We start from the raw sequence: 121,072 nt of genomic DNA, 5'->3' as shown, positions 1-121,072 counted from the left end.
GCTTTGAGTTCTTATAATAACCACCCTTTAAACGTGTAGGCGAGGTTAGGGTCGCTATAGTAACGAGGAAAACCGTTTTCATCATAAGATCGTTAAAGCGGCAGACATCTGAAGGTCAATGAATAAATTAATTGGCAATCACAAATAGTTTAACTTTGATAACATATCAGGTCAAAATACCTTTTCAACCTATACAAGCAAGGCACTCATTTGGAAATTATATTCACAAATCACTGGCGTATGTTTCGTTTTAGTATTAGTTCATCAAAAGGATTTAGCTGTGCTATTATGCTTAAAGGGGTTACTATGAGTACTTGTCTAGAAGTGTGGCATTTTAAAATATATTCAACGTCCCGGAAGGTCATCAAGACTGGATACATATTTCACCGTCAGGTGTCTCTGGGAGGATCACAAAAGCCTACTCAGCCCTTGGTTCATCGTATTTACGTATTATGCAAAATTCACGACCAAGAGCTAATGAAAAAGAAATTCCTGTACATATGAGTCACAGATACCCCAAAGAGATGAAAGTATTCCCCCAAGCAACGAGTAAACATCTAGTATTTTGAACTCCTCTTTGTGATGCCTACCAAGGATTAATATCTATTTTTGATGAGGGAGATTAGTAACTAGTCTAGTAATTAAAAAGCACATAATTAAAAGATATCTTCCTATTCAAACCATGACGCTCGTTTCATGCTATAGTGCTTAAAGTCGGATTAAAAATTTTTGAGGTCAGGTTGCGGTTGATTTATAGAAGGATTGTGAAAAATATGTATGAGTCTTCCGGTTTCAAACGATAAGGTTTGTCGTTGTTCAACATCAAACACCCCTGTCTCACAGCCCCGGGGGAACTTTTTTTCTTCAGTGGGGATAAAAACTCCTTTTGAAATCCTAACGGGGATATAAATTCTATTGTTCTAAAGTTAAAAAATCCAGTGGGGATGGGTTTGGAGTGCAATTTTGAATTTCGAATGGGGTTTTATTAAGGATATACAAAATAAAACTAAGCTAGCAAGTGCATCCGATCTGTGATACCCTTGACATGTCAGACATGTCATCATAGTTTCGTCATAGAAACATTTCGTTTGGACAATACGGGACCTTTTTTCCTGAACTTTTCGTTTGGAGAAAACACGAGGTCGAATTTAGGTTCAAACGTAGAAATATCGAATAAAGTCAACAAAATTTCGCAATTATCTTGTCTTAAACTTAACTTACATTTGGCCTGATATTGCGCAGAAGTCTATTTTAAAAATAAATTATACTTTCTACTTCCCCAGAGCTCAAGACTCTGAAAAGGAATAGACTTTTGACAACAATATACCGCGTATCGAAAGGGGAACTTCAATCAACCAGACAAAAAGATTGGGAGAATCTTCGAGAAGGTTTTTATTTCATCAACTGCTTATGTAGATAAAAATGATAATGGGAGTGATTGAATCCCACTGATATAAATATAAAGAAGGGATTAGAGCTATGGTGAAAGCAGTTAGATACCACATCAATTAGGAACAAAACATGCGTGTAGGTGGTACCTATAAAATTGTTGATTGATTTCCATTGGAAGGTTGACCTATGTAAGCAAACGTTACTACTCATCCAATTCAAGCGTTTTTCTTTCTTCGCCATAACTCACATTACCAGATGACTTATTCCAGAACTTATATCTCGATGATGAGAGTAGATTAGATGATAATTAAATAATTTACTTTGATTTCATCCCCATTCGAAGTTCAATGTTTAAAAATGACAATCCAAAAGCACCTCCATTCGATTTTTTAACCTTGGAACAATAGAATTTCTATCCCCATTGGGATTTCAACATTGTTATCCCCACTGAGAAAAAAAGTTCCACTGGAACTGTGAGACAGAGGTGTCTTTTTGGTGATACATTTTGTTACTATGTACTCATCAAATTGAATCAACGAACATAATGATTTTGATGCAATCAAACTTTTGATCTTATATTTCCTTTTGTTTCAATAATTGAAATATGTTAAACCCTAAAGATTTTTGACTTTTATTCTTTCACGCGTACATGTTTGTTGACAAGGGCTGCGTTTAGACCAACTGGTATTTGTAATTTGGCATTTGCTCACGAGGGAGTCGATTGTAATAGCTTTTCCATTGTATTTTCTGTCATGGCATTTAAGGAATCGTCTTTTTAGAGTCATTACTGAAAAGGTGATTCCCTCAAGTTCAACTTTGACAGATCAAACAATGAAAAGCATGGAATTTCTCAAAAACTGCAGTCATTAAGACTGAAACTTTTTGCCGTAGGGCTAGCCTATGGCAAATCTTGCAAATTTTACAATCTATAGAAAGAACTGAATAAAAAACGTGCAAATACTTTAAAAAATCAAAAATGTCATTTTTTCTCTTTGTTTTGGTTCCTTTGTTTGATTTGAAATGCAAGAAAAGGGGATTCCTTTGCTTAAAATGGCATTTCAAATGCCAACGAAATGCCAACACGCTGGCATCATTAGGCATTTGACAAACCGAACAATTGTGCGGAACAATAGAATTCAAAAGAATACTGCAAGTAATTACAAATGCCAGGCTGGTCTAAACGCAGCCAAGGTTAACATTCTAAACTCATGAGTACTGTACACGTTCTTTCTTATAAGAACAAAGTATATAAGAATATAAGGTTTCGATGGCCAAAATGTTAAGAACAAGTTAAGAACATATTTAGGCTTTACCGACTCTAATATGGCCGATTTCTTAAGAAAATGGACAAAAATGCTCTCAAAATTGTGAAATTAAGAACATGTTAAGAATATTTTTATGCTTAAAGCTCAAAAAGTTGAGAACATCTTAAGGCAAAAATTTAGGATGTTCTTATAAAAACAACGTGTAATCGACATAACGTTTGTAATTTCCTCTTTCAGTATGAAAGTACAATAGGATTTGTGAAGCTAAAAATTAATTAACAAAAATATGGTGTCCATCAGAGTTCAATACTTATTGATAAAGTTAATTGAAAATGAGCATATAATTAACAGCTTGTTATCATAGTTCCCTCCTGCAAGGCTTAGTTAGAGCTTTACTAAATTAAAATACCACAGAGTAAAAAAGGAAAATTTTATCACAGCTTGACTCCCTTTTCGATTTGCATCATATTGCACCATATTTTTGGTGATCATATAAAGCATTAAATAAGCGATTGCAAGATTTTTTACAGAAAGTACCCCGTCGTCAGAACTTAATAATTGATAGATAGAAATGACTCACTTATCAAGATTGTAGAATTATTTACGAAAATCTTGAATTTCAAAAACAAACGTCGAAAAGAATTTACAGAATGGCAGAATCGGGTAGCCCCTCTGAAGCCCACAACCCCTTATAGTAAAAATATCATTGGCTCTAATTATATATTTGGATTTATTAAAAAGCTTTAGTTTGGCATCAGTATATTAATTCGAAGTCGTTTCCTGTTGATGGTTTCTATTTGTGGTTTTTCTAAGAATGGAAAAGTAATTTTTGTCTCGCTAATGATAGGCAAAGTCTACACGCCTTTTTTTTAATAAGAATATACTTTATAAGAATGTCCATGATGAAATTGGCCAAAAAATAAAGAATATGCTAAGAATATCACCATCATGGAATTTGGCTACTGAAGCTAAGAATTTTTATATTGCCAATTACCCCCAAGTAAGGCTCACTCCTTTCACAAAATGTCATTTATGGTTGAAACGACGTATGTACTAAATTTTAAATTAATCTAGTTTGAATTAGGATCGTAACCTAAGAAGGATGTAAGAATATTTTAGGATGATTTTCCCCAAAAAGTTAAGAATATCTATCTAAGAATATCATGAAATGAAAAAACACCATTCTTAAAAAAAGCGCGTAGGTAGTCTAAGACAAATTACCAAGCGAGACGCTCCAATCGAAATGAGGCTACAAAAAAAAACCACAAAGGATCACATAGCTGAATAGCTAACCAAGTTAATAGTGAGGTTAAGTATCGATAGATAAATCACGACGACGGGCGAATTTTCCCTAGCCTTCATTCACGCCACGGCACTTTTTTACAGGCTGATCGAAAAGCAAGCTAGACTTATCCCGTGTATTATATCCGCTTTGCTTCTAGAACGGAAAATCAAGCGGAAATTCGTTCTGGAAGCAAAGTTGATTTGATTGTGGGCCTCAGCCTGTAGAAAAGTGCCGTCGTCGTGATTTATCTATCGATACTTAACCAAGATAATCAAGAGACAGCAAGTAAGAACCTAAACATGTCTGTTCGGATACATTCATCAAAATCAACAATATTGGTGTTGACACAAGTCGGTTGATCGCATTCAATAATCAATGAACGACGCAACTTTTCACATTTTTACACTCCTATCTCACAGCCCCGGTGGAAATTTTTTCCTCAGTGGGGATATAAATTCTATTGTTCCAAGGCTAAAAAATCCAGTAGGGGTGGTTTTGGAGTACAATTTTTCACATTGATTTTCGGATGGGGATAAAGTCAAAGTCGATTTCCCACTGGGACTAAAATTCCAGAGTATTTTTTTATCGTGGACGAAATTTTTGCCAAATTTTCGAGTGGGGCTGGGGCGGGCATGTATTCAAAAAAAATGTTTCGAATACTGATAAAGACAAATAAAGAAAATTGGTATTTTACCCTGTTGCAAAAAAAGAAAAAAAAACAATTAACACGCATTGAAAATAATTTCGTCAGTCTGCTTATTTGGGCAGGTCTGTTAAATACCCCTAGTTTATATCTCAAAATTTGGGCGAAAAAAATGGAGGCGAAAGAAATGGGGTCCCATTTTTTGAGATACTAACATTTGATGACGTGGAAATAATATACAATACAGAATTAATCCATAATTAATCAATTTTTTACATTACTATTGTAATTGGGAAACAAAAAGTAGTGGTTTGTTTAACTCTTAGTGATATCGTATTTGTCTTCGATTACACGCTTATTTAATAAGAATATACTTTATAAGAATATTTATGATGAACTTTCACAAAAAGACTATTTTATGCTTCAGCAGATAAGTACCTTTTTATGCCAACTAATAATACAGTAAGAATGCATTTGGATGATTTTCTTCAAAAAGCTAAGAATATCTATGATGAAACAAAAAATTTCGTTCATATAAAAAAAGTGTGTAGAGGGCACTAGCTTCGCCCATTAGTGTTTCAAGGTACAAAATCACGGTCGGGATATAATGTTAGGATTACTGGATATTTCATCGGTTTTTTCGGAAATCATATCTAAAAATTCATTATATTGGATATTTCGGTTTGAGAGGGGAGTTTATCGTCCTCTCCAGGCTATTTTCTTCAGCCCATTGAACGTTTCTTAGCTCTTGGATCCTTTAAAATTCTATGGTCTAAATGTTCTAGTCTAAAGTTGAAACTCAGAGTTCAAAGTTTGTATTACCGAAGGAAGTTATGAGAAGTAAGTATATAGTCTACAAAAATAGAGTTTTATTCTTTTTTCCGTATGCATACTTTGCGAAGATAAAAAACAGTTTTTTTTAATTAAGATGAGTAATTAATCGGCAATGAAATTGATAAATTAAAATGGAGTCTTTATCATCGTATTCAATCAATCAAATTCAGATTAGATCATTCAAGAAAACTCACACCGGCAAGAATTCCTAATGTAACCCAGAAACACAAGAACGTTGCGTTTCACGCCCGGGGGAGGCAATTTATAGGCAAAAAAGGTGCAGAGTATGCGGACGGTAAGGGTCGGTTTTTTCACCTTTCAAAGTCTCTCTAAGGGTCGCAAAAATCAGAAAGTTTTAAATTAGTCTCTTTAAGGGTCGGACAATTCACGATTTTTAGGATTTTTTTTTACATTTCGAAAGAAAAAAGTGTAAAAATTTCTCCCTAAGGGTAAGACTCATTTCAAAAATCGAAGAAAATTTCTCAAAAAAGTCTCTCTAAGGGTCACCTTTTCAGCAAAAATCATAGAGTCGGTTTTTGGAGGTCCCATCCACACATACCCCTCTCTCGCCAACCCTAGTACCCCCCCCCCCCCGCCCCCAGGGGGCTTCATGGACAATTGAATTGGAGAAACTTTAGAATGTAACCGTTCAATCATTTTCAGTGAAAAAACAATAAAAATTTTGTGACTACAAAGAAACTCTACATCACATAAAAATGTTTATTCACAACAGGGGTGTCAAGTGTTGGGCGTGATTAAAGAGAAAATGAGGATAAGTTCCAGTTTGGCAACTTTACAGGACTAAAAAGCTCTCCCCCATGCAGGTAAAGAATCCATCCGACCTGGCCTGGTAAAGTACTCTCCCCCGTTTCGGTTAAGAATCCAGCCAACCTGCAAAAGAGCTCTCTCCTACATGGTTAAGAATTCAGCCAGCGATCCCTTAAGGGCTCTGACCATAGTGAGTTTTTAATACTTACCACGTACAAAATATAAAGTGTTCTACTTGATGTAGCCCACAAAATTGTGACATGTTATACATTTTCTGTTTGGCCAATCATCCGTGAGTCTGAAAATTTAAGAATCGCAATGAAAAAAATTGATGAAGAGAAAATGAAGACTTTTGCAAAGAAGAGTATTTTAACTTTGAAGAGCTTAGTTTCGGCGAAGATAAAACATTTTGAAAAATGTTTTGCGGTAGATGGTGTATCTGTAGACGGTAGATCTTTTATCGAACTAAAATTGTTTTTTCGGAAAATAGTGCTTTTTGATCAATTTTCCATCCCAATTTTTTATAGAAATGCAGCCATAACTTTTGATGCATTAATTTAGAAAATTTTTCAAGAAAATATAAAACAGTTCAATTCTTTGCAGACAGTTTTGAAAAACTTCGAAACAAAAACGTTAATTACCTTTAAAACTTTTTATGAAAGAAGATACGTATCATCAACGTCTTTTTAAATTTCATAACGTTATTTTTGCAATTAAACTCTTAATTACTCTTAAGGGATAAGATTTGGTTAAAAAGCAATTTATAAGGGCAATTCTTTGTTGAAAGTGTTAAAGAACCTAAAACATCAATTTTCCGACTATGGTCAGAGCCCTTAAGCGAGGTCCAATCCAAAAATTTGTAACAGCGCCATCTCCCACAGATAAAAATATCGATTTATTGGAGTATGTCTCCTAATCAATTAGTATGACTGAGTTCAAGCTATTCTTTCATTTTCGTTTAATGACGAATCGCGTCATCAAGTTTGCGCAATCACATGATAAAGGTCATAAAAAGACAATTCTTCGTAAATTGATCAATTAAGAATACTGCATCATGCCAAAGTATTTAACCCTTGGGTTTTTCTCTCATACTTGTATCACATTCACATATTTAGTTTGCTTGCCACAAATCTTGATCATTCATATAAAGCGGTTGTTAGTGATATGGCATCAAGGATTGGTTTTTGAAGAAGAAAGTTTCAAAGAGATTAATTTACGAGAAAAGGTGAAACTGACTTGACTGGCATCTTCACTGAAGGAACCTTCAAATGGCTTTGCTCCCCTTAGCCAGTATTAGGAAACAACCTGATCGTTTTGAGACAGAATTTTCTACTGATTAATAACGTTTAAGTGTCTGTAAAAAAAGGCTAACAAATAGACTCGGGCACGCTTTATGCTTGGTGTAGAACACAAATCTATCTAACTCGTGAGCCTTTCTTTAGTAGTTGAAATTTCAAATTAAACTTCATCGTCGGTAGGGAAGGGGTGTTAACTTGGCACCTTCGAATTATACTGCTCCATTATCTTATTATTCGAATAAGACCAGGTTCTTACGTAACGGTTCCGTTTCGCTCCGAAACAAAATTAAGCCATTCTATTGGTTAAAAATGACGTAAGTTTTTAATGTAACCAATAGAATGACTTCAGTTTGTTTCGGAGTGAGACAAAACCGCAACGTGTGAACGTAATCTTAATTGTACCAAGAAAAAAACATTTCTCAACTTCTTCTTTCAAAAATAGAAATAACAATGTCATCATCACCATTAACTATCATTATGGATACCACCCAACAACCAACAACACTTGCTTCAACGACTCATCCTTCTGCAGCATTGGAGGGCGACCGATCACGTGACAATCAGCATGAAAAAGAAAGACAATACATTTCATTGATTGGTTGCTTGATCACTGTCACTGTCCTTATGATCCTCTTCTGTTTCATATTCTGGAAAAGGTGAAAAACCTCTTGTATTTCATATCATATATAGAAAATTACGTATTTAACATCTCCAAGCACATACTCCAATGTAATAGCTGGGCTCCCTCTGATAAGTGGCGACAAAACCTATTGTGTCCCTGTGGGTAGTCAACCTGTAAGAGAATTTTTAACTTTTCATGGTTTTCGTACCCTTAAAGAGACCCAAAAAAGGGGAAAACTTTTTTTCTCTGATAAAGAGTTTCTTGGGGTGGAGATCACACACTACAGTCATTCAATCTTTATTCAAGTATCAGGAACACATCCCTTAATAAATGTGTACGATCATAAAACAGTTATGCGAATGACGTCTTTCAGAGATAATGAGGTCATTTAAATGGCTTTTAAAGCGGAAAGGGAGTTAAAACTCTTATGCTGCCAAAATATTTCATAAATGATCCTCGCGCAAGTTAGAGAACAAATGAGATTTCACAAAGTCGAAGTTGACAGCCAAACCATTTTTTACTTCTCAATTAATTTTTATGAAAACATGGAACATCTTTTTACTCCTTGGGTTTATCCAAATCTTACATATAAGAAATAATCCGGGGAGAGAAGTGAAAATTGGAGACCGTTCAGAGACCTTTCAAGGACGACAAAGTTCACAAATATTAGCTAACTTTAAAACATGATTTAAAAGAAGGATTAGGTGAAGGAGAAGTATGACCATTTATTGCAGGACGTTCTAGAAGATCTCATCAATTTTTCTTGCTTCCGTTTAGATCCAACATACGAAGGTTTTTCAAGGTAATAAGTTTTTTTCGATTCATTTTAACTTTCTCAGACTGAACCACGTCAAAGATTAAACCTCGAAAACCTGCGACACTTGCTGTATGAGATCATCAACTAAGTTACAAGGGATTTGCCCCTGAAATTTTGCGCCTAGCAATTAATCCCTATTTTAAGGGCTCTGACCATAGTCAGAAAATTTGTTAAGGGATTCGAAGATAAAACTTTTGTTTTGGGTTGTTTTGGATTCCTTGTCATTTTTAACAAAAAAACTGCCTTTACAAGTTGTTCGGTAATTTATTCTGTCAGTAGAAATTACAAAATGATGTTATGAACTTTAAAAAGACGTTGATAAAGTTACCCTCTTTTACAAAAAATGTTTCAATGGGTAATTAAACTTTTTCTTTTGAAATGCTTTTAAATTGTCCGCAAAGAATTGAACTAAAAATTTTTCGGAAAAATTTTCTAAATTGATGTATCAAAAATTGTGTCTTTTTTAATAATTTTCCTTCTTACATCTTTTCATCTTTCAGCAAAAGAACAAAGCGATCGTAGTGAAGATGATTGAATACCGTCGAGAATATCGAAGAAATGCTATCACTGAGGATACTTATGACAATATTTTCAATGAAGGTACTTCATTTACCTCAATTGCAATTAACTTTTCTCTGCTTGGAGTTCTATTTTTTACCCGTATTTTTCTGGTAGTACACTTACCGACCCAGCCACTAAATAGATATTCAGCTCGAAATTTCTAGGCTGGAATGGCTCCAAATCTCACCTGGTGTACTGAGATTCTTTTTTATATTAGCTTGGCTGTTTCCATTATTTTAGCAACCCCAAACGGTTTGCGTGATGACATGATAGACTTTTTTGTAACGTGATAACGTGATTTGGAAATTCTTTTCTTGGTGATTGTGATTTGCAAAATTATTGAGCTGTGATGCCTTATTTGGACTTTTTCAAAGGGATGCGTGATCACCCAAACTTTTTTGCTGATTTGCGTGATCTTGATTGAAGACAAAAAATTGCGTGATATCGTGATCAGATTTACCACTTGGGGGTCTCTTTTAGGACAATATTATCGATGTTTTTCTTCAAAATCATTTTTCTATTTTCTCATACATAGATTTCAAATCAAAATATCTCAAGTCAGAGATTTACACTATAGATATGGTAAGTGCAATTATAAATCTTCTAACCGTACTTTATTTGATAGCATCAATTTTATAAGAAAACTTATTGAACTTGTAATAAAATTGTGTCAATTTTTCTTTCAAAACACAAAAGATACCTGATTACGCCTAATTTGACAAAGGAACGTTAAATCCAGGTTTAATCTCAATTTCGCTAAAGCTCACTTTCTTCATACAAGGGTGGTCGTGGGTGGAGCACCCTTCTTGTTGACTTCGTTCTCTTCTGTTGCGAGATTTATCTCAGTTCAAAATGGTAGAAGCCGAGCAACAACACTAAGAGCCTTCGATCTGACTGGAAGCAGAAAGCTTTGCAATAAAATTTTACCTCTCTCCCACCCTGAAAAGGCGAAAATGTTGTAGGCGACACTCGTACATATTCAAAACTTATCGAGCGGTTAGCCAAAATATATTTCATCAATAAATGATATTTTTCACTTTGATCCCCAGGAAGAGTGCACAGACGGGGTCAGTTTCACATTCGATCTTGACAAATACGAAATGAACGGTAGAGAAGATGTTAAAGAAAAAACAACCAATAAATCTGCCGACCAAGTCGACCAGAGTGAATTTGCAGATTACCAGATTTCAAAAAAGACCAAAAGAAATCCATACGAGAACGTCGAAATTGCAGTTCGTTCGAAGACAGACGAGATCAAACGCCGACATGACGTCGTCAAAGAGATTGAAGTAGTACGAACTTTTTCCAGCGGCAAACTTCCTCGACGGAACAACCTTCAAACGAAAATACCTGAATTCACATGCTCTGATCCTCATTATGCAGTCCCTGTCGTAACACCAAAAACTGATATCCAACCTTTTGAAGCAGGTCTGAACACTAACGATGAGGGGAAATTAGAAAGCCCGTACCAAGTGCCGACAGGCGAGAATGAGCGCCAGAGATCAGTTGAACATTTAGATGGCTTGCTTAACGAGCTCGATGTAGTTTACAAGAAAACAAAAGAACAAAAAATGAGTGAATATTACAAAAGAGTTTTACAAACACCTGTTGAGAAGGAACAAAAGAACAATAATGTAGGTGAAAAAGAAACATCCATAACTGTTGCTATATTTGCTGAGAAAGATGGCAAAATGTATTTTCCACCTGCAAAACTTGAAAAGGTTGGAAGGTTGGACGAGAAATGATTTTAATCCTAACGAAGACATACTTTCTGGTAAAATGTATTTTCCACCTGCAAAACTTGAAAAGGTTGGAAGGTTGGACGAGAAATGATTTTAATCCTAACGAAGACATACTTTCTGGTAAAATGTATTTTCCACCTGCAAAACTTGAAAAGGTTGGAAGGTTGGACTAGAAATGAGTTTAATCCTAACGAAGACATACTTTCTGGTAAAATATATTTTCCACCTGCAAAACTTGAAAAGGTTGGAAGGTTGGACGAGAAATGATTTTAATCCTAACGAAGACATACTTTCTGGTAAAAAAAGTATTTTCCACCTGCAAAACTTGAAAAGGTTGGAAGGTTGGACGAGAAATGATTTTAATCCTAACGAAGACATACTTTCTGGTAAAATGTATTTTCCACCTGCAAAACTTGAAAAGGTTGGAAGATTGGACGAGAAATGGTTTTCTGGCAATGTTGGTGGGCGTCAGAATGTTGGCGGAATCAAACAATCTGATTCTCATGGAGAAAAAGGATGCTTACAATAACGGAGATACGAATATCTAACTATAAATTTACCAATCTGGTTCACACCCCATTCACAAAATCAATAACTTATTAGAACAAAAAAGAAACGATGCAAAAATGTTTCTACCGATCCAAAGGGTCGTCATAGTAAAAGTTGTACACTTTTTTCAATAAAAACAAACTATCACAGGAAAAAATCCGTGAATCACATGCGTGTGAAAACCAATTTTCGAGGATGTGATCCTGCAAAAAATCACATGCGTGTGAAAATGTAATTCACAATCCATCTTTTCTAACTTGTTAAATAGAATAGAATGTGAGTTACTTTTAGGGTATTAAACCTCTCTCTCTAAGAAAGATAAACAATCCTATTTGTGATTTTAAGTCTAGTCACACCCCATTTAATAAGTCGAGAAAAGATGGCTTGTGAATTGTATTTTCACACGCATGTGATTTTTTGCAGGATCACATGCTAGGAAATCGTTGTTACTAAAAGTGGTAACGGTAGGTAACGATAGGTAACGATAGGTAACGACAAGTAACGGTAGGTAACGACAGGTAACGATGAAGTAACGGTCGGTAACGATGAAGTAACGCAAGTAACGAGGAGTAACGAAAAAGTAACGAAGTATCGATGGGGAAAAAGCTGAAAATGGTGGCCCTGGAGTGTCGAACTATCAAAATTTGTTAATTTCTGCACCAGATCTAATGGCTCCGGTGATTTTGGGCGAACCTAACGACTCTGGTTAATCCATTAAAGAATTTTGGAAATCTGATGATTGTACAGCAGGATCTGATCGTTCTGGTGAATATGACTGTGGAAATAATAAATCCAGTCGTTTTTATTGTAAATTGGTGTTTGTCAATAAACTGAAAGATTTGACGACTTTGGTGAATCAATGGTGTTGGTCAATGAAATGACAGAATCAATGGTGCTGGTCAATGCAATGATGGAATCAATGGTGCTGGTCAATGCAATGATGGAATCAATGGTGCTGGTCAATGCAATGATGAAATCAATGGTGCTGGTCTATACAGTGATGGAATCAATGGTGCTGGTCAATGCAATGATGGAATCAATGGTGCTGGTCAATACAATGATGGAATCAATGGTGTTGGTCAGTGCAACGATGGAATCAATGGTTCTGGTGAATTCAATGGTGGAATCGATGGTGGTGTACTGGTGTACACCCAATGGTACAGTTGTGTAGGTGAAGGCAAGTTTGGGATTGTGCATTTTTTGTAAGCATCATTTTTATAAGAAATCCGTCTATAATTTTCGATTCAAGGGGTATTGACTTCCGGCGATGGGTTCTTTCAAAGCAAGTTAGGGATTGTGCAAAATGTGAGCATTTTTATTTTTCTTATAAGCATCATCTTTATAAGAATACAATCAATAACTTTTGATTCAAAGGGTATTGACTTTCAGCTATGGGTTCATTCAAAGCAACTTGGGGTTTATGCAAATTGTGTGCATATTTATTTTTCTTATAAGCATTATCTTTATAAGAATACAATCAATAACTTTTGATTCAAAGGGTATTGACTTTCGGCGATTGGTTCATTCAAAGCAACTTGGGGTTTGTGCAAAATGTGAGCATATTTATTTTTCTTATAAGCATCATCTTTATAAGAATACAATCAATAACTTTTGATTCAAAGGGTATTGACTTTCGGTGATTGGTTCATTCAAAGCAACTTGGGGTTTGTGCAAAATGTGAGCATATTTATTTTTCTTATAAGCATCATCTTTATAAGAATACAATCCATAACTTTTTATTCAAGGGGTATTGACTTTCAGCTATGGGTTCATTCAAAGCAACTTGGGGTTTATGCAAATTGTGTGCATATTTATTTTTCTTATAAGCATTATCTTTATAAGAATACAATCAATAACTTTTGATTCAAGGGGTATTGACTTTCGGCGATTGGTTCTTTTAAAGCAGGTTAGGGGTTGTGCAAAACGTGAGCATATTTATTTTTCTTATAAGCATCATCTTTATAAGAATGCAATCCATAACTTTTAATTCAAGGGGTATTGACTTTCGGCGATTGGTTCATTCAAAGCAACTTGTGGTTTGTGCAAAATGTGAGCATATTTATTTTTCTTATAAGCACCATCTTTATAAGAATAGAATCAATAACTTTTAATTCAAGGGGTATTGACTTTCGGTGATGGGTTCTTTCAAAGCAAGTTAGGGATTGTGCAAAATGTGATCATATTTATTTTTCTTATAAGCATCATCTTTATAAGAATGAAATCCATAACTTTTAATTCAAGGGGTATTGACTTTCGGCGATTAGTTCATTCAAAGCAACTTGGGGTTTGTGCAAAATGTGAGCATATATAAAAAGAGATGCATCCTTCGAAAAGTTCATGCGTGCTAGACCACTAGCATACGCTTTTGAAATACCAGAAAATGCTGGCAAGAAACCAAAATCGAAGAAGAAGAAAAGAAGGTCACAAAAAGAGCCAGAAATATTCATAACACAAGAAACAGCACCGGTGAAGAAATTGAAAATTCAAAAAAACTCAGCAGGTGTCGATGGGGCATGGCAGGTAACTCAATTTTGTATGCATACTCAGAAATTCTACAGTTTTTTTTCTGCAGTTCAAATAGTCTCACAAGGGCGTGTGCGGGTAAAAGTTTGCGGGCTACACGTCATTTCTATAAACATAACTAAGCACTTGTCTGCGCTAAATACCTTAAGGGAATAGAAGTTTTTGCGGGAATTTAATTCCGCGGATTGGCAATTTTGTAAATTTTCGCGGGAATTTAATTTAGCGGATTGGCGTAATTTTCATCCTGCGAAAATTTCTTTCCTCAAGGTATTGGCGAAAATTGTTCAAAATAAGGTTGGGGTATCCTGAGAGTATTTCTTATTCATACAGTTGAATCAGCGTCCTTGGTTGAATTAAAAATAACCTTGCAAACGAACTTTTGTTTTAGTGTACAGAGAATGAACCAGAGATGGACTTGTCTTTCCTCGACCCATCAAGCCAAACTGTAACGGAGTATACGTTGGTCCTTCGAAGTGACAAAAGTTGTGTCCGAAGACAGTTAAACGCTGCCAACAATGCCGCAAAGATTTTTCATCAAAAGATTTATTGGTAATAAAGAGCTTTGGTGATCGTGGGGAGTATCAAAACACCAATGGCCAATTTGTCCAAACTGAAGGGAACATTTTATATGCATTTCAAGACGAAATGTTTAACGGCTCATGATGCGAATTTCAAATTTGAAAGTGTGGTGGTCCCTGAAAGAAGCCTTGAAAGGATTCCAGAAGAATGGAAGCCGACCTTGATAAATTCGGGGATCAAGCTCTAAGAACTTAAATGAACCAAATCGGTTACTCTTTACGATATTGACATTTTTGCAAACATTTGACCGATTTTGTCTTGATTAGTATCGTATAATCTTATGTTCATTTTAATTATTGTTGTTTCTACCGGAAAAGTATTGCTGCAAACAACTGCTCACAAGTGAACGACATTTGATATCTTTTGATATTATTTCCTCTTATTATGAAGGTCGCGACAATTTCAGAGTACACAAAGAATCACCTCAATTATTCTTATTTTATTAGAACACGGACCAGATCGTCACTCAGTTCTTACGTTCTTTATTTTCATATTCTTTAGTATTTATCTCTAGGATAGTAATAGCTATTGATGAGAAAATATCTCTGCTATATTCTAAAATCAGACATTCAATTTCCTACTTCCTTATAAACAATTTATATATTAGCAAAAGCCCGAAAAAAACTACCTTAAGGGAACTATTTTTCACAGGAACTAATTTTCGCGGTTAAAAAAAAAATTTAAAAAATCACATTTCGCGGGAATTAATCGGGAATTAATTTTCGCGCTGTTGCCCATCATTGGACAAATTTCTCTCATTTTCCTAGGGATTATTCAAATCTTTGAGAAAATTTGGCAAAATTTGAATTTTGCTGAAAAACCGAAAATTAGCAAAAAATTAGTTCCCTAAATTAAACTAAATACTTTAATCGGATTAGTTTTGCTATACTTAAACTCCCGAGACAGAATATTTTCGACATACTGCACATATCCCTGACTTACTTACCAAAAGTCAATACCCCCTTGAATTAAAAGTTATTGATCATTTTCTTGTAAAGATGATGCTTATAAGAAAAATAAATATGCTCACATTTTGCACAATCCCTAACTTGCTTTGAATGAACCAATCGCCAAAAGTCAATAGCCCTTGAATTAAAAGTTATTGATTGTATTCTTATAAAGATGGTGCTTATAAGAAAAATAAATATGCTCACATTTTGCACAATCCCTAACTTGCTTTGAAAGAACCAATCGCCGAAAGTCAATACTCCTTGAATCAAAAGTTATTGATTGTATTCTTATAAAGATGATGCTCATAAGAAAAATAAATATGCTCACATTTTACACAATCCCTAACTTGCTTTGAATGAACCAATCGCCGAAAGTCAATACCCCTTGAATCAAAAGTTATTGATTGTATTCTTATAAAGATGGTGCTTATAAGAAAAATAAATATGCACACATTTTGCACAATCCCTAACTTGCTTTGAATGAACCAATCACCGAAAGTCAATACCCCTTGGATTAATAGTTATGGATTTATTCTTATAAAGATGATGCTTATAAGAAAAATAAATATGCTCACATTTTACACAAACCCCAAGTTGCTTTGAATGAACCAATCACCGAAAGTCAATACCTCTTGAATTAAAAGTTATGGATTGTATTCTTATAAAGATGGTGCTTATAAGAAAAACAAATATGCTCACATTTTGCACAAACCCTAAGTTGCTTTGAATGAACCAATCACCGAAAGTCAATACCCCTTGAATCAAAAGTTATTGATTGTATTCTTATAAAGATGATGCTTATAAGAAAAATAAACATGCTCACATTTTGCACAATCCCTAACTTGCTTTGAATGAACCAATTGCCGAAAGTCAATACCCCTTGAATCGAAAATTATCGATGGATTTCTTATAAAGATGATGCTTACAAAAAATGCACAATCCCTAACTTGTATTCACCTGCACAATAGTACCATTGGGCGTACACCAGTGCACCACCATCGATTCCACCATTGAATTCACCAGAACCATTGATTCCATCATTGCATTCACCAGCACCATTGATTCCATCATTGCATTGACCAGCACTATTGATTCCAGCAACATTGATTTCATCATTGCATTGACCAGCACCATTGTTTCTATCATTGCATTGATCAGCGCCATTGATTCCATCATTTGTATTGACCAGCACCATTGATTCCATCATTGCATTGACCAGCACCATTGATTCCATCATTGTATTGACCAGCACCATTGATTCCATCATTGCATTGACCAGCACCATTGATTCCATCATTTCATTGACCAGCACCATTGATTCCTTCATTGCATCGACCAGCACCATTAATTCCATCATTGTATTGACCAGCATCATTGATTCCATCATTTCATTGACCAGCGCCATTGATTCCTTCATTGCATTGACCAGCACCTTTGATTCAATCATTGCATTGACCAGCACCATTGATTCCATAGATTAGAGAATAGATTAACCAGAGTCGTTAGGTCTGACCATTAGCTCTGGTGTAGAAATTAACAAATTTTTATTGTTCGACACCTCAGGGCCACCATTTTCAGCTTTTTCCCCATCGTTACTTCGTTACTTTTTCGTTACCCCTCGTTACTTGCGTTACTTTATCGTTACCGACCGTTACTTCATCGTTACCTGTCGTTACCTACCGTTACTTGTCGTTACCTATCGTTACCTATCGTTACCTACCGTTACCACTTTTAGTAACAACGTAGGAAATTGGTTTTCACACGCATGTGATTTCCATACTTTTTCCTGTGTATATTTAAGAACTGGCTTTGCTTATTTGTATGAAAATCTTGAAAATAGTGCTTTTTGACCATAATTTTTCATCCATAACTTTGAATGCGTTAATTTAGAAAATTTTTCCGAAAAATTTAAAACAGTTCAATTCTTTGCAGACAGTTTGAAAAAACTTCGAAACCAAAAGGTTAATTATCCATTAAAATTTTATAAAAGAAGGTAATGCAACATATAATTATTTGTTAAAAGTGTTAAAAAACTTTTATATTTAAATACTAAACTCAATTTTTCGGCTATGGTCAGAGTCCAAGTCTTTATGGACTCAAAAACACCCTACTTCTTAGGAAAATGGTCAAAACTATTCACAAAATGGTCAATTTAAGAGCATTTTAAAGAAAAATTGCAACAATCTTTTTTTTTCTAAAATACCAAATTTCTTATTCACCTTGTTTAACCCTTTAAGTGCCGATGTCGTATCTGTAAACCAGAAACATCGAAAATAGAAAAGTCTGGACATCCAGGCTATGTTTTCTAATGTCGCGCGTTCGTACATTTTTTCGTCATATTTTTTGGTAATATTTAGTTCATACTTCTGATAATTGTCTAGGTAAACAAATTGAAATCTATTTTTTGATGATTCTTATTTTTTATGTACTGTATGTAAAATCAAGACTAACTACCTGAAGCCAATTATTTCTCATCCAAAACGAGTGACCCAAGTGGTTTTCACACAAACGCCTGAAATAGACCTTTTCATAAATTACGTCACGAACATCACTTTGCCTCGTATTCAAACAATTACCATGGTTATCGTGTCCCTTGAGACATAAATGGTTCTTTTATGAATAGGAAATAGTTTTAATAAAAACCACTGGGAGTTAATCACCATGGCAATAATTTCAAAACGAGGCAAGTGATGTTCGTGACGTAATTTATGAAAAGGTCTATCCATCGTCAGATCTCGAAAAATTAATATAAAAGTGCGTGAAAACAAAGCAAGCACTAGATTCAATCCGTCATATGCAGTGTAAATCTTAATGCTTCATTTTAGAATGAACATATGATTCCATCTTGGTTGAGAAAGTTTGAAGATTCCTATCTAGCTCTTCGGGGTTGAAACTCAATGAAACCAACGTTAGAATTCTGGCTGGAAATAAGCGACATTTTGCTTTGTGGGAGATTATTAAATTAAAAGTGTGTACACATTTTTGTTTTTTTAAGAAGCACACTTTTAAGAAACATGAGGCTCAGAATGCCTAAAAACTAAGAAACATGCTGAGGCTCAGAATGAGAAAATAATAAAAAATTTTAATTCGGTTTTTTAAGAACCTTCCAATCAAAACAAATGATTGTTTTCTTTGCATGAAAATTATGTCAAAAAGTTTAGAAACATGTAAAAAACATTTAAGGCTCAAAAGGCCGATATCTTAAGAAACACTGAGGCTGCTTGGTAAAACTAATTTCTTAAAAAAGAACGTGTATACCACTTGAAAACAAATGCAATCCGTCGTTGAGAATGAGGTTTAGAAAAAGGAAGTGTAATGAACTTTTGGGAATAAACCATATCATATAAAGTCAAAGAAAGTTTCAGAGATGAAAAGACAGATATCTAGATTGAAAATTTATAACTGTTGTACAGAATGAAAAGACAGCTACTTTAAGCTCCCGAATAATAGGAAGGATGTGCGATTTTTTCAAAATTCAAAATATACTTAATGGAGAGACCTAATTACCGGGGGAAGGTCGCAAATTGTACCATTAAAAAACCCCAAGATAAGGTAATTATATACTGAAACCAAGCTTTTTTAGAGCCATTCAGCTTTAGCCAGTTATTTTTTTTCAAAAATAAATAAACGGGCGGGGACGTTTATTTGAGACCTAAGAGTAGTTCAAAACGCCTACATGACTAGTATTTTGAATGTTAAATTTTTGGCTTTTCTATCGCTCTATATTATATATTATTGTTTTACGGGGTAGTCATGTTAATTTTAAATTTAGAATGTGTCTGAAGGATTTACTGGGCTTAATATTTGAATTAATTTTTGAAATATCTTCAGTTTAACATTGTTGTGCAGTGATTTCTGACTTAGATTGGGGCCTATTCCCATTTTTGGGAAGGTGTATGTCTTGTTTAACAAGTATTGTAAAATCACATAATAGACATAAAAAGAGTGTGATTAATTACGTGCGTCCCGTGCCCTCGTGTCCTCGTGGGTCGTGCCTTCGTGCCTCGTGCGTCCCGTGCCCTCGTGCCTTCGTGCCCTCGTGCGTCCCGAAAAAAATTACGTGGGTAGTTCGTGGGTCCCAAAAAAAATTACGTGGGTAGTATGTGGGTCCCGAAAAAAATTACGTGGGTAGTTCGTGGGTCCAAAAAAAAATCGTGGGTAGTTCGTGGATCCGAAAGAAAATCTCGTGGGTACAGTTCGTGGGTCCGAAAAACATATACTTGACATCCCAGAATTATTATAGAAAATTTGGTTAAGTTGAGGTGCAAAAAGTCGATGGTACGATGCCACGAAGGGGGAGGCTTTGTATAAATTTGTCGAAAACGTTTTACAAAATCTTGTAAACACAAACGATTAGGCTCGCTATGGTCAGAGCCCTTAAATTTATCTGTTATGTCAACAGATGCAGAAAAATTTATTTTCGGGTTATTTAACCGAACTATTCAGGTTTTTATTATAAGTGATGGATATAGTGTTAATTATATGAACTTTCTGAAATAGGCAGGGATTTTTTAATATTTTAATTGAAGTTTGGCATTAGAAATCCTCTCATATCTCAAGCATCACACTGAAATACAACTTGAAATTTCGCACAGAGACAGTCTGATAGTGCCATGTTTCCCTAGTATAAAAATTTTTGATATTCAATGTCAATTATTTTTGGAAATTTGTATTCGAAAATGGTGTTTTCATTTTGGCGAGATCGTATGTTGTCTCAAAGTATAGCTTTAAGGAGAACAATATCCGATTAGACTCTCAAATTTATCCCAACAAATTCTCCAAAAAAGATTCCGCACAATTACAAGGACACACGTGACTACTGAACCCACGAAATCATTTTCTGGACGCACGAAATCATTTTCCGGACCCACAAAATCAAATCTTCAGGACCCACGTAATTTTTTTTTAGGACCCACGTAATTTTTTTCAGGACCCACGTAATTTTTTTTAAGACCCACGTAATTTGTTTCAGGACCCACGTAATTTTTTTCAGGACCCACGTAATTTTTTACAGGACCCACGTAATTTTTTTCAGGACCCACGTTATTTTTTTCAGGACCCACGTAACTTTTTTCAGGACCACGTAACTTTTTTGAGGACCCACGAACTACCCACGAGGGCACGAAGGCACGAGTGCACGGGACGCACGAGGCACGAAGGCACGACCCACGAGGGCACGAGGGCACGGGACGCACGTAATTAATCACACTCACATAAAAATAAGAAACAAAACAAATTACTTTGGACACTTGAAAGAAAATTTGTATTCAAGAAATATTGACAAAGATAATAAAAGTTACAAAAATATAATGACTTTAAATTCTAACTTTTATCGAAATTTAACGAACAAATATAAATAGAATACAATAAAAGATATGAAATAGTTTCTTCTAATGTCTCCGAAAAAAAGAGATTTATATAACATTAAGCTTTGCGAACACAAGCCAATTTAGGCGAAATTTTGTGGTTTTGAGCAAAGTAGCCGTACTTTCAAAAATGATTCCTAAATCCCTAGCCTGAAAAGTCTACTTTGGTTTATGTTCTACTAGATGCATATGAGACCCCGTTCATCGCCTTGCGGTTCCTTTCTTGTTTCAATACTAAGAAAGTCTTGATATTTTGCAGAGAAGGAAAATTTAACAATGTAACAAAAATTGACAATTCAAAATTTGCAGGATTTGTAGCGCAATTTGATTCTATCTATGCAATATTGCTAGAACCACTTTGGATCTATCACTGCACATTGAAATTCTATACAAAAATATGAAATGAGGATTGATATAAATTTTGTTTTGACCCAAAGACGCTGTATATATGGTGACAAAACAAACAGCTCACGTCCAGCAATACAAGATGATCATCAACTTTTTATAATCTATTTCTTCATGTCGTACTTGAGTGAGTTTTCAATGATTTTGATGTTCTTTGTGACGTCATGTAATTGTTCCAATAAAGCTTCTTTTTCTGTAAAAAAAGACAAAGATTGGAATTTCAGTATGGAGCAATGGCCAAGTGGTCAAAGGCGTTAGCGTCTCAAACCAGGGATTCGCGGTTCGAATCCCCGCTCCTTCCAATGTTCCGTTCAGTTCATAGATAGCCGAGCCGACTGGCCGTGGACCCCGTGAAAACAATCGAAAGAGCTGTCCAAAAGTCATAGATTACTGGGCTATCTACGTAAAATATCCACTCTATCTATTTAGTAGGAGGGGAAGAAAGGTTCTATTCCGAAGAGTATACAATTTCCCCCAGAAAGTCACTTCTACACTTTACAGATCATCTAAATAATGACGCAATGTTTCGAGCTCCAACCCTGGCCCTAACTGATAAGATCGAAATAATCAAAAATCGAAAATATCGAAAAGGTCAAAAAGGAAGGATAAAAAAAGTCCACTTTTGTAATTTATATATGTTACTCAAATATCCTCCATGGTATAGGTTGGATCGGGCGAAAGAGTGTTCACTTGCCAATTAAATCCACAGATCTGTAAAGCCCGTAGATCTATGGCTTTTATCGAAAAGTGAAACAAGTTTTTGTAGGATTTCCTACCAAAGAAATCACGTGACAACAAGCAACTTCACTGGTTGGAGAGATGCGAAATAGCGTTTGCCGCCTATTTTTTTTGATCTCGTGCTCCGAAAACAATTAAAATGCAAGATCCTATCCATCGGCACGAAATTTAAAAAGTGAAATCTTTTCTTCACTCTTTTTTGCTGGAGAAAGCTTAAAGTTGCCTATCTAGCCCTTCGAGCTTTACAGGTCTGTGAGCGAACCATGGCAAAACAGTGGGAATCAAACTTGGACCTACCGTGCAGAAGGCAAGGACGATAATCACTATGCCCTTGAGCCTTGAAAATTTTAAATGTACTGACAGCCAATGTTTGAAAAAGACAAAAGCTCAGATTTTCTCGATAGGAAGGTGTTAGGTGTAGCTCCAATATAGTCCAGTGTAAACAGTATTTCGCTTTTAGTGGAGGTATAAGAAAGCTGTGGAAGCTCTTTTATTTTAGTGCTATGGTCTTTTGCGATGGTGCCAATATTTTAACGAAGAAATACTCATAAAACAACATTATTGAATTCCATAAATCCTTCAATTCTAGCCCTTTGAACTTACTTGCAAGAATTTCCTTTTTGTTCAACTTCTCATCTCTTGGTTGAATAATGGGATCCATTTTTTCATCCAAACGTTCCTCGCTTTGGTTCATTTCTATGTAGGAGAAAAACGTAGAAAAAAAACTTGAAATCTGTGGAAAGGTTATCTTATTTTTTAGGCTTATTAAAGAACCAAAGAGGTAATAGGTTTGTCAGATGACGGTTGAGTGCCAAATGTTTCCATCCAAAAAAAAATTAGCAATTAGGGAACTATATCGAGACTTCTCCCCAAAATCTAGCCTTTTGAGGGCAGAAAAAAAATTCGAATTCGAATAATTCAATATGCTATTACAGTGTAGATAGACCTTAAACTTGTTAAAATATTCCTTTTTGTTAGTATTGGTTCTTATTTCACGTGTTCATTTGTTAAAGTTTATTTTTTGTTTGTGAAATTGATATCAGTTAAAAAAAATTCTGTCTTCAAATTACCCCACCCCCCCCCCCTCTTATTCCATCCCCCCTCCCCGCTTATTAAAATTTAGAAAATTTTCCTACCCCCTGCTTATTCGGACAACCCGAACAACAATTTTCAATCTCTTCTAATCAAAATCTGAGTTTTTAGAAATGTGTTACTCTATGGGTACAGTCTCTCCACATTTTTATAAAAACGTCTAAGGTTTTATGTTTAAAATGTTCTAAAAGTGTTTCTTCTTTACAATCTTTAGCGTTATTTCGTAATAAATTGCACGTATTAGAGTTTACAAAGACTCTAAATGTTCTGTGTATGTTCTTTAATTTATTGGCTTTTAAGCATTATGTTCGAACCTTCTTCATCAAGGTAAGCTTCCTTTGCAACGATCTCTTCAGCTTTCTCTGTTTCTTCGATAATATCTTCCTCTTCTTCGTTCATTCCCTTCTTCGCTTCTTCACTTGCTGCTTCTTCGATCATCTTTTCTTCCTTACTTTCTGCATCTAATTGTTCTTCAAGATCTAGAATCGAAAAAAAACACAAAGAAAAAGAGAAAAGCTCGTCCCCTAAGGCGAAAATAAAAAAATGTAGTGTTTCCGGAAACCGGCCGGTGAGAAAAAAATATTTTCTGACCCGACCGCAGACTATGGGTTCATCTATATGGTTGACCGTTCAAGCAAATCAAGTTTTGTTCGTTAGTAGTTGATACATTAGAATTCAGGGCTTACTTCATACTGTTTGTACATAAAGGTTATCTTTAAAGTTCAATTTCAATGATCTTAAGTTTTCCAGCCGGCCGCATGAGAGCTTTTTTCCTTCACCTGCATTCCAGAAACACTACATTTTTTCATTTTCCCCTAATCCCTTAGTTTTCTGATTCTGATAAAACTCATTAAAAGGTTTGGACCAACGTCCATCAGTTGAATCAAAAGTGTTCAACTGACTCTAAGCACGAGATGAATTCGATGATCCGGGTCCAAAGTAAAGAGAAAGAATTTCTTTTTTGCAAGTCTTATCTAATCTGGAGGCAGCCAGGAAAAAATATTTGAGGCCAGAAATTGGAACAAGTGCTTTTCAAGAACATTTGGCAGACTCAAAAACATACAATTTAGAAAATAAAACCAAAAACATTCCTAAAATGCTGAAAACTTTTCAGGCTTAAAGATAAAAAAAAAGTTAACAATATCCGAATGACATCAAAGATTTTTGACATTCAAAAATAAAACGTGCATAGTAATCATAACATACCATGATCTTTTTCTGCATTCAATGGTTTCGGTACAACTGGAATGGCATCTTCTTTATCCATGCTCTGGATCTTCTTCAAGTCTGCTTTTATTTCTGTGAAAAGGTGGATAAGGGAAGATTTCAATTTATTCAGCCATTTATTTCAAGACGAAGGCCAGAAACGAATTTTCAAACTTTAAAAATTCAGGTCTAAAAAGTTTGCGCCACATTTCTGGATGGCGGATTAAAATCTAGCATTATGATTTTGTTTTTGTGTTATATATTTTCAAATTGTGGGAGTAAATGCTACTTCTAATCCAGCGTTTGTATGAAAACCGCGGGGGGCGCACAACTTATGTAGCAAATAAGCGGCTTCAATCCTACACAGGAGATTCGGTCGGCTTTAACTATCGAGTTCAGCGACAATATCGGTCAAAAGAGCGCATGATTTTCGTAACATTTGATTTCATTTTCATTCGGAATATAAAGTTGAAAAGTGAAAATCTCTTCTGTTCACTATCATGATGTAAATATATATCATGAATAATGAGACTAATATTGATTCGCTTTTAGTGTGCTCTCTTCTTTACTGTAATATGGAAACCACTCTATGAGAAATAGTCTAATTGCGCTAACATGGTTTCCACATTATAGCAAAAGAGAGTGCGCACTTAAAGCGAATGGACTTAAGATCTGCGAGATAATACTTATTCCCGAAGTCCGAAAGTCGACCTCTAAAGGACTGAATTTTGAAAATTTGCCCAATTTTTGACGCTTACGACCGTTAGGGAGCCCAAAACCTCGGCTAAAATTATCAAATTCTGACCGAAATTTTAAGAATTTATGATCTCTGAGGGAATATGAAAAGGGGACCATTATGGCTTCACACATATCTGACACCCCCAGATTTGACTCTTAAAGTCGACAATAAAGAATATGAAAAATGGAAGTAGTCACGAAGATCTTTAAGAAATGAGAATCTTTTTCAACAAACCTTCAGGCATCTTTGGTGACTGGTCTTGTTCCATTTCCTTTTCTAATTCTGAAATGTAGAAATTTAGAAAATTTAATAAATTCAAAAAGAACTGGTTCACAAGATATCATCCTTTCCTTTCCTTGAGACCACAGGACGTTCACCGTGTTCTCACCAACCTCGAACCCAGTCCCTTTGTTCAAAATTTCAAGAGAAATACGGAGGTTGTACCTGACACTATAATTATGGCATTTTCATTGAGCTGTGACTGATCCTTTGAGACAAGTGCAAAACCAAATGGCAATGAAGGTTTTCGCCTAATATCATAACAGATCATTTTTTCTGCGCATACAACGCTCTGTGGTAAAAAGATATGGCGAATGTGAGACGGAGTTTTTAGAGTGCATACGTTCCAGCGTGGATTAATCAGAATCTGCTCGGAGATTAAATTTCACCTACCCATTTCTCTCTTGTTCATTTTGTCAGCTTTTCTCTTTTCTTCTTTTGCTTCTCGTTTCTCTTCTTTCTCTCGTTTCTTCATCTCTCGTTCTTCTTTCTCTTTTCCCACAGCCTCTTCTTCTTCCGCTGAAAAAATCATGTACACGTTTTTTTAAGAACAAACTATATAAGAACAATTATAAGGCTCCGATGGTCAAAATGTTAAGAATAAGTTAAGAACGTCTGAAGGCTTTGTTAGACTTGAGTGGTTATATGATAATATGATTATCGTTACGGGATTTAGTTTGTATATCAAACTAAAATTGTTCACTCCATTACTTTTTGCTTTATTTCTACTAGTCTGAATTAGTCGTCTAGCTTGCTAGACTAAGGCTTTGTAGGCTCTAAACACTCGATTTCTTAGAAAATTTGGCAAAAATATCCAGAAAAGGGTAAAAATAAGAACTGTTAAGAACATTTTAGGCTTCAAACTCAAAAAGTTAAGAACACCATCCAAAAGCATCAAAAATTTTGAATGTTTTTATGAAAAAAACATGTTGTATTTTACTTAGGTTAAATTGAAAAGGAGGTAGATTTACGTAGATCATTCAAGAATCCCGGGGGCTCGATTTAAAAACAACTGTACGTGGGGCCCAAAATTTTGTTTTTAAAACGAATGAACCCTATATTCTAGGCTCAAAGCGACAATTCTTTCTTTACGCGTACAAACTTTCGCGAGTAGAAACTTTCGCGATTCTTGCGAATTTTGGCCTTTTTCGCGAAAGTAAATGTCTTTGAAAATTCTAAACAGGACAATTCGCGAAAGTTCATGCCCGCAAAAAATTCTCGCGAAAAGTTGGAAATCTATAAACCCTCGAAATCGTAATAAATATCAAATTTTCGGTATATTATTATCCTTTATTGCCTTTTTAAGGTCGAAGAACAACCATAAGGAATATTTTTCGCTTTTAAAGCAATTTTTATTCCAAAATTCTCATTTTTATCCTACGATTCACGAAAGTTTATGCTCGCGAAAAACATTGTTCCCTCAAATTCGCGAAAGTAAATGTCGTGAAATTCGCGATTTCTCAGCCTCGCGAAAGTTTCTGCACGCGAAAGTTTGTACGCTTAAAGTACCTTCAAGTTCATCTTGTTTTTGTTGTGATTTTGCTTTGATCTCGTCTTCCAAGTCTTCGATGTGTGTCACCAGTTTTCCAAGCTTGTCTAACATTGCTGATGAGATGGAAAATATAGGTTGAAGATATTGAATAAAAACTACAAATGCTCCAATGGTTCTGGACATGTCTTGAAGATTTGATACAGTGAAGTCTCTTAAATCTCTCATTCGATCCTCTATTATTCGAATCTTTCTGAGATTCAAAGTAGAATGTTGGTCCAATTAAATGAAAAATGGTTCAAATTACTCTCTGTAGTTCGAATCTTCTCTAATTCGAAGAATATTCTTGGTCCCTTGAAGATCGAATTAGAGAGAGTCAACTGTATTGAATTAAAACTACAGATGCTCCGATGGTTCTGGAAATGTTGTGAAGCCAAGCTCTTTCATCTGAAAAGATTTTCTGAAATTCCAGAATGGTATTCAGAGCTGCTTCGTATTTTATCTTTAAGCAACATGACCTGTTTGGTGGATTTGACATCATAATTTCTAGAATTGGCCAAGCAGATCGATTTGATTGTTTAGCAAACTTTTGGAAAGATAGCTGCTGCAACTGTAAGGACGGTACTTAACGACAAAACTCATTACTCATTCGAACTCCTATAATTCAAATTTCTCTTTAATTCAATCTTCCCTGTAATTCGACCTAAAGAATTGATCCTCTGCAATTTGAAAAACTCCCTTATTCGAAGAAAATTCTTTGACAATCAAACTAGAGAGTGTTAAGTGTATAGTAAATATTCAACTTACAAGTTTCTTGGTCTCTCTCGGCTGATGAGATTGAACATCAACAAGAAATATGAAAAGGTAAGAAAGAAGATAAGTAACCAACAAGAAAGTCCGGATATCCAAGCCTCGAAAAGGGGTTTTAATATCTTAGGTACATTAAATTATCTTACTGACGGGTAGAAGATTTGTCGTCAAAAAGTGACGAAAAAACTGCTTGGTTAAGAAATCTTTCACTTACAAAACGAATTTTTACAACCATGAATGTTTTTGCCAATGATTAATTTTAGTCCACAAATATGATTTTCAGGTTTATGTCATAGATTTATAAAGCCCGAAGGGCTAGATATCGTGCTTTTGCTGAAAAGTGTGCCGAGGTTAGGTAGGAAATCCTACCTAAGTCACGTGACATTACAATAGTCGTTATAAAAAACACTGGTCTAAAAGCCTATTGTTTTAACTTTTTGTTAGCTTTTCCTTTGTTAATATCAAAAGATAAAAATCGATTTGCTCACTTTTTGATCACGTCACCAAGTACTCCTCTTGGGATTGGTTTAAGATTTAATCACATGTTTAAAAAGTGAGCAAAACAAACTAATTTCTCAACACAAGTTCAAGTAAGAAACAAAAGGCTTCCAGACCATAGTTTTTTATACGGACTATGGACCAATCAAGCTTCGCGGGCTTTCGAAAACAATAGCAGCAATATTTTTTGCATTATTCACCTTTTTTTGCTTGGAAGAGCTAAAAGCACGCCATTAAGCCCTTCGGGCTTTATACATTTATGGTTTATACGCTACTAATGACAAAATATTGTCTAAAATTTTGTTGGCGTAAACTATTCGTCACGTCGGTAATAAATAATGAATTAAAACACCGATTTCATTGTTTTTTCTATAAAAAATACAAATTTGTAGCAATTTTGTAAAGAATATGCCACAATTTTAGGCCGAATTTTAGACATTTGTCAGTTGATAGATTGTAAACCGATTTCAAGATTCCCAATAAAGTAAAGAATTGTATTGGTATACCTGTGAGGTCATTGGCCAGTTGCTGCGAGATAGATTTGCATTGGATGTGAGAAACAAAACCCAAAAGCAAGAATGACAAAACACAGATTTTATGCATTTTCGTTTTAATCAGTATGAGCTTGAACCACTCAACTCTACGTCCCACCAAACTTTAGATGCGTCTGTTTACTTCTTAAGCTTTTCTACGTCTGGTTTAGAAATGATTTTTGTTGAACCTTCTTTCAATAAAGTAATTTTTATATTTATGTAATAACAATGAGTTTTGAGTGAACTTTCAATGGCATCATAAAAAAGGTAGGTAAGCTAAATACATTATCATGCTCTCTCCCACACGCCTGTTAAATATCACAAGGCACTAACAACTGAATTAGTTTCACAAATTAAATCAAGGGAGGAGATTTCAAAAGGGACAGAAATTTAAAGCTGATTTTATGATAAACTTTTATACTCCCTCGAGATTTGCAGATTCGATAAGTGTTTTGTTGGTGATCTGATTAACATCGAAATGGGAAGCATAACTTTTCTTGACAAGGCGGTTTTTTTCGCGAGGGAGTTTTTTACATGAATACATCGAAAAGTCAATCATGTGGGAGTGTTTATTGTGCAGAATTGATACAGTTCTTATTGTCTTATCATGACGTAAACTTTTCCAAAACTTTCAACAGAAAACTTTGTTACATTCGTTGTAGAGTTTTTCTCAAAAGAATTTTAATTTTCAAATCCCTTTGAATCGTTAAAAATATATTTCAGAGTTTTCCAAATTTATTTTTTTATTAAATTGTTTTAATAAATTTATTTTTTCATTAACTTTTTTATTAAATTGTTTTGTTAATGGGAATATCGGAAAATTACATTTCTTTTGAAAAAATCGAGCTGCTATTTTAAAGCCAAGTTTTACAAAAAATGTATCATCATTATACTATGATCTAGCCTGGGAATCCAAGCGTTAAACTTTTTCCACAGTCTAGCTTATGAAATTATTGCTGCTTGTTTAACGCTTGGCGTAGGCAACGCGCCTGCAGGGAGATTTTTCCCTGCGATGCAGGTTCAGTCTGATTGGCAGTACTTTCGCGTGCATTTTGATAATTTTGATGCACGCGCATAATTTATGGAAAAAGCTGACTCTACAGGAAAAAAGAAAACAAATGAAAATGAAAATATAGATTCATTTTTAGAAACAAAATGGCTGTTGACTGGAAGTCTAAATACATGTGGCTGATGTTTTAATGTTTTTAGAGCTTGTTTAATATGGTAAGTTGATTATGTGTGTCTACCTGGGTTTCCAAAGTTTAAAAAGTATGTCAGGCTAACCTACCTGCCTGCACTAAGGTCTATAATCTTAGAACTTTGTGAGGTGAGGTATTTTTTGTATTTTATTTTATGAGCTTGGATTCCCAGGCTAACTATGATCACGAGTAAGGTAGATACAATGATATCACAAAAATAGGGGAATGTTCAAAGTACTGCATTTGTCGCATTGGTGTTTGCATTTCTTGTTTTATTTCTTGATCATTGGTCACTTGTCAATATTTCGTATTTTCCGAGTTAAAAAGTTAAAAGGTTTTGATTCACATCCCATAAACTTTGTGATTTTATTCATGCAATAATTTCTAAACCCAAGAACACGAAAATACTTAATAAAGCCTGGTAATTGTAACCTGTAGAATACACCCCTGTGTCACAGACCCGCCGGGACCCCAGCCCACTGGAAAATTGGCAAAAATTTTGTTTCCGGTGGGAAAATACCGTGAAATTTCAGCCCCACTGGAAAATTGACTTTGATTTCATCCCCATTCGAAATTCAATGTTTAAAAATTGCACTCCAAACCCATCCCCACCGGATTTTTTAACCTCGGAACAATAAAGTTTTTATCCCCATTGGGATTTCAATAGGAGTTTTTATCCCCACTGAGGAAAGAGTTCCAGCGGGGCTGTGAGACAGGGGTATTTGAATGGTGTATCTGTTAATACTTTTCTAGCGGATATTTTAACAATAAAACCATGCTGACTTCAGGTAGTTATCGATACCGAAAAGACAAAGTTTATTTTATTCGATGATAAGGTGAAACAAGGAAACGTAAAATCTTTATTGGAATTTTCAAAAGCTTTATACTTTTAGATTGCAGAGGAGAAAGTAAAGCTTTTAAACCGCCATGATAAAGTATCATTCCATCACTGAATGCTTTGGATTTTATCATTGATAGCGAGAGTATTAAAAAACAAGGAAATGATATACTTTTCTGTACGAAAATTTAAATGTATTCTAATGACTCTGAACTACACCCGAATGTTGTGGGCAAGAGAAACACACATACATGCATCTATTTCACTCGGGAGTGACGGTTATGCCCGGGTCAAAGTTCAAAAATCCAACCTGGTGAGAGACTGAATATCGAAAATTCTTTCCCTTTTTTATGTTTTTACGGCCTTTGGAGACACTATTTTTGCCAATTTTCAGCCAGAATCTTCCAACTTTTGTTCAAATTAAGAGAATTTATGGCCCTGTGAGGGAATCAATCTTTGATATTTTGTACTTTAAGCACCCTGTCAAACTGTCAGAGACTCAATAATTGCTGTCTAATGGTTTTTCTACCCCTGTGAATAACTTCGAGGGTAAAAAACTCCCTAACGCCCATTTAGCCACGTAGGCTGGGTCAATTTCTTTCACTGGGTAAAGAAAAAAGGGGTGTATTTTTCGATGCTTTTTGAGCACTGATTTGGGATACAGAAAAGTTATAAGCTTTTTGTCTCTTGGTCGTCATTTGTGTGTTTGTGTTATAATGAATTGTCATATGGATGGTAAATAGTATAAAAAGTTGTTTCTAATATAATAAGTAATCCAATAAAATGTCTCGTAGTTCTGGATCAGAACTTTCTATGTACAATATAATAGTTTATCGCAATTTGGTCAGAATCCAGGGGGGGGGGGTACTTAGGCAAATGAAGGGTACAGGGTACGGTATGTGCCGCCCTTAAGGGTACCTTTTCTGGACTTCCAAAGTCACGCTAAGGGTCGGAAAAATCAGAAAATAAAATTTCAGTCCCACTAAGGGTCGGAAAAATAGGAAAGTTTCAACTTTTTACCCCCTGAATAATCGAAATTTGGTCAAAATTGGTCAAAGTTGTCCCGCTAAGGGTCGTAAAATTCCCAAAATCTTTCTTTTTTTTCCTTTTTAGTCCCGGTAAGGGTCCAATGTTCGAAAATCGGGCAGCACACCCCCCCCCCCGTCAGCTTGCCACCCTTAGTACCCCCCGGGAGTCCGAATGATATCAAGGATATAAAGCATAAGATTAAAAAAATTGAACAATGGAACTATACACGCTTTTTTTTATAAGAATAGTGTACTTTGGATGAGGGTCAAGTATTCTTACGAAATTGCCCAAATTCAGGGTGAAATATTCTTAACGTATTCTTACTTTTTTTAGACTTTAGACAATTTTCACCCTGATATTCTTATAGAAAAAAGCGTGTAGTGTCCGGAAACTTATCTGAAAAAAGATGGAGCAGTATAAGAAAATAATTCAAACTTTACAAATCTATTCTCTCCTATCTATGCTCTTTTAGACATCTTGACCAAACTCGCACCCAGTCCCAGTTCATTTTTTTATGACTCACCAAAGTTTTTATTGTACCACGTCCATCAGTAAGGTAAGATCAAACAAATGGTCAAGTGTCTTTCTGTATGAGTACACGTTTTTATTTTTTTTATTAGAACCCAGTTTATAAGAACATGCTGGAAATTCGTCGAATAATTAAGAACATCGTAAGAACATGCCCAGCCTCAGTTTGGAAAAAAAGGGCAAGAGACTACAATTTCTTCCTCTTTTGAAGCAGTTTTAGTCGAACTTAGAGATGGATTTTCTAAATTTGAGAGTCAAATATTGTCCAAATTTTACCAAGTTTAAGTGCTCTTCATTTTGCATGATATTGTCGATTTAGAGTAGTCTGAAAAATTAAGAACGCATTTAAGAACATTTTATGCTGAAAGCTGCTAAAAAAATAAACAAGGCTCAGTCAAATTTTAGGTGTACTAATAAAAAAAACGTGTACGAAATTACATCTTAGCTAGTGAGAGATCAATACACAGGTTGCGAGATTAAAGTCTGAAGACAAATCACGCTTTTCTCGATATGTGCTTGTTACATGACATTTATTTCTGATTGGTTCGAATTTATTGATACTAATAAAGTTATCATCTGTAAGTTGTAAAGCAATTAACATGGGAATAAAATCAAGTGAACTTTTTCGAGTAATCACATGTTTTGACTGCACTGATATAATTTTTCAACCAGTGTATTGTTATCTTGTCGCATTTGTGACTAAAAATAGAAACACGGAGGTCAAAATCCGGCTTTTTTCGGGTGCTTCCGTTAAAAATATGACGTCATCTTGACTTACGCATATCAAGTATAGCTACAAAAATAATTCTATAAACAAAAGGCATCAGGATAGGAAAAAGAAAATATAAAAAATTTAAGCATCATTTAATTCCGATTTGATTTCAGTTTCATCCTCTTCATTATTTTTGGATGCATATTTCGCTTTGATGATTAACTGTTGAATCTCAAGTTTGACCAAGTCTTTGTGTTTACCTGCTGGTAACTGATGCACCATATTGCCTACTAATTCACCAAAAATATAGTCCTCATGTTTATTGTGTGTGTTACCATAACTACCGCTCGTTGAAGAGGATAGTCTCTTATCTGAGGTAGACGAGGCAGCCGCTTCCTGGTAGGAAGATGTTACCGTATAGTCCCTACCACCTGACGGTGGCCCTTGATTTTCTTCGAATGAGAGATCATGTGATTTGTTTACATGGTTTGTTGATGAAGAAGATGATGTCGAACCCCCGTGATAACCATTCATTTCTAGGCTTTGATCGTGCGGATTTATGTATTCGACAGGGGGTTGTTGATGGTGATGATTTGGATAAGAATGAGATCGCATTGTCATCAAATCGTTAGATGACGTGAAACTCGGTGCGCTATACTCAGCATTTATAAGCTCCATTTTTCGATGACTTTCTCTCGGCTTCATATTATCATCCAAAAACATTAAACTTTTATAAAAACGCCATTTACACTCACTACCGTCGTCTGGTAGATACGACATTCCGTTAGCACGCCGCGTTGCCATATGTTTCGTACGCTGTGTACAAAAATAAGTCCGTAGCGATTGAAACTTTGATAAGATATTATTGCAGGTGACATCAAAACCTCGTTCACGTAAAGAGTCACGGATTTCTTCTACAGCTTTATCTTTGTTCTCTTTAACGTAGAAGAGTGGATGTTGTTTGTTGTAAAGTTCTTCTTTTTCACCCCAAAGTTCAATCAGTGCTTCTGTTGCGTGGTCACTCCACTCGTGTGTCCAATACTGTTTAGTTGGTCGACCACGTGATTTTTTTATTGGGGGTTGTGCGTGCATGGTTTCTTTAGAAGACATACTTTCGTAAGCGATTTGTTGTGGAGGTGAAGTGTCGTGGTTGTACTCACCCGGTGAATATTCTTCCATTGATTCTTCACGACGAATGGTGGGCGAACTACGTTGAATCATGGTAAACCTATGGAACGAAGTTGAAAGTTATTTGCTACAGTCTCTCTAACTCGAACCTCTATAACTCGAACAATTTTTGGTCCCCTTGTGTGTTCGTGTTATAAAAACTCCACATTATGTTAGATAGAAGCGAATAAACTGTCTTGTCCCCGTGTACCCCAGGCTTTATTTGCATTTTACTGATGGATGCTAGAGAATATCTGGTACTATGAGTGAGCATCAAAAAGCCGATAATACGTAGAGAAGAGGCTGGAGAATAAGTTGCATGTATTGGTAAAATTTTCGTTTCTTTTTCAAAACTGATCTGGTAGGATCCCATCCTCCACATGAACAATAGACTAAAGATTTCGTCTTTGGATATTTATTAAAAACATTAGTGTCACCCAACATTGTTCAAAAACATCCAAAACAAATATCCCTACACAAAGCAATACTTATCTTCACTGGACCTTTTAAATGTGTGGCAAGAGAATCGAGAAACCCGTAGTTAAAAGTTGAATTGCTACCTTGTTTAAGTCTATCAGATGTTACTTCCAATCCAGCGGGCCGCGCAATTAATGTAGGAAATAAGTGGCTTCAAACCCTACATAGGAGATTCAACTTTCATAATTTACACCATTTTTTTCAAATGAATAGTGACGAAAATAAATCACTTACCGCCACATAAAGTCAGGAAAAATAAACAAAACTAAAAAAATCAGAAAACCAAAAATACAGCTTCAGCTACGTTTAAATTCTGCGACAAAGTATAAAAGAGCTGACGACGATTTAAACTATACTTCACTGTGAAGAAACATTCAATGCAGTTAAATTTAAAAGGCTATAATTAAAAAATTTTAAAGATGTTTTTAGTATTGAGAACCGACGGGATAATTATTATGTGGTTTTTATGTTTCTGAAAATAATTTTTGATGTCTTTCTTCTATAAGAATTTAATATTGAGTTCGTACTGTTTTACGAGTACACTAGGGCCTTGGGCCTTTGCCTACATTCCAAGGCAAGTAATGCCCTTAAATTATTATCACGTAGTGTTGCTAGTATACCCGGTTGGGGGGGAGGTACTTAGAAAAAATGGGTGTTGGTCCCTTTTTCACACCCTCTAAAGTCTCTCAATCACGAAATTCAAAATTTCCTCTCTCAATCTGCTTCAAAATAAGGTTGGAAGTTTTTCAAGTACTTTTAATTACTTAAAAGCGAAAACATTGGACACAAATTTGAACCAATGTGTCCGTTACTATCACTTCGGGAAATTGCATAGATCCGCAACGTTGCAAAATTCTGCAATGTTGCGTTTTTTGCAACGATTCCCTCAGCGTGCACTGCAATTTTTCGCAACATCCCCAATGGAAGTGTGCGATTATGAACACCATCTATGACGACCAATTTTCGCAAATAGAAGCAAAATTAGGCAAAATCTGGCATATTTGAACAAAGTAGCATTTCTTCCAAGAATGATTGTGAATAATCGCTAGGTAGGAAATTAAAATGCTAGGTTGAAAAGTTTCCTTTTGGGTTGTTCTTCAAATGCACATTATTTTGGAACCCCGGTCAAAACCCTCCGATTCCGGTTTTGGTCCATAGGCCATGGCTGCGAAATTATGCAGCGATAAAGCTGCGGAATTTCCCAACGCTGCGGAATATGACAACGCAAAAAATGCGAAATTACGCAACGTTGCGGATCTATGCAATTTCCCGAATTGCTATGGCTGCTCATAACCTCAAAAAGTGGCAGGGCGAAAGAGTTTAAATACTGTATATGATGCAGATGAGATGGAGTTTTTATATAAGATACTTTGATGATTGGTCATTTGAAGTAATAAAAATGACGCGTTCTTTAAAAGTATCAAACTTGTTTTATTACTGGTTAACGACCAACCAAATCAAATAAGAGCTTGTAAAAAACTCCATCTCGTTCCATACGATGATTATGATTTAGAAAACTTCAAAAAACACCGCATACTGCACAATTAAAATTGAAATTCAATTGACAGCTGAAAAGCTATTTACTTGCAAACAACCACACTAGGAACACTTTGGTAATTAAATGGACAATAATGGGCCAATAAAGAAATCTTAATTACTTTTTCCTGTATTTCTTTTGAAACAAAGTAGAAAAGGGGCACATTAAAAGCAATTAGTGTCAGCATCGTAATTAAACATGTCATCTGTCTCATTAAGATAGGATCATCATTAAGACAAGAGTTAATTGCGTCGTACGGTTTGCATCCTCGTGGTACTGGAGAATAGATCTTATCGGAGTTTTTTGATTTTCTAAAAAAGTGATGCATTGTGGGATTGTTTCGAGGGTATTGCAATAGAAATCTCTTAGGAATTCCTTGAGGGCGGAATTCTATTTTAATACCCCCGAAACAATCCCACAATGCATCGCTGTTTTAAAAACATCAAAAACTCCAATAAGGTCTATTCTCGGGAACTAAAATGTCAAATACCGTTTTAAACAGCTTTAAATCCATTTCCAGGCTCAAACTCTTCCTATTTCTCGGTAAACTGCATAGTTCCGCAGCACTGCAATATTCCACAAAGTTGCGGTTTCTCACAACGCTTCCACAAAAGTGCGCTGCTATACTACACAGTGGGGGGGGGCTTCCGAGGTTACAAAATACATGAATACTGGTAATTTTTTTTTCATGAAAATACTGGCGCACCGACCAAAGGTTTCTCAATACCGGTCAAAAATGTTCCAACGAGTATCAGAATACCGGGAATTCAACCTTTTAACACCAAAATATCAAATCGGAAAAACTGGTCAGTAATGGTAAATACTGGTAAATACTGAAGCTTGTGATTTAAGTTATGAAAGGCCACCAAACCGAAAATCAGGGAAAATGCAACATTGCATGCGGAATTATCCAGCTCTGCCATTCTACGCAATTTTCCATTACATTTCGCCTTCAGGAAGCACATTATACAGTACAACAGAACGCTAAGACTCTCAGAAGATTTCTGGAGAATCATATCCTCATTGAAATAGTTGAACTGTTTGATTTGGCAACCAGATAGATAGATAGATAAATAGATATGAGCCCTCCGAATGCATTCGGGATGGGTTCTACCCATGAAGGAGTATCAGGAGAATCACGGCGCTGACAGACACTACGACTTGACAGACGCGAGCTGACAAGCCATGGCGTATACCATAACACTCAAACGACACTGGGCGAAGCTGAACCTTATGAGTGCCATGGCATGTCACAATGTCTGTCTCGCCCAGTGTCGTATCAGAGTAATGGTACCCAATTCCCCTCGGATGGCATGAATTGACCCGGGCGAAGGTATATTCACTTGACAAGTGAATCTTGAACTCGGGCCTCCCAGACGGGAGTCAATGATGATAACCACTACGATTTGCCAACTGAGTTCAATCAAAGGTATCCTTGTTAGATGACTGCTGACTTTTGTCTAAGGAGGAATATTGAGACTATATGCCTTGATATTGACTCGTTTTAAACTTTTACTGTTTAAACCAGTTGATTGACGGATTGATTGCCACCAGTACTTTATGGAACAACATCATCATTAATATCGAATTATTGTCAGAAGAAGAGAGCTGTCAAAAATTTTTCACTAATTATATGAGGATTTCGAATTCTTTCAGAATGGGATTATATAGAGAAGATTAACATTTCAAAACAATCAGCTTCTTCCGTTTCTTATGCACCGAACTTCCCAAGGATGAGTCATTGAGGCATATAAAGTAGATTCCCAACCCTCCACTAGTTTCGTTTGAATGAAGGACGCTATCGGTGGCCACACACAAAGTTACTCCTCATAATCTTAAGTGGTAGCTACTATAGCCTTTTTACAAAATGGAGAAGGATGTACCATAGATTTATAAAGCCCGGAGGGCTAGATGTCGTGCTTTGGCTGAAAAGTGTGCCGAGACACGTGACTTTACAATAGAATTTCAGCGCTTGAACAATAAGAAGCTTAGCAGGTTTTCGGAAACAATAGCAGCAATATTTTTTGCGATATTCACTTTTTTTTTGCTTGGAAGTGCTTAAAGCACAACATCTAGCCCTTCGGACCTTACAGAAATTTGTGGGATTTACTGTGAGGATAGCCACTAATAAGATCGAGTATTTATAGCTGTAGGCTAGAGTCGAACAACCAATGTATGCTTTGAAGCCACCTTTGTGCAGCTCTCATGCTTTTCATACAAGCGCTAGATTGAAAGTAAAATTTACCAGCAGAAAACAAAACAAAATGATAGATTTTAAATCTGTCAATCGAAATGCGGCAAATGTCTTAAGGCTTCACTCTTACATGCCTTTGAAAGCTTGAAGATTCTCTACAACGTTCAGGTGGAGACACTATAAATTAGAGGTACTTCAAAAGTCGTGCAATCTGTATGCTTTTCCCCACACGCTTTAACCGCGATATTGATAATAATGCTATTATCATCAATATAACATTTGCCGCTCATAAACAAAGAAATTGGCAGATTTAAGGATGTGATATTTTCATTCAGGGTTTCATACGGTCATACTTTAAGTTTAAGTCCCTTCTTTGGCTTAAATCTTTGATAATAGCTATAGTACAACGGCATCATGGAGTTTTGACCTTAGAATGCCATTTCAGAGAATTTTACAATGCTTAAAGGTTCCATAAAAATGCCAAATTTTAGCTTGAGCTATGTATCATGCTAGATTTTGGCTGTGTTTAGATCTAAACCTAAGACTACCGTAAGAATATTTCAGGATGATTTTTCCCAAAAAAGTTAACAATATTCATAATGAATTGGAAAAACACTTGTAAAAAAATTCGTGTAAAAGCAATAAAGAGTGTAATTTCAATCAGCCCATGTAGCCATTCGAAGGCCAATTAACTACCTCAAAAGAAAAGTGGAGTATTTTACTTGTTTAACAATTTTCACAGGACCCATTTATGCTATACTAAAACGTCATCTACCCTACCGTCGTTGGAAAGATATTCGGAGGAGAATTGTCTAAAATATAGAAGATCTATATTTAATCGAGAACTGAAGAATAAAAATGAAGATGAAAAAGAAAATGAAATCCTTCCATCAGTTCAAAAATCATGAAAATGTCACTTTTTTGAATATTTGAATCTCGCCAGTTGAAAAAATTTTCCATATTATAAATCTTCAACCTTTAAGAAAATTCTCCTCGAGAATATCTTTCCAAGGGAGATATCTTTTCAACATAGCATGAAATAAAAGATCTTATAAATGTTTTTGAAGCTCAAAGTAAAACATGGTTACACGTTTTTTTATAAGAACCTGCTAAGATTTTGAAGCCTTCGGATGTTCTTAACTTTTTGAGTTTTAAGCCTAACAATGTTCTTGACATGTTCTTAATTTCACGATTTTGTGAGTATTTTGGTCCGCTTTCCTAAGAAATTGGCTGTTTTAGAGTCCGCAAAGCCTTAAAATGTTCTTAACTTGTTCTTAGAATTTTGGCCATCGAAGTCTTATGTTCTTATAAAAAAACGTATAGTTTGAAGATAAATAAATAAGCTTTACCGTTTACGTTTAGATCCGTTATTTTCATCGCCCGATCCATTGTTCTCCATGAGCACTTTCATTAAGAACAGTTGCTTCCACAAACGTCTGAAATATACTTGTCCTTCGTGGTGGTTATTGTTGGGTGTATTAAGTGTGTTTTTGATACTGAAAAATGTAATTGAAACTTATGAGACAATACACGTTTTTTTTTTTTTAAGAAACACACTTTTAAGAAACATGAGGCTCAGAATACCTAGAAACTAAGAAACATCTAAGAAACATGCTGAGGCTGAGAATGAGAAAAAAACATTCTTTAATTCGTTTTTTTTTTAAGAACCTTCCAATCCAGCCTTTTATAAGGCTGATTATGTCAAAAAGTTTAGAAACATGTAAGAAACATTTAAGGCTCAAAAGGCCGATTTCTTAAGAAACATTGAGGCTGCTTGGTAAAACTAGTTTCTTAAAAATAAAAAAACGTGTATCACAGACTAAAGTTTAACACCCCTATACCGGTAAATTTCAGAAAACGTTACGCCCCTGTTTCAAAATATGATGCAGCCCCGTTTCGAAAAGTATAATAAAAATAATACATATCCTGTTTCAGAAACGATATCAAACAAACACCCCTGTTTCAAGAACGGTATATCCCTGTCTCAAGTACAGAACACCCCTGTCTCACAAACTATATAACTACTGTTTCAAATAATGATATACCCCTGTTTTAAATTGACACACCCGGGGATACACCCTTGCTCTAGTTAACACCTTTGATCACTTGATTATCGCGTCAAAATCCTGGAATCGATATCATTAATAAAATCGCAAGATTGCCTCAAAATTTCCACTCGCTCCTTATACAAAGCTAATAGTAACCACTACTGAACGTTCTAACAACTAAATGAAAAAAACTCTGATATATATTCCTCAGTCGCGATGAAAGCCATAACACAAAGAATAATATCTAATTTTACGTATACATATATTTTTTTCCTTGTTTCTTATTATTTTAATAAATTCAACCCTTATCATAAAAATAACAAGACCTTCAACAATTCAAGCAAAAAATATATATAAATGTTGTGTTTAGATAGAAAACTTTGCAAATTTTTTTTCTATCTATCTCTTGATAGCATATATAACCTCTCTTTATACATTTTTCTTTGTTGTGTTATAAGTTATAAATTTTTTTATCGTCATTCAAGGTTTTTATATATATTTATCGTTATATGAAAGAAAGTTTTAGTAGATGATAAATATTTTTTTAACGCCGATTCTCTTGTCTTTTAATGACTCTGTAAATACACACTCCATCTTACGGTTTTTTTTTAATACGCGACAATTTGCATATTTATGTTAAATTGTTTATTTTTTTTCTCTCTTTTCTTTTCACAAATCCCACCAACAACAATCTATTGTTTTGAAATGCAATTGCTACAAATTATTTATTTCTTTACTCGCATGCACTACATTATAATGCGACACTGGTTAAAATTTCGTAACCAAAAAACTTTCTTTCGTAATACTTAAATTTTCCTATTTATAAGAAAAATTTCTATGAAAATTACTACAAGCGTGTTTCATATCCATAAATTTTTCAAGTTCCTGGGTTTCAAGTTTCAATTTCAAGTGCCGTTTTGCCAAAGATGGTATTGCCAATGTGATTGAAATATCCTCACTTTTTATACAACCCTGTGTCATAGATACGTGGAACCTCCACCCCACGGTCAAAGTTTCGCCCCCGGTGGAAAAATTATGTACCTAAGCTTCAATTGACTTGAAAAATTTGATCCCATTTAAAAATCAATGAAAATAATGCACTTCAAAACCATGCCCACTGGATTTTTTTACCAGTGAACAACAAGATTTCTATCCCCCATTGGGATTTTGATAGAAATTTTTACTCGCATAGTGAGAAGAGGTTCCACCGGAGCTGTGAGACAGGTGTGTTTCAACAAGGACACTTGTATAGCGTAGTGTCCTTGGTTTCAATACTACCTAAAACTTCAGCCAATATGACCATTCATCTCAAAAACTTGTGTTTCCATTATGAGATCTGTTATTTTCAAATAGGGATGAGATTTTAGAGTATTCAATCGCCAATTATACAATCAGAAAGTCTTGGGGCATGATTAAGGTCGATTAAGGTTAAAATTACATGTTAAAAATTCATAGGCCTGTTCATTCAGATGGTATTGATTTGACAGATGTTGGTGAAAAGGTCGTGAAACAGGGGTGCTCATCATTTTCAGGAAATTTGATTTACGCGTCCTTTTTTATAAGAACATCCAAAATCTTTGAAGCCTTCAGACGTTCTTACCTTTTCGTGTTTTAAGCCTGAAAATGTTCTTTAACATGTTCTTATGTTCCATTTTTTGAGTATTTCCCTATGAAATCAGGTATGTTTTAGAGTCTGTAAAGTCTTGAAATGTTCTTAACTTGTTCTTAAAATTTTGGCCATCGAAGCCTTATGTTCTTATATAGTTTGTTCTTATAATAAAACGTGTATTTGTCCCGTTTGTTGGTGATTCACTAGGAATATAAAACAGGGATATTCATCGTTACGGATACAAATCTTTTAAAATTGAAAATATTACGTCATGTACAAAAAACGTTAAAACAACGTCGTGTGTAAGTGTGTGTAGTGGACTCGTCTAACCATCCACAAGTTTATTTATATAAGAACAAGCCATATAAGAATATAAGGATTCGATGGCTAAAATATTAAGAACAATTTAAGAAAGTTTTCAAGCCTTTGTAAATCTAAAACACCCGATTTCTTGGACATTTAGAAGATTCAATTTTAAAAAAACACCCCCTTCTCACTGAACCACTGGGTCCCCTTCCCACTGGAAAAATCGGCCAAAATATCGTCCCCGGTGGGAAATTGTCAATCACACCAATCCTCACAGCCAAATGTGCTATTTTTCCCATCTCCACTCAATTTTCTGGCTTGAAAATAATGGAATTAAAATCCCGAACCATAAAAAACATATCAATCCCCATCGAGTTTCAGTCCGTTATTTTTTTCCCTACTAACTTGAAAAATCCTACCGGGTCTGTGAGAAGGGGGTGTAAATAATATCCAGATACTCGGGTCAAGGTTTTGAGTCACTTGTCACCGTCATCAAGCAAATGGAGCAAGCAGAAAAAGACACTCCATGAGAGAGCCTCTCAATGTTATTGCAAGGTTTAGATCAAACGATTTGAAGGAAATAAATATATCAACTTATTTATATAGAAAAACAACAGTGATTTGACACGAATCAAAACAACTATCGAGAAAAAAAAATTTTTGAAACGTATTCAAGACAAAATTATTAATGATCATCATTGACCTTGAAAATTCAGTTGATAATGAAATATGGAGTCCAAGAACCATTTATTGATGCGGTATTCCGGTATTGAAAGGCCAAATTTCTTATATTACAGTGATTGTCAGAAAGTTTTTGACCGGTTTAAGAGATATTTTGGCCGATACGCCGGTAGTTCGTGAAAAAATATGGTCTTTTGTACTCTTGGAAGCCCTCCACATACAGGGGGTACAATTTATTAAATTAGCTGAGATTAAAATTTTTGATTCATTTCCACAAACAACCCAATCACTTAGGTTCGCCGAGCCCGATAATAATTAATTTCTAAAATTTTCTGACATTAGACAGATAATAACAATCTAAATACGTTTACAAATATGAATTTTTAAAGAATTATTAGGTCTTTACACATGATGAATCAGCTTTTCCCAAACATGTTCAAATATTAACCAAAAATTTGATAAATAGATTAAATCGTACAAATTGCAAAATCTTAAAATATCTTTGGAAGAAAATAGCGAGAAAAATAGTTGGAATATTTTCACTTAGGGTCTTTGCGCAAACTCTCCTTTGGTAAATGACTTTCGACATCGGACTTGAAGGGGACTTAAGGTTATTGCTAGACTCAAAACCAATTTCAATGTTTGCCTCATACAGTTTATACCCATATTATTGTTGGGCCCACCATCGGGCCTTGTCGCTGTCCGTGTGCTTTATGTCCGTTTTTGAAGAAGCTGAGCTTAGTCAATTTAAGATCATTTTGGAAAACAATCAGTACGAATAACCAATATGTCGTCACTGGGCCTTCATACTGCTTTGGCTTTTTGCTTATTGTTGTTTGGGAAGTATTTCCTGTTTCCAAGATCTAGGAGCTTTCCATAAACTCATAAGCATTTTTTGAGGACAAATTATTAAAATGGAAGAAAATTCTTGCGCTCTTAAGAAAGCGACCTGAGACCACATTAAAGGTTGACCACTTCCGCACAAAAGGGAAACTTGATCTGCAAATATTTTCTCCCCGTATTATTGTCATTTGAGACAAAATATTTATAAAAAAGACCACCGACTCTCAAAGTCTTTTGATGAAGTTTTTGATGAAATTTACCATGGTTTTTCATTGTTCCTCTTGGAGTTTTAGTTAGATAAAAAACTGTGTTTCACTCACTGAGCTTCTCAATCCCGGTAAAATATTTTAATCAGAGTTCTTATGAAAGTGGTACCCGCATCGGTAGCGCTAGATCTACATTTTCTCGAACACTAGTGATGTAGCGTCGGATGTCGTTAGGGAAAATTTTAACACTACAATGGATTCTTTGCGAGTACCACTTTTGAAAAAAGCTCCGGTCAAAGATGACGGATATAGCTTGGTTCAGAGTTTATAAAAGCCAGTGGTTGCTCTCACTGACATATTAAAACTCTGGACCAAGCTATCCGCTATCTTTGATATAAACTAAGAGTAGCTTTTCGTTGAAAAGTAGTCATCCCAAGGGTTGGTTATTGGAGGTACGATTCGTACTTACCCGAAATTCTCGAAATGTCGCCACACCTCCAGGGAGAATATGGAATCTTTGTTTGGAGGCTATATGTATTTTCCCGCCCCTGGAAAATGAAGCCACATATTTTGTATCCAAGACGCATGAATCACGGGGTCCAGATCGAAAGTAAAATCCATCTCGAAAATGCCGCGTAAAATCATAGAAAGCACTTGATTCGATCTGTAATTCTAATGTGGAGCAATGCTTAAGGCTTTACCATTTCTTGCTTGAGAAAGATTGAAGATTCTTCTCTAGCCCATGGGTCTTTAAACTCAACGACCCGAGCACTGATACGAAAACCTCAGTTCGTGCAGGAATTAGAAAAGGGGATTAGCTGACGAGTAAAATGCTAATTAGCAAGCTGCTATTGTTTCATAATTAACTGGTCTTCAGGCTGCTGCAAATTTAAGTATGTAATTGAGCTACGAAGGAGAGATCAAAATGGAGGAAATCAAAAGAAAATTACTACTTCATTATATTCTCACAAAGAATGCAACTAATCCTGAAAAAAAACAGTATTGAAATGTTGTAAAGATAAAATAATAGTTTTTCATTAGAACATAAATCGAAGAAATCAATTTTTTCTGGTCAGACCCACTGGAATTCCATCCCCAATGTACAGTTTGACTAAATTTCCGTCCCAGATGAAAAAATAACCTACAATTTCAGCCCAACTGGAAATCGGCTTTGTTTTCATCCCCATTTGAAATTCAATGTAAAGAATTACTGTCCAACACCATCCCACCGTTTTTTTCATCCCCACCGTGGGAATAAGTTCTGCCAGGGCCGTGAGAAAACGGTCTGGTTTTTCATCAATACCAAGTCACCCTAAAAAATCATTTTTAGCTTACCTTGAAGATAAGCTGGCGAATCAGTAATACACTTTTTTGACCGTAGCCGCCAATTACCGCGCTGGCATTCTTTTGTCCACCTGGATACCACTAAAACCGACCCAGTACTTTTTTCGCACCTATATAGACAATAGAAAAATATGTCAAAAAGGATTGGATCGAGTTTAAGGGGATAATTGAATAATTCAGTGGCACGCACCTGACCGCACGAATACGGTCGAAAAGGTGTATTGGTATACCTCATATTTGATTTGAAGGGAAAACTTTCTTCTTGTATACATTATATGCTAACAAACGGTTTTGAAGGTATGGTATTTAAGGTCGGATGTTGAGTATTATTAATAAGCTATAGTTGTTATGAATAAATAATACCACCATTCATTATGAAATTTCATTCTTGTCCTTTGCTTTCATATTTTACCGCTACGTTAATGATGCCTCATGCAATTTCTAATTTCTTTAAATGACTTCTTAATTTACTGCGTAGAAAAATTTAACCAAGAAAAATCTTGGTTATAAATTGAACTATTTTTTAAAAATAACTTTAAAATCTCCAATGAAATCGTAATTTATTGACATTTGATAACAAATATTAATTCACTGGAAAAGTTTAATCTAGCTCTCGTAAAGGAAAATCGGGAATGAGCTCACGTATACGCGGATAGAAAAAAGGTCTCAAAAACTTGGACCATTATAGTGCAGAAAATTTTTTTGAAAAAAAAACATTTTCCGTCATTTGACAAAAACTCATATTTCTTTTTAAACCCTTACAAATAAACCCTTGATCATTTCGACCCTTACAGTGCAGTAATCAGATAACCTGAGATCAGCTGAATCTAACCTGAAAGCTCTAAATGGTATACTTTAATCGTAGAAATTTTAGCGAGATTAATTTTAGCGTATATTAGCGAGTCAGGAAAATCTTGATTTTTTTTGGATTTATTTTAGCGAATCACGATTTCAAAAAATTTCGCGTGGATAAATTTTAGCGAGTACTCATCTGACAAAAATTTCGGGTGGATTAATTTTAGCGAGGGCAATGATTTTGAAGAAAAAAATAATGTTTCTTAATACAAAAATTAAAATAGTAACATGTGTTTGTAACACAATTCTTGACTAAGAACAGAAAAACTTAGAAATTTACGCCCCCATTACTAGTTTTTGAAAAAAATATGAAAATGATAACAAAATGATAAAAAATGAAAGAAAAAACATACTGGATTTATTTTAGCGAATCAGCTTTTCGAAAAATTTCGCGCGGATAAATTTTAGCGATCTGTCAATTCGGCGCGTTTTAGCGAGATTTATTTTAGCGAAAATAGGGAAAACTCGCTAAAACGCTAAAATTAGTCTCGCTAAAATTTCTACGATTAAAGTAGGTGAAATCATAAGAGTCGTCTAAAAGGACTGGGAATGACAACAGAGTTTGTGTTTGAACATAGGGCACCATAGTTTTTGACATTCCGGGTGACAACAAGATTCTTGTTGTAGAATTTTCTACGGGAGGAATATTTTCCTCAGATGGTTAATTTTCAAGCGCCTTCTGAGGTTTACCGTGCTCGTAAGAATATTATGACCATCTGTTATCAGGTTATGGTCAGGTCGATCATTAGATTAGCTGCTCAGAATAATTTAGCAGTACGCCAGGTTGGAATTAGTGAACAGCACGCCGAATATATTCGGTATTAGGCAGTAATTACTTTTGGCAGCCTTTCCACAAGCTGAATATCTTTTGGCGTGCACCTCACTTTAATCAAATAACAGCTCGGCGTGGACTTTGCATCGTTTCCACACCGGGCAGTACGGCAAAACAGAAACATATTTGAAGCAAAAACCTTCTTAAGCTCTACAATTCCTATTTGAAATAATCTACCAAGGAAATGCCGTGATGCTGAATCAATAGTGTCTTTCAAGAGTAGCGCCAGTAAACATTTTTTCAGCTGATTCTCCAATTATTTATCCAATTATTGATTCAATTTTCCAGTTCCTTCTTGTTACTGTTCTTGTTCTGTTCGTAATGGCCCTTCGTGGAAACAATTCTTGAGTTGTCTAAAAGCTCAATGATTTTTCGAAGCCAGCCATTTAAAACATTTGCTATTATTATTATCATGTAGAGTCCCTGATAATGCTGAATAGGTTGACAATTTCTACTTTTCAGGTTATCTGTTTATTCCCATCACTTAGTAGCAAAATAATTGATGATTATTTAAATTATGAGAGAGAAATTTAGACCCTATCCATCCATCTCAAATATTGCAAAATTTTGGTGTAGAGGTTAGCGGTACGGGAAATAACAGCGTTTTGATGCGGTTAACTCGTTCTAAAATTAATTCGTTGATCTCATTAAATGGTAATTTATATCAATTAGGTTGAAATTCGATAAATTTTTCTCTCATTAAACAGGATTGCTACACGGGAAATCAGCTTATTAATATATTCGATCTGCCAAAGCCTGATGCCATATATAAAATATGACGCACGTATTAAAAACTTCAAAAGCTCCGAGTTGAAATGTGAAACTGCCTTGCAAATTTGAAAAATTCAACACGCATAGTATTAATTTTCGGGTTAATTTCGTTTTTTTTTCGCCCAATCGCCCGCCCGCCGTTTGAAAAAGGGGTGCACTTGAAATATTTTTCCAGGAAATGTGAAACTGCCTTTTTTTGCCTAAAATTAGTACAGGGTTCCCAGAAAAGTCAATCCCAACTTTCGTACAAACAATTTTAAGAGTCTAAATATTAAACACCCCCTTCTCACAGACCTAATTGGACCCCTTCCCACTGGAAAATTGGCCAAAAAATCGTCCCCGGTGAAAAATTATCGTCCAATTTTTGTCCCCACTTAATTTTCTGAATTGAAAACAAAAGAATTGAAATCCCCATCCATAAAGAATATGGGAATATCAATCCCCATCGAGCTTTTTTCTGTTATTTTTATCCCCACTGGCTGAAAAAAATCCCACCGGGTCTGTGAGGAGAAGGTCTGATATTTTGTGATAGATATTCCAATTTATTCGCCTTAGAAATTTTGCTAAACCGTTTGCGAGGGAAACGAGACGGAAGTGAGGTTGTTGATAATAAACTTCTATCTAGGATATGATAGGGTTATCAATTAGTATTCTAAAGTTCATTCACTTGAACGAAAAAAAAAAACCTTAAAAGTTTTGCTTGTCATTTTCAAACCATTGCTTCAAACATATTATATACCGTTGAAAAGATCATTTAGAGTACTATAATAATCAAAAATATAGAAATTTCTTAGAAAATGAAAAATGAAGAAGAAAAAGCATTTTTATCTTTTGGTGCTATAGAAAGTTATAGGCCTAAGAAGATTGCCCGTCGGAGTGAAAAACAGCAAAAACGGTAATGAAGATGAAAAATGGAGAAGAAAAATATCAACTAAAATTGAGCTATAATCCCCATTTTCATATCATATTAAGAAAATCTCAATCTTAACCCTATTATTATCAGGCTTTTTCGGATTTTGTATTCTCAAGGGGGGGGGGGTGTTTTCCACCAGCCTTGTATAACTTTTGATCTAGAAAAGGTATGGACTTGAAATGTGGCACAAATGTTCTCCACCATAAAAGGAGTTCATACATGAAAATTTGGGTTGATGACGTCATCATAAAGGTGATGACGTCATCACAAAGTTTCACAATTATCGCTGACCAATGAAAAAGTACTATTCAATAAAATAGCAATTAGAGTTGAACGAATGGAGATTTTTCAATTCTGTTTTGAATTTCTAAAAGCCAAAAAGAATATCTCTATTATATTTGCCGGTTTTTAAGATACTAATAAAATCGGGGTTTAAAATCCATGCAGAAAATGAGTCAATTTTTTCAAAAAACAATGACGTCATTTTTGATGACGTCAGCAGTTTTTGAAAATTTCTAAAATATTTTTTAAAATTTATTATTGATACCTAAAACCTGTCAAAATTTGAAGTCAGTTGGATACCTAGATCAAAAGTTATGCTAAATTTAAGATTTTGGGATTTTACAGGGTTTTAGCTGGATTTTATGATATGCCTGCACAAAAAAGTCATAAAACCTGATCTGGTCGGTGTATAATTGTAAAATTTGGTATACCAGTGGATACCCCTTAAAACCACATACCCCTTAAAACCCACAATGTTGCATTTTTGGCTTTCATAACTACCAGATTTAATTTTATGTGGTATGTTTCACTTTTTTACAACCTCTTATAAATGTTTTTTCATAAAATACCAAATTTTAAGGATTTTAAAGATGCTAAAGTATCTTAAAATTCGAAGTTATTCAAAATTTTATCAAAAATCCCTTCAAAAAATCAGGTTTTTTGGACCTAGAAATTACACAATTGAATTTAAGGTCATAAAACCTATACTTTTTAGATACCTATAATTATGGTAGGTATGAAAAAATCATTTTCATCTTCGTGAATAGACCCCAACGAAAATGACAGGCCCTTAAAATTCTACTTTAAAGCACTTTTATGGGTGATGATCAATAAAATCTGAAAATCGACTTTCTCAAAACCTGGTCATGTTGCATACCAAAATGTCACAAATTTGATGGAGATTTAGAAAAACATTAGAACCATAGGTCAAAAATGAAGCGAATGAAAGGTTTTGGCCTTTCGTAGCCGTTTTTGACGAAAAAACCACACACAATTGCATTATGGGCATGAAATCCTGAAAAATGAAAATATTGTTGTGGGAATGAATTTCTAGCAATTCTTTGAACCATTGAATCACGAAGCAACACCAAATTTGTATCCATCAGCTTGAGTATCCCGTTAGCAAGGGTCGGACTTTGTGGTTTTTAGCCTTATTTTTGTAGGTTTTAAGGGGTATTTTGATTTTAACACATATTTTTGAGATCATTTAGGTACTAATGGTATATTCATAACATTAGTAACTTTACAGTGAATCACTGTTCAAAATTTGAGGTCAAAAGAACTTTTTTGTAAAAAGTTATTCGAGAAAAACCATTTTGTAGGTTTTAAGGGGTAAATAGCTAAAACTGCACTTTTTCACTTCCTCGTGAAAAACTGAAAACTGTTTTCTACAAAACATCACTGCTAGGGAAGACAATCATAGACAACGTACTTTCAACACAAAAAGTTTCAGCCTTACACTCCAACTAAACAATGAGATAGAGGGTACCACTTTTTATTGTGGGTTTTAAGGGGTATCCACTGGTACATGCTGCTAATAGGATTATATTAAAAGTCAAAAACTTTCAGAGTGTTAAAAAAAATTTTCAGTGAGCTATATTAGCAAAAGAGTGCCAGCCTGGTGAAAAACACCCCCTGATAAAAATAGGGTTAAAGTCCGTTCCAGTTTCATCTGTTTTCCAAACCTTTTTATTCATTTTTTTCTATTTGATAAAATTCCAACAAGCACATTTAACCTCTATCCAATTCCAATTCGATCAAAAATTACAGTCTCTTTTGTGTTCGCTGCAGACTATATTGAGAAACAGTTTAGGCTATTTTCACAGGGCCAACTTTACGATTTGAATGCCCTTAAGGGATTTAATTTCGTGGTTTTTTGACAAATCCGTGAAATTAAATTCCGCGAAACACGAATATTCCCAAGATTTAAAAAATTACCACAAAAATTGGTTTTTTAGACCAATATTTGTGAACAAAAATTCCTCTTAACCGCTAAATGAAGCTTTGAGCTGTGTACCGTGAAATTAAATTCCGCGAAAATTTCTTCCCTTCTTAAGATAAAATTCTATAATAATCTTTTTAATTTTTCGACTGAAATTCAATATCTGGGTTGCTTTTTATAAGATTTGTTATCAAATCTGACCTGATATATATCTTTAAAATTCTTGGCGAGGACCATAATCTCAGGAAGTAATTTGCTATTTCCAAAAGGCTAGAGAAAAAAGGGGGGATGATTACAGTAAAGATTTATTGTAGTTATGGGGTAAAAAGGTCGGAGAGTATATTCAGTTGATATTTTTAATTTACGGAATTTTAGTTTACACTTATCTTCAAAGTTCACAGGTGAAATTGTTCTTTTTCGGACTTCATCAATAAAAAAAGATTTCTTTTTTGTGAGCTACTTCTTTCATTCACATCTAACTTTTTTGGATAATAAATCGCTCTATATTGGATATACCAGGAAAATCAACTTTTTTAAGGCTGATACAGCAAAAATGACAAAACTCAAAACTTATGAACTGCTTTTGAAAATCTTTGCACCACTATTCTTGGTTGGGATAATTGGTAACCTCTTAATCATAATTCATTTTCTACGCGTCAATCGAAACGCAATCAAGCGAATGCCTGTTTATCACTATCTGGTCATCGTTTTAGCAATCAACGATTTGATAGTCTGTGTAATCGCCGTCTTCCACGCTATCGCCAGAAACACGGGTCTGTACGCTAACAGGAGAATCCGTGTTTACTTTATACCGTTTCGAGTAACTATAGTTTGTTGTGTATCTTTTTCGATATGGGTTCTAGTGATTATATCATTCGCAAGATATCACTCCATACTACACCCGTTCACTGACGCTCAAAAATGGAGTAAGAAACGTTACACTGGAATAATATGCATCATTTTCACAATCTTGTTCGTTATCCTTATAATCGAATACATAATACCAAATGAAAGTAACACCTTTCTCCTGATTTTACGTGCATTCACTGAATGTATTATCCCCTTAACCACCATGAGCTTCTTCTACCACAAAATCTCACGACACATGAAGGGGAATCAAGAAGGCGTACCAGAGAATCGACAACGGATTATTGAGAGAAATAAAACTGCACTTAACGTTCTGAAGTATTTAATTTTAGTCTATTTCTTATCTGTGGTTGTGGTTCGAATTTTTGTTCTCGCTATCAAATTCAATGAAGATGTCATTACTGATTGGCTAACTTATCCAATCAAAGACGCGATCACACAAACTTTCAATTGTCTTTATTACATGAACAATGTTTTGAATTTTTTTGTACATGCAAAAATGGATGCAGAGTTTCGAAAGTTCGTAAAACATATTTTTGATTGCCGTAAGAACTGAAGGTAGTGAGGAAAGAAAATTTTGAATCTCTTTGGAATAAAATTGAAGAGTATGAATGTTTTCTACGGAAGGACCCAGGGTTTTACAAGTAACGAAAAATTTAAGCTAGAGAGAAAATTGTTTAAAAATCTTTTGCTACTACTGGCAAAAACCGGGAATAAAATACTAATGAATGCTAGTTCAACCAACGCTAATTCAAGTAACAAACGTCTAGCTGGTCTAGCAGAAATGGATACAGAACTTCGACAGTTTGTGAAGACGTGATTAACCACAAAAGAATAGGGGCGGTGATAAAAGACGGATCAAGTCCCAAAGTTGAAGGAAAATCAAATTTAACACCGACTATGTGATGCTGGGAATGAAAATACACCTTTCAAGCATTAAAGCGTGAGGAGACGGGATTCGAGTTTACCAGGAAAGATTAACGTCAGAACTTTTCATCAATGCAACAACGTCAGACATTTTAACGCTCTTTTTGACGTCATCTTTTCCTGGTAAATTCGAATACACTTTCATCAAGCTTTAAGGGTTAATAGGTTTCTGTAATAAGTCTTTATCAGATGGCTCTATTTAAAATTTACCTTTTAAATCATAGTTTCCTTATATTGGAACCTCACAAAAAATATGTTACAAAATATTCAAGAAAATTAAACTTACTGACTATTTACAACTTCTAAGACCCTGAAACAAATTTGACTTCTAAAAAGGAAGAGGAATCGTGGTCTCAGTTCCAGGCTATACCACTGTTTTCAAGGATGCAGAGAAACATGCATTGATACTCAACGCCATTGGACCAATTTTTTCGAAAAAGTTCAGCGGCTATTTAGCAGTCTTCCCCAAAAAACACGATTCTCAAAACCATTTTACGAAGCCAAAGTGTTTGCTCTTCCGAAACATTTTTTGGACATTCCGTTTTTAATTTCTGCATCATGTGCACCAAGGGATAACAAATATTCCGCGACTTCGAAGTTGCCGTTCAGGTAAGCTAACTTTAAAGGTGATTCATGTTTCTTGCGTCGTGTCCTCAAAGTTATATCTGCCCCTGCCTCGATTAGTAACTTAACTGTCTCTTCATTACCCACTATACAAGCTTGGTGAAGTGAGGTAAAACCATCAATTGATAAAGCGTTTATATCAAGAAAATTATTGTTCAGAATTTGGACTACCGCCTCATGGTCTTCCCTTAAGACAGCGTTGTGAAGAACGTTCTCTATACTGGCGGTAGATTGTGATCGCTGAAGTGGTGATTTCTTTAATATGCTTTCAGGGTTTAAACGTGTCAAAGATCGTGTTTGCTCAGTGAAGCGATTATTGAACGAATTTGATTTCTTTCGAGGTCCCAATAATCCTTCTGGTATCGTCTCCATAGTTGATTCTTGGAGTTTTTTCTTGTGTTCGATATCGTTATTTTAAGCTGGAAAGAAAGCGAACCATTTAAGCCCGAAATTCAAATTATTTATAACTCGTTAAACCAACCAGCCGTTGTAATTCATTTGTAGTTAAGACCGAACCTTGAACATCACTTACATAAAACCTCAGAAGCAAGCAAGTATTTTAAAAAGTGTTTTTTATACGGAGAGAGATGTTGTCAACTCACGTTCACACATGACGCGACTCTCACAAAGCTCATAATCTCTACATACAAAAACTCTTAGAACTGTGTGAAATAATGTCATAAGATTTAGAAATATGGTCATTTCCGTGGGGCGAGAAAGAAAATATTTCACAAAGTATTAAAATGACCCAAGATATAGATGAAGTGTTAAGAAGTTTAGACGTTTTTCTCTTGTATTTTGTTCAAGTTAATCAAAGAATCATTGTATTGGTCAAGGAAATAAGAATTCAAAGTCGTTACTCTGGGGTGCCTACCTGGCCTGGATGTGTGTCGAAATGTTAATAAACGGTAGGGGTGGAAATGTACCTCTAAATACCCCTGCCTCCCCCCCCCCCCCCAAAAAAAAAGGTAATCATAGACTAAAACCAGCAAAAAATGGACTCTTCTTTTGACTGCTAAAAATATTTTCAAAAATTAACTACTAGGCACCTAAGAGTAATACGAAACGTAAAAGATATTTCTCAGCTTAGTTCATAAAGTAGTGTTCAAAAGTTATGTATCTGTAAATAATAGACTAGCATCTTTTTCCTGACCAATTTTCTTTTGTTTCTTATTACAGAAAATAGGGACAAACTCAAAGGAGGAATATTTCTGCCGTAAAGAATTCCGTACCTTTTTTTATAATAATCATTTTATAAAATCAATTAGGCTACAAATCGTCAAAATATGAGAACAATTTAAAAACAATGCTGATCCTGCAATGACTTGAGTGGATGCACTAGATAGTTTGAAACACACTGAGGTCGATAACATCGATTTGATGATGCAGAAAAAAAATCAAAAATAAAACTAAAAAATCTCTACAATCCGGCCAGGAACTATTGAACCACCGTACCGCAATCAACATTCAAGTCTCTAATCAGATACGCTCTATTGTTCAATAATATTAAAAGTCACCATCAACAAGAAACTCTCAAAAACGACACTCTACTATTCGATACAACCCCCTTATTCGATAAAAATCCAATTACACTTGAAAAAGGCCTTGAAATCGAATTAGAGAGGGTCAACTTTAATTCCCTTTACTTCTTCAATCGACGCAACTCACTCACACAAACATTGATCTGAATCGCAGTCGCCTACAAAAACCACTAGTTTGGATATCCTGGCAACAAACCCACTGGTAGTAAGACTACACCATCTTTACAAACCTCTTAGAGCCACTCAAACTTCTTACATGTTTAATAATACTTTCTTTACATAAAATCCACTCAGATCAAACTTGTCCATGCTCGCAAGACTGTTTACCACAACAACTATACAAACTGATACAAACAAAGTTACTGGAGTATCTTTCTCACAAGTCGATTAATTAAGCGAGAGGAGAATGGGAGGAGTTATCTTAATCCTTTACTTACACCAAATTTTCTTTCACTGTCAATTTCATATTTCATCCATATTGATCAAATAGATTATATTACGAAACATGTTACCTCATCTTATAACAATTTGATACATATAGGATACCTATGCAAGAAAGAGTTCAAATAAATATACGTCATCATTGTGTGATAGCCTGCCCACCTACCCAAAATATGGAGATTCACTGCACGGAAGAGCTTAAGTTTACGAGAAGTCGCGTATTTACGAGAAGCGCGAATTCTGGCATTCTGGCCCTTTTCGGAGATGACATTTATAGTAAAGTTTGAGTAAAGTACTCATTTACAGGGGGAAATTGAAAAATTCACTGTCACTTTTGGTTACATTTTACGGTAAAAAGCTGTGGATCTACACATTGAGATAATAAAAATTATAAGGAATGCAACGTTTTACTATAAATTCAACCAAGAAATCAGCGTGTAAATGTCCACAAGGTAAATCAAATAAACTCACTTCCATTTGATCATATCATGTATAATAATTGTGATTAAAGTGGCAGAAAGTTGGCTGTCTAAAGTCAATGCAATTACTTCTTTCAATCTTTTTCAAGCAAAGTATGTAACTGCCAACTTTCTGCCCACTTTAACAATTAAACTAGACAGGGAAGAAAGCCGGCTGTTTAAACTGGAGCTAAGTACTGAAATGTGGTCTGTTGTTTATGCGAAAGTAAAAGCAAACCTACTTGCATATATGGCTGCTGTGATCAGCTGTGTTTAGGAGTTACCAGCAAGTGGCAGATGTGCTGAAATTGAGTATCCAACAGTGTGGTTCTACTAACAAGATCTATAAATAGGAAATATAAATTCAAGTCATTAGCTATCTACAGTGAGTTGGACTGCCTACAAAAATTAATCAATTAAAACAAGAACTGTCGAGAAATAATACAGGCAACGCTCTCTTATTTGACGTTTTACTATTCGAAACGTTCCATTTAATGGACTTGTTGGTTTGCTGTCAACCGACCGACTCTTCTCCAAACTTGCCGACCTAATAACCTTTATTGCTATTTCGACGAAGAGAATTTTTTTCTTCAAAAATATAAAATGTGGACAAAAATTCAATGAATGGCCAAAATAAAAAAAAATTTTCGACCGACTGACCCACCTCCAAAATCTAGGGTCGGGTGACGGCAAACCAAGAATTTTTCAAGTCCAGGCTTATTCGATAATATTGAAAGTCACCGTTAACAAGAAACTCTCATAAACGATGCTCGAATTCTATTCGATGAAAATCCAAATCCCCTTGAATACTGATAGTTTAACTCGCAAATTTAATATCTAGAAATGAATTCAATTTCACCTGCACCTTCGGTTGGGATTATATTTTTCCCAAAACTGATTATGGGTTGGCCAAATATTTCAATGCCAAACCTTAAACGCATTTGTCTCGATCTACTCTGCTTCTCCCTACCCAGTTGTACGGTTTGGAAGTTAAATGACAGTTTAACGCACAAATTAATATCTAGCAATGAATTCCATTTTTTTACCTTTTTATACATGTAAGTAATTGATACCTGATCAAATCCCATAATCGAATTTTTAAAAGAACATCCAAAATTCTTGAAGCTTTCGGAGGTTCTTAACTTTCTGAATTTCAAGCCTAAAAATTGTTCTTAACATTTTCTTATTTTTTAGCATTTCGTGAGTGTTTTAGGGGCGTTTTCCCTAAGAAATCAGGTGTTTTAGAGTCCGCAAAGCCTTAAAATGTTCTTAACTTGTTCTTAATATCTTGTCCATCGAAACCTTTTGTTCTTATATATTTTATTCTTATTTTAAAGAAATCCAATATCCATAGTCACACAATGACGTAAAAATGAAAACAAACATCAAGAATACCATACCTGAATTTCACAAGCAGAAAGCCCACGGTAAATAAACAAAAGCAATAAAAATTGGTAACATTATAACATGATGGAGTAAAATTGGTAAAATGAAATTTATACTTCTGTTATTTGTGAGATTTTTAACTTTTAACGAATGATACACGTTTTTCTCATAAGAAAATCCAAAATTCTACAAGCCTTCGAATGTTCTTAACTTTTAGAGTTTTTAGCCAAAAAATGTTCCTAACATGTTCTTATTTTCAACAATTTGAGAGTATTTTTGTCCATTTTCCAAAGAAAATAGGTGTTTTAGGGTCCGCAAAGCCTTGAAATGTTCTTAACTTGGGTTGCATACCTTTTAATGTTCAAAACCAAAAAACTGAAACTGCAAATGGTTTGGGTTTGTTTACCTAAACAAAGAAGCTGTCACATTGCTAATTCGATTTCTAGGATCTTGCCTGAAGTCACAGCAACGAATTTCAAAATGGTAGCCCAGCGGAAGAGAACATTAAAGCTTAGGGCTTATGCATGCGTGCGCTTAGTGAACCAGCGTACACAAGGTGTAGTGCTTGGTTAGAATAATGGTTTAGCAAAACAAAAAATCAAATGATGCAGTTTGTTTGCTAAACCCTCGGTTTAGCGAACGAAGAAAACACAGAAAAAAGACTGTTGGCTTTGATCGTCTGTTTAGGTAAACTTTTAAATGAATCAATGCGTTCGCTAAACCCTCTGTTTCACTTTTTTGGGTTTTTGGCTAAATGGTATGCACACTTGTTCTTAATATTTTGGTCATTAAAGCCTTATATGAGGCCTTATGTTTTTATACAGTTTGTTCTTATAAAAAAACGTGTATGCCTTCACACTCACCAAGTGACACATTGGGGTATGGTCTTTTAAATGAATACACAAATAAGGGTTAGTTTTTAAGTATAAAATGATATTTTTCAAGTAGTTCACTTAAAATCTCATCGATATATAAAAAAAGCTATGAAAAATAAAAACGTTCCCTTTACAAAATCATTCCAATCAAGCGTCTTCCAGCTTGACCTAAATTTCGAAATAAAACATCAAACCAGTCTGGTACCAATGGTCACTTCATGAATATTAACCAATCCAAAGTATTATTGAGATGCGTTGTTTTAGCAATTAGACTCTAGAGCTGTCGGAGGAGACTTCACTTGTCTTATTGAGATTCATCAATTAACTTTTATAGCAGTGTCATTCCAGTAGAAAATCTTGAGACGCACTGTGTTAGCAACTAGAGTCCAGAGTTATCAGTAAAGTATTTGGTTTTGGTTGAACTTTAATTGTGGTTTTGATTTATATTCATCAGTTTGCTTTTGTAGAAGTGTCATTCCAGTAGAAAATCTTGGATTGTCTCTTTCATTTTAGCCCTAAAATACAAAGAAAAGCAAATAAATTCATCAATCAACCCTTAACTGCACGGTTGGCATCTGAGGGGACTGGAAATGGATTCACAAGAAGATGAGGTCCCAATTTTTCGTCTATGAGTTATAAATAATACGCAGTAAGCTTATTGTAAAGGGTAAGGCAAGAATAAAATGGAGCCCATTGGTTTTTTGACATAAGAGAGTTGCAGTGGTGGTCAAAGTAAAAGGTTTTTTGTCTGAGACGGAAAATGGAAATTAACAAATTGTTTAGATTTTGGTGACCGGGAGGAGTCCGGTAATGAATTTAGAAGGAAATTAGGAAATTGGAAATTGTTTTATTTTAGAGAAAGCCTAAACGTGCACCAAGAAAAAACTTTTCATACCTTTTAATATTGGTTGAGATAGTTTCTAATGTTTGTAACGGAAACGATGCCACGTTGAGGCTCTAAACAAAACAAACTTTAGTATGAGAGAATAAAAGAGGGAAAAGGTTTTCTTCAAAAACTTTAGTATGAGAGAATAAAAGAGGGAAAAGGTTTTCTTCAAAAAATATGAAGATCCAGTTGGCGCTCTTTACTTCATTAATTTTCTATTTTCAATTTTCGAGTAATGGAGCGTATCGAATGTTAGAGCGTCGAAGAGTGTTTCTTGTTGACGTTGACTTTTGATAAGTACTAGTTATCGTAGGACTTTGAGTGCAATACGAGAAATATTTTATGATTTCCGAGATTTTTCCGTAATACTTTTCCGAGCCTTTAGGCGAGGAAAAATATCGGTAAAATCTTGGAACGAGTAAAATATCGAGTATTGCAAGAGAACATTTGATTTTAGTGTCTTTTATGGGAGAACTCCAAAGTAAAAGTTAATCTGAAAATATTTTTGTTGCATTTTTCCCTTTGACTCCCAGTCAGTTCTTTTCGGCTGGTTTGTTTTGATTTTTCTCCCGTCGCTTACCCAGTCCCCCAAAAGTCAACGCGGTCATATTTACAGACTAGAGAAATATGAAATATCGCAAATAATTCGATGTTCTCGCTGGTTCTCGACCAATCAAAATGCTTAAATTTTTTTGGGTCGGTAATAATATCGTATAATGGAGCGTATCGAATAGTAGAACGAAGAACTAGAACAAGCGTCAACCCTAGATTTTTTTGTTGGGACATAGACTTTTGAAGGTCTAGGTTTAATGAGATCATTGTGGATAAAAGTCTCAAGGGAGGAAATGATCTTACCATATCTTTAAACGTCAAATTGCAGCCTGAAAAAAAACCAAAAAGTAGTTGATTGGATATGATAACGATTTCTTTGATCTGCTTGGATTCTTTGTTTAAGATCCCGAGGAGGGGAGGGGTACTAGTTTTGCAAGTTGACCGGTATTTCCGAGCCAAAGTTTAAAAATCGACCCTGTGAGGGACTGAAATTCGCAAAAAGTGAAGTTTTTTCCAAGTTTTAAAAGCCGAGGAGAGTCGATATTATCGATTTTATCGCAGTGACTAGGATTCGGAATGAGAGGAAGAAGTGCAAATAGTTTATCTTTCATTTATTAGCATATCAGTCTTTCAATTGAAGAAAAAAAATGAGATTTGAAATAATTTTTTATTCACTTTCACTAGCCACTCGCGAAAGTTATTGCTACTAAAATTGAACATTCACAAAAAACCGCGAAAGTTTTGTCCGTAAATTTCCTTCAAAAAGTCGCGAAACTTAAATACGCAAAATTTCGCGACTTTTCGGTCTCACGAAAGTTTCTGCCTGCGAAAGTTTCTGCCCTTAAAGTAGACATCTTGTTGAGAAATGAGAACTCACCATAACATAAATTAGCTTTGATGTCATCAGTATTTAACCTGAAAAATATCCAAATAACAGCAATCGTTTACAACATATTACACTGTTTTCATGATATGCACTATTGTAATGTCTTCCACGGACCCAACAGCTGATTGATTGAACGTGATGTATTGACTGATTTTACGTCACTTGCAACCAGCCAGCTGTTGGGTCCGTGATGTAATGTCAGAAGACATTGCAATGGTGCATATCATGAATACCATCTCATTTTTTGACCAGAAACGAGAAATTGTAGAGACCTTAAAAACCAAAAATCTGAATGAACTCAAATGGATAATACGAAATACTGTATAGTGGTCAAATTCACATATTCTCGAAATTCGGTGATTTGTTGGTTGATTTATGCCGAATTTTGAGACGGAAAAGCCTCTTTGACATGGAAATCCTATTCTGAATCGCAGACCTCTATAGATACATTTAAGAAACTTTTTCCTCAAGAGGATGAGCAGAAGCCTATGGAAATCTGAGACAGAAAAACTTTCAACACTGCAAAAAAACAAAAACCTCTTGATAGAATTGTGAAGAATATCCAACACTTGTCAAATTACATAATCGAAAGAATGTAACTCGAAGTTGAAAGGTCATTTTTTGGAAGCTGGAGATTCAAAAGACGATACTTAATAGGTCATTAAAAAAACTCACTTGAATTTATTGCTTGAACATTCATCGCTTGACCCACAACAACCACCTAAAAAATTAGAAAATATTTTATGTGAATGACCCATTAATCTAGGGTTTTTAGACAGTCTTTCGACTTCTCGGCTATGTATGAACTGAGCAAAACATTGGAATGAGCGGGGATTCGAGCCGGGGACACCTGGTTTGAAGCGCTGACGCCTTGTCCTTCCGAAACCAATGTAGCTTCAGACTCCGCATGCAATGTACCTTATGATATCACACAGCGAGTAATGATAAGTCTAGCTAGGGTTAAGCTAGCGAGTACCTCACCAAAAACCGGGATTTTTCATCCCGTTTCTTAGTGAGTTCCACTTTGACGATTTTCGAAAAATAGAAGCCTTTCAAGTGTTTTGACGCAAATTCGATTTTTTTTATACTACAGGAGCTTCAAACGTTTAAAGTGACGTCAAAAAATCGAATGTTTAGAGCCCGAAAACCTGGGCTCAAAACATTCGAAAAAGTCGCAAAGTGGAATAGACGTTACAGCGTAGAAAAAAAGCCGTGACGTCTAGTACAGGCTAGGGTTAAGCAAAAAATTATATCGATGAAGAGGGAGTGTTGTCGTGGCTTTTACTAACAAGAAATAATCATAGGAAAAAAATCAAATTAGGTGGTAAAATGAGTTTCCTTATTTCACAATGTAGAAATTGACCTATGAAAATGTGTCATAAGTTTCTAGATGGTAAAAAAGAAAATCTCCTAGTGATAAAATTACCAGGTAAAATGTTATGGCGTTCTATCTGAAAGTTTTTCATTTTTCAGATGTGTAACGAACGTGAGTAACAAATATCGACATTAAAATTTCACCTTTCTTTCCGCAACTGACGTCGACCGGTTCATTGAATTCCATCTTCTCTTTCGATATAGTGCCCTGAAAACATCAATGAAAAAGAGTAAATCTTTCGGTCAAAAGGAAAAGAACTTCGAATAAACATGGCAAAAAAAACAATAATTTTACCTTTAGGTGGGATCTTGCTTTCAATGCTCACTACTTTCCAAAACTTCAATCCCATAATCAATTTTATCAAAAGTCTCTTTCTGATTATCTAATATCGTGACTTTGACTACTGTGTTTTTTACAGTGAATGAACACATCACTTTTGTGTACTGTTAATATATTCAAAACTTATTAAGCCATTATTTACTTTAATGGGATAAATTTTCGCGGGGATTAAATTTCGCGGTTGAGCTCATCCGCGAAATTTTAAGATTTCGCGGGGATTAATTTTCGCGGATGGCACTATTGGGGGGCAATATTTTCTCGATTTTATGACTTTTACTGTCAAATCATGCATATTGGTTGTTGAAATACACATTATTTGCGCCTCTTTGATGCAAGTAACCACTCAAATAGTATTTATTTGACATATTTTGAGTTTTGTTTAGAAATATTTCGCGGATGGGCCTTTCTCAAATTTCCAATGGGACTTATCTTCGCGGATGACACCCAAATCCGCGAAATCCGCGAAAATTAATCCCCGCGAAAATTTATCCCATTAAAGTATTGTCTGCCAAAAAAATATCTGCAACCTGCAATCGCTCGTTCCAAATTATTTTCGTATATTTTTATCACCTAAAGACTTGGTAAATTATACGGAACAATCTCGGAACTCGTAAAATATTTCTCATATTGGACTCGCAAATGTCCAGTAACTATTACATTTCATGGTTTCGTGGGGAAATATTCTATACATAAACAATGTACGGTCTCTTATCTCCATAGTTGGTGCATAGCAACTGTAACAACATGGAGTCTTATAAAACAACTTCTCAACTCACAAATTAATCCCTCGAGTCATAGCATCAATTCAGCTAATCAAAACAAGATCTTACAGAATTTTTTTCATGTTTTGTTAAATTACGTTATTTCCACCATTATAGAAGCAAACGTTCGAATCTGTAGATGAGATCCCTTACGCAAATCGAATGTTTGCTTCCATAATGGTGGAAGTTTATGTAACTCACGACAAATCATGAAAAGCCTCATTATAGATCTAATTTAAACAAGCTACATGCTGAATGGACCTACCTGAAGATTGATGTAATAAGATAATTGAAAAATGAGAACAATAGTATGAAAATGCAGAATAATACGAGAACAACTCGAGAAATTCATGGAATCCGGCGATTCTCGGCTGTTCTGGCGATTTTTAGAAAGTTCCTGTACCAAAATCAGTTTCATTGAAAATTGAACCATGCTCAATCGTGGACATTATAAATGATGTTTTTGTTTGAAAAAAACAAAGACATGATACGAAAAAATCCAATGAAAATCTGCAAAAACGAAAATTTCCGGCTTTTTTGGCCGGAAAAAACATTTTCTCAAAAATCGAACTCGGTCATGTTTTGAGCATTGCGAATACGCATCATTCTGCAAAAAATCAGAGAAAAATAAGGATGAAAATTCGAGAAAATGTCAAAAAAACCGGTTTTTCCGGCATATTTCCGGCATTTTTCGGCCGGAAAAAAATGTTTTTCGAAAATCGCGCCCCGTCACATTTTAGGTATTGTCATTTTGCATCAGTGTGCAAAATTTCATAAAAAAATATAAAGTACAGCTCGAGAAATTCAAGAATACTGTCTTTCCGGCGAAATAGGTTGTTCCGACGATTTTTGAATAGTTCCGGCTTCAAAAATCAATTTTATTGAAAATTGAAACATGCTTGATGGTGGGCATTGCTATTAATAATGTTTTTGAATGAAAAAACAACCAATTATAAGGAAAAAGTTCAATGAAAATCCAGAAAAAACGGCGATTTCCGGCATATTTCCGGCACTTTCGGCCGGAAAAATTTTTTTCTCAAAAATCGGACTCAGCCATGTTTTGGGCATTGTTAATACGCATCTTTGAGCAAAAAATCAGAAAAAACTAATGATAAAATCTTGAGAAAGTGGCAAAAAACCAGTTTTTCCGGGATATTTCCGGCATTTTCGGCCGGAAAATTTTTTTTCCCGAAAATCGGGCTCCGTCACATTTTGGGCAACGCCATTTTGCATCATTGTGCAAAAAATCAGAAAAAACTAATGAGCCAATCCCGAGAAAAGCTGGCAACAGACGAACGAACGGACGAACGAACGAACGAACGAACGGACATGGGTTAATTTAAAGGACTTCCACCGGGGTACCCGGAGGTAGGTCCAAAAATCAAGCTACTCAGACCTTTAACTTCTTTTCGATTATATCAAAATGAAATATCATAATGATATGAAATAGGGTACCTGACAAAATGCACATTTTTCATTGTTATTATCGTAAGAGGCGTTCGAACACAACTTGTCACCCGTCCTGAAAATAACAAATGATTAAAGTTCAGACAATGATGATCCAAAAAACAATCTACGTGGACGCTTTTTAATAAGAACAAATTTAATAAGAACAACAGGCTTTGATGGCCGAATTATTAAGAACAATTTAAGAATGTTTTAAGGCTTCACAGGTTCTAAAACACCCAAGGGAAATTAATTTACCCAAAAATACTTACAAAATCGTGAAAATGAGAACAAAGACTTTGGATTGTAGGTCAATTTGTAAAATCAAAGCAAAGTGAAATACATATAAACATATTGTAAAATTGAAGCAAAAGATTACATCAGAAAAAAATCATGAATATTTCCAACCAACTATTCCCAACCAAATCTGTGATCTGCCCTCAATTTTTTAAAATTTTATCCCCGTTTTTGCTGAAATGATTATTTAGCAGTTACCTGAAAACTGTGCTGACCGTCGATGGAAATTCCACCTTGAAAAAGAGAATAATTAAAAAAAACCAAGAGTTACTGCATAAAGGTATATCAATTTATTTTTTAATAATGGTTGAGAAATAAGCCTAGCAAAGGAAAACAAAAGCATTGTTATGATGATGCAATGTCTTATTATGCTAAGATACAGTATGTTAAGCTCGATTGGGTCCGCTTGAGTTCCAAAGCTTGGAGTATCATTATGAGGTAGCGATGAGGCGTATTGGGGCGTAAAGGTAGTTGAACAAGACAAACCCGGGAGGAAAATTCACTGACAGTTTTATCTCACCATGTAAAAACATTTGTAAAATACCTGTAAGCCATTGATAAATTCTTCAGTTTGTCTTTGCAAACTAGCTCCAGTTTCAGCCTGAAAAACGGGAACAGGTTCCTATGTTACCTATACCAGAAACCTGGCAACGGTTGAAATGTGCTATTCCATTTTGGATATAAGAAGGGGGTGGACAAACTTTTCCAGGGTGTATGCTGAGAAGAATTTCCAAGAGTTCTTTTTTATTTTTCAATGGGATTTGATTAGAATTGACTTTACCCAAGGGGTTAGATGACAAAGCATTATCTACGAAGGAATGAGCAATTGGTGTAAAATTTCTGCGAACTTTTTTTTAGGGAGTATCCAAAAATTCTCAAGATAAATTTTTAACCTGGAAAAGTTCGTCCACCCCTCTGTATTGATATTAAATAGAATGTTGTACCAATAGGCTGAGTGGGATTGGTTGAAAATAATGTTTTTTCTCACCATCGTATGAAGGTTGGGTAAGATGAGCGAGGGAAGGTCTTCAAAACGATTGTACATCACAACTTCTTTCGATGAAAGCTCCCTACAAAGCAAAAACAAAATAGCATGAATAAAGTTTGTTGCTTTTAGCTCTGGGTTTAGCTGGCCCACTTTCCGTCCTACCTATTCTAATTGTGAATTAAAATGAACAGAAAGTTGGTTGTGTAAGTCAATGCGTCGTCCTCTTCTGATGCCAAAGCAATAACTTCTTTCAATTTTCTTCTTCTTCATACCAGCAACCTTAAATAAGTTACAAATAATATGAGCAATGATTGGGTGATACCTCATTGGTCGAACAACCATAACATCGGGATATCTGTCGTCTCCAACAGCCTACAAAGTTAAAAAAAATGGTTCAATTCGTAAAGCATAAGAGAGCAGAAAAGGAAGTTGTGGTGAAAAATTGAGAAAATTCAAAAAACGAAACAAAATTTTCGGGCAAAAAGTCTCTTGATTTGTTCCGTGGTTGTGCAACCAGTTCCTGACGTAATGTGATGTTAAAGATTTTGATTGTATTGCATTGCATTGAGAAACTACTTAAAAAATTACATCTGCTTAGTATTTTTTTTCTCAGGAAATGTTTTTGAATTGGGAATCGTTGACATCACATTAAAATTTCAATGGAAAAGGATATCAAGGTAAGACATCACAAAAAACTTGCTTCGTAACATTTTGGAAAGCGATGTCAATTTGCGAGCCTGATAAAAACTTTTCCAGGATTGTGTGCAGTCTAACGTACATACCACATCTTTAGGTAGCGAAATTCCTCGTCCTTGTGAAATGTTGGAAAGTAATTTCATCGATAGCGTTGTTGCGTTTTCACCAAGCATTATCTGAAGAGAGACAGGAAAATTTCATTAACTTGTACCGTAGCCAAAGTTCGCTCAATAATCAAATGCGCAAAATTCGAAAAAATTCGGGTAGTGCTGCGGTACAGCCATTTTGAAAAAAGACAAAACCAAGCTTGTGCTTCACCCGCGAAAGACTTCTTACAGAGTTAACGGACAGCTTGGTTCATGTATCAGATTATTCGGAAATTTTCATTTTGATTGTTGAGCGAACTTTTTATTTGTCAACTGTAAGTACGGGAGCTTTGATTTAAGATGTATTAATCTGCAGTGGAAACACAATATCAAAACTAGTGAAAGTAATATTCATTAAAATGAGCGAGTTAATGTGCTCACGGAAAAGATATCTATAAGTGAAATACTTTGTGCTGTAATTAACTGAGCATCGACAATTGAGGTTTTAAAAACACACCTTATTGTAGCCATGTTGAACGGCAGTTTCAACGATTAGACGTAACCTGTAAAAAAAGTGAATGAGAACCTTAATTTGTCTCCTTATTATTATACAATTACAATTATGTTAGTCTAGGTATTGGCCAACCGTCAAATCATATTATCCTGGAAGCACAAGCCAAATTTCGACGAGGTCTGGGAAGGAATCAGGCCAAATTTCGACGAAATCTGGGAAAGAATTTGACTGCTGGACTTAAAGTGTAACAGGATAACGGCACCTAATAATGAAGACAGGTCATCTAAAGCTCCATAAATAATACCTTAGTTTTTCGATATAATCCGTTTTTGCAGTTAATGTGGATACGGTTTCAAAGTTCTTCAGGAATTCATCTTTCCCTGTAGAATTCTGAAGTGAAATAAACGTAATTTAAAGTAAAGAAGCAATTTATTGCAATTTAAAACTCTTTTCGAACCCTTCAAGCGACAGGGTGTCTACGGATTTTTTTTCGGGATTTTCAAGGTTTTCAAGGTTTTTTTGGTCATTTTTAAGTGGTTTTTCAAGGTTTTTTGGCAAAAACTTTGGCACTTTTCAAGGTTTTTTGATACTCAGTTGATATGGCTCTTTACAGGAATTTTTTTTTTTTTCAGAGTGGTAGGTGAAAGAAAGATAGAGGACAGCAAATAAAATTTATTTACTTTTGGTGCCCGGGGAATTACTTCCACAATTAAATTCCTATCCCCTCTCGAGAACAATACCACAAAAAGAAATACTCCAGCTCCCTAGTCTTCCAACTGTAGGAATATAGAATTAGAAGCATAACCAATTGTTTACAGTGACCAAGGAGGCGCAACCATGGTTTGCGCCGACGAGAGAAAATTTTGATTTTGACTCTTTCAAAAGGCTAAAAAACGCCTTGTTTTTGATTTTGTTTTTTACAAAAATCAATTGCCAAAAGAGTTGTTTTAAGGATCCTCGAAATTTTATTGATGAACGGCCATTATTCCAAGACGCCCTGAAGCGATTTGAAAATTGGGGAACAGTCGATTTCTTAGGGCTCATGCAAACGGAAAATTTGTGACAAAAACTCAGCTAATGATAAAAGAATATGTTGCATTCGTTGCGACAGAATCGCAACAGAAACAGGGAAATATGGAATTCTCTAAATGTTATAAAGGTTTAGCGCCGCAGGCGGTTTTTTACTTATTCTTACTTTTCGAATGACTTGATAGTGCTTTTCAAGGTTTTTAACAATTTTTCGAGGTTTTCAAGGTTTTTCCCAGAAAATTGATAGTTTTCAAGGTTTTCAAGGTTGGGTGGTTCATTTTCAAGGTTTTCAAGGTTTTCAAGGTTTTCAAGGTCCCGTAGACACCCTGAGCGATATTTAAGGTTTATAACCGTTTTTCGCCAACCAGTCTCCCGGGACAAAATTTTTATTCAAATCCATAGGTATTCACTTAATTCAAACAAGTTTATAATGTCATCCGAATCTGACCATGAATCGAAGTATCCAAGCCGCCCAAAAAAGACACGTATGCAATCTAGCTCCCTAACAGTAGAACTACTAAATTGTGATGTAAATTCTTTATGTAAATACTTGTGATGATGTAGTGCCGTTGAATATCAGGCAAAGTTTTAAGACTGTAATGACTTCTTTACGGGTACAACTTAAAAAAAAACTCCGATCAAAGATGGCGGATAAAGTTCAGGGTTTATAAAAGTCTGTTGCTTCAACCCAAAACAAAAAGATTACAAGCTTGATAGACAGCACATATACCTGATGCACTGGCACAGTGTAAAATGGATAACCATGTTTCTTCATTTCTTCTTGAAACTTTAGTGTTTCTTTTTCAATATCGTTCTTCAGTGTAAAACTCTCTAAAAGATAAAAGAGGACAAAATTTTGGGAAGAGGCGTTTTCACTTCTTTCTGATGTGCAAAGCATTCATGATGTTTCATTTTCAAAACAATTTAATTCATTCAACATAGGATTAATATTTTAAATGTTTTTGTAAAGAAAAATATATACGAACAGAAGGCTTTGAGACGTTCAAAATATTAAGAACAAGCCAATAACAATTTAAGGTTATGTCTACCCGGGCGCTACCCCGGGAAAGACTGTTTTTTCGATTTATGATGAATTTTCGCGTACCCGAAGTGTTCCAAAGGCTTGAGTGTAAACGCTCAAATTTCTTAGAACATTGTGAAAATAATATTTTAAGTATATTTTTCTCTGGGCTTCAAAAATTTTGGATGTTCCTATATATACGTGTACTTTCATATATGCACGTGTATATAATAAATTTGTTTGGAGCAGAAAAGTAGACTTACCATCGATGAAAACAATACCAGGTGAGAATCTCAATCGTTTGTGAGCTTTCTCACTCAACGCCTATAAAAAAAGAAAAAAATGAGTTTAGAACAGATCTAGCACTTTCTAGACTAGGGCAGTTACATGGCACCCGCAGGCTCCATTTTTTGATGGCTATCTACCCCTCTTATCGTTTTTTTTTCGATTGATGATCAATTATAAAAATATCAAGAACTCAAGTTTCAAACACGACAGCAAATTAATACTCTAAAAACTTCGACAGCTAGTCTATGGCATGTTTTAAAGCCATGTGGAATCGGTTCAGTCTGTAGCAAGTTTATGTATTTGCACTTTTGAGGACGGTAAAGTGACTGAAGCGATTTGGAAAAGCCCGCATTTCTGACCCGCAAAATCGAGGACGGTAAAAGTGCTGATTTACCGTCGTTCTCAGTTGGTCATGATCTAGTCAAATTAGAACCTTACCGTCTCCGTCGCTGAAAAACAAACATTTCATTGTTTTCTTTCTTTGATTGGATGTGACGAAATTATGTAAATTCATGCAACTTTTGGCTACTCCAAATTTGGGTAACTCTCGGACGGGATTTTCATATACAATACATATCAAAATAAATTCTGGGGATGCGCCCAGCCTAGCAATTACATGGCACCCGCAGGCTCCAATTTTTTATGGCTATCTACCCCTCTTATCGTTTTTTTTTCGGAGCTTGATCTCTCTCTTGTTTGGTCCTTCTATTTATAATAGCTGAGAACTCATAAAAACATCAAGAACTCAAGTTTCAAACTTCTTAAATAAAACCCAGGGGTTTAATCCAAAACATAGGCACAGCAAATTAATACTCTAAAAACTTCGACTGTATGTAATGCTATAGTCTATAGCATGTTTTAAAGGCATGTGGAATCGGTTCAGTCTGTATCTTAATCGTACAAACTTTCAGGAGCACATATGGGATCGTGAAATCACGAAATTCACTATGGAAGAAGAAGAATCAGTAATATATACCTCAGTGACAAGGTGTACCATTGCTCTGGATGTATGTCCGCCTGATACTGCTAATAACACCTGTAATAAATGAACAAACATTTTGATAACGAAGCATTCATAAATTATGAGTCTTTTGTTTATCTGACGAGTCTCAGTTGGCTAACCCATTAAACGATATCACACCGCAACCTCAAATTTTCAAATATTTTTTGATTTCAAATGCTCCTAAACGCCCTAAAAATTAAGCGATCTAATCAATTTTATAGATTAGTAGTATAATATAAAGCTGCGCATATAAACATAAGCCTAACTTCAGCATTTAAATAAATTGCTGGAAAATCATGATCTACCTTGTCATTAGCTTTCACCAGTTTTGATTTCCCAAGTGTTGATCGGAACTTGTGTGTTGCATATTGTAAGAAACATTCCCTAGTAGTTAAACAAAGGTTAAAGAACATTAAGAACATTTGAAAGAAGTCTGTACTGAGTGAACTTTTGAAGTTCTGTAAGCTTTAGGCTGGGTAGAGAGTTCGTGTATATTCGACTTTTTTTCTTTCATTTTAGTGAAAGCTACAGAAAAGAATCAATATCGACTCAGAGATTTGGAGATACAAGCTAGCTCCTGAACTCACGCGGCCTTTGTATTGCCATGTCAACTTCGAATAGGCTGATTTCTATGGCTGGCTTGTATCACCGATCAGCAAGTTCACTAATTCACCGGAATTAGTTCCGTTTTTTAAAGGCTAAATAGAACGCCATTTTGTTTTCTGTTCTGGATGTCAACACTCCAATATACAAGTCGATTGCGCCACTTTTAAGGGTTGATAGGTATATCGAATATAGACATCATGACCCTACTAGGGTTTACACAATTAATTAGGAATTGGCAAAGGACATACTTGCACATTGGATCATTGATACGAATGACGACGGCTGGTTTGGCTATTTTGCATTTCATACACACTGACATATTTCTGCAAAACAAAATAAGAACAAAAAGGGTCCAATTCATGATATCCATGACGTAATATTTTATAAGGAAGCACCCAAATTTGTTTAGTTCGCCACTAGTTTTATTGCTTAAATTCAAGATTAGTGGCAAGCACCCGGTCTTCTTTTCTTTTTGGGTGCTACGAAGAAGAGATATAAGAAGAGATAGATCATTTGGTGTGTTAGGGAGCCGCATACCCCGATGGCAACACTTTCTTATTCCCGGCAAAACATTCTTGGAGCATTCTCCGATCTTTTCATTATTTTTTCAAGGTACACCTGAAAAAATATTCTTCTGCATGAGAAATACGCTACACTATACACAGTGACCGCCTAACAAATTACTTTTTTACCAACCCGGAGCCTCGGCCTTTTTCCGTTGTAAAGTAGTGATAGGAATGTTTAGCCGGGAATAAGAAAGTTCAATCATCCTACAGTTTCTACATTTGTTTCTATCTTCGTACTGATAATTTCGGATTATAAAAATCCCGACCAACTATAATTGGCGAGCGAGTAAAACCCTGATATCAGGCTAACCAACTATAAGCTAACAGGTCTCGAGTATTATAATGAAGTTAACAGATTCAATTCATAAATGTTAAAAAAAATTTCAGGGAGCTTTAGGAAGCAGTCATTGTCTGTACCTCAACTTGGCTTTTCTGACCATTTCTTGTTCAGCCTCAAGTTTATCCAAATTGACGTCACACATTTTGAAAGTTGTCGTTGGAAAGCTTGTGCAGAGTAATTATTTTGTTATTTTTCTTTCGTGTATTCTTATATTTTTATCTAGCCTGAAATAAAAACAAAAACATAGATCGTAAGTTGATGTGATAATTTGACATAAGGATAATTGCTCGCAACAGAGATTCAAAATTCCAATACCAACATTACAGTGTGGTAACTTAAGTACCTAAAAATGATTAAAATATGACTTAAGTCAAAAGGGTTTGTTTTGTTATGAACCGTGGTCTAATATCTGCTGAAGTATCAAAAAATATCAAGAAGAATATGAAAAGTTAAAAAATAAAGCTAAAATATGAAAAATAAATACAAAACAATAAGTATGTAAACAGTATGTACAATAACTAAAAACACTAACCGAGTCAAGTACCGGTAGATATTTCGCAACGACGAACAGTTCTTTTGCAGCCTTCATTTGCGCCACGAAAGTTTTGTACAGGCTAAGTAAGAATCAGATATGCTTCGCTTAGAATATTGCCTTTGTTCTTAGAACAAAAAATAGCATGCCTGCTAGCGAGCACCTCACTAAAAACCGGGATTTTTCATCTCGTTTCTTAGTGAGTTCCACTTTGACGATTTTTGAAAAATAGAAGCCTTTCAATTGTTTTGACGCAAATTTGATTTTTCCCTACTACCAAGGGCTTCAAAATTTTAATGTGATGTCAAAAAATCGAACGTTTGGAGCCCGAAAACCCGAGCTCAAAACATTCGAAAAAGTCGCAAAGTGGAATAGACGCGGGCGACGTCTAGTATAGGCTACATGCCTGCTCGCTTCTTGCTTAGCCTTACGTCGTGCCGTGGTGTGAACGAAGGCCGCAGGAAAGACGTTCGTCATCACGATTTATCAACCGATACTTGACCTCGTTACTATCAAAAGGGCGCTAATAAAACATCTCGTTTTAAGTAAAGTAAGTCTGCGACCGCAGTCGAGGGCGACCCGAAGGCTCCTCTTTCGATAGCTATCTACCCGAAGGTAGGGGAGGGCGCCACTCTTTCTCCCTGAATTGCTCCACTTACCCTTGATCCTTCTCTTAATTGCTGAGTATCAAGCAGAGAGGCATCAAGTACCATTTTGGTAATCTTTGGTATGACCCGGCTTGGGGTTAAACCCACAACCTTGCACACCGTAGCCGGATGCTCTATACCACTGAACTACGGTCGCTAAGAACTCTCTTTAACACGAGTTCAAAAGCTAGAAATCGCAAGGCCTGTGGAACATGAAGCCTGAAAATGGTAATTTAATTTAGTTTAATCTCCTATGTAGGTTTTGAAGTCTCAGTTCTTTTCTACACGCCATTCACAAGCTACGTGACGCATACATACGTTTGTTTTCTACACAAAGGCGCCTAATTAAAAGTAAAATTTACCGCCAATGTAAATGGCTAACACTTATTGGAGGCTTAAAAGGGTGAAAAATCTTATAAAGTAAACGGTAAAACGAACTCTTGAGTCAGTAAATATATTGAAGGTCGGGTACTTCCTAAGGGCATCATTTAACAAGTCCCTTACCATTTGCCTAACAGCATTTCAAAGCAAAAGAAAGAATAACTCTCTCCCCAGCTCTCCCCTTTCGACGCTTCTCGAGCAAAAGATTTGAAAAATTAGTTTGTTTATTCTTCTTTGTCAGCAAAGAGGCGCACCTTTACCATAGAAAAGAAAATCTTCTTAATAATTGTCACTTTTCCCAGAAAGATTCCAATAGAATAAAACTACGTTTGAGCTAATGAGAAGGGTCTTGTTCATCATTTTGCTGCACGACAAACCGCATCAATGAATCTCGAACGATTTTCTTTCCAGATGACTTTTCAAGTTCTCTTTTCTGTTTCATCACAATCTCTTCATTCTTGTAATAAGTGTGTAAATAATTATGAAATATATGCATCATGGCGTTATTTGGCATCGAAGCTGCTGTCTGTATCCTACGTTTATGTTTGGGATTAAAATTACAATTTTGGAAATTCTTTTTAATTTCTTTAGCCTGTTTACACAAATCAATGTTGTGAAATTTGCATAAATGTGATTTATGGTTGTTTGCTCTGTGTACGTTTCACCACAGACATATCTTCTGGCAGAGTTGGTCAAAGGGTGGGCGAACATCTGCATCATCGGGTTGTTCGGGCAAGATGGTAGCTGAAGTTGTGCTTGTGTGTTCTCTTGGTATTCTGTAGCTGTTAAATCTGGAACATCTAAAAACTTTCAAAGCGAAATATGAACGTTAATAGTATAACATTATTGCTTCACTTAAGACCAGTCTCCACTTTCGCGCGAAATGGGCGACAGTTTTTTGCCTGAAGAAAGTTCTACTTTTTTAATCCATTACGTCAATTTCGACCAATGGAATTGCATCATTTTTCAACCGACCAATGAGCTTACAAAAACGTCAAAAAGACCAGCCTTTTTAGGATAACCGATATATAAGCTACACTTTGATTAGAACTGTTTTTTATTTTCTAATAAGGTAAATTGAATAATGTTCCAGGGAAAGAATATGTTTCGATGCTCTTCATGTGTAAACATCATAAATAGGGTTACAATTAGAGAAGAATACATCAATAAAATAGGACGATTACTGAGTGGTCAAGGCATCAGTACTTCAAACCAGGAGGGGTTCCTGGCTTGAATCATCACTCCATCCGACTGTCCGTGGACCCCGTGAAAACATTCAGACTGTCCAAAAGCCCTAGATTACTAGGCTATCCGCGTAATATGTCAAGTCTACTTACTACCTTCCAGAGAAAATGAACAATAAACAAAACAAAAATTGGGTCCTTACTCCATTTGGTTCCTCGTAAACGACCGGCTTTTCAAAACAACCATTCAAATCACCCCAGTACCGTTCAGTCACCTCGGGGCACCTGTTTAACAAGTGTCGTGTAAAAGTACACGGAGTTTCGTGCATGAACAAGACAGGTGGATGTTTCAATGATAACCAAAGGTCGGCTGCATCTCTCACCGTCTCTGGGTACACCATAAATTTGGAGCAAACTGTGGTCTTTATTTAAACAAAAAGAAATGTGTTATTAGAAAGCAGATTTTCTCGTGCCCTACGAGGTTCGGAATTCACGAAGTGGCTCTAGTCTGGAGTCGTTTATATTTCGTACAATACAATATGGGTGTTATATATAATAATAAGATTTGTAACTCGATTATATTAAGTTGTACAATTTCTGCTATGTTTAAATTAACCATCTTGCTGGACTGTAGACTGAAATTTTTCCAAATTTTACTGAATTGCGAGACAGAAAAGCCTCTGAAAACTTAACTGAGAAAAAAATCCTTTTTGACTGGTCATTTTTGAGAGCATTAATTTTTACATTGAAATAGCCTTATTAAAAGGTAGAAAATAAACCCATAGGGGTTTTGAACCAATTTTTTGGAGAAACTTACACCATGAGTACAAGTCATGCGATAGAATCCACCTGTGTGGCCGGGTGTCTTGACAACGTTATGACATAATGATTTACCAGTGCAAAGACTGGTGTGCAGTTTCAAGAGACATGACTTCACTTGATCCTGAAACATGAAACAATTTATTGTATCAATATTTTCTGACGTTATAATGCACATCCACAAATATATTCTTTTTCAGGCTAACTGCTGACAGATTTCCCGTAAAAGTGTGTCCAGTCCACCATATTGTTTCTATTTCACCTTAAATTTTCGAACGTTTGAATTCCAAAACATTCGAATCACACTGTTGATGACCAGTATTAAAAACAAGATGGTGTCAGCACTTAGTCAGCACTTTTGGTCATTGAAAGTCTTCGTTTGAATACATATCAATACTCGTGTCAACAAAATCCACATGATAGGGGATCCAGTTCTAGATCACCAAAATCAAACGACATCTGATATAGAAATATGCATAGTCGAACGTGCGCAACGCACTGGGCTCAACTTCAGTGTCTTTAAATTATTCATAGACCCAATTGTAGACCCCCAGATATTCACCCAATGAAGAAAGTGTGCCAAATTTCAGCCAAAACTGACCATTTTTGAGGCCTGTAGGCAGCTCTAAAGTTTTAGCCTCGTTTTGGCGAAAAACTCGTCCCCACGCCCAAAAAATCAAAATGTTCAAAAAATGAAAAAAAACACCCCCAGATATTCACCTAAGGAACAAGTGTGCCAAATTTTTAGCCAAATCCGGCAATTTTGAAGTCTCCAGGCTGCCCCAAAGTTTTAGCCTCGTTTTGGTTAAAAACTTGTCCCCAGGCCCAAAAATCAAAATGTTCAAAAAATGAAAAAACACCCCCAGATATTCACCCAAGGAACAAGTGTGCCAAATTTCAGCCAAATCCGACCACTTTTGAAGTCTCCAGGCTCCCCCAAAGTTTTAGCCTCGTTTTGGTAAAAAATTCGTCCCCACGTCCCAAAAATCAAAATTTTCAAAAAAATGAAAAAAACATCCCCAGATATTCACCTGAGGAACAAGTGTGCCAAATTTCAGCCAAATCCAAGCATTCTTGAAGTCTCCATGCTGCCCCGAAGTTTCAGCCTCGTTTTGGCGAAAAACTCGTCCCCATGTCCCAAAAATCTAAATTTTTGAAAAATGAAAAAAAGCACCCCCAGATATTCACCCAAGGAACAAGTGTGCCAAATTTCAACCAAATCCAAGCATTTTTGAAGTCTCCAGGCTACCCTAGAGTTTTTGTGACAGACAGACAGACAGACATTGTCAGATTGTAGCTCAACTGAAGTTGAGAATAATCAACCTTGTCAGGAATTGAAGAAGTGAATTAATTACCTTCGATTTATTCATAGTTTGGATACCACATTCTTCGGCCAGTTGTTTCAAGATATGATCTTGCATTGTATCCAGACTTTGTATTGACAAACCGTGGTCATACATCATCTTCGAAAGCATCAATGCATCTCCTGTAAAGTCAAAAGAAGAAATGAGATCAATTATAATCGAATGTAGATAGAGAAATTAGTATTGTATACAGGAAAAAAAGAAGCAAATCATCTGAAAAATAAGATCACCATGGTGTGAAAAATACATTTTACGCCTTGGAACGTGCAAGAAATTCACCTGCATGGGAAAATCATTAACTTAACAAGGTGTGGAACGTATTTTTTAAACCTGAGTGTTTTATTCACTTTTTCCTGTATTTATTGCTTTTGTATATGTAAAGGAGCGATGGCCAAATGGTCTACGGAGTCAGTCCCTGAAACTTAAGGTTCCTGGTTTGAATCTCCGCTCCTTTCATTGTTTCCGTTCAGTTTATAGATATCTGAGCTGTGGACCCTGTGAAAACAATCGAAAGACTGTCTAAAAGCCCTAGATTACTGGGTTATCCACGTTAAATATAGACCCTATCTATCCAACCATCTAAGTGAGGGTCGAATTTATAAAATCTAGATTCCTGGACGAAGTCATAAACATTCAGCTAACCTTCAAGAACAGCTGAATCTTTCAACAAATCATTTTTCTTCTCTTTCTCTGTGTTGATTTCAATGGTTCGTTGCATGCTTGGTACCATCACTGGCACTTCATCCATAGTCAAAGAGAATGTACTGCGCGCTGTTGCAAATGTACCTTTAAGAAAAAGAAATTATGTATATTGGAAGACTTTGAAATCAGTATACTTCCCTAAAGATTCGTAATGTGTACTAGAAAACTCTAATGCTCTGAGAACTTAAAATTAAGTGTGATTTGTTTTGAGTGGAATGCTCCAAAAAATTCAGTAGCTTTTATAAATTATTTCCATAGAGAGAGCAACTGTGAAAATAACAAGAACACTCGAAAATAATAGATATAAGAAGATAGTAAAATTGTGCATCTGAAAATCTTCTTGTTACCGAGTACCTCTCTCAACTAGGTGCCATTTGATTCTCCTCAAACAGTTTTCAAGGAGCTCAGGAGGAGGGTTTATGGATGGACCAGTACCAAAAACTTGACTTGGTGGAGATGGCAAAGATGTCTTCTTTGTATCTATCTGGAAGAGACAAAAAAGACCTCTCAATAATGAACTGAGGTACTCGGGTAAGTTATGGCATGTCTCAAAAACTGAAAATTACCATAATTTTTAGATCGCATTAGTCGACAGAAAATGACCAAACAAATGACTGAACATGAAGGGTACTATGATGTAGTTTCTAACCTGATGTGTAACCTAATTGTTTTTTCGCTGATTTTCGCGAAAAACCGCAAAAACTGATTATTACGTAATAATCGATGACGTCATCAAAACTAAAAATTGAATTTCTCAAGAATGGTTTATCCAATTGTCTTCAAACTTTTACCAAAGATGTATCTTACTAAAGTCCATCACTTGGAAAAAAAATTTTTCCGAATTTTTGATGACGTCAGCAGGAAAAAAGGATTTTTCGTTTTTCACTAATTTCTGCTGACGTCATCAAAATTTTGAAAAAATTTTTTTTTCAAATGATTGACTTTAGTAAGATACATCTTTGGTGAAAGTTTGAAGACAATTGAATAAACCATTCTTGAGAAATTCAATTTTTAGTTTTGATGACGTCATCGATTATTACGTAATAATCAGTTTTTGCGGTTTTTCGCGAAAATCAGCGAAAAAACAATTAGGTTACACATCAGGTTAGAAACTACATCATAGTACCCTTCATGTTCAGTCATTTGTTTGGTCATTTTCTGTCGACTAATGCGATCTAAATATTATGGTAAATTTAAGACATGCCATAACTTACCCGAGTAGTTATAATAGTAAACCAAGAAACAAATGAATTGTCCGGGACATAAATAGGTGGAGGGTCTAAAATATAAATAATAGTGTGATGGGGTAATGAAAATCTTTCAAAAAATTAAAATTAAGCTACCAATTGGCGAAGTGGAGTAGCCACTCAAATGAGCTGCATTTTGAAATAAGGAATCCTTGAAAATTTATGACATGAATATAATACAAACATCTTTGAGAGCACAGCAATTCTTTTCGTTAGCTTCACCCATATAAGCTCTTCCAGCAATACCACATATGCCACAGATAACATCATTTAGATCTCGTTTAGTTAGAGCTTCGAACTTGTAAAAGCCGTCACATATCAAGTCCACTAAGTATCTAATTTCGTTGTATTTTGGACGGTTGGCCTGAATTGAAGAAATTAATATTTTATAAATAAATACTGATATTGAAGATTTTTCCTCGGCAAAGAAAGGTTCTATGAGTTATATGACAGTTTATTAAGGATTACAGCTTATACTTTTCCAACCAATCACCAATTACAGGATTGTCTCTCAATGACGGTGTAGAAAAATACGCAAAATTAAAAATAACACATAAAAATCTTTAAAAAGGACCTAGTTTTTTTGAGTCGGGTTATGTAATTAATTTTAAAGGCCTAAATGAGGGTGAAACCAAATTAATTCAGATATAAAGACTTCTTGTGTACCTCTTCCAATTTGTAGGAAAGGGCATCCAGCTTTGCACCAATGATGTGATATATTGATACTCCCTCTTTAAAGTAGCATCGAAATTCCAATAAAATATCCAGAGAAATGATAACTTTGTTGCAGATGTTGAATAATCCTAACATTCAAAATTGAATAGTTTAAAAATTTAATGATATACTATTTTGAAAAAAGAAGTCTTAAAAAGTGATTGTTTCATAAAAATTATGTACACAATTTTCTACACAGTCAATTGATACAATGAAACCGCTGAAAGTATTGAAGAGCCAGTAATCATACAATAGAGTCTCCATAACTCAAACACACATGGGAAATTTTGATGTTTATATAAAAGCATTGTTAACTGAAGAGACAAGAAAACTTGTTCGATTTATAGAGGCATGTGGGTTATAGAGATATGTTAAAGAGTTTCCCACTGAAATAGAATATATATATTGATCAGTTTTATAACTTTCAATGATAAAAAAAGTTAAGGGTTACCATTTTTAAAAGGATATGCCACATGTGCTGCTTTGCAGTCTTTGCTACTGCATTTTTTCATTTTGATATCCACTTTGACAAAAGAATGAAGGTTTGTTATCAAATAACCATTTCCATTGGTACTCCTTGTTCCCTGGGGAAACACAGAATCTCCAAGTGGAGATTGACATAACGTACACTTTGTTTCGTGTGGCTCAAAAGATAAACGTTCATTTTTACGTATGACAAGTAAATAGTATTGATTTAAAGTTAGTGGTGGAATAGTGTAAGGAATTTCTTTATTGGCTTGTATTTGCATAGTATTTTTCAATTGCCGTGATTGCCCATCTTCATCCACAGTCTTTTTTGATGCAGGAACAGGATCTTGTTGTGGTTGACCAGGATAATTGCCTGTCTCAAACAAATTCCTTGCTAACAGGACAAGGTTGCGATGAAGACATACCTTTCGATCTGATGCCTAAAATTGATGAAATAAGTAATTGTGTTCGTGTGACTCATTAAAATATTTCGCTGAGTCAAAAATGATAAATGTCTGAAGGAATTTAAGTAACTATTGGCGCATGGTTGAAGAATTACAACCAGCAACTGCCTACTAATACTATTTTAGAGACTGTATTGCAGAGGTAGAGATATGGCTATGGTGCGCAAGGTTGTGGGTTCAAAAATTCCCAAAAGCAAAATGGTAGATTCCCCTCTGCTTGATAATCAGCAATTAAGAGAAGGATCAAGGGTAAGCAAAGTAATCCAGGGAGAAAGTGGTACCCTCCTCTTCCAAGCTAGTGAAATAGAAGCAGACTTACTTATACTTAATACTGTTTTGTGAATTAAATCAAAAAAATGAAAATTAGCTCCTGGAAAATGAAAACAATCACCTGCTTTATGACTTTTCCTTTGCAATCAGCATGTGTACAAAGCAATTCATGTTTTCCATCTTTGTGTATACTCAATGTAACATGTGTATATTTGACAGAATGTCCGTGAATTTTACCAATAACTGCATAAGATTTCTTGCTGATTTTGATTACAGTTGGATAGTCAACAATTTGGATCTCTGACATCTCCCTTTGTAAACCAAGATCAGTAGTGAATTTTGCCAATTGATCAAGTTCAAAATATTTAATTCTATACAATGCAGTTGATATCGGTATCGTCATATGATCACATTTGAATTCAGAAACTTTGCCACTTGTCACTAAACTTGTTCTATATTGTAAACAGCGGTTATCATAGCATATCTTATGGTCTTTCCCAATAAAACAGAATTTACGGTCCCCTTTAGGTGACACTCTAATTGAAAGAAGTTTTTCACCATTAGGTTGCTCATAAATACAAACTGAGCTTGGATCAGCAGTGGAAACAACAACCTTTTCTGTGAAACTTCCTCCAAGATGATTCCCACATGGACAAAATTTTGGTTTCTTACGATTGCTGTATTCCTTGAAACAAACTTTACAGGCCCCTAGGCCCCTTTTAGAGCCTGTTGCCATTTCGTAGTCTGAAAAATAAAAAAGGGTAATTAGAAAATAAAATAAGATGAATATCTTGCTTCTAGAGAAGGGCCTCTCACATTGAGCTTGAGATTGTAAAAAAGGTGAAAGGAATTAGGATACTGTACTTGTTTCATAGAATTTTAAATTGGTGAAGAAAAAAATTTTAACATTACTTTAAAAAAAGGAGGTTCAAACATCAAATCAAAACACTACTGAAGATTTTGTCTTTATTTATGCCGCCTAGGTCCTGCAATATTTGTTATTATCTTTTTTTAAACAAAGCTATCTTTATTAAAACAACACTATCTTTATTAAAACTATACTATCTTTAATTAGTTAAACCACATTATCTTTTTGAGACTTATTTAAAAGTTTTGTTAAAATAATGAGAATGCTGGTTTAACGTTATTCTCATGGAATTGCTGGCAACCAAGTAAACTTTTTACTCGAGCACTTATCTATCTACCTATAACTCATAAATCATATAATAGATTCTATTTGGATTTAATTGCTTTTAAAGCAATAACCTGATTCTCACCAATATGTTTAACTGCATATTAATTTCAAAGCTCCCAAGGGGCTATATTTGAACCTTTTTGATAGGAAATAAAGTCACTTATTTCCCATTCAAAATGTGTAACCGCATTGTCTTCACATAAACTGCTAGATTTTTTAATAGTGGTTTAATCAAAATGGGGGATTTTTAAAACTTTCTATCTTTTTTCTCAAACCCCTGTAGCTATGGGCAAGCACCCCTTTGCTAAGATTTTTGTTTGAAATCGAAACTGAAACCATTGAAAACGAAAGTTTTAGTCTAAACTGTAATGTGAAACCACAATTATGAAAAGACACTCCCCAAAACGCCTCCTTAATTTTTTTTTGAATAATCATTGCAACATTGAACATACAAACAGTTAGGGAAGCCATCTAGGACCCACCAGCAAAATCTAAATTAAATTTGTAAACTCAAGTTTCTTGCCATCTTCCATCAAAAACAACAATTACTACTTTCCAAAGCCGGAAACCAAAATAAATTATTTTGGATCTATCTAAAATGGTGGATGGAGTTGCAAGACAAAGACACTCGTTGCTTGGAGGGAGGTTACGCCAAAACGCCCACAATTATCATCCAATTCCTCAGTAATCTAAGTTCATTTTTCTGCAATATTCAATTACCTTCTTATCCAAAGTGGATGCCTTTTTATTAAATTCTAGATTTTATTATATTTAGATAGATTTTATTTTATTACCATTTTATTTTACATTCAGGAAATTGTACGTATGTACCCTCTGAATTATTGAATAGAAATAGAATAGAAAAAGAACAGAAGGTGATTTAGTTGCCGAGCGAGTTAACTCATGCACTCCACACTGAAGCACGCAACGAACATTGAATTTCAGTGAATATCAATAATTATAAGAATATTTCAAGTGTAAATGTTTCTAACTGATTATGCATGTCTGACTGTGTCTCTAAAGTTCAGAAAGTCTATCAACAAGAGTTCATGCAGACTCTTCCAAACTATTCTGTATATATCAGACTAACCTTCCCTGCACCAAGCTCTATCAGTGCAGCTGGAACCTCGATATTCCAGGATTAGAAAAAGCTATACCTGTTATCTTTTTTCTTTAAAGAATCAACAAGCTATCAACATAGATAAATTCCTCACATTTCCTCAGAAACTTTTAAAGTTATCTGCCATTATGACTTTCTTGAAGCTGTTCCGAAATTAACCAATCGGGTTATGTATCGGAATTCTTATGGGAGTTCTTTTCCGAGATTTGTAAAATAGCTGACTCGGCAAAAAAACTTTTACCGGGGGTTTGAGAAAAAACAGAACTGCTATCGTTTGTTTTTTATCTAACCATATATTTATATTTGCGCTCAAAAATACTTAAATAAATAAGTTAATAATATTCAATATACTATTTGTATCTCTCAGAAAATAAACACTTACAGAAGGACATACTTTATCATTTGGAATACCCTCCTATTTGGACCATCTATCGTGAGCACAAAATAAGACAGAAACTATGTAGCACCCTCAGTAAAGATTGCCGCCTCATCTTTATTCGTCCGTGCTAGAACGCAAGTTTATCATTTTTTTCTTTCGCGCTCAAGGGGAAAAGGAAAGTGATTGATATTCTTTGAAGGAAAAATGTCAGAAACAAACCCAACTTCCCAAAGACCAAAGATGTATTTTGTTGTTGAGAATCTATCCTGTGAAGATGAAAAAATTTCTGCAATGTGTTTTTTATGGAACACTGAAAGACTCTATATTTCGATCTTCCATTTTTTTTAAGGTAAAGAGGTTGTGAGATTTTGGCTAGCCAGGCAAAAATTGCTAGAAAGCTGGTAAAATAGTAATCCTCAAAAATCCAGCCTCACTGTTTATAACTCTAGAACTTTTATTATTGGTTTTTTCTAAAATTTTGAGCTTGGATTCGCAGGGTAGGACATTCCCACGTTGGAGAAGCAAAAAAATGAAAAAAATACATGAAAATGAAAGAACTACCGTCAACTGCTCTAACTTGAGACAATTGGTCGAAACATGGGACTTGTTGATATCTGGCTTGCAGTATTTTCACTTACTGTTAAACCTCTTTGACAACAAATTTGTTTTGATAACTCCACTTCGTTCCTCTTAGAGGGCACACACACTCGCGTGTGTTCCACTACTGATTTTTTTCATATTTCGCCAATTTTTTCATATCAGGAAATTAGGGGAATTTTCCAACAAAGGGAAATTTTTCGTCCCAATTTTCCAAAAAGAAATTTTGCCATTCTGTTTTTTTTTTTAAAGGTGAATTTTTTTTCAGGAAACCGGAAAATTGTTGGAAATGCAGGAGGATGTGGGAGACTTGACTGAATTTTCATCCCCCTTCTGTTTTTCCACTTCCTATCTCTCTATCTCCTTTTCTATTTTCTGACTTTCTGAGACTTGTTTTCTGATTTCTACTAACTTTTCTATGAATTTGATATTTCAAACTTTCTCCAAATATCGACCCGACCGGGATTTGAACCCACTAAATGAAAGAATCTCTGTTCAGAAACCCAGCGCGCTATCCATTGAGCCACACTCACACATCAGAATACAAAATTTGTAATTTAATGTTATTATAATATGGGTAAAAGTACCCCTTTTTTAACCTGACTGAAATTCGAGCTGTTACTAGCAACCCTGCGGGGCCCACAAGGCGCCAAGTATGCACCCGGCACAGTGACAAACCGTTACTAGCAACCCTGACCCTACTTAACTGTTAGTTAATCAATTCCAAACAACAAAACCCTCGGAAACACAAAATCGTAGATAGGAAAAAAACATATTCGACTGACGGTCAATTTTTATCAACTTCCGTCCAATGCGGGAGAGTTGACAGCTATGCCAGTGTTATATACTGTATATACTGGTGGAAAGCTAAGATCACGGGCTTTCTTTAAGTAAAAACTGGAGCACTTAAGCATATACATAGAAAAAAAGTGAGAAGGGTTCAAAGTTCAAGGAAAAATGAAACATTTGGTTTGACGATGTTAATAACACAAAAGTTGCGTCGTGACATAAGACTTTGCTTTGGAGCTGCTAACTTCTTTCATTTGTGTGTAGTCCCATTTTATAAGATTGATGATAAAAACATTGTAGGTATCACAGCGCAAGCAGACATTGCAACGCTGCAGATGCGAGCTGCCGAGCCATGGTGTATACCACGACACACGGGAGAACGGACAACGGATGTCTTCACGCAGGTGTTGTAGAACATCTTTAAGTGTCTCAGCACACCACAATCACAATGTCTGGAATATCTACCCATACTCTTGTATCAGAGTTATGGTACCCAATTTCCCTCACATGGCATGGGTTGACCCGGGCGAAGGAGCATTCACTTGCCAAGTGAATCGTAACGTAGTGCCATCCATCATGTCATGATGATGGTAGGTATTGAACTACTCGGACAGTCAGTACCTTTAGCCAAATTAGGAACATTTTTCTTACTTTTACTAGTATTCCTATTAGGAATCTTATTCCTAATTAGGAGGAAAAAAATTCCTTATTAGGAAGAAATATTTAAAAGTTTAATATCTCTGAAACAAGCTACATTCGCAAATTCCAAGTATGACCAATAGATTTGGTATACCAAATATGATAATTGTGCAAAAAATTGAAAAATTTCATTCGCGGATGGTGGAATTATTAACGCCCCAAAAAAATAATTCCAAATTAGGAACGAACTGCCGTTTTTAAGAGAGCTGTCCATATTCTTTGACAACGCAAGACGCCAAATTGACGTTATGAGGGGGTGGGGGGGTTTTAAAGTTAAGTTTGACGTTATAAGAAATCAAAGGTATACCTTTTTTGTGAAAATCGGCAATATTCGTTTTACCACCAACCACTATACTTTTTAAGCTGTTGAAAATATATTTGTGTATGAATTACATGAAAATTTGCATAATTCCATTGGTTCGCGCTATGATATGATTACATCATATTTTCACTGTTTGCGCGATCGAGCGACCACATCGCACAAGTGGGCAAAGAAGATGGTACGCCTAAAGCACAGCAGGGACCTAGAGCCAAGTGGAGCTTTTAATTTCTTTTTAAATAAAGGTCATTACAGTAGTTAAAAGAACACATACCCTGAAGTCGTGTATCTTGCATCAGATGACTGATCAATCAAAGCAGCAAAATTCCAAAACAAATGAACTAAGCAGCTCCGCTCGCAGCTCTACTCTACCATTTTCCTTTGATTAACTTTGTATAGACCTTTTTTTAAAGAGGCAGCCATGTTGAATAATTATGTACTACAGCATAAAAACAATGATACAGCCATGCATAATTATTAAAATATGCATAATACAGTAATTATGCATGGCTGTATCATTGTTTTTATGCTGGAGTACATAATTATTCAACATGGCTGCCTCTTTAAAAAAAGGTCTATTTTAAAGACCAGCCAGGTCATTTATTTGTGGGATATGCATTTTAGCCTCCACTGATGCAAGTTACCCAATCTCACGGTATACACTTTAACGCCAATTTGACGTTATGCGTTGTCAAATGGAATATGGATGGGTCCCATTATTACCACGAAGAAAAACAGAAAGCGAGTTTCCCGCGTTTTATAAATAAATGTCAATTTTACACCGGGAGAAGCAGGGGGGGGGTCATACAGTTAGTACCAGACACGTTGACGGTTAGTACCGTGGTGGGTCATTTTCATTTTAAGGATTTTGCAGTTAGTACCTACTGGGTACTAACTGCTGAAAGGGGGTGGTATCTCAGAATTTTTCAAAAAATCAATTAGTACTTTAGGGTACTAACTGCTGAAAGGGGGCGGTATCTCAGAATTTTTCAAAAAATCAATTAGTACTTTAGGATACTAAGTGCTTGAAAATGGGTTGCTGTCTACTGTCTGCCTTTTAAAAAAAGTCTCAGCTGAAATATTTTGACATTACTCACTCAAATGTTTTTACCTTACAATGTCTTCTAATTTTACAATGAACAACAGACACTTTGCAGTGTCTTCTATTCACAGGATGAAAGACACACCCGACACGCCACATTTGATTTCATTTGTTTTGATACAGTTTGATTTTGTAGTGTCTTCTTTTTTTGATAACAAGAGATTTGACTGGATTTGATGCAAAAGTCAGACGGCTGATTTGAACATATTTGAAGAGGTCTTATAAACTTTTAGTGAAGTTAGAGATGTTTAAAATCACAATGCTTTAAAGCTTTCTGCTTTGACGTGGCGCTTTTTATAGAAAGTCCTGAAAAGGGTTTGTATAACTTCTACCTTTCTGAAATTTAGGCAATTCTTACAAACATTTTTTAATTAACTTAAATTGTATGTATATCAATGCTAATATAAGCAATTCTTCTTTTCCTCCATTCTTTCTCCTTTTCTTTTCATCAAACACGACTATGAGTATGACTTTATGAGAGTGAAATAAGCTTTTTCTGTACAAAACGTTAAACTTATAGGCTATGTTACGGAGACTCTGGCCATGCCTATAAGAAGATTATTGGCAAAGGGCAACATAACTATAAATTATTCTTGTTCATTTTATCTACTTCAAAAATGTTTTTATTTAGATAAGATACTGTAGGATATATGAAGATTTCGTTTCTTTAGTTTCTATTATTGATGTTTCTAAAAAATAGTTCTTGTATCTTCAGATGTTAAAAAGAAAGTCCTGTTAGTTTGAGCTTTAAACCATAGTAGTTATTAATTATACCAAAGCACAAAAAAGGTTTTTTTATGACTGTTTATGAGCTTATTCCGGGTCATATAGAGCCGAAAACAGGGGGAATCATTCTTTTCTATGTAAAACAAATAGTATCAGAGGCAGTCAGAGGTGCTTACTGCTTAATTAGGGGTGGTATTCAATTTTGGACCCCAAATGCAGTTAGTACTTTAGGGTACTAACTACAGAAGGGTGGTGGGTGTATTTCAAAATTTGGATTTTGCAGTTAGTACACATAGTGTCTGGTACTAACTGCATGACCCCCCCCCCCTGGGAGAAGTGAAGTTTTATCTAGTAGGGATTATAGCTTGGTCCCCCGAGCAAGTCAAGAGCTCAATCTTTCTTCCCTACCTAAATGGGATGGTAAGTACTTTTTAACGTGTGATTTTTTCTATTTCTGGAGAAAATCTAGGTATTTGCTTCATATTCCTAATAGACCTTTTCGCCTTTCCATCCGCCATATTGAATTGTATGCAAAAATTATGGTGGCCGAATTGCCGTGGTGAAATTCCCTTAGAAAGTATGCAAAACATATGCAAAATGAAAGTATTAATTAAAAACTTACATGCATAATTGGCATTATATTAAAGTGTAATCTTGTAGAAGAAAGATTAAATTTGCTTCTCTTGAAAACTAAAAACAATTATATTCACTCATCTCTTAGAACAAGCACTTCAAAAGACCATAACATTAGACAGAAAATCAAACTGAAAATTCACCCGCGAAGGTAAAAAACAATCCTTATTCGGCTGATGGCAAATTATTCTCCTGGGAATTGAGCCGCCAAATGATAAAATCAAAACATTGATAAAGTGTGACGTCATAATTACTACTTTCAGTTTGTGTGTTTTGAAAAGTGATGTGTGTACTCCGTCTTCGTGGAATTTTTTAATGGCATGAAAACAGAATATGCAATGTCTTTAAGAACAAATTCCTAAAAGGCTTTTGTTGTTCTGTAAATATTTCCTTTTGGATTAAGAAATCCCATCTTTTATTGTTCTAATGATCAGGCTGCATCGTTTGAGGCGTGTGATAGCACGCGCACACCTCCACGCCACACACACCTAAAATCTTTGAGGAGAGTGATTAATCACACGCCATAAATTTGGATTTTACTACTTAAAGTTATGCATAGCACTCCTTATCACACGCCTAAAGTACTTTTTAGGAGTGCGATTGACCACACGCCTGGAATTTTTGAAATGACAAAGCCTGAATGATTATAATATTTATTTATAAGATGCTTTGTTGTCTTTTTAATCTTTGTGTAAACTTGCATATGTTTTGCATACATTCCAACTAAATCCAACCACGGCATTTTCGTTCCTGTATTTTTGCATACAATTCAAGATGGCGGACGGAAAGGCGAAAAGGTCTATTAGGAATTTTTTTCTTACTAGTAAAAGTAAGAAAAAGGTTCCTAAGGCCATTCGTAAAAAATCCCTTTGTTCCCGTCGTTCCAACCATCAAAAAGTGGGTCGGTCGGTCAGTTGGGCGAAAAATATTTTTTGTTTGAACGAAACAGTCCAAGAGGGTGGAATTTTCCTTTTAGAAAAGGGTGGTAAACGAACGTTTGGTCACCCTAAGCCTCTTTTTCACTTCACAAAAGCTCTGCTGGTTTGTTTTGATGCTTCCATATAGTCCGCAATGAAAAATCGGACTTGAAAATCAGGAAAAAACGAAATTAACGGATTTTGAATTGTTTTTTTGGGTGAGATTAGCGTTTGCTCTTTCTCTCAAAAAAGAAAACATGGAGGGTGATGGTGGAGTTTCAGCTGTCAGGAAAAATGGTTTCCAACTCTCCGACTCTAATTTTTCAGTAGAAATCACGGTCGGTCGGGTGACATGAACCAAACATAACAATTTTTTAAGAACGGCCTAAATTTTGCTAAAAGGTACTGACTGTCGGAGGCGGGCCTCCTGGACAGAAGTCAAGCACGATAACCACTATAACACTACGCCTATGTTTATGTCTATGATATAGTATAAAAACAGGTGAAAATCTAAATTGAATTTTCCCTACTGATATGGTTTAGTCGAACAGAGACAAAAGCGAACTTTTTTTACCTGATCGTGTGGGTTGGCTGTATGGACTCCCGCCCAGTCGGGCCCGATTGTATGCTTGTAAATGAGACAGACAGACTTCATCTTTTTCAGCATGAAGCCGACTGTCCATGCTGTTGAAAACGAAAGTGAAACTAGAATCTTATAATTACGTAAGGTCTCCGCCTTTGATCTTATATTTCCATAAGGAATTTAAGTCAAAAATGGATAAATAATAGATTCAGGAAACTTAAAAAGCTTCACAAAGTTAAAATATACATTTCATTTTGAGATAAAGTAATGAGTATTCTAGTTTTCTTTTGGGAGTAAAATGTTTTTTTTCAAATAACAGACGAGGAGGAGAGTAGGATACAAGATATCGCATCCAGTGAAACATGTCAAAACAATCCTCCGGCAAATTCGGTAAAAATCACGAAAAAATCTGACTGGACTGGTTGATGACAGATGACAAGGCAAATCAGATGAAGATGGATTCTGTTTTTGAGAGGATGGTTTGTCTTTCCTTTCTAACTATATACCACAAGTCAGTATTTTTGAAACTATTTTACTAGGAGAATTTTTGTTTTCTATTTACACTCTTTTTTGTCGAAGATCCCTAATTGGTTGAAATTTAAAAAAGACTTTCCGATGGGGAGTATCTTATCAGTATAGACTAAAACTCCTATATCAAGATTACAGGATTTGCAGTGCGGGCCAATTTTACTTTCGTTTTCAGTGGTTTCATTTTTGATTTCAAGCCAACATCTTAGCAACGGGGTGCTCAACCCATAGCTACAGGGGTTTGTGCAAAAAAACAAACATCCCCCATTTCGATTAAAACAATAAAAAATGAAACTTTCCATGTTTTACTTTTTTGCACAAATTCTTCAAAATGAAAGTATTTCAGGTCAGGTTTTAAGTTTTTCTTTTACTCTTTCACTCTGTTACTCTTATTGAAGATGAAAAAATAGTCTACACCTTAGGATCAGGGATTAAAACAAATAAAAGGGATGTTATGAAGGGTGAGATTTTACAGGTGATATCAGGCAAGGCACTGAAATGAAAGGCCACAGGTGCCGAAAAAAAGGGCCATGTGGAATGCAGCAATCTTACTAGTGGAAATTAGATGAATAGTTTAAGGAGGAGTGTCATGAAGCAAGCAGTAGAAGAGACCACTTATCGTTTTTGTTGCAAATTTCAATATAAACTTCTCACAGAGATCACTTGTCAATGTGTTTTGTCAACTTGTCAGTATTGTATTGTTGCAGATGGAAAGATAAAAAAAAGAGTTAAGATAGCTTAGTTTCTAATCCTGATACCGTAGAGTCGTCTAATCTCGACATACGTCTTGCTGCAATCTCGACACCGGATCTGTAAAATAATCAAAACAAACCTTGAATGAAATTCTTGGTATCATTCTTATCGAACAAGTTCATCCATCAAACTAGAAGTTCAGTAAACATTGCAATCCTTTCAATTAAAAAAAACAGCCAAATTATAAGCAGTTTCACACAACACACGAAACGCATGCAAACTTCCTCGTAACTTTCTCGTGTCCATCATTAAAATTTTACAACTTTATTACGCTTCAAGTCACGTGGTAAAAATAATTCGCGCGCTTAGCCTGGTTTCCCCTTCCTTATATATAAAAACACACGCTCTAGGCGCTAACAGGCCGCACGCCGTGATGGCCAGTATGGCGGTCACATTAAATTCAAAAGGAAACCAGGTTCTTTTTATTATTTTCGGTTCACGGTAAAAATGTCTACTAAAAAATTCCTCGCGTGCAAAATGTTGTGTTGTTGTGATTTGGACATCTTCGTTGAAAGTATGCTAATTAGTTTTTAGCGATTACTACATCGTTAAAGTTTTCTTTTCAAATATAAGTAATAACACTTCACATTTCTCATATTATATTAACAATCTGTGACGTGGATTGAGAGAGAGAACAATTTAGTGATTGATTGATAACTTTGGTATGTATTTGTTTATGTTTGATTTTTTATTTCAAAGACCAGCCTACAGCTATGTCGAGATTGCAAGACGTATGTCGATATTAAACGACTCTACGGTATTCTGTACAGTAGGAGTTAAATCTAGACTGTTCACAGCAGCCACTGAGAACAAGAAACCACTTTCGTTTTTATTGCAGATTTTGATATGAACATTGCATGGGGAATACTTTTGTCAATGTGTATTATGTATGTGTCAAGTATGTAAGCATATTATTTCCAATAAATGCACCCTTCTTTTAAATGCCCCCTTGAATAAACTCCCTCTTCAAATAAATGCCTCCCCTCTACGAGGCTTATTCATTGAAACAAGTATAATATAAAGGAAAAATTTGATACTGATAGTCATACTATTCTTTTAGCATTTAAATTCATTTGGATTCGTGTCTACTTCTCTAATTTAATTTTGTACTCTAACAATAATGAAAAGGCAAAATGAGGTTCCCATTCACTTTATTGTAGTGAATTTAGCTTGGGTATAGATTATTTGATAAATGCCCCTTTCTTTCTTTCTTTCTTTCTTTTAAACACCTTCCTCAAATAAAGGCCCTTCTTGAAACCAAATTATTTGATAAACAACCGGGGTGTTTGTAATATGGTTGTGAAACTGTTTCATTTGCCGCTACCTCATTGGTTTGAACATTTCAGTCTAACATTTCAGTTTCTAATCCCAAATGGTTTTGCATTTCTCCCAAAAGAATAGTTGAATGTTTGAGAGCTAATAGTCCGATAGTGAAACTTACTGACCCAGCAGTGTTGGTTTTACTGTAGCATACTTCCTCTAATTATACCAAAATCAGCCAAATTAGACAGAAGAGCCTACTTTGGAGGCCTATTTTTCAGCGTTATGGCTCAGATTTGTAGCGGGAGGTGGCAATGGTGTTTGTTATTTTAAGAATATTTGTGGCTTGTTGAAACATTTTCAATAACCTAACTTGTGTATTCAACCCATGTAGAGCTTGTAATGGGTGCAACTTGCCCTTCTTTCAATAGAAAGATAATAATAAGAACATAAGATGCCATTTGCTGTTGAGTTAGTAGTTTTTCAAAATGTCAATTTTTGTTAAGGACATCTGAAGTGTGAAAGCTTTCTTAGCACCCCTTCTTTTAGTCAACCATTCTTAAAAGGTATCTATTGAGGGGCTTTGCCCCTTCTTGTTACCACCGCGCCACTGTCATATATAAGTATTTAGCTGAAAACATATATTTTTCTGAATTATAGAGTAGGGAAAACAAACAAATCTTGTAATAACTCAATATAATGACTAGTTGGCGTGTTGCAAAATGGATTTTAGTTGACCTCCTGTTGGTAGCATTTCTTTTTGGTAAATTTGCAGAATCTGCAGCCAGAGTAAAGCGTAAGTTTTTTTCAACTTATTATCTTATAAAGAACAAAAAATGCTCTTAAAAAACTTCTTATCTCTGTGATAGTGATCAAATCTGATCAAATCCTTGTGCTTAAGCAGGCTTAAGTAAAATGACAAATTTTAGCAATCAGGCAGAGAATCTAAAATATTTATCCAATAATATTTTTGACTTTTGTTTTTACAGGAAATGCATTATCAGACTCAATAACACACTATGAACCATTGAATTATCCGAAACACATTTTGAACGCAGGACATTCGAGAGTGAAACGTTCTACATACCCAAATGAAAAATTATTTCTTAATTTCAAAGCTTTTAGAAGGTAAGTCTTAGTCTTCTTAGACTAGAGTCTACTTTTGGCTGAATTTTGCTTTTTGATAATTTTTTATGACGCTGAGTCCAGTGAAGTAGACTAGGAGCATTTGGCGAGGTCGCCATTTTGAAGAAAAAAAATTAAAAATCCAAATAACAATAAAACTACTTGGATTTGAAAGATATAATCAAAAATGAGAAACAAACACGATTAACAGATTTGCAATCCCTTATTCTCAAATAAAAATATTGCTTCATACTGTTTTTACCTTCCAAAAACAACTAAAATCTGGCGGACTGTTTTACAGTCCGCCTAAGCAAAAGCATATTGCCATATACTACCGGGCCACTTAATCGCGCCATCCAGTCTATAAAAAAGCTTTAAGTGGACCCCGGGCTATAGTCTTCTAGGTTTTCTGTTTCCTCAATATTATTTTTAATTGAGATTGAAAAAAAAGTTATACAGGTTTAGCAAGTTCCTTGCTATCAGACTACTTGCTAATTTCGTCACTGTCTGACATATTTAAAGGGCATTGTTTGCAGGATGCATTTTTTTCTGAAAATAAATTCATTGCAATGCTGGGTACAATTCTTTGGTTGGGTGAATTACAATTCTTATTCCTACTTGTTCTAAATTTTTGTATTTTTCAATGAAAATTCTTGTTAATAATTTGATAAATACTTGGGAAATTTTTAGAATTGGGTTTTGGTCAATCCAAACCAAATAAGGTAGTGTGTTTGGTAAAAAGGCTACTTTAATAAATATTCTATTTCAACTTTGCTTGAGTACCTGAAGGTTTTCCTTTGTCATGTTTAATTTCAAAAGTATAAAAACTGGCATTAGTGGAAAACATTAATTTAATTCTTGTTTGCTTGTTTTACATGTGCTATCATGTTATATTATCACGATTATGTAATTATATAGTATGCATACCAATTTCTAAAGCATGCGCCACTCTTTCAAAATTGTCATTTTTTAAACAAAGGGCTTATAAAAAATTACAAGATGTTTTACATCGTTCTTATACATCTCTTTGTTTGGGAAACAAGTTACTTTTAATTTGTCATTTATAAAAGATCTTTTTTTGTTAATATTGCTACTTTATTAGAAACTGGGGTTTAGCAATAAGTTATCACACTGCGACTATTTTATCATTACCATTGCATGTTGAGTCATTAAAATGCTTTTCTCTTTCTTTCTTTCTCCCCACTTTCTATCAATATGATTAATGACATAAGCAAAATGATGAATTATGATGGCATTATGTTGTATATTTACGTTTTTTGCATGACAACAGCAGATTTCGAATGTCTTTCTTGTTAATAAATAATAAAGAAAATTAAGAGAACTAAATATTAGATATCAAAATTCTAATAAATTCTAATAAAGAAATACTTTATTTTGATATCAGTATCATTTTAAAAGCTGAGAATATACTGTGGCTTTCAAAGAAATGAATTATTCAAGTTTTCTTCCTCTCTGTAAAGATGGTAACCAAGAAACGAAAAAGGAATTTTGTCACTCGTTTTATCACTCGTTTCTTTTATTATAGATAGAAATAAGAGTTCGTGCCACCTTATCAGTAACTTAAAAAATCGTTGGCAAAACATGACAAACATTTCTATTTATTTTGGCCTGTGAGCTTTTTAGCTGACGATTCATTTCTTTCTCTGACTTAACATAAAAGTAGATTTGTTTGTGATTGATGCTGCAGAGTGCTCAATGAAATCAGAGCCAATTTAAATTTTAAAAGTTATCTTTCATCATAAACAAAGTAAATAGTACACTACTCCGAGTTTCATGCTTACTGCACTTGTCAAATGTACAAATAAAATGAATCTGTTTTGAAATTCTCATTTAAAAAGCTAAAAAATGTTAAAAAGTTGAAATAATTGGTGCGATAAAAAATTGATGTTCGTATAAAAGGGTAATAAAAGGTAGATAAAAGGAATGCATAAAAATTCTATCATTAGTCCGGTGGGACTGCTTTGAAGTTTTTCAGTAGAAATTGGTACAACTTCGAATACATTGGTTTAACTGCCAATTCCTTCAAACAACGTTGGTATGGCCACAAACATACGTTCAGGAATGAAGACAAGAAGAAATCAACCGAACTTTCGAACTACGTGTGGGACCTCCAATTGAAGGATATCTCTCCTAAATTGAACTGGGAAATAATTGACCACGCCCGTCCTTATGTAAATGGCTCAAAACGATGTAATTTGTGCCTGACAGAGAAATATCACATTATGACGTCAGAACTTGACCTGATTAATAAACGTTCGGAATTAGTATCAAAATGCCGTCATTTAAATAAATTTCTACTGAAAAACTTCAAAGCAGTCCCACCGGACTAATGATAGAATTTTTATGCATTCCTTTTATCTACCTTTTATTACCCTTTTATACGAACATCAATTTTTTATCGCACCAATTATTTCAACTTTTTAACATTTTTTAGCTTTTTAAATGAGAATTTCAAAACAGATTCATTTTATTTGTACATTTGACAAGTGCAGTAAGCATGAAACTCGGAGTAGTGTACTATTTACTTTGTTTATGATGAAAGATAACTTTTAAAATTTAACATAAAAGTATACAATTTCTACATATTTCGAAAAGTAGTTAATCTAAATGAAAATAGAACATCATTTGAATGATATATAGATTGTCATTTTCTTTATTCCATTTTTAATACGTAAACAAATGAAAATACCCTGCGTATCCCCTTTACAAGCAATCAATAAACACAATAATCACCTTTTAATTGTATTTTAATTAGTTGTAATGGTATACAAACATTTCAGACATTTTAATGCACAGGCATTTTTAGAATGAGTTCATCAGTAGTAGTAAAAGCTATGAGGATAAATCCATTTAATTCTCAATGAATAAATAAAGCTATAATAGTATAATAATACTATTTAAAGTTAAAAGGCTTTAATCCGAAAGTAAAAATGATAGCTGATATAGCTGAAATTGACTTCCTTGTTAAAGGTACTTCATTTGTTGTGTATTCAAACATTGTATTTGTATGATGAAGACATGACTTGTTGTGAATATCATATTTATTAAACTCGCGTGTTCGTGATTTTTATGATGTAATCTTACAAGTCTGTTTTCTTCTATCTACCAAGAGTGCTCAATGATATCAGAGCTTGTTCCAATTAAAAGAAAGAGACTTTGACTTTAAGTTTCATGCCGGCCGTATGCATGGACGGCAATCATCAGCTAAATAAAAATTGTTTGAAAAATATTCATATACAATGGGTTATTCGTTTGAAATTCTGACGTCCATTTTTCAGGTGACGCCGAAGTTCATAAGTAAATGTCAATTTCAAACGAAGAAGCCATTGTATATGAATGTTTCTTTGTTAATACAGAAACACCTCCCTCCCCCCGAAAGACATAGTTAATTTCAACTAGCCTAAAAAGCTAAGTTCCATCGTATTCGTTAGAGGATCCAAGCGGCCCAGTATATTTTCTATATAATTCTCATCACAGGCAAAAATAAGATACAAACCTGCCAAATAGATTACTTACGCAGCACTGGATAACAAACCCCAACCTCCGGCAAAGATGCCCGTTCTTATTGCATGTAACGTCTGTCATAATCCTTAGTTGCGCAGGCCAAAGATAACAATTTATAATTTTTCCCCGAGGTCGATTCCAAACCACTGCTGGAAAGTGGGAAATCTAATTCCTGGTGAAAGCTCAGAGAAGCAACAACGAGAGTTTTTTTAGTTCAAATTTCAAATTCGATAAATAATGATAAAACAACAACAATAAAAATAATAAGGGTGTCCGCGTCCGGAACGTCGACGTAGTGTTTCCATGGTAAACACTTCTGGTGTTTTTTGTTCCCTCTGCGGGGATACCCCAACCCCGCAGTTTTCCATTCTACGGGTTTACATTCAGCATGCCAATTTTATATGTTAATTGAAGTTTCTTTCGATCCGCGACATCGTCGGCCGACTCCTTTGGAGTCCAGCGGGCGAGTGTTTATTTTTGCAAAGCTGCGTTGAAACAGCTCTGGTTCAGTAATTTTCAATTGTTCATTTTCATTTGTATTCAGCTATAGTTTTTCATTGTGCACCATGACACGTCACTCTTTTGGTAGCGAGCACCTCACCAAAATCCGGGATTTTACATCCCGTTTCTTAGTGAGTTCCACTTTGATGATTTTCAAAAAATAGAAGCCTTTCAAGTGCTTTGACGTAAATTCGATATTTTCGCTATTGCAGGAGCTTCGAAAGTTTAAAGTGACGTCATAAAATCGAAAACCGAAAAACGAAAACCTGGGCTCAAAACATTTGAAAAAGTTGCAAAGTGGGGTATACGTTACTGCGAAGAATAAAAGCAGTGTCGTCTAGTATAGGCTACTCCTTTGGTTGTTTGAAAAATTTCACGAGTAATAATAAGCTGTTTCTTCCATCCTATAAGCCTTCCTTTTCTTTTTCATTTTTAGAAATTTTGTATTGAACCTTGAACAAGAAAAATCATTATTCTCTGATGGATTTGAGTTCGATGGGAACAGTGGCTTCAGCCCATCCAATTTGTACGAAGGCCATCTACATGGTATGTATTTTGTGACAAGGCTTTTCTCAACTGTTTTTATTCTATAATGTACCTGCAGGAAACGCGTTGTTGAATATTACGTCAACTCGGGTTAATAAATCTGGATAGCCAACTGTCACCTATTGACGCATCTGGAATGCGGTTGCTAAATGTACTCATCGATCAAATAAATCAGTGTTTCAATTTGTCCGTCTATATACAGAACTGTCGTGTTATGATATTTATGATTTGCTTTACACAGTAAAGTTAAAATAAAATAGCTATATACTTAAAAGTTTTGTTTTTAAATAAGAGCGATATTGTTTGCTAACTCATCAATTTTAATTCACAAGCTTTTTCGCATTGGATTGACAGGGATGTGGAGCAAGATTGATCAGAAAGAAGAAAAAAAAAACATTTCTTTGCTTATATCAGCATAATATAACAAAAGGGAGACACTGTCCAGATATAAAATATGTGCTTGATATGAAACGGGAACACTTATGTTAAAATAAAACCTTTATAAAGGACATCATTTTTAACACATCTCCTATTATTGGCGGCCCAGCTAGCTTTAGCGTACTGGGCCTTTCATTAGCATTCTGCCCGGTGTCAGTGTGTAACAATTTACTAGGCGATACGCGTTTTCAAACACAGCACAGGCTAGTACATATTGTGAACGATTTGATTGGCTGTTAGAACATGATTGACAGAGTAAAAAACAATTGAAATCGTCTTTATTGGTTAAAAACATAAAAGGAGAAAATACAATTAACTATTAAAACTATAAGAATATAACAGATGTAGTACGTTTTAAGAAAAACAATGTGATTTACACAGAAATAACCGTAACAAACCTTCTTCTCTTTAGGAAGATGTTCTTTTAAAAAAAGTTGTTTTTACATTTCTCTATCATGTGAACAGTTCAGTTGTTCACGTGTTAGGAAAAAAACTAACATCTCTGTATATAAGATTAAATATTATGAATTATTTCTCATTGTTGTAAATATGAGATAGCCGAATGGTCTAAGGCGTCTATGGCTTGTGTTAGCGGCTCCAGGTTCATATCCCCTCTGCTACTCAAGTCTTGTTCAGTTCATATTTTTATTCGCTGGGCCTTCATGCCCTCTGGGCTTCTTGTTTGCTTTTTAAAATACAGCATTTTTTTAAGAAAAGAAAGCGCAACTTTATCCCCTTTCGGCGCCGCGCGATCACAAATTGTTCATTCTGCTTGGTCAGCAAAGAGACACGCCTCATTTCTTTATCATAGAAAAGAATATCTTTAACTAAAAAGCCTGTAGTAACACTTTTCTGTTTTAGGTGACCCACTATCCCGTGTGCACGGTTTCATCTACGATGACATTTTCGAAGGACAAATCCATTGCGGTGACGGTAATGAATTCCACATCGAATCCATCATCCAGTACAAACATCTGAACCATTCCAAAGATGTCCATTCAGTCATCTACAATACCAAAGATGTACTACCACCTAAACAGCACATGTGTGGTGGTGTGAAAGCACAAACGAAAGATTGGATGCAATCGCAAACTAACGAAACACACTCGAGTATGTATGCTTAATTTAGACCTCATCACCTCCCATCGGGGCGTGTCCTTCTCCTTTTTGTTATTTTTGCTTTTGTTATCCATTGTTATTTATTTTCTTTGTTTTTGTTCTTTGAATTACCACAGATATCATTAACACACTAGATAGGCTAACTGCTCACATATTTCCCGTGAAAGAGTGTCTAGTTTAAGTCTGCCATGTTGTTTTTAGTTTTACGTTAGATTTTCGAACGTTCGAATTTCCAAACAATTGAAGAATCCCCCTGTTGACAACTAGAATTGAATACAAGTTGACGGACTAGTCAGCTCTTATATGTCTATTATATAGGAAGGCCAATCCAGTCAAGTAGTCAGAGATCAGTGACTTGGGTTTCTGGAAAAAATAGTTATATCTAAGATTTTAAAAATTCGATAATGTCTTTATCACCAGGGTATATCAAGTACAATCCGTCTTCCATGTATGGGCCACAAGTTCACCATAGACAACGCAGAGCTTTTGATAACCAGAAAACTGAATGTCGTATGCTTCTAAGGGTATGTTACCATATGTCGTTTATAACCTTCTTCTGTCAAATCATTCCCCGGTTAATTCGTCCTCGGTGGGAAAAATATCCTTTAATTTCAGCCCAAATTGACTTTCATTCGTCTCCATTCCAACGTAAAAAAATGCACTCCAAGACCATTCCCACAGGATTTATCAGCTTGGAATCTCCACTGGGGTTTCGATATAAATTTTCATCCCCGCATTCGAAAAAGTTCCACCGGGGCTGGCGAGACAAGGTAATATGATACACCTCTAAAAGTAACAATGGAGACTGAGTGCTTTTAAATTTCGACTTGACATTTTTCGCACAAACAGGCTGACTTCACGTACAGAGATTGGGCTAGTGATGATTCACGAGCAATGAGTTTGATGTCACAGTACGTCAAATCCATAAGTCATATCTACGAATCGACCAACTTTGCTGGTGGCGCGCCTGAAGGTATGTCTAAGACCATGTTCACACGTTACGGTTCCGTTCCGAAACGAAACGTCAAAAAAGAAGACGTTACAAAGCAAAACAGATCGAAACGGTTTTGTTCCACTTTTTTCATCATAATCGATCCGTTTTCTTGCTCCGAAACGTTCCGAAACCAATATGAACACACTCATTCCGTAACGAAAATCATACCGGAGCGAAACGGAACGTGTGAACATGGTCTAAGTCTTTCGTTAATGATTCTGAGAACGTAGTGATTCTCCAGTCCGTTGTTTTTAACCACATCGTTATAAAATCAATGGGATAAAAAGGCAAAGTATTTTCCCAATAGCTCTGATATTACCTGTTTATTATAAGTAAATGGCAGCCGTCCTGATTAATAATTTTTTCCTTTTTTTGGCGTGTTTTTTTGCGGTCGGTACAGTAAATTTTTCTCCTAACTATATCATCGTAGATCGTTCTATTTGCGCTAGACCTGGGAGATCGAATGTTGATGTGGAGTGCCACACCCACTCTCAGCTCCCAGTAACTTTACGCCTGGGTCAGATTCCCAATCTATGCTACCCTTTCGCTGAGTTGGGATCGAACCCAACACATTTGAATCGTAAGGCGAGTGCTCTACCGACTGAGCTACTCGAGTTATCTATTCTGTAAAATTATAGTTTTGAAATTCTTTAACCATTTTTGATAAATATTGCAAAACCAGAGAAACGTACGAGTATCTATGTTCAGTGTCTTAAAAATGGACGTATAAACAGCATAAAAAAGCCACATTTTGTTTTGTATTTTCACAGGAATCACATTGAAGATCAAGAAGATCTCAATCATACCAACCACTGGTTCCCAATTATCCTCGACTGAAAAACAATTCGCATCACAAAACATTGGTGTTGAGAAATTCTTGGACCTAGCATCTCTGGATAACCATGATGATTATTGTTTGGCCTATGTTTTCGCACATCGTGACTTTTCTATGGGTGTTCTTGGTTTAGCCTGGATTGGTGATGGTAAGAAATTAACTTTTTCCGTTTTAATTTAAGCCCGGTCAAACTTTAGTTTAGTAGTACTTCGGTATAAAATAAACGTGAAAATTTGCGTGATCTAATTTTCAGCAACTGGAGCGGGAGGAATTTGTGATCGCCACCAGACCATCCAAGGAACGTTAAAAAGTTTGAACACTGGAATTGTCACAAATTTGAATTATGGCTCCACCATGTCACAAAAAGTCACTCAAATCACTTTCGCCCATGAAGTCGGACATAATTTCGGCTCTCAGGTATTTCGATTGACCCTATCCTCGCTTCATTGGATTTAATGAATCTTTAACAATTTTTTAAGAAATTCAATTTTAACAGTTGAATATACCAGTGGATAGTGGTTGGGCGGTTTTTCTTGATCGCCCTCTGATGTTGGTCGATGAATTGTGAGAATAGATGTCAGGTAATCGTATGAACAATGGGAAAACATTAGAAATCTACACAAAATGAAATCCAGCCAATATCCCTTAAAGTTTCGTGAAATCATGATATTCATGATGTAATGTTTATACGGAAGCACCCAAAAAATACCGGGTGTTTCCTACGAATTTTGAATTTAGACAACAAAACTAGTGGCAAACGCCCGAGCTATTTTAAGTGCTTCCGTATAAAACCTAACGTCATAAATATCATGAATATCAAGGCTTGTTTTGTTAAGTTCATTTTGGAAAAAACAGCGCATTGTTTCTTTTTTGAGTCGCAGAGCCTTCACACGCCCTACGGGCTACTTTTATATCTTTCCAGCACGATCCAGCGGGAGCATGTTCACCAGGACAATCAGGCGGTGGTAATTTCATCATGTACGCCAAAGCAACGTCTGGTTCAGATACCAATAACTTCAAGTTCTCACAATGTAGTAAAAATTATATCTGGCCCGTCCTTCAAGCTCGATCGCCTACCTGTTTCAACAGTAAGTGTCAAATGTCGACTTCACTTCATTTCTAATGACTGACGTCAAAAAGGTTTTGAAGCCACTAAAATTGTAGATTTTTATAGAGACCGTCTATTACACTGAAGACTGCCATCGTGTACGTAAGTGAGGTTAAATTTCAAATACTCATGGAAGTGTAGTATAAAATAGGTAAGTCGTCGATTGTTAAGGCTTTTTCGAGCAAAGCTTTCACGCTTTTGGTCAAAAGAAAAATGAAGCAACTCCATTGGCGTGAACTGACGTAACTGTTGAGAAAAGTTGAAACGCGCTCAACTTTTTTTCGAGCGCGCGCTACATTTTTATGACGTAATCTTTTTTCCGAGCAAATAGGATTGAAGCCAAAAGGTGCGATCTCAGCGCAAGCAAGTGACCAGCCTTTACGCTTTGTATAGCACAATGTAGATAGGGAAAGCTACATGAAATGTGTAAGTCGTCGCTTGTTACGTTTTGTATAGCACGAAGTAGATAGGGAAAACCACATTGTCATCATTCGTAACATTACTTGAATACGTGTATAAGTATTTTACAAAGTGTTTTTCAGTCCACCATAGATTGTAGACTTCCCGAGCGTCCAAGAGTATCTGAACAACTAGATTTTAGAAGTCTGACATGATACTAGGAAAAGGGAGCTTTTTTTCCTTAGGGCCTAAAATGTTTTATTTGAAAGTCAGTTGACGTGTACATCGTTAATTTCAAAGGTTTTCCTACAAATCAGATTCGAATCTGATCATTGTTTCATTGGATATAATTCTTCTCATTTTTGGCCGTTGTACTCCACTGTCATTTAGCAACTTTCACTCACTTAGAGTGTTTTCCTTTCCATTCTTTGCAGAAAACACGGATCCAAGTTGCGGCAATCGTGTTCGTGAGGGTGACGAAGAATGTGATTGTGGTTTTGCAGATGGAGGATGCAAGAACGACACTTGTTGTTATCCTGCCGACCATGCTGATAAAGACAAGCGATGTAAACTAACAAGTAAAGCGCAAGCCGTCGGTGCCCTGGGATGCACGTAAGTCTCCTCGTCCCTCGTACGACCGCAGACTCCTATTTCGATAGATCTACCCGAAGGTAGGGGAGGGCGCCACTCTTTTTTTCCTACTCCTCAATGTTTTTTCTTAAGAACAAACCATATAAAAGCAGCTTTGATGACAAAGATAATAAGAACATGTCAAGAACATTTTAAAGGCTTTGCGGATTCTAAAACACCGAAACTCTCAGCAAATAATTCGGAAATATTTACAAAATGGTAACAATAAGAACATGCTGCTCTTCAGAATGCATTTTTTGGACCCTCAGGGTCTTCCCCCTAAGGGTCGTAAAGATCACAATATCTAATTCCTGGAATAGCCATCCCCCGGCTAATTAATTAACTACATTAAATAGTAATACTTTCTCTTTGCAGGCAAGCCAATTCATTGTGTTGTGATCCATCCACTTGCAAACCGTATACTAGCAATAATTATCAATGTGCACCAGCCACCGAATGTGCTTCTGCATCCATTTGTGTGTATCTTTTCAACTAAAAAAATATGTTATGAAAGTTTTAAGTTCTATTCTCGACAAGCTTTATATTAGAGTAGTCCGTGATTATTTCAAGTGGGGGAAATAACGGAAAAAAGGGTAGATGAGGGAAGAAGACCAAAAGAGGCTTTTAGGGTCCCAGATGGGGGGTGGCTGAAATCGCTCAAGATACCACCTTGAGGAGATGCAGATCTATTCAGTAATATCCAATGTGCAAATAAAGTATGATTAGAGTGCTATAAATAATGTTTTTTTTTTCGGTATCTACATTGTAATTTCCTTAATGCGAGCCTTCAAAACATACCAGATCAACGAACCAAACATGTCCTGCTGCAACACCGAAACCTGACCAAACACTTTGTAATAATGGTTCAAATATCTGTGATAAAGGGGTAAGTTTTGTTCTCGTATATTCAACAAACACTTCATATGGCTCATGGTATTGATTAGTACATTTCAGACTCTCTATTTATTTGGCGCACGTTTCTACCTTTAAGTGGGTAACATTTCGCGTGGATTAATTTTAGGGATTTTTTACGAAATTTAGTCCTTGCACAAAATTTAAAATTACGTTTTTTTTGCCGAAAACATTATATGGACCCAAAAAGGTGGAAATACGGAGAGACTACTAAATTTTTAGTTTTTTTGGAAGGCCGAATCGAGGAACCGACCCGTTCGGCCTTTTTTGACTGAGTACTCCTCCACCGGAATTTGATTAACAAAGGTTTTCGCAGCTGATTTATCTTCTTTCTTCTGCAGAAGACAAGAGGTGTTATTGTATTTAGTAATTTTCATTCTTCAGGAATGTTCGGGTTCGATCTGTACATTGAAAGGACAAATTGAATGTCAATGCACAGATGAGAAGAATTACTGTAAGATTTGTTGTCAGAACAGCAACGTCACTGAGTGCAAACCTGCTACCGTCAGCGGAGATGAAAAATTCCTCCATTCAGGTAACCTTATGTGTTTTGGATTACTCTTTTTTACTTTTATTTGACTTTTTCTCCCAAAAAACGCCCACCGCCCTCGGGTGCTAGAAATCGTCTGCCCAAATAGTTTTAGAAAATTCGCTGATTCGTCAACCAAAGTTTACTATTTCTTATTTAAAACTTGTGTTGAGTAATTTTTACCCGTTTAGTTTAATAGACATGAGATTCCTACCCCTGGTCATCATGTCGATGAGAAAAAGTCTTTCTTGCTTTAAATTTAATTAGGCTTTCAAAAATCATCTCATGCTTATAAAAAAGTTTAATTTCATTCTAACAGGTTCACCATGTAACAATTATGCTGGCTACTGTGATTTCCTCAACAAGTGTCGTAAAGTCGACGCAGAAGGGCCACTATCACGTCTCAAGGACTTGTTCTTTAGTTCTGAATCCATCGATAACATTTTGGATTGGATGAAATCGTACTGGTGGGCTTGCGTTCTCATTGGATTGGGATTAATCCTATTCATGGCTGGTATGTCATTTTTCTGTTTTTTTTTGTTCACTTTTAAAGAGTTAAATTGAGATAGAGAATAGTTTGGGTATAAACCCTTTTTTTCTTTTTGTTGGTGAAGGTTTCCTTCAAAAAAATCCTAAAAGAGAATTAAGAATTCGTTGAATAACCATATTTACATAGGTTACGCCTTTACCTAACGATTTTTTAGAAAATAGTTCTCTTGAAATGATATAGACCACACGACATAATTTTGTATTATTTGTTGTTATCCAAGTAAAAACTTTCTGTTGTTATCCAAATGAAAACTTTCTGTTGTTATCCAAATAAAAACTTTCTGTTGAAATCCAAGTAAAAACTTTCTGTTGTTATCCCAGGTTATCCAAGTAAAAACTTTCTGTTGTTATCCAAATGAAAACTTTCTGTTGTTATCCAAGTAAAAACTTTCTGTTGTTATCCAAGTAAAAACTTTCTGTTGTTATCCAAGTAAAAATTTTCTGTTGTTATCCAAATGAAAACTTTCTGTTGAAATCCAAGTAAAAACTTTCTGTTGTTATCCAAGTAAAAACTTTCTGTTGTTATCCAAGTAAAAACTTTCTGTTGTTATCCAAATGAAAACTTTCTGTTGTTATCCAAATGAAAACTTTCTGTTGTAATCCAAGTGAAAACTTTCTGTTGTTATCCAAGTAAAAACTTTCTGTTGTTATCCAAATGAAAACTTTCTGTTGTTATCCAAATGAAAACTTTCTGTTGTAATCCAAGTGAAAACTTTCTGTTGTTATCCAAGTAAAAACTTTCTGTTGTTATCCAAATGAAAACTTTCTGTTGTTATCCCAGGTTATCCAAATGAAAACTTTCTGTTGTTATCCAAATGAAAACTTTCTGTTGTTATCCAAGTAAAAACTTTCTGTTGTTATCCAAATGAAAACTTTCTGTGTTAGCCATCCAAATGAAATCCAAATTAAACTTCTGTTGTTATCCAAATGAAAACTTTCTGTTGTTATCCAAGTAAAAACTTTCTGTTGTTATCCAAGTGAAAACTTTCTGTTGTTATCCCAGGTTATCCAAATGAAAACTTTCTGTTGTTATCCCAGGTTATCCAAATGAAAACTTTCTGTTGTTATCCAAATGAAAACTTTCTGTTGTTATCCAAATGAAAGCTTTCTGTTGTTATCCAAGTAAAAACTTTCTGTTGTTATCCAAATGAAAACTTTCTGTTGTTATCCAAATGAAAAACTTTTGTTATCCAAAAAACTTGTTAGCCAAAAAAAACTTTCTTGCTTTTTTGTTATCCAAATGAAAAGTTTTTTCTGTTGTTATCCAAGTTATCCCAAAAAAACTTTCTTTCTGTTGTTATCCAATGAAAACTTTTTGTTTATAAAACTATCCCCGTTGTTATCCAAATGAAAACTTTCTGTTGTTATCCCAGGTTATCCAAATGAAAACTTTCTGTTGTTATCCAAATGAAAACTTTCTGTTGTTATCCAAATGAAAACTTTCTGTTGTTATCCAAAAACTTTCTGTTTTTATGATGAAACTTTCTGTTGTTATCCCAGGTTATCAAATGAAAACTTTCTGTTGTTATCCAAATGAAAACTTTCTGTTGTTATCCAAATGAAAGCTTTCTGTTGTTATCCAAATGAAAACTTTCTGTTGTTATCCAAACGAAAACTTTCTGTTGTTATCCAAGTAAAAACTTTCTGTTGTTATCCAAGTAAAAACTTTCTGTTGTTATCCAAATGAAAACTTTCTGTTGTTATCCAAATGAAAACTAGTTCTGTTGTTATCCCAGGTTATCCAAATGAAAACTTTCTGTTGTTATCCAAATGAAAACTTTCTGTTGTTATCCAAATGAAAACTTTCTGTTGTTATCCAAATGAAAGCTTTCTGTTCTTATCCAAGTAAAAACTTTAAGAATATTTCTTTTTTGCTTTTCAGCATTCATTGCATGTTGCAGCGTTCACACACCCAGCAGCAACCCCAACAAACCACCACCCCGCCACCTCAGTATACCACGAACCATCTCAAGACGTAACCGCCAACCGCCTTCCGCCCCACCATCAACCAGCGGGTACAACCGCCAAGAACAACCGGAAGGGCCACCAGGGTATGATACCGCTTTGCGGGAAGGTCATGGTTATGAAATGCGCTGATGTGTATAGAAGATCATGTGCTAGAAACGGAAAAAAAAGATCTTATTTTAGATTTTTCACAATCTATTCTTTACATATATAAAAATGAAAAATCTTTTCGAGTTTAGTCCATCTTCAAGGTTTTCCTGCCAAAGGGTGTCTATTTACAGGAGGTGGGTTGTGCTTCTGCATAGCAAGTGGCAGGGAAGTAGTTTTAGTGACCGTAGTTAAATCAAGTCTGTGTATAAAATACCAATATGAAAGTAACCATTTTTTGTGCAGGACATTAATGATACAGTGACTATAAACACCTACACTTCTCTTTCATATTCTACATAACTATGGGAAATTACGAAAAAGAATATATTTCTCTTTCCAAATTATTATATGCTGTTTATTCTAAAGTTATGATTGATGTTGTCTTTTTTTATGTGGCAGCCATTTTTTTAAGTTATTTGATTTTATTTATGAGGATATTATTGATTTAGTAAGCCTTTTTCCTTTATTCTTAAGTTTTGCCTTTCGGGAAAAGTTATTAGGTCCCTATTAGGCCAACATGTAATACCTCGGCGTTAACATATACGTCTTTTTGGTACGACGGATATTCAAAACTCCGACGATTCGAAGGCTTCATAATATTACGGCATTGCCCCAATTATTGCTCCCCTGTCTCAAGAAAACAGCACTTTTTGGTAATAACCAGGGATATAAATGAACCAGCGGAGTTTTGGAAAATATTCAAATCTTAATGAATGTTCAGCGTGGTCGAAAATGTACGAACGGGGATGAGACTGCGAAGATTGTATGTCGTTATGTTTTAAATTTGAAGTTATGAATTTTATTTTGGGTAAGTTGACAGAATGACAAGCCCATTGGGACATTTTTCAAAATCAGCTTTTTTCAAAGCTTTTATTTTCTTCAAAAATTCAAAGAGTGCAATAACGAGGCCCAAAATTTATACTTAATTAAATTAATACCTAAAAAAATAATTGTTTAGTTATAAATATTTCCGAAAAAATGTATTTGATTTTTAAACGATTTAGACTTTAATATTTTGAAAATGTCATTAATGTAAAATATAATTTAGTTTTTTTGTCATGTTTGTACTATTCTTTTTTTTTCTTCACAGTCAGGCTAGTGTAGTTTTGCGCATTGAGTTTGAAGCCCCGAAGGGGCTAGAGAGGAATCTTCAACCTTTCTAAAATTAAGTCATAAGATTTGCCCCGCATTTAGGAATTTGTGTGAAAACGACATAGGTCACGTGAATAGGATATGGTATTAAGTGGTTTCACTTTCCATCCAGGAGTTTCGGCTTTAAAATCAATGATTTTGCGTCTTTGTGGCTTGCCTGGATCAAGGGAACAATAAATTTTTGAAAACTTGCCACAGCTGCGGTTAACATTCGTTTTCTTTGACATGATTAGCTAACAACTAAGATGCTCTCTATCACAGTTCTTATACTTGATTCGAAACGGAATAATTAGCTCTTCCTTGGTTTTCCAAGAAGAAATAGTGCCACTCCCCTTCCTCTGATACCATGGGAAGCTTCTTTACTCTATTGCCAAGTTTCAATGACATAGAGTTTCTTCTGTTATCAACTTACTAACCTAGAAATATAGTGTTATTTGTATACGACAGAATATTATCATTACTACTACTCATGTAACGTGTATATACAAATTTTGATTTTTTTTTGGATGAAGATATTTCTCATTGTTCTAAATATTCAATCGTTTTTGTTCATTTTTGGGACTACCATTGTTTCGGGTTTTTAAAATTTTCCAATGTTTTGTTAATATTTACAAGGATACTCAGTATCTACTTTGTTTATTTTATCTATTTTGCTTTGGTTCCGTATTTTATTCCATAATGGCAGATTAGCTGCGCGGAACATTCTAGTTCCAATAAAAAGCACAATTTCTAGCATAGATGCTAATAGTGAGGTTAAGTATACTGGGATAATCACGACGACGGACGAAAAATGTAATGGGCTAGTGGAAATACGAAATTTGATTGGTTGAAACTCACTAGCCTGTTAAATTTTCGTACGTCGTCGTGATTTTGCCGATTTACTTAACCTCACTAATGTCTCAAGTTTCTGTCTAAATCCACCTCCATCGACTATGAATTCAACAGGTTATGGGCCCAGTGCCAACACACACTGGAAAAACATTACGTTTGACGGAGACAAACGAAAATTTGAACTGTGGGAAGTAAAATTCCTTGGATACATGAAGATTAGAAAACTCAAAAACATTTTTGTTGGTGAAGATGATGTTTCCGCCGACAACAAGGAACTTGCTTTTGCTGAGCTTATTCAAGTACTTGATGAACGTTCTATCTCCTTGATAATGAGAGATGCAAGAGATGATGGACGTAAAGCATTCCAAATACTTCGAGAACATTACGCAGGCAGTGGTAAGCCCCGAATTATCACACTTTATACCCAGCTCACTTCGCTGAAGAAAAAACCTAATGAAACCATTACTGACTACGTTCTACGAGCAGAATCTGCAGCAAATGCACTTCGTATGTCAAAGGAGACGGTTAGCGATGGCCTCCTTGTTGCCATGGTTGTTAAGGGGCTACCAGACGAATACCAATCATTCATAGCAGTTACAACCCAATCTGAAGAAATCATCCAAGATTTTCAAAAATTTAAACAAACTTTGAAAAATTTTGAAGACACTGAAAATGCCAGATCTCAACGTTCTGCTGGACAAGTACAACCTGATAAAAACTCTGTCATGAAAATCAACGACCAGCATCATCGTTCTAAAGTTACTTGCTACAACTGTGGAATCCCAGGACACAAAGCACCAGATTGCACCAAACCAAAGCAGAATCGAAAATACTGCTCTCATTGCAAGTCTTCGACGCATTTTGAATCAAATTGTCGAAAAATCAAAAAGCATTCATCAAAGAAAGCAGGAAATCTTGACGAAGCAGACCACAGTTTTGCTTTTAAATGTGATGACAACCAGGGGAGGGTCTTGCAGTTACTCCTTGACACTATGTGGAGTAACTGCAATTTTGGACATTTTTTACAGACACCACCACCCTTGCAGTTATTCCATAGTGTACTAACTGATTTTACCCTCAAAATTGGTGTACACCACCCCCAAAAATGCCAAATTTGGCAATTTTTTCACTGAATTCCTCATTTTTGATACCATTTTACTGGGTACGTCTTATTAACGACCGTTCAAGAGTTAAATATCTCAATCATTTTCCAAGTTTGTTAAAATATCTTTCATGCCTTGATTGAAGAAAAAATTTGTGATTTTTTTTGACTTTTGAAAAAAATGTTTTTAATTTTTTTGCTTCCGGAATTTTTAAAAACCTAAAATTTTAACTAAAAAATTGAAAAATGTGCTCACTTACTACACCATATCCTACCAAAATCGACAACTCTAGGCTTAGGCACCACCCATGTTACAGTTAGTCCACTGGTGGAGTAACTGTTTTCCCAAATTTCGGTTTATATACCACCACGGTAGTAATTGTCATAGTGTTTATATAATAACTGCATGACCCCCCCCCCTGTGACAACGACAATAACTTAAAACTTATGTCTGATATTGATACCTTTTTAGTGGATTGTGGTGCCACATCTCACATGGTCAATACCGATGCAAATTTTATATCCACCCATGACGATTTCAAACCGGAAAACCATTACATCGAGCTTGCAGATGGATCTCTTGTCAATAATTTAGCAAAGAAAAGAGGGACAGTGTTAATTTCTTTGCGTACATCTGACAATAAGATTGTTAAAGCAACATTGGAAAATACCCTGTATGTACCTTCATTTCCGCAATCCATATTTTCAGTTAGACGAGCACTCAAAAAAGGAGCCAAAGTAATTTTTGATGGCGAAAAATCAAACCTTATTTACAATGGAACGTCTTTTCCCTTTGTACAACATGCTCGTCTCTACTACCTATGCAAATCGTCAGAAAATACCAGTCGTAAAGAAAGTCTTGAAACTTGGCACAAAATTTTGGGACATTGTAATTTATCTGATGTGAAAAGTCTAGAAAATGTCGTCCAGGGGATGACTATTACAGAGTCAAAGCCATTCGACTGTGAAACTTGTGTTTTATCCAAACAAACAAACACTCGAAATGTTGATCCAGACATCAGAGCAACCAAACCCTTTGAGCTTATTCACACTGATCTTGCTGGACCTGTGGACCCAGTTGCCAAAGAGGGATATCGATATGCCATGATCTTTGTTGACGATTACTCAAGCTGCTCATTTACCTACTTTCTCAAGGAGAAGTCAGATGCTGTGAAAGCCACCGAAAAGTTCTTTGCAGACACCAGCCCATATGGTAAGATTAAAACATTGAACTTTCATACTGAGATTATTCCCAATGGAGATACCGAAAGAATTCGAAGTGATAATGGAGGGGAGTACATCTCTGAAGAATTTAAAACACTGCTCAGAAATCGTAATATAAAACATGAGCTTACATCACCATACTCTCCGCACCAAAATGGTACCTCTGAACGAAATTGGCGTACCCTGTTCGAGATGGCCCGGGCACTCATCATTGATTCAGGTTTACCAAAATATCTATGGACCTACGCATTGATGACCGCAACACACATCAGAAACCGATGCTATGTTCAACGCATCAAGACCACTCCTTACAGCCTTATCACAGGACGAAAACCTAACATTGCCCAGCTCCACATCTTTGGTACCGTGTGTTACTCATACAACCACAACTACGTGAAGAAGCTAGATCCACGTTGCAAGAAAGGTTATTTTGTGGGCTACGATCGAAACAGCCCATCCTTTCTCGTCTACTACCCTGAAAACAGAACAGTCATGAAACATAGACTTGTTAAATTTACTGATCGTTTCAAGCACAGTGATGATGCATCTGAGCCAGATTTCCATATTGAACCAGCTAACCCAGCTGAAGTTAAGGTCGACGCCAAAGACCACGAAATCAAAGCAGAACCAGTCAGAGCTGAACCATCACAACCAAAGTCGTATCCTTTGAGGAACCGGCAAGAACCCAAAGTCGAAGACAAAGATTCTGTCAATCACGTCCACATTGATTTTTGCTATCATGTCAAAACTCCAGTCACATACCATGAAGCTGTGAATTGCACTGAAGCATCAAACTGGCAAATGGCCATGGAGAACGAAATACAGTCACTGAAACGTAATGATACCTACACACTAACTGATCCGCCAACCAACCGTGCCGTTGTCGATGGGAAATGGGTATACAAAGTCAAAGGTGACCCAGATCAACCAACATTTAAAGCAAGGTATGTTGCCAAAGGTTATAGCCAGATCGAAGGAATCGACTACACTGAAACCTTTTCACCTACCGCTCGTATGGAGACAATCCGATCACTGATCCAACTTGCTGTTCAAGAAGATTTAATCGTTCATCAAATGGATGTCAAAACAGCTTTTCTACACGCACCTATCGATGAAGACATCTACGTATCTCAACCAATCGGTTATGCCATCGAAAATAAAGTTTGGAAGTTGCAGAAATCGTTATATGACCTTAAGCAAAGTGGCCGCAACTGGCACAAACTCTTACATGACTATGTTGTCAATGAACTTAACTTCAAACAGTCTGCATCCGATCCATGTCTCTTCTCAAAACGTAACGAGAAAGACACAGTCATTCTACTAGTTTGGGTCGATGATATTATTATAGCAGCAAATTCAATGCAACTCCTGAAGTCAATCAAAGAAAGCTTATCTACTAAGTTCGAGATGAAAGATCTTGGACAATTATCCACGTTCCTCGGCATAACATTTGAGCACCGAGATGAAACTATCACCATGTCACAAAGTCACTACTTGGAGAACATTTTAAAAACTTTTGGTTTCAATGACTGTAGACCAAGAACGACACCGTGTGAGCAGAACATCAATTCGTACGCTGAAGCCACACACCAAATATACGACAACCACCAATATCGTCAAATGGTTGGAAGCCTAATATATGCGATGACTTGTACCCGACCTGATCTATCGTTTGTCGTAACCAAACTATCTCAACATCTTTCCTGTCCTGATCCTGGAGATTGCGCAATGATAAAACATGTCTTCCAGTACGTCAAGAAGACTGTTGATCGCAAGTTGACCTTCCGAAAGTCATCAACCCCTCTTCGTGTTCGTGCATTCAGCGACGCCGATTGGGCTACATCTGTGGTAGACCGCCGAAGCGTTACCGGATACTCTATTAGTCTCAACCCAGAAGGTCCTGCTGTCAGTTGGAAGTCTAAGAAGCAGTCGTCTGTCGCTTTATCAACGTGTGAAGCTGAGTACATGGCTATATCAATTACTTGTCAAGAGACAATTTATCTCAATCGTTTGATCAACGAATTACTCCAATCGAAAACGCAAACAATTATTGTCAAAAATGACAATCAGGGTGCCTTAGCACTCGTAAAGAATCCTGTGAAGCATACGAAAGCGAAGCATATAGATATCCGCTACCACTTCATTAGGGAATGTTATGATGAAGGAAGTATTTTGTTAGATTATGTCCCGTCCGGGGACAATGTTGCTGATATCTTTACGAAACCACCAAAGAAACAGTATCTACTCAAATTCGAACAATTTCTCTTTGGACAAAAGTAAAAAGGAGAAAGTTGCCCTCAAGGGGGGATGTTAATATTTACAAGGATACTCAGTATCTACTTTGTTTATTTTATCTATTTTGCTTTGGTTCCGTATTTTATTCCATAATGGCAGATTAGCTGCGCGGAATAGCATAGATGCTAATGTCTCAAGTTTCTGTCTAAATCCACCTCCATCGACTATGAATTCAACATGTTTTACACTCATCAAAATATGCCGACATACCTTCGGGGTATAACTAGAATTGAACACTATCCTAAGAAGGTCTTTTCGAAATTTAGTTTCGTAAAATACCGGGTGCGCCACAAAATCTCGAAATCCAAAAATTTTAAAAGGATCATTCCTATTTTATTGGAAAGAAGAAAGATAAACTTAAATTTTGATGGGTCATTTAATAAATTCGGTTCATTAGATCAAAAGTTATGCTCAATTGAATAAAAAAGTTACTTTCAGAAAGTGCCCGAAAACGTTAAAAATCGACCTATCAAAATTTTATTTTAAAACTAGCAATCGCAATAGGCTTTACATGATTAAGAACATTTTTCAGTAATTAAATACATAAATTTTGAAACTGATGGGTCAAAAGGGTTTAGAATCTTCATCAAAATCAATTTAATTTACTTTTACCGAGATTTTCTTAAGATTTTTGGTTGTAGACAGGATAAAGTCTATGTAAGGCTGGATGTACCTCGAAACCCATATTTGATGTATTTTTCTGAATTTTACAAGATTTTTTGGCTTTTTTCGACGAACTTTCTTCCTTTTAATGTAATTCATCAACCTTCCTTTATATAACAAAAGGTCAATTATCCTTTTTGATGACTAAAACGAAAATACTGATGCCTCGTGTAATTATGCTTCTGTTTAATTTGATTGGTCGATTTTTAACGTTTTTGAGCACATTCAGAAAGTAACTTTTTTATTCAATTGAGCATAACTTTCGATCTAATGAACCAAATTCAATAAATGACCCATCAAAATTTAAGTTTATTTTTCTTCTTTCCAATGGAAAGGAATGGTTCTTTAAAAAAATTTAAAATTTCCAGAAAATTAGTTTTAAAGAGAGAAACTTTTTTGTGGCGCACCCGGTATTTTGAAAAAAACTCCTTTGGAGATACCATGTGGAAATGTCGTAAAAAGTTTGCAATTCCTTTAAGATAATAAAATTAGGCTATTAATAGGTGTTTTAATTTTTCCCGAAACCTCATTAAATAAACTAAACTTTTCATCCCAAATTTGAATATTCGAAATAAAATTATTGGGATTTTTTATAATAGCACTTGTTGAAAAGCATAAAATCATTGATAACCTCATTTTCAAAGTTTTGTTGCCGAGATACTTCAGTGTCGCAAGTATTTAAGCGCCATTGTACTAATGAGGGTTAGTGAGCGTTTGCGCTTCTGCATCAAACATTTAACCATGGGCCCCGGCGAGCCATTTTGACATTTTGAGTGAGGGGCCAAAATTTGGTTCCAACATTTTGGGGAAAATGTCGGCCACCATGGTTGGGCGACGAAGTAAATTTTTCACTTTTTACACCCTCAAAACACCTTAAAACGATATCTAATTGGGAAGAATAATAGTTTTTGTGGTCTGATTTGGTCTCAAACCAGCTTAAAATAGTAACTCTTAAAAACATGTGACATGGTCTACCAAAAAGTGGGGGGGGGCATGGACCCCCCGGCCCCCATGTTAACGCAAGACGTCGGTGCGAAACTTTGAATCTTTTTTTGTTCAAAAAGTGCAAAGCTCTGGGACGTGAAAAGGTTATGTGATTATTTTATTTGAGAAAACGAGGTTCGCAATGATTATTAAAGTGTATTATGATGCGAGGGGTAAAGCACTCCAAAAAAAGTGTACGAGATTTTTTTGATTCTTAATTTTATTGATTTTTTTTTTTTATTGATTTTTTTTATTTTTCCAAAAAGTGCACGTGATTTTTTAGTGCTTTACCCTTCGTTATGGATGTTACGTCGTTCAACTCTTGTGATAAACTTTATTCTAGAAAAAGAAAGACAATTCTTTGTAATAACATAAAAAAATATTTCCAATATATACAATAAAAATAATTTATCTGATGGGGCTCCTTTCCTTATTTATGATTTGTTGCACCTGTGAGAATATGATAGTAATTTTGACCCATCGCCCGAGAGAAAGCGTGACAAAAAAACCATTTCTTTATTATATCAATTATATCTATCAATGCAAGTCCACTACCTAAAAATCAAAGAATATCCTAAAAAAATATTATGGAAGGCAAACAAAATAACTAAATTGTTCTTTATAAGAACAAGCCATACAAGGCTTCCATGGCCAAAATTTTGAGAACAACTTAAGGCTTTGTGGACTTTATTTGGGACATTAACCCACACTATGGCGAAAAAAAGAACATGTTAAGAACATTTTTAAGCTTCTAAAAACTCAAAAAGCTCAGAACATCCGAAGGCTTCAATAATTTTATAAAATAATAAAATAAAATAATTTCGATTGAGTTTAGATTTTCTCTTTTTTGGCATACTTCTGGCAGACATACATTTTGCTTTTAAGCGCATGAAAATCATCTCTCGGTACAACCAGAGTTAACCATCTCAAAATTTATTTCAAAACTTTTCCAACAACATTTCTTTAAAGGTTTTCAACTTTCGTTAACATTCCAACTGACGATAAAGGTAAGGAACACTGATTTAATAAGCATATAATTTAGTTCGATTGACATCTTTTTCTTTGCACTCTCTGGCTTTACTGTAATAATAAAATGTTCCATCTTTCCGTTGAAGTTTCTTCACGTATCCCGTATCTGGCCAACGGTCAACCTAAAAAAAGTTGACGAGAGAACAAATTAATTTAAGGGCCAACGCTCTGGACAGTGGTGGAGGGGCCAAAAATGCATAGTGACTAAGGAGGCGCATGGTTAATATGCTTTAAAATGGCCCCCTTTTCAGACTGATCTTACCTAGAAATGAAGTTAATATAGGTTTTAGTCCTGATTCTTTAAAAATAATTTTTTATTTGAAACAAAGTGAGGGGGAATGGCCCATTATATCTATGTTTCATTTGACAAGAAACCAAATCCCGAACCCTTTCACTGTAAGTAGACTACAGAATAGTTTCTCCCGATGAAAGGCGAGATGTGGATTCCAAAGTCAATTATACTTTGTGTTACAGTCCTGTCTCAATGACCCGGTGAAGTTTTAGAATCATCCAGGGTGGCTAGGAAAAGCGTAATATTTCACCGGGTTTAAAATTGAGATCTCAAAAACTCATTGGAGTGAGAACTTTGAACCCTATTTTTACAGAGGTGTTATGTAAAAAACATCTGTATACATTCTCTGTATCCTTTAGAAAGTTGCAGGCAAGTGGACATATTAAAGGTTTTGTCTTTAAATAAGATGATATCGTTTTAATTCAGAAACTTTTTCACATTGGATTGGCACGGGTGTGGAGCAATATTGATCAGAAAGAGGGAAAGAAAAACTTTTTTTTGCTTATATCAGCATAATACCGGGTGGTTCAGAAAAAACATGTCGAAAATTATTTTTTAAATTACACAAAGTGTTTTTCATGTAAGTCTACCAAAATTTGCACAGTATAACAATAGCAAGACACTGTCCTGATATAAAATATGTGTCTGATATGAAACGGGAACACCTATATGTAAAAATAAAAACTTTTAATATAGCGTTATAGAGTTATTTCATCAAAAATGAACTAACCTCTTCATCATTTTGTAGATGTTTGTATTCTTTTTCATCACGGTATCCTGCCACTTGAAAACGATATGCTGAAGAAGAGAAAGGAAAGTAAATAATAAAACCAGTTGTTTCTCAGATATGTGAAACATTTCAGCGAAGTGACGAAAAATTTCCTAACCAAAATCGAATTTTGTATTTTTTTGTTTTTTTCAATCCCTAGCAAAGAGCAAAAACGTCCAAGAAAAGGAGCTTTTTATCTATAGTTTGTAATGAGGTGATCTTAAACTTTTCAGCAATGTATAAATCTATATATTAATAGCGGTGCTTTGTGTGTCTGTGTGTCACCACTTTCGTTTTCGCTTTGTTTGTGTTTTAAAATTATGACTTTTAGTCTATTGCTCCACAAATTTGTTCTATTGGATTCGCGCACACTTTCGATTTCGCAAGCAATGTTTTGTTCTCGATAAGTTTGTTTTGATTGACGGATCGAATAGAGCATGGTTTAGACTTTATTCAGCCTTTCTTTCAGCAAAGGGCGATAAAAAGCAAGAGAAGAAATTAGTCCATCTTTTTCTTCATATAAAAACATTCCAGTGGTTGATACTATTAAAAACTTACGTCATTTTACATGTTTAATTTCGAAAAGTTATGACAAGGGTTTAAAAAAAGCAATTTAGAATTGAGTTATTTATCTTTTTAAATCTGATCATGGAGGTAATAAAGATATAGATGGAGAGAAAACGTCTCGGTAATGACCTAAATGATCGTTGAAATCTTTTATAAATCTATTCAAAGCGGCTTTTTCTTTGATGTACCATCATTGGAAGCAAAAAAATCCGAAATGTAAATTTATAAGAACAGAAGTGAGAATGTTATCCTGATTGAAATAAACTTATTATGCAAAAAGTTCTTGTTCAAACGCGATACGAAAATAATTTTCTCAAAGTCAGGTTACAAAAGTTCTATGATTTCATATCGATGTATTTTTGGGCGAACACAGTGCTAATTTTGAGAGTTTCAGCACATTTTCCTTGAAAATTTCTTCATTATAAATCTTTACGTCTAAAAGGGAGGGGGGTTTCAAATTCTGATGGATGATTGATTAAAAGGTTACCTATTCGTAATATAGAATTTTTTTGAAATTTATCGATGATTTTATGAGAGGGGAGCCTTAGAAATATAGGATTTTGTGCTTGTTACGGCAACCTTTTTCTTATTTTGATAAACAAAGTTATTCTCACAATAGAGTTGTTAAAAATCCAACATATTAACTTAACTTAAATATTCCCATGAGTATACCCAAAATTAATCATCTTATTCCCAAAGCAACCAAACAGCTGTTTGCTCCGATGATAAATCAGAATAGAACAAAAGGCATTGACTCTCCAATCTTTATTACCTCCATGATCTGATGAAAACAAAGTTGCACTATTCTTTGTGGTTTTCCCGCCTTTTCCTAAAGAATTGTCATTTCTACATTTCACTCCTCTTTAGCATGACATTTTCTCAATTTGTCGAAAACTGGACGGCGTATTTAATGCGAGCGAAGCGAGAAAAAGATCTCCGGGGGAGGGTTAGAGTCAAACTTTGAAGACATCTTTTTATTAATTTGATCAGCTTCAACATCAAAAGGACTTTGAGTGCGTTCAGCTACAGCTTAACCGGCGTGCGACGCCGGGTACCGGCTAGTATATAATAATAATTTTTAAGTTTCAATTTTAAGTGCAAATAAAATTATACAAGTAGTATAAAATAAAATAAAATATGAATATCATTATATAGAAGTTCTTCTCTTACTATATTGAGCCTCAGTGCCATAGTAGGAAGCCCAATAGTCCCCCTCCCCAAGTTGCTACAGCACTGTCTATGTTAATTTTTTTTAGACATTACCTTCTTCCACATAAGGATCCCATTGCTTTGGTCTCAAAACAGATTTGGGTTGTGGAGATGTCGGGAAGTGAGATGCCTTCTTTCTGCCATAACCAGAGCTTGATATGTTTCTGTAGGACATAATTCTGTGGTTTATATTTTTGTGTTTTATGTTTTACATATATTCTAAAATGAAAAAAAATTGTATGTGTTATTGTCAATACTTTGGGTATGGATCAAAAACCTGAAACAAAGAGAACACGATCGAATTCATTGATATCTTGGTCAGAAAATCAAGCACTACAGTTGACTCTCTCTAATTCGAACTTGAATTATAAAGAAATTCGAATTATAGAAATATCCGAATATTTAGAAGTTCGAATTGGTGAGAGTCCGCAGTAAATAGTGAATTTTAATACGAATAGATGTTTGCATAATGCTTATTATGGCGTGCTACAATTTACAGGGTGAACTAAACGAACATTTCTTTTTCAAAATATTTTATTAGTATACGAAAGAACTTTAAACAAATTAAAAGTAAAAATAACATACAAAGGTTTACAAAAACAATTGTCATGTTAGACACCATAACTGAGAGAATTTTGAGGCTACTTCATTAATACTTCGAAGAAAGGGAGAAATACAGAATTTTCCATTATTTTAGAAGAAACGCAACTTTTTGAGGCTACTTCACTTTGTAATTAATGAAGCAAATCTTGATAATGGCTCAACCATGCCTTACTTAAGCCAAACATCTATTTAGATCTTAATCCAGCAGTAATTTTGGGGCTAAATCGAGATTACGAAGTCTCCCTTTTTATAAATCTCTACTATAACGTTGGTCTCATAAAATTCACACAATCTTTGAATTTGGAAACTTTGTGCAATAAAATGTTCCTAGAAGTCAGAACACATAATTAATAAAAAAATAAAGACCGTAGCATGTGGTCTCCTACTCCTACCCCCGTCCTAGATAAGAACGCAAAATCTATCTCGGTACAAAATCTAAAATTGAAAAAACACTTCAAGTATATTCAATTTTTTGTTCAAAAGTATTTGGTAGGTGGAGATACTTCACAAAATTTGTGCAAAAAAATGAAACTGAAAAAAA

General features: G+C 35.2%; 7 protein-coding genes and 1 long non-coding RNA gene across 8 annotated transcripts; 2 read left to right on the top strand and 6 right to left on the bottom strand.

Annotated features, from left to right (window-relative positions):
- The first annotated feature begins 7,333 nt into the window (after positions 1-7,333).
- LOC136815229 (uncharacterized) lies at positions 7,334-11,325 on the top strand. The gene is made up of 6 exons (XM_067071673.1): positions 7,334-7,412; positions 7,928-8,141; positions 8,885-8,909; positions 9,425-9,524; positions 10,021-10,067; positions 10,535-11,325. Exons 2-6 carry the CDS (start codon positions 7,936-7,938, stop codon positions 11,228-11,230), a joined length of 1,074 nt encoding a protein of 357 aa, XP_066927774.1. The 5' UTR covers positions 7,334-7,412; positions 7,928-7,935; the 3' UTR covers positions 11,231-11,325.
- A 10,376-nt stretch (positions 11,326-21,701) lies between these two features.
- LOC136815228 (caldesmon-like) lies at positions 21,702-29,098 on the bottom strand. The gene is made up of 9 exons (XM_067071672.1): positions 28,957-29,098; positions 27,950-27,970; positions 27,163-27,258; positions 26,047-26,172; positions 25,609-25,656; positions 24,636-24,728; positions 23,744-23,908; positions 22,941-23,033; positions 21,702-21,792 (listed from the first exon to the last, which is right to left on the bottom strand). The coding sequence occupies exons 1-9, from the start codon at positions 29,051-29,053 to the stop codon at positions 21,704-21,706; spliced, it is 828 nt and encodes a 275-aa protein (XP_066927773.1). The 5' UTR covers positions 29,054-29,098; the 3' UTR covers positions 21,702-21,703.
- A 3,081-nt stretch (positions 29,099-32,179) lies between these two features.
- On the bottom strand, positions 32,180-40,925 carry LOC136815226 (uncharacterized). The gene is made up of 3 exons (XM_067071671.1): positions 40,827-40,925; positions 40,014-40,160; positions 32,180-34,517 (listed from the first exon to the last, which is right to left on the bottom strand). Exons 2-3 carry the CDS (start codon positions 40,073-40,075, stop codon positions 33,431-33,433), a joined length of 1,149 nt encoding a protein of 382 aa, XP_066927772.1. The 5' UTR covers positions 40,076-40,160; positions 40,827-40,925; the 3' UTR covers positions 32,180-33,430.
- Positions 40,926-53,295: 12,370 nt separating this feature from the next.
- LOC136815247 (uncharacterized) lies at positions 53,296-56,489 on the bottom strand. Its single transcript, XR_010847702.1, has 2 exons — positions 56,397-56,489; positions 53,296-54,133 (listed from the first exon to the last, which is right to left on the bottom strand). It is a non-coding gene; the product is annotated as an uncharacterized lncRNA (long non-coding RNA).
- Positions 56,490-58,801: 2,312 nt separating this feature from the next.
- Positions 58,802-72,324, bottom strand: LOC136815225 (cytoplasmic tRNA 2-thiolation protein 2-like). The gene is made up of 20 exons (XM_067071670.1): positions 72,172-72,324; positions 71,437-71,511; positions 70,888-70,966; positions 70,556-70,615; positions 69,555-69,615; positions 69,001-69,101; positions 67,546-67,631; positions 67,245-67,290; positions 66,728-66,817; positions 66,268-66,317; positions 65,946-66,027; positions 65,502-65,558; positions 65,156-65,190; positions 64,670-64,736; positions 62,258-62,321; positions 61,415-61,460; positions 60,731-60,768; positions 60,157-60,182; positions 59,311-59,372; positions 58,802-58,930 (listed from the first exon to the last, which is right to left on the bottom strand). Exons 1-20 carry the CDS (start codon positions 72,234-72,236, stop codon positions 58,888-58,890), a joined length of 1,233 nt encoding a protein of 410 aa, XP_066927771.1. The 5' UTR covers positions 72,237-72,324; the 3' UTR covers positions 58,802-58,887.
- A 1,566-nt stretch (positions 72,325-73,890) lies between these two features.
- On the bottom strand, positions 73,891-90,021 carry LOC136815224 (HMG domain-containing protein 3-like). Its single transcript, XM_067071669.1, has 11 exons — positions 89,937-90,021; positions 81,008-81,630; positions 80,136-80,592; positions 79,637-79,773; positions 79,155-79,334; positions 78,078-78,207; positions 77,664-77,807; positions 77,013-77,143; positions 75,656-75,781; positions 75,042-75,260; positions 73,891-74,461 (listed from the first exon to the last, which is right to left on the bottom strand). The coding sequence occupies exons 2-11, from the start codon at positions 81,620-81,622 to the stop codon at positions 74,150-74,152; spliced, it is 2,451 nt and encodes an 816-aa protein (XP_066927770.1). The 5' UTR covers positions 81,623-81,630; positions 89,937-90,021; the 3' UTR covers positions 73,891-74,149.
- A 3,120-nt stretch (positions 90,022-93,141) lies between these two features.
- Positions 93,142-109,495, top strand: LOC136815233 (disintegrin and metalloproteinase domain-containing protein 10-like). The gene is made up of 15 exons (XM_067071677.1): positions 93,142-93,282; positions 93,476-93,614; positions 98,074-98,183; positions 99,483-99,731; positions 100,161-100,264; positions 100,590-100,713; positions 101,505-101,717; positions 101,823-101,986; positions 102,492-102,657; positions 103,511-103,688; positions 104,082-104,186; positions 104,508-104,592; positions 105,003-105,153; positions 105,467-105,661; positions 107,579-109,495. Exons 1-15 carry the CDS (start codon positions 93,186-93,188, stop codon positions 107,791-107,793), a joined length of 2,295 nt encoding a protein of 764 aa, XP_066927778.1. The 5' UTR covers positions 93,142-93,185; the 3' UTR covers positions 107,794-109,495.
- Positions 109,496-116,382: 6,887 nt separating this feature from the next.
- Positions 116,383-120,137, bottom strand: LOC136815223 (meiosis expressed gene 1 protein homolog). The gene is made up of 3 exons (XM_067071668.1): positions 119,983-120,137; positions 118,114-118,181; positions 116,383-117,213 (listed from the first exon to the last, which is right to left on the bottom strand). Exons 1-3 carry the CDS (start codon positions 120,101-120,103, stop codon positions 117,085-117,087), a joined length of 318 nt encoding a protein of 105 aa, XP_066927769.1. The 5' UTR covers positions 120,104-120,137; the 3' UTR covers positions 116,383-117,084.
- Between the last annotated feature and the right edge of the window lie 935 nt (positions 120,138-121,072).

Source organism: Clytia hemisphaerica, unplaced genomic scaffold (genome assembly GCF_902728285.1).
Source record: "Clytia hemisphaerica strain Z4C2 unplaced genomic scaffold, Clytia hemisphaerica genome assembly, whole genome shotgun sequence".
Classification (NCBI taxonomy): domain Eukaryota; kingdom Metazoa; phylum Cnidaria; class Hydrozoa; order Leptothecata; family Clytiidae; genus Clytia; species Clytia hemisphaerica.
Note: the sequence above shows the minus strand (reverse complement) of the source record. Positions and strands in the feature narration are given on the sequence as shown.

What these genes read in the sequence shown, in the direction of transcription:
- LOC136815229 (XM_067071673.1), top strand. Translation starts at nt 7,936, where the DNA reads ATGTCATCATCACCATTAACTATCATTATGGATACCACCCAACAACCA. An exon ending in TGACAATATTTTCAATGAAG is followed by an intron (nt 9,525 to 10,020) that starts GTACTTCATTTA and finishes TCTCATACATAG; the next exon opens with ATTTCAAATCAAAATATCTC. An exon ending in AGATTTACACTATAGATATG is followed by an intron (nt 10,068 to 10,534) that starts GTAAGTGCAATT and finishes TTTGATCCCCAG; the next exon opens with GAAGAGTGCACAGACGGGGT.
- LOC136815228 (XM_067071672.1), bottom strand. Translation starts at nt 29,053, where the DNA reads ATGCATAAAATCTGTGTTTTGTCATTCTTGCTTTTGGGTTTTGTTTCT. An exon ending in GTCACCAAAGATGCCTGAAG is followed by an intron (nt 24,729 to 25,608) that starts GTTTGTTGAAAA and finishes ACCTTTTCACAG; the next exon opens with AAATAAAAGCAGACTTGAAG. An exon ending in AGCTTACCTTGATGAAGAAG is followed by an intron (nt 23,034 to 23,743) that starts GTTCGAACATAA and finishes TCTCCTACATAG; the next exon opens with AAATGAACCAAAGCGAGGAA.
- LOC136815226 (XM_067071671.1), bottom strand. Translation starts at nt 40,075, where the DNA reads ATGAAAGTGCTCATGGAGAACAATGGATCGGGCGATGAAAATAACGGA. An exon ending in AACGGATCTAAACGTAAACG is followed by an intron (nt 34,518 to 40,013) that starts GTAAAGCTTATT and finishes TTCGTTCCATAG; the next exon opens with GTTTACCATGATTCAACGTA.
- LOC136815225 (XM_067071670.1), bottom strand. Translation starts at nt 72,236, where the DNA reads ATGTGTGACGTCAATTTGGATAAACTTGAGGCTGAACAAGAAATGGTC. An exon ending in TTTCGCTACCTAAAGATGTG is followed by an intron (nt 66,318 to 66,727) that starts GTATGTACGTTA and finishes TTAACTTTGTAG; the next exon opens with GCTGTTGGAGACGACAGATA. An exon ending in CAAAGCTAATTTATGTTATG is followed by an intron (nt 60,183 to 60,730) that starts GTGAGTTCTCAT and finishes GTTTTTTTTCAG; the next exon opens with GCTGCAATTTGACGTTTAAA.
- LOC136815224 (XM_067071669.1), bottom strand. Translation starts at nt 81,622, where the DNA reads ATGGCAACAGGCTCTAAAAGGGGCCTAGGGGCCTGTAAAGTTTGTTTC. An exon ending in GGCATATCCTTTTAAAAATG is followed by an intron (nt 79,774 to 80,135) that starts GTAACCCTTAAC and finishes TTTGAATGTTAG; the next exon opens with GATTATTCAACATCTGCAAC. An exon ending in AGATTCAGCTGTTCTTGAAG is followed by an intron (nt 77,144 to 77,663) that starts GTTAGCTGAATG and finishes TTGACTTTACAG; the next exon opens with GAGATGCATTGATGCTTTCG.
- LOC136815233 (XM_067071677.1), top strand. Translation starts at nt 93,186, where the DNA reads ATGACTAGTTGGCGTGTTGCAAAATGGATTTTAGTTGACCTCCTGTTG. An exon ending in GTACGAAGGCCATCTACATG is followed by an intron (nt 98,184 to 99,482) that starts GTATGTATTTTG and finishes TTTCTGTTTTAG; the next exon opens with GTGACCCACTATCCCGTGTG. An exon ending in TGCTGGTGGCGCGCCTGAAG is followed by an intron (nt 100,714 to 101,504) that starts GTATGTCTAAGA and finishes GTATTTTCACAG; the next exon opens with GAATCACATTGAAGATCAAG.
- LOC136815223 (XM_067071668.1), bottom strand. Translation starts at nt 120,103, where the DNA reads ATGTCCTACAGAAACATATCAAGCTCTGGTTATGGCAGAAAGAAGGCA. An exon ending in GGATCCTTATGTGGAAGAAG is followed by an intron (nt 118,182 to 119,982) that starts GTAATGTCTAAA and finishes TCTCTTCTTCAG; the next exon opens with CATATCGTTTTCAAGTGGCA. An exon ending in ATCTACAAAATGATGAAGAG is followed by an intron (nt 117,214 to 118,113) that starts GTTAGTTCATTT and finishes AACTTTTTTTAG; the next exon opens with GTTGACCGTTGGCCAGATAC.